General features: G+C 39.2%; 14 protein-coding genes and 1 long non-coding RNA gene across 16 annotated transcripts; 4 read left to right on the plus strand and 11 right to left on the minus strand.

The window, feature by feature from the left end:
- Positions 1-3,441: 3,441 nt before the first annotated feature.
- LOC135936658 (RCC1 and BTB domain-containing protein 1-like) lies at positions 3,442-6,738 on the minus strand. Its single transcript, XM_065479544.1, has 11 exons — positions 6,542-6,738; positions 6,224-6,364; positions 5,944-6,164; positions 5,731-5,889; positions 4,894-5,132; positions 4,726-4,832; positions 4,523-4,668; positions 4,062-4,189; positions 3,906-4,003; positions 3,723-3,853; positions 3,442-3,664 (listed from the first exon to the last, which is right to left on the minus strand). Exons 1-11 carry the CDS (start codon positions 6,627-6,629, stop codon positions 3,446-3,448), a joined length of 1,677 nt encoding a protein of 558 aa, XP_065335616.1. The 5' UTR covers positions 6,630-6,738; the 3' UTR covers positions 3,442-3,445.
- A 2,147-nt stretch (positions 6,739-8,885) lies between these two features.
- Positions 8,886-10,267, minus strand: LOC135936901 (protein mono-ADP-ribosyltransferase PARP12-like). Its single transcript, XM_065479906.1, has 2 exons — positions 9,677-10,267; positions 8,886-9,471 (listed from the first exon to the last, which is right to left on the minus strand). The coding sequence occupies exons 1-2, from the start codon at positions 10,082-10,084 to the stop codon at positions 9,079-9,081; spliced, it is 801 nt and encodes a 266-aa protein (XP_065335978.1). The 5' UTR covers positions 10,085-10,267; the 3' UTR covers positions 8,886-9,078.
- A 7,719-nt stretch (positions 10,268-17,986) lies between these two features.
- LOC135936506 (RCC1 and BTB domain-containing protein 1-like) lies at positions 17,987-20,803 on the plus strand. Its single transcript, XM_065479336.1, has 11 exons — positions 17,987-18,199; positions 18,261-18,410; positions 18,477-18,694; positions 18,750-18,911; positions 18,960-19,216; positions 19,277-19,368; positions 19,425-19,591; positions 19,651-19,775; positions 19,831-19,928; positions 19,984-20,114; positions 20,168-20,803. Exons 1-11 carry the CDS (start codon positions 18,127-18,129, stop codon positions 20,384-20,386), a joined length of 1,692 nt encoding a protein of 563 aa, XP_065335408.1. The 5' UTR covers positions 17,987-18,126; the 3' UTR covers positions 20,387-20,803.
- Positions 20,804-44,423: 23,620 nt separating this feature from the next.
- On the minus strand, positions 44,424-45,963 carry LOC135937382 (uncharacterized). Its single transcript, XM_065480532.1, has 3 exons — positions 45,940-45,963; positions 45,306-45,628; positions 44,424-44,880 (listed from the first exon to the last, which is right to left on the minus strand). The coding sequence occupies exons 1-3, from the start codon at positions 45,961-45,963 to the stop codon at positions 44,424-44,426; spliced, it is 804 nt and encodes a 267-aa protein (XP_065336604.1).
- Positions 45,964-49,050: 3,087 nt separating this feature from the next.
- Positions 49,051-49,932, minus strand: LOC135936749 (uncharacterized). The gene is made up of 5 exons (XM_065479687.1): positions 49,778-49,932; positions 49,699-49,717; positions 49,578-49,642; positions 49,402-49,519; positions 49,051-49,337 (listed from the first exon to the last, which is right to left on the minus strand). Exons 1-5 carry the CDS (start codon positions 49,889-49,891, stop codon positions 49,093-49,095), a joined length of 561 nt encoding a protein of 186 aa, XP_065335759.1. The 5' UTR covers positions 49,892-49,932; the 3' UTR covers positions 49,051-49,092.
- Positions 49,933-50,926: 994 nt separating this feature from the next.
- On the plus strand, positions 50,927-51,325 carry LOC135935265 (uncharacterized). The gene is made up of 3 exons (XR_010574190.1): positions 50,927-51,030; positions 51,104-51,165; positions 51,228-51,325. It is a non-coding gene; the product is annotated as an uncharacterized LOC135935265 (long non-coding RNA).
- A 412-nt stretch (positions 51,326-51,737) lies between these two features.
- Positions 51,738-52,871, minus strand: LOC135937759 (uncharacterized). Its single transcript, XM_065480987.1, has 5 exons — positions 52,501-52,871; positions 52,412-52,442; positions 52,296-52,360; positions 52,118-52,235; positions 51,738-52,065 (listed from the first exon to the last, which is right to left on the minus strand). The coding sequence occupies exons 1-5, from the start codon at positions 52,612-52,614 to the stop codon at positions 51,830-51,832; spliced, it is 564 nt and encodes a 187-aa protein (XP_065337059.1). The 5' UTR covers positions 52,615-52,871; the 3' UTR covers positions 51,738-51,829.
- A 306-nt stretch (positions 52,872-53,177) lies between these two features.
- Positions 53,178-54,127, minus strand: LOC135937177 (uncharacterized). Its single transcript, XM_065480267.1, has 5 exons — positions 54,005-54,127; positions 53,827-53,952; positions 53,702-53,763; positions 53,532-53,646; positions 53,178-53,476 (listed from the first exon to the last, which is right to left on the minus strand). Exons 2-5 carry the CDS (start codon positions 53,948-53,950, stop codon positions 53,226-53,228), a joined length of 552 nt encoding a protein of 183 aa, XP_065336339.1. The 5' UTR covers positions 53,951-53,952; positions 54,005-54,127; the 3' UTR covers positions 53,178-53,225.
- Positions 54,128-54,999: 872 nt separating this feature from the next.
- LOC135937383 (uncharacterized) lies at positions 55,000-63,269 on the minus strand. The gene is made up of 22 exons (XM_065480533.1): positions 62,437-63,269; positions 62,137-62,286; positions 61,853-62,073; positions 61,629-61,787; positions 61,297-61,553; positions 61,143-61,234; positions 60,901-61,082; positions 60,720-60,847; positions 60,566-60,663; positions 60,455-60,510; positions 59,134-59,238; positions 57,846-58,014; positions 57,541-57,690; positions 57,262-57,482; positions 57,042-57,206; positions 56,553-56,809; positions 56,399-56,490; positions 56,174-56,346; positions 55,995-56,119; positions 55,844-55,941; positions 55,656-55,786; positions 55,000-55,599 (listed from the first exon to the last, which is right to left on the minus strand). Exons 1-22 carry the CDS (start codon positions 62,507-62,509, stop codon positions 55,441-55,443), a joined length of 3,261 nt encoding a protein of 1,086 aa, XP_065336605.1. The 5' UTR covers positions 62,510-63,269; the 3' UTR covers positions 55,000-55,440.
- A 298-nt stretch (positions 63,270-63,567) lies between these two features.
- Positions 63,568-64,531, minus strand: LOC135936136 (C-type lectin domain family 4 member K-like). Its single transcript, XM_065478844.1, has 5 exons — positions 64,385-64,531; positions 64,310-64,322; positions 64,190-64,254; positions 64,022-64,136; positions 63,568-63,875 (listed from the first exon to the last, which is right to left on the minus strand). The coding sequence occupies exons 1-5, from the start codon at positions 64,469-64,471 to the stop codon at positions 63,640-63,642; spliced, it is 516 nt and encodes a 171-aa protein (XP_065334916.1). The 5' UTR covers positions 64,472-64,531; the 3' UTR covers positions 63,568-63,639.
- Positions 64,532-64,593: 62 nt separating this feature from the next.
- On the minus strand, positions 64,594-67,211 carry LOC135936135 (RCC1 and BTB domain-containing protein 1-like). The gene is made up of 10 exons (XM_065478843.1): positions 67,146-67,211; positions 66,838-67,070; positions 66,612-66,785; positions 66,092-66,369; positions 65,938-66,029; positions 65,708-65,877; positions 65,528-65,652; positions 65,368-65,465; positions 65,179-65,309; positions 64,594-65,129 (listed from the first exon to the last, which is right to left on the minus strand). Exons 4-10 carry the CDS (start codon positions 66,253-66,255, stop codon positions 65,001-65,003), a joined length of 909 nt encoding a protein of 302 aa, XP_065334915.1. The 5' UTR covers positions 66,256-66,369; positions 66,612-66,785; positions 66,838-67,070; positions 67,146-67,211; the 3' UTR covers positions 64,594-65,000.
- A 2,886-nt stretch (positions 67,212-70,097) lies between these two features.
- Positions 70,098-73,007, minus strand: LOC135936137 (RCC1 and BTB domain-containing protein 1-like). Its single transcript, XM_065478845.1, has 11 exons — positions 72,848-73,007; positions 72,643-72,792; positions 72,362-72,582; positions 72,141-72,308; positions 71,831-72,081; positions 71,684-71,775; positions 70,950-71,122; positions 70,765-70,889; positions 70,614-70,711; positions 70,421-70,551; positions 70,098-70,367 (listed from the first exon to the last, which is right to left on the minus strand). The coding sequence occupies exons 1-11, from the start codon at positions 72,909-72,911 to the stop codon at positions 70,227-70,229; spliced, it is 1,614 nt and encodes a 537-aa protein (XP_065334917.1). The 5' UTR covers positions 72,912-73,007; the 3' UTR covers positions 70,098-70,226.
- A 354-nt stretch (positions 73,008-73,361) lies between these two features.
- On the plus strand, positions 73,362-78,928 carry spartin. 2 transcript variants are annotated; one of them, XM_065478846.1, is made up of 7 exons: positions 73,362-73,599; positions 73,682-73,809; positions 74,321-74,619; positions 75,021-75,155; positions 76,319-76,681; positions 78,140-78,392; positions 78,506-78,928. In XM_065478846.1, the coding sequence occupies exons 1-7, from the start codon at positions 73,489-73,491 to the stop codon at positions 78,738-78,740; spliced, it is 1,524 nt and encodes a 507-aa protein (XP_065334918.1). In that variant the 5' UTR covers positions 73,362-73,488; the 3' UTR covers positions 78,741-78,928. The 2 variants fall into 2 exon arrangements, with proteins under 2 accessions (XP_065334918.1, XP_065334920.1); XM_065478848.1 differs by having other exon boundaries at positions 76,337-76,681.
- Positions 78,929-80,341: 1,413 nt separating this feature from the next.
- On the minus strand, positions 80,342-83,663 carry LOC135936376 (uncharacterized). Its single transcript, XM_065479170.1, has 3 exons — positions 81,466-83,663; positions 81,161-81,311; positions 80,342-80,941 (listed from the first exon to the last, which is right to left on the minus strand). The coding sequence occupies exons 1-3, from the start codon at positions 81,862-81,864 to the stop codon at positions 80,454-80,456; spliced, it is 1,038 nt and encodes a 345-aa protein (XP_065335242.1). The 5' UTR covers positions 81,865-83,663; the 3' UTR covers positions 80,342-80,453.
- An 8,148-nt stretch (positions 83,664-91,811) lies between these two features.
- On the plus strand, positions 91,812-93,028 carry LOC135938107 (uncharacterized). The gene is made up of 2 exons (XM_065481645.1): positions 91,812-91,927; positions 92,292-93,028. Exons 1-2 carry the CDS (start codon positions 91,894-91,896, stop codon positions 92,849-92,851), a joined length of 594 nt encoding a protein of 197 aa, XP_065337717.1. The 5' UTR covers positions 91,812-91,893; the 3' UTR covers positions 92,852-93,028.
- Positions 93,029-138,222: the final 45,194 nt, after the last annotated feature.

A 138,222-nucleotide genomic window follows, 5' to 3' on the forward strand; every position in this document is an offset into this window, starting at 1 on the left:
GCACAAAAAGTTTACCGGATTATCAAAAAAGTGCACTGAGCACGTAGTAAGCAATTCAGCCTTTGGGATTTTCGGTCGCAGAGGTCGGACCGTGGCTGCCGGAGTGGCAACAGTCGCATAAACCTCGTCCAGTGAAGAGAAATCTGTTTTGATTGGCATCGCTTGGGTAGCCAAGTTTGGGTCTAAATCATTAAATTATAAATATTGTACGTTTAAAACTCGAACAGTTCGTGTCTTCTTACCGCAGTATCCCCAAATGAAGACTTGGCCATCTTCGTTGATCGCGGCATTAGGGCGCAAGTAACAGCCGGAGGCAGTAATGTCCGTAATTCTGCAGAAACAAAAAAAGGTGAGCGAGCGGCCATATTGTGATTTCTTTGGTTTAAACACCGTCTTTTACGAAGTTTCTGAGCACACCAATCGATTCTTGAAGGTCAAATTAGGTAAAGTGGATGTTTTTCCGACCAAAAAGCTGAGCGCGACTTTTTCCCGCCAAAACAATATATGCGAGAACTGCGCATGCGTCAGAGCTGGCTGCATCTGACAATGAAGTCATTCGTAAAAGCGGTCTCTGCAAGTGCTCAAACCAGCTCTGACGCATGCGCACTTGTCGCAAATACGTTCATATTGTTTTGGCGGGAAAAAGTTCGCACGTCACGCTGGACGTTTTGGTTGGAAAAATATGTATTTTACCTAATTCGACTTTCAAGAATCGATTGGTGTACTCAGAAACTACGTCAAAGAATGTTTTTAAAAGTTTCCACTTTCGACAGACTCCTGAATTAAAAAAATTCTTTGAAATTTGACGGTTATATTTTATATTCTTTCTAATATACCTGCCCATGTTTTTCGCCACCAACTTTGGGTAGTAGGCGTCTCTGTGACTTCGTCCTGGTCCTAGGTTCCCGTAAGTGTTTTCTCCCCAAGCATAAACTTGTCCATCGCGGGAGAGAGCAAGGATGTGGCTCAGTCCGCATGCAATTTTGGCGATTGGGATGCCTTCCAAGGCGAACATTCTTTCTGGAGCAAGATGATTGTCACCATTTTGCGCGCCCGAGCAGTGAACCTATAAAATAAGCAATAATTTATTGGAATTTTGTAGTCCGTGATGAAGAATTTTTATTTTAACGATATAAAAATCGATTAGTCGCTCCGCAAACACGTAATTTTAAATTTTTCATTCATAAAATTGTTAAAGACCGTCTTTGACGAAGGTTCTGAGCACACCAATCGATTCCTGAGGGTCGAATTAGGTAAAGTGGATGTTTTATTCTGATCAAAAGGTGCAGCGTGACGTGCGAACTTTTTTTCCCGCCAAAACAATACGAATGTAAATGCGAGAAGTGCGCATGCGTTAGAGCTGGTTTGAGAACTCGCAGAGAGACCACCTCTACTTATGACTTCTCTGTCAAATCCAGCCAACTCTGACGCATGCGCACTTCTCGAAAATAGGTTCATATTGTTTTGGCGGGAAAAATGTTCACACGTTTGCTCGGAAAAATATCCATTTTGCCTAATTTGACCCTGAAGAATCGATTGGTGTGCTCAAAAACCTCGTCAAAGACGGTCTTTAAGGAGGAAAAAATAAATTTTCATTTTTACCGCTCCTGTGTCGTCAAGTGCTGCTGAAATTTCGTAACCACAAGAAACTTGAGTGATGAATTTTGAAGCTAATCCTTTCACCCTTTTTGGTAAATATATATCATGTCGATCGAAGCTCCAAATGCCGAGTTGCCCGATTCTATTAGAGCCGAAAGCGAAGACCTAAACAATTTTATTTAGAATTGAAATAATTTAAATGATTAATTATTTTGAAACCTCTCCAAGGGACGTCAGAGCCAAGGTGTGGGTCTCGCTTGTGGCCACTTGCACGACTCTCTTCTGCTCCAAATTTCCCGCAATTTTGGTTGGCGTCTTGATTAAGTCTCGTGCATCTCCAAGTCCAAGCTTTCCCCTAGCATTATTTCCCCAGGTGAAAACCGAGCCAAACGACGTAAGAGCGAAAAAGGACGGGAAGCAAGACTTTCCTTCACATTCGATGCCTTTAATTTAAATTTTAAAAGAGTATGAAGTAAATTAAATATACAATCTATTAAATATACTTGTTATTTTCTGTCCGCACAAGGCTTTGATTTTTTCCGGCTTCCTTATTGGCAAATCATTTCCTGTGCCCAAGCATCCATATTGGTTTACGCCATAACCATAAACTTTGTCGTCTTTCGTCACGTAAATCACATTCACATTCATCACATGTTCTTGGCATCCTGAAATACGATTTAATAATCTAAATTTTCTAATGCAATTAATTCATATGCTTGAGAAATCGTTCAAAATTTAATGCTGGATCATTTCTCAAGGTTTACTGACATTGACACACACTTACTTAAAACGATTGCAAGACTGATAGACGACTTATTGTTGAGTCGCCGTAATTCTGGCCACTTGTCCAAGCAACTTATATCCGACATTGTTTCAATTTTTAGCACTTGGTATAAGCTCTCTCTGTTGGAAAATAAAAACATTTAGCTTTAGGAAAAGGAATGCAGTATAGAATTGGAATATCATTTGCTTTAGAGTCGAAAATAATGTTTCTAAATTTTTTACCAATTAATTCTTTTTTTAAAACAACTTTTTCATAAGTTTCTTGAGATTCTTGAACCCTTTCGAAGTCCAAATAATTTAATTTATTGAACTGAAGGCCAGAAATAGTTCATTTGAAGCGTTTAATTTTTCCAAAGCGAAACAACTTGAGAAGAAACTAATTTATTTTATTTTAATTAATTTTATTTTAATCAGGATATATCAAACTTAAATTTCCAATTCTAGAATAAAGTAAAATAGGGAGAATAAGCAAAAATGCTTGAATTGTAAATGAAAAAAAAATAGAGATAGAAATTTAATTTATGTTAAGTTTAATTTTACTTACCAAATTGCTCAGAAAAAATGTACCGACAGCCAGCACAAGCTCTAGCGAACTAAAAGCACGTCTCGTAATAATAAAATGACCCTCTACTTTTATGATTTAATTATTAATTGCAAAATATCTACTCTTGTATTACACAACACTTTCATCATTAACTTTGTAGAAACAACTAATTGATTGCGAGAAACTTTCAACAGTCATAGGTAACTATGAAGTAGTACAATTTAAAAATTGTGTCATCTTGAAGCAAAAATTATTAAAAATATTGCCATAATTGTCTCATTGACGTTTAGAAAAATTAGCTATGACGGAAAATTAACCAATAAGAAATTAAAATCCACATTTCTTCATTTTACTTTCGAAATTTCTCTATTTCATGGTACATTTTCAGAAAAGCAAAGTCAAATCTAGTTTAATTATTCAAAATTTTAATTTTTACCAAATTTGGTGTTATTTTTATCAATACAATTATACGGTATTTATTTTAAATTAAAAGTGATCTTTTATTTTTCCTATACATATTTAAAAAGTCAGATGATTCTGAATAAATCGACGTAACGGACATCGTTTTCCGCTGCTCGTTGGAGTCTGTGATGCAATCACCTTTTTGAGGATCTCTCTTCTAAAAGAACGATCGCTGAAAACTCTTTCATCATTTTCTTTCAATGTTTTGGAGAAGAAGGCGCTTTTAACCTCAGCCTCGTGGTCCAGGAAAAAGTCGAAAATGGTGTCCTCCAGTTCCTAAAATTATTTAAAGCTCACTTTGAGGTTTAAAATTAAATAAAAAATATATATGTACCTCAAATTTATGAAAACGCGCCACTTCATGAAAAACAGCTACGTTTTCCATATTCAGATTTTGTTTGGTGTACTTGATGCACGCTTCTTGAATATCAGCCACCAGAAAGAAGCAAGAAAGCCCGATCAGACCTAAATTTGATAAAATAATAATTGGAGAATTTTTAAAATTAATCTTTTTTACTGGTAATTATGTCATCATTGAGATTAATCTCATTTGTGTAGAAATATTTCAGAAAAGCGTGGAACGCCTCGTAGCTGCTACCCTCAATGGTTAGCTCCCTATTAAAAATTATATTTATTATCGTTTAAAAATAATTATCTATATTTTATTACATACCGTACGCTACTATCCTTGAAATATTTCCCGTAAAAAATTGCTCTGAAGACGGTGCTTCGCATCACCAGAATGAGTTTGTGAACGTGGATTTTCTTGCCTTCGACGATGAACGTGAAGTTGCATGTTTCCTGCAGATTTAATTTGCAAAAAAACAATCAAACTCCATTTTCAATCGAACAGGTGGGTTAAATAATTTTTCTGACCAAACTTAAGTGAACACGTTGCTTTGGCGCGCGCACGCTTGAACCTTTTGGTTACTGCTGTCCAAGTCCAAAGGCGTCACCTCTCTGACGTCACAGCAATGCTTCGGGCTTGGCATTGACAGCTGTGACGTCAGAGTTAGCGACCAAAAGCGCGCCAAAGTAACGTGCGTTTTGCTTTGCACCTCGGCTCGCAGGTCCCTAAACACTAAAATTATTTACCCAACCTATTTCGACCCTCAGGAATCTAGGGATAATTACCGGATCTTCAAAGAATCGTTCTGCAGTGGAATTGATCGAGTCGAATTTCGGTCTCAAAGGTCGGGCCGTAGCTTCTGGCTCTGTAGCAGCGAAAACCTCGTCCAGCGTCGAAAAAGAGGTGAGTTCTGGGGTTTCGCTTGTCAAGCCTGCGATTTGATTCAATTTAATTTAACAGTTAGTTAAAATATTTAATTATCTCTTACTTGTAAGAGCTCCCCAAACATTGAATCGGAAAACCTGCCCGTTTTCGTTGATTGCAGCGGAAGAGTGATGAATCTCAGGGTTTTGGCTCGCGGCAATGTCCGTAACCCTAAAACAAAATTATTTTTATTTGTTCTACATCGTGATTGGTAATAATTCTGATCATGTACCTGCCCATATCTTTAAAAACATGGATCGCAGGACCTAGCCTCTGCTCGACCAGCTGGTCAGTCGTGTTGTATCCCCAGGTGCGAACCTCTCCTTCGCGAGACAGAAGAAGGGCGTGCGTTGGGCCGCAAACAATTTTGGAAAATAAGACGCCCTCCGAGCCAGGCGCGATTCTTGGATTGGGGAACAGTGCTTGCGTGCTGTCCACTTCACCGATTTGAGCCTTGCCCCAAGTGATTACCTATATAATATGATTTTTTTTATTAATATGATGATAATGAACCGAGAAAAACCATTTAAAGAATGCCTTTGGCGAAGTTTCTGAGCACACCAATCGATTCCTGAGGGTCGAATTAGGTAAAATGGATATTTTTTCCGTCCAAAAGGTGCAGCAAGACTTTTTTCCCGCCAAAACGATATGAGAACGTATTTGTGAGAAGTGCGCATGCGTCAGAGCTGGTTTGAGCACTTGCAGAGAGACTGCCTGTACGAATGACTTCTTTGGCAGATCCAGCCAGCTCTGACGCATGAGCAGTTCTCGCAAATAAGTTCAAATTGTTTTGGCGGGAACAACGTTCGCATTTCGCGCTGCGCTTTTTGGTCGGAAAAAATATCCAATTCACCTAATTCGACCCTCAGGAATCGATTGGTGAGCTCAGAAACTACGTCAAAGGCAGTCTTCAAAGAAAATAATCGAAGAACCGTTGGAATTTTTTAAGTCGGTCACTGCATTAGTCATTTAGCGAGCAATGAGAATAGATAGCGGCCATATTGTGACGTCACCAAGTGTCACGGCCCTTGCCAAATAATTAAACAGGGCTTTGATTTTCAGATTTTACCTCTCCTGTGTCGAGAAGGGCGAAGGACATGACGAAGCCACACGCGACCGCGGTGACAAATCTTCCAGCTAAAAGTCCATTCACTTTTTTCGGATGTGACGTGTCCACTGTGTTTCCGAGGCCTAGTTGTCCGTAGTCATTGGAGCCAAAAGCGAAGACCTTTATTTAAGTAAATAACTCAGAAGTTTTAAATTATTAAAAAATTAATCGAACCTCTCCATCTGAAGTTAAGACCAGGGTATGACTCTTTCCACAGGCGACCTGGACAACTCTTTTCCCCTCCAAATCCCCTTCTACCTTGGTCGGAACCATCGTGTACTCCTTTGTCCCCAGTCCGAGCTCGCCCCTTTCGTTTTTGCCCCACGCGAAAAGAGTGCCAGACGAGCAAATTGCGAAAACTGAGAACTTTGTTTTGAAGCCTCCATGCTCCAGACCTGATAATATTATGAATTCCAATAAAATCACGAATTAATAGATTTTCTTCGATATGTACCTATGACATTTTGTCCGCAGAGAATTTGGATTTTCTCCGGCTTTGTGTGAGGCTGCGTGTCTCCAATGCCGAGGCATCCGTTTGCGTTGATGCCGAATCCGTAAACATCGTCATCTCTCATTACGAAAATTGCATTCCTTCCTGAAAATTTCGACAATGACGAGAAATTAAATTAAGACAGCGAAAGTCGGAAATATATTAAACGCTTAGTTAATAATTTGAAATATTATTTAATGGTTGCGCAAGGAGTTATCACACCACTAGATTCATTTTGAAATATATTTCACACTATTACGAATTCTCATAAAAAGTAATTACCGAAAACGATGGCAAGGCGGATGTTCTGCTTCACCTCCTTACTCAGCAACACAAATAATTTCCATTTATTCAGGCAGTTCGACGACATCACGCCGAAGTATTTTTCCTAACGCAAAAAGAGATATTTTGAGATTATAGCAATGAGAACACCAAGAACTTCAAAGCCATTTTATAATTTAAATAATAATGCAGTTGGTCATGAAGCTGTAATTTATATAGCTGCAGTTTATTCTTGGAAGCAAGAGCATTTTTAATTTTAAATTGGATTTATTGCAGCAATTATAAAGACATCTAAAATACAGAAATTGAGATAGCAAACATAATTACTCACCAAAACGGACCGCAATTAATCTAAAAAAGGTTGATTTGCGTGGTTTGCTGGCTGTGAGCTCGATTTATTTCTGAGGAAGTGCTGCTTCTTCCCTGGTTCACTCACTAAATGAGAATGACGGGCTCGTAACTTTGTAAGCTCAGCTACAAGGTTGATTATTGCATTTTATTACTGACTATTACACTTATTAATTTTTACCCAATCGTATTGAGAAATTAAATAATTTGGGAGTTACTGAGCAACGTTTGAGTTCATTAATTTCATAAAAATAGCTTCCCTTGAATTATCGTAATAATTAATTGAATTAATTTTCTTGCTCAAAAAAAAAAGTAATATGTCAAAAGTCTTTGGTCTTGACTCACTCTCGGTTTTTTAAATGAAGAGTTATTTTGAGTCTCGATCTCGAAACCTACCTCGTTTTTTTGTCTCTTTTCTGTTTCTAAAAAACTATATTTTCATGGGGACCTGTGAGGAAAATAAATATCAAAGCAGAAAGAGCGGAGAATGAATGAGAAATAGTGTGTGTCGCGTGTCGCAATTAATGCGTGCGCGGCGATGCGAGGAAATATTGTGTTTTTATGACGAAGTCTGGGGCAGTGTGAGCGCGCTTCGGCCGAAACAGCGTACTCTTAATGAAAGCGAGAAGGCAGTCAGCACAGAGACCGGCAAGCGTAATGATTTTGCAAACAATTTCGTTGCAAAGAGCTGATTAATTAATTGTTTGCCATCAGGAAAAGTGTTCAGAAGCTCTTAATTTTAACAAAAAATTACTTTTTTAGAAGAGTAAAAAGAAATAAAAATGTTAGATATATAAAGGAAGGGGTGGAAAATTGAAGCGGAGCATGTTACAAAAAAATCCAAAGAAGCAGATGGAAAATAGGAAAGACCGAATAAAAGTGCATATTTATTTAAACAAAAAACTAAATAAATTATCGAATTAATGAAACCCCAGAAGAGTGATTTCGAGTTGTAAAAAGAGATTCATTGAGTAGTGTGAAATGCAAGCTGTGCGAGGCCGGCTGCTTGCCGCGCAACTCGACGCTTTGCTCTCTCTCGTCTTTCACACCGACTCGATCGGCGGGTAAAGCACCAAGCAAAATCTCACGTCATCATTTTCCTCCAAAATAGCCAGTACAAAAAATCAAGCAAAGTTCATTTTTCAGTATTTTTGCCATTCTTCTATTTTTTGGGAATATAGAATTTGAAGAATTTTGTTCTATATATGCATCCAATTTTAATTTTTAAAGTACACTATATCTCTGCTTTTACCTTTCTAAGTAAGCTTCAACTCTAAAAATGATTACAATTATTTGTTATAAAATTTACAAACAAAAATCATATTAACTGTCAAACCAACAGCATGGATGAAGAGTTCAGCCAAACTGTTTTTCCAGTTTCTATCTTGGTTGGCCACACGTCGGTAAACGTCCATGATGGCTTCCCTCTTGACTCGAAACTGTGCACTGCTTCAACCAGATTCCTCTTGCAATAATTGAAGCAGAACTTCTCGAGGTCCTAAAATGTCAAATTTATTAATTATTTCAAAGACGAGGCTTGAAACTTAATGTGCAATTAATTTAAAATAAATAATTTCACTCGCTTTTCAATTCAATAACTATTTTTTTCTCAAAACTGATGAAATGCGCCAGCAGAGAGCGTGTTTCCATTTTCAGCGCTGCAAACTTGAAGCCTCAAATTAATCGTTAAACCATTGAATATTTATCATGTTTTGGAAATAAATTATCTGAATAACCCCCGATAATAATTAAAATTGTTCCTGCATTCGATGCAAAAATCTGGTTAACGACTTATATTGCGTATATTTAAAAAAAGAGATTCAAAAGTAATGTGAACTGCATGTTCTGCGAAGCCGTGCCTGGCGTGCTCTCGTCTTTCGCGCTGACTCGGCGAGTAAAACACCAAGCATAAATCCTCAAATGGACATTTCCTTCCAAAATAGCATTCTGGAGAAGAGCAGATTGCGCATAAAAAATTAAATGAAGTATATTTTTGGTGTTTTTATTCAGTATGTTGCCAATCTTCTCTTTTTGAGGGTACACAAAAATTTCGTTTTATCTAATTTTATTTTGCAGCGGCCAATATAGTATATATATTGGCCGCTGCAATTTTTTACGAACACAAATCCCGTAAATAAGACAAATTCAAGTCCAAGTCTCTTTAAACTGCAGCCTCACGTAAAAATTCATCAGATGTGAATGACATATTGGGGATAGAACTCGTGGTCGTGGTACTTGACGATGGTGTTTCTGCCGTCTCCGGTGGCGTCGGCGCAGGGGCCGGGCAGCCGGGTGTCGCGGCTGCCAGTCGAGACGCCGCCGACCGGCACCCTTGCCACCAGGAAGCACCGACAACGGCCCTGCTTGGCGAACCTGAGGCAGAAGGTTGGACTGCTCGAGAAGTAGACGCCGAGGCCGTGCCGGTGGCCAACGCGGCTTCCCGCCAGCCGCCAGTTGAAGTTTTCCTTCACGATGGACAAAACCTTTTCGTAGCTGGTGGCGTGGAAAAGCAAAAACTCCTTGCTCCCCTCGCTTTCTATCAGTTTCAGCTGGTACTGCAGGTACAGGTAAGGATTCTCCACCTGAGGAAAATAAAATAATTATTTTTTCTGAGACGGTTTTCCAATAAATAACTTAATTTTTGGTATTTCGATTTTTTCCAAAGAAAATTTAAAGGCTAGTTGAAAATTTCAGCCGAATTTTGTGCAAAAATGGTAAAATTTAGAAACAATTTTCAAGTTATATAATTTAAAAAAATCATTCCACTTTAATCGCCCTTTGTCTCACCTTTTCCATCCCTTTGACAACAATTCCGCCAATTTGTAAATTCAGGTTGTTGATGATGCACTGGTCGCTAGGAGAGGGCTGCACCCTGACGAGGCCGACGTGTCGAAAATCGCGGACACAGGTTGGAGACCAGTCAGGTGGCAACAGCCCTTGCAGCTCGCCGTCAGTAAGGGTGCGGGTGGGGTAGGCCTGCAGGAAGGTGGTGGTCACCTTTTTCAGCACGACGGGGATGACCTGCGTGTTGTACTGCATCTGCTTTTTCGCCCTCTTGCGACGCACGCGGGGTGGAGCGAAGAACGAGGGGGATGATGAAGAAGGCGTGACTCCCAGTTGGAGGGAGGAGACGGATCTCACGGGGGAAGGGGGTGGTTCCGATTCGCTTCTCCCCGGGCCGCAGCCACCGCACATAGTAATTATTATACTCACTGTAGCTGCAAAACAGCACGCACGCGGTTTGAGCAGTCACTAGATGAAAAGCGGGCACGCACACACAATTATAGCCTTGAGGCGCTCGCATTTCGCATCTTTTTCTTCTCCCATTCACTCCCTCCAAGCTTCAAAGCCTTCAAACAGTGCGTCTCGCAGCAATGTGCAAAGTGCGTGCCTGCTGTTCGCCAATGAGATGGCGGGATTGAGTCACGTGACTGCTTGTGCTTCTCTGCTTTCGCTGGGTGTGGCCAGATGTCTCTACCGTCGCCTGCTAATGACGCAGTTTTTAGCACAAAAAAAATACTAGATTTTTAATTATGTGCGTGAAACCGAGAAATGTTCGGCGTCGGAACAGCTGAATAGGGGGGCGTAACCGAGGGAATACAACAAAGGCGGTGCGCCACACCCCCCATGAGCGGCGAGCAGTGCACTCTTGCCTGCCGTGTCTCTTGGTCACGCCCCCCTCTTCCGCTGTTTCCCAGGAAATGTGATTAGTGCGCATGCGTAGTAATCATGAAATAACCAGATGTTTGATTTCGAAATAGATTCAAATTGTTTCTTTTACTAATAAAATTTTATTTGGTAATATTTTTTGGAGATATTGTGCGATAATTTTTTCCAAAAAAAAAAACACATTTTAGGGCATTACGTTTGATGTGTCCATTTGTAATCGCTCTTCCACTTAAAGGTATTTTAATTTGACAGTTTGATGACTCTGGTAAGTGAATTGATTAACACAATCGTTTTTTGAATATTTACACCTGTTTCAAATTCGGTAGCATTTGGTCCAGAATCATCTGGAGCGAGTGATTTGCTGAATAATGGAATAAATAAATATTTTTGGCGCAGCTATACAGTTTTATTGACAGTAAAATCTCATTTAATAATAGGTTCGGAAATTCGGGATTAACGTTTCATTAAAAAAATGCATGAAAAAGCAATAAAATTTGGAAAATTTGCAAGTCCGTGCGTTCCTCTCTCCCAACTGTTCGCTCCTTCTCTCGCAGTGTTGCCAGTTGCCACGCTTTCTGGCCTTCTGGCCGGGAATGTCATTCATTCATCCATGCATTAGTGGCGCTGTCGGCTGCCTGCCTTCCCCCTCCGCCAGGCCATTCATAGTCGCTGACGTCACTCGCGTGTCGCGTGCCACTTTTGATGCGGGTTGCATAAGCTGCTCGATTTGCAGGCGGCAGGAAACCGCAGCGCTATTATTTTTTACTATCAAGCCTCAATAAATCGATTTGTTGTCGCATTTCAGTAAGCTCTTTTTGCTCAAAGATTCGTAACCTTTTCATTCCTAATTGTAAGCCACACAAATTTATTTGAAAGGAAATTATAAAAATCTTACAAAAGCAATCTCATTTTTTCCATTTTGCTTATTATGCTCAAGTAAAGAATAAGAATTGCATTGGATATTAGTTTTATCTCTAATTATTTAAGCTGCATCTCAACAACTAGAGTTAACTGCAGGCAAAAATTTGAAAATCATCAAAATTATGCTGAATTTCGACACCGCTGGGTGAGAATTTCAGGTATTTCTCCGCTTCAGACTCTTCAGAGAACGCTTGCGTCTGGATTTTGTTTTTTTTTTCACCGCCTGTTACATAGACTGGGAGAATTTCAAGGTTATTTGCCGTAAAAAAAACATTAAAAAATGTGCAAAATATGAATATTATTGTCTCGGTAGTTCATAATTTGGATTAATAATTTTTATGAGCTTGGATGGTCGAGTGTAATGAATGGGGGCTCAAATCCTTGTATACTACTTCTGATCGCCTTGTCGCAGAGGTCAACGTGAGAATTAAATTAAAAATATTTTTCTTTGGGGTTTTCAGTTGACGCCAGTCGTTCGCAAACAACTCGGCATTCCGTTAACAGATAAGAAGGCCTGCGGGGCTCTGAGCGGGAGATTAACACGTCTGGACGGACGTGGTTTCCTTTGACGTTGGCAAAAACAATTTATATAGATAAAAATATTATTCCGAAAGGAGGGCATTTGCCGTATTAAATTTTGTTAACATTTTTTAATAATAATTTAGATTAGGCATCTATGAACATTGAGCAGAATAATTTTTGTCACTCGAAGCATTTTAACAGCTGTTTTTGGGGAACAATTAAAATTAAAGAAAATCCCAATGAAAATTTTTAGAGGGTTTTTATTGAAATAAAACTGACTGCTGAATTTGGTCATCACCTATGGCAAGACTTTCAGGTATTGCTCCTCTTCAGAATGCTTTTTGTTTGTCTCTACCTTTGAAGGTCTAGCAGGTTGGACGTATTCACAATGTTGCTCTTTTTCCACAGGGCCAACGTCGTCGTACTCGGCTGAAAAAATTTCCGCATTCGGAGGCATGCCAGTAAGAGATGAAAAAACAGGTCTCGTGCAGAGTTCTGGAGGCTGCGGCGGGTTTGTCACGTAATCGTAGTGCAACGTGGTTCCAATTTCCTCGTAGATGTTAATTTCTGCTGGTGGCGCGGGCGCGACGTCATCGTACTCCTCGGATTGCGCAGGGACAATGGCGCGGGAATCGGTGTTGCTCTGCCTGCTGTTCGATTTTTGCGACATTTTCAGCCTCAGGGCGAGCCAGAAAACGATGCCGCCGCACAAGAACAAAATGAGCACCAGCGTACCGATCACAGCGACCACTATGATCAGAGTGACGTCAGCTGTTTGAATTGGTTGGGGGGAATTGACAGTTGTTGTTGTTGTTTCCGTTGTTTCTGCGGCATGGTAATTTGGGGTTGCTCTGGACTCATTACCATAGCTAGGTTTTTGCACAGCATATTGCTGATAGTTAGCTTCATATCCTCCCTTGCCATATTTCGCCATATTGGTGGAGTCTGAAAAATTTTAAATTTAAAGACCGTCTTTGACGAAGTTTCTGAGCCCACCAATCGATTCCTGAGGGTCGAATTAGGTAATATAGACCTTTTTCCGAGCAAAAAGTGCAGCGCGACGTGCGAACTTTTTTTCCCGCCAAAACAATATGAACGTATTTGCGAGAAGTGCGCATGCGTGAGAGCTGGCTGGATTTGACAAACAAGTCATTCGTACAGGCGGTCTCTTTGCAAGTGCTCAAACCAGCTCTGACGCATGCGCACTTCTCGTTTATAGCTTCATATTGTTTTGGCGGGAAAAACGTTCTTCGTTGCACTGGACTTTTTGGTCGGGAAAAATGTCCAATTTACCTAATTCGAACCTCAGGAATCGATTGGTGTGCTCAGAAATTTCGTCAAAGACGGCCTTCAAACAAGACCCTACACGTTTTTCCTTGAAATGAATAAATAAAACGATTTGCCACTTACTTTTCGAGCAGGCCGCAGAATTTGTTATGCATTTCTGGCGGTCTGTTTTTCTTGTTTTATATAAAATCCCTTTCCGTTTCGTGATAAGAGCAGGATGGCCCACGCTTGCGTGGATATAACACGTTATCATGCAGCCACAAAAACAACGACCACTATTTCAAATATCAAATAAGCAAGAGCGGAATTTATTCTTAGCAAGTCAATTATAAAATATACGCTAAAACGTAAACACAATATTCGATACAAATTGTCTTTTTGATTTAAATTGCCATATTCCCGGAAATATTGGCCCTTTTTTTCTGTAAAAGAAAATCAAAATTGTTTATTAAACAGTCGTCGATTGATATAGCAGCGTATGTTTTTCTATTATACTCCCAACAATTTATTTTATTGATTGAAAGCCACGGGCAGCTGGTCTACCGCTACCGGTCGTTGCTGACGAAAGAGGTTTTTAAATATCCGTCTCTGCATGCGAGCGATATAAAATCGGGAATTTTTCTCCAGAGCAGACGGAAACACACTCGGTGATAAGCACTTTATCGCTTCAGCTTGGCGCAAATACGCTGGAGTAAAAAATTGTGTTGGCTTTTGTTAAAAAAATTAATTATTATAACTTCTCCAATACCAAAATATCTTAAAATCGATATAAAAAACGGTTTAAAGAGTTAAAAAATTATTAATTATTAGCGGGGCATTTACTTTAAAAATCATTGATATAAAATGAAGGCGGGGAAGTTTAAATGGCAAATTATTATTTTTTTTCTGAGGTTCCAACCTTCATAAAAACATTAAAAAGCTCAATTAACCGACAAGGATATTTTCCCATTATTAAAATTTGATAAAAAACGCTCCTGCCTAAAAATTAGGAAAATTAGCAACACTCACTTTTTACGCCGCGAGCAGACTCGCAGAATGTGTTTGGAGAAATTGATGTCTTTAATCCTTTTCTCTCGCCGATAAGAGCACGACTGACACACGTTCTTAGTTGCCACAACAGAAAGCCTCAAAAGCGGAATCACTTTCGATTGTAAAACAAAGCGGAAGCTCTCTGTCATAATTTTATTTTCATTTATTTTCTCTTCGGCTCTAACCTATTTATGAGAAAATGTTTATAAAGAGATTTTTAGTTAATTGTTTAATAATTTTAGTAAAAATTTCAATTCATTTCAATTTAAATTAAAAATAGGGCAGATGACCCAACTAGGCCACAACAAAGTTAAAATTTTGGAGTAAAATAAAATTTCAGGTGAAATATGGTCACCTATGGATTAAAACCAGAATGCGCAATCAAAGCCATAAGAGAAGAACTCATGGTAGTATTCATTGCGTGCGGCTTTGTTTCAAGTTATGCAACCGGCCTTGCGCAAAAGCAAAGCAGGTTGCCTAACTTTTCTTATTGTTAGTTTCATTTAAAGTGTATGGAAAAGGCGTGGATGGCAGAGTGCTGGGCTGTATGCGCTGTAGACCTACGCTACATGGCCATACGCTGGCCATGTTATTTACCCTCGCGCGATCGCTCAAAAGCCACAAAGCACTCTCGCTGACAATGAGCAAAAAATAATTTCATCGGTCCTATGTGGTTGCTGGTCTGGTCGCTCCCACGTTTAGGGTAAAGCGTCACTTGACGCGTTGCCAACGTGACCCAAAATTTGCCGGCTTACTTTTACCAATTATTAATTGATAAATCGCGGGTACAAAGCGTAGTCCCGTTTCTGTGTCCCGATGTTATTGTTAAAAGTGATTAAATTGTATTTATTTATTTGAAGTGGACAGCAACTAGAAAACTTATTTTAAATATGCAGGAATTCATTTTTAAATTGAAAGTTACACGATTGTTAATTAAATAAATCCGAGTTTTAATTTGTACGCACGATATTCACCTAGGAAATTAAATTAAAAACTGCCAGCGGTGACGTTACAAAGGGGAACGCTTCCAGAATATGTCCAGCAGCGTCCAAAAGAATCAAGTGGGTCGGTGGGGCGAATGTCTCACGCGTCCAAAATTTAGAACGACAACAAACACTGCAAATGCCCAGACATTGCACTCATTAATTTGGATACTATTAATCGGGACGAGAAACAAAAGAAACACCAGAATATTATCAAATTTCTCTAAATTTATTCAAAAAATTGTTAAATATACGTTACATTGATTAATTAGCGAATACAATATTAATCCTTATTTTGTACAATCGTCCGTTTTTCCAGAGATCAAACAGCTTCAAACTTAATTAATAGGGAAAGAATCTTAAGAGCAAATGGAAAAGTTAACAGCAGGGTATTCCCACTCGCGCCACGGGCGCAAACAGGGTCCCTCTGCTGGGAATTAATTGGGAAAGGAATTTAAGAGGAAATGTCCCTTAAAAAAAGGCATTTCATTTATTACGCTACTCTCTGTTCTTCAGAATTTGAAATCTTACACTTTCATCAGAAGCGTCCAATGCGTCTAGAGACTCGATTTTGCGACATCAGAGGTCAACAGGCAACAGCATGAAGCACACGGAACAGAATTAATAGTTTCCAGAGGCGTCCGTGCGGCGCCCTGCAAACACAATTCGGTTCCCTTCCCATCTCTCTTTGGCTGCTGTATAATTAACAATTGATTGAAAATCCCGCATTAGTGCTTTGTGATCGCAATAGAAGGACAGCCACTGCACTGTCAACTTAAACTAAATTTCCCATTTTAAGGAAAAAAATTAATCACGTTTTTTGCTGTCTCGAATAAATTTAAAAACTAATCATGTATAATTTAAATTATATTGACTTTGTTGCGCAGAGAGCTGATTTCGCAGGCGGAGCCAGAAGAAGGAGGCGGAGCCAGACTGCACAAGCGCGCATGCGCGGAAAGGAGTGGGAGCGAACAAGCGACGTTTTCCCCCACTCCTTCCCCTGTTTTGGTGACTCTGGCTGCTGCTTCACTTCTCCTACTCTCCTTACTACTCTCATTAGTCTTTAACTGGCAGCGACGGGGAGAGGACGTGCGCTGTGCTGGTCTGCAGCCGTGATTGAGGGACCAGCGACCACCAGGCGACTATAGAGGACCACGGCCACATTCAGGGTGAGTCTAATTTCTTTTTTCATTCCTTTCTCAGCAGGGTCGTGCCCGCCTGTGTTTTTGACGCTTGTGGGTGCGACCCTGCTGTTTCATTTTCTCCTTAATTTCCCCTTTTCTACTTAATTTCCAGCAGGGTCGTGCCCGCCTGTGTTTTTGACGCTTGTGGGTGCGACCCTGCTGTTTCATTTTCTCCTAATTTCCCCTTTTCTACTTAATATCCAGCAGGGTCGTGCCCGCCTGTGTTTTTGACGCTTGTGGGTGCGACCCTGCTGTTGCATTTTCTCCTTAATATCCCCTTTTCTACTTAATTTCCAGCAGGGTCGTGCCCGCCTGTGTTTTTGACGCTTGTGGGTGCGACCCTGCTGTTTCATTTTCTCCTTAATTTCCCTTTTTCTACTTAATTTCCAGCAGGGTCGTGCCCGCCTGTGTTTTTGACGCTTGTGGGTGCGACCCTGCTGTTTCATTTTCTCCTAATTTCCCTTTTTCTACTTAATTTCCAGCAGGGTCGTGCCCGCCTGTGTTTTTGACGCTTGTGGGTGCGACCCTGCTGTTTCCTAATTCCCACACTGCAAGTCAGGGGTGTGAAAATGTCAGTGTGCTGCATTGAGAAAATCTCATCTCACCGCACGTCACTATTCATTGTGTGGGAGCTATTTCTTGCACCACTCAGCAGTGACATGCGGCGGGGTGAGATTTTCTCATTGCAGCGCAGTGACATTTTCTAACCCCTGACTTGCAGTGCATTGCATCACAGGACCCTCATGTGGGACGTTGAAGTTGAGCGCGATGATGCCAGTTTGGAGCCGGGACTCTGCGTTTGCGACGTCGCGATGATGCTACCTGGTGCTGCGCTTCGCCTGCCTCCTCACGCCGCGCCGCGACCCTCTTGCTGCAGCTCAACCCCCTCGAGGGTGGACGTGCCGAGTAGCGAGTGGCAGGTTGGCAAGACGAAGCTGTTCCTGCGGAGGAGTGGCGGTCGCAGGTGGTCAGCACCGCAGGCGCTGGTCATTCAGCCGTCAAAGGTGAGTCAACGATCATTTTTAGTGTCTAATTTGTCAAATTTGGGTTCGGCAGAGTTCGCGAGGGTGCGGCGGGCGGCGCTGACCATGCAGCACGGCATCCTCTTCCTCAGACAGTGCCGCGCCGCCGTCGTCATCCAGTCGCACCTCCGCGCGGCGTCTTCTGCAATCCCATTCCGCCTATTATTCCCTATCCCTACGCGCCCAAACCATTTAAATGAGGAGGCAACGAACGCTGATTGGCTATTGGCTGAGCAGTGAGCAGTCAGCTTCGCTTTCCGCAACATTGAAGTAGTGTAGTGTACATTGGATCTAGATAGAGAGCAGGTACTTCAAAAAAGAGATAGCTTAATTGAGTGAAAATAAGTAATTTAAGCTTAAAAAATCATTCTTAGCTATTATTAAACGTACAGTTTTGATTCAAAAAGAAAATTTCTTGTTTTGTTGGGAAAAATGTACAAAATCATTTTTACTCCTTTGACTTCTACCCATTCATTTGTGCTTGATTTTTCTAGAAAGAGTTAGCGTGAACTCGGAACAGTCAGCTCCTCTAAATGTCTTAAGATCCCGAAGATCCTCGTGTGTGCAAGTCAAATTTTGGAGTCTGCTTTTAAATCTTGCATCATCATTGCTGTTGTGACATGGCCACATCGTCGGGAAAACGGACCAATCCTGGTTCCAAAGAACGAAAGATTCGTACAGCATTCGTATTTGGTAAAGTACCATCGAATCGCTTATCCTAATTCACTTTTAACTTGGAACAATTATTGTTCAGGTCCAAACGGAGAAAATACGATTGTTGTGTTCGAAAATGATGAGGTGTTTGGTCTCGGCAAAAATCAAAACGGGTGTCTGGGAACTGGCGGAACAGATGAATTGACGGCGTTCGCGCGCATTGAAAAATTGTGTGGCAAAAAGATTGAACGTACATAAATGAACACAAAATTTATCTGAAGATTGAAAATAATGCGTATCTCTATTTATGTTAAAGGGTTTGAATACGGCTCCTTTGACAACAAATTCAGCATTTTTGCCATTTCGGCGATTGGCAACCTTTTCTCATGGGGAGAAAACAGCTATGGCCAACTTGGACTAGGGACGGAAAGTTACACCAGAGTTCCCACCAAAATTCGGGTGTCTTTGGACTGGAATGTTGTTCGAGTTGCCTGTGGAAGGTATCACACACTGGCCCTGACAGTTGAGAGACAGGTAATTGTTTTTTTATCAGACTTTGTATATTTATTTAATTTAAATCATCATGCAGGTGTTTGCCTTTGGTCAAAATCTGTATGGCCAACTAGGTCTGGGGTTGTCGGGTGGTCTCGTGACGAATCCTCAAAAGATTTGTGGACTACTTCGGGGGAGAGTTGTCACTTCGATTGCATGCCAAGCTCTCTCTTCCTTTGCTCTTTTGGCTTCAGGAGAGGTAAAAATACTAATTAAACAATTCTGCATTTTATGTACATTGTTGCAGATTTTGGCTTGGGGTTCCAACTTGAATGGAAGGCTGGGTTTGCCTTTGTCTCAAACGGAAACTCCAAATACTCCTTGCGAAGTCGAGGGCCTGAATAAGATTTCCATTTCACGTGTCGTCTGTGGAGACCATTTCACACTGGCTTTGTCTAAGGAAGGAGCCATTTACGCCTGGGGAGGAAACATGTATGGCCAGTTAGGAAACGGCTTAGAGTTTGTCAGGACCCCAACCATTATTTCTAGCGAGATGGGTGCAAGGTGAGACAATTTTTTAAAATAATAATTGCACTAAATCTCGAATTTTTAAATTAACTACAGGGTGAAAGACATTGATGTCTCCCGCTTTGAGGATCACACGTGTGCAGCAATAACTGAAAATGATCAGGTTTACATGTGGGGCAGCCAGAGTGGTAAGTTTTAAAATAATTAATAACCAGCCATATTATTAAATCTCTTTCATTTACAGGAATAACCATCAAGAAACCAATCCGTACTACCTGCTCGTCTTTGGACAAAGTTTTCTCTGATGCCTCGTCTTCTGCAGTGTCTTGCCAATTGAAAGGGATGATGAAAGAACAGGATGCCAGGGAGGACTCAATCATTAAGTGCATCCAGAAAGGGTTTGACAATCCTGTAAGTTCTCATTTCACTTATTCCTAGAAAATTTCCACAATTTTTAAATCTCGCTTCAGGAAACAGCTGATGTTACATTCATTGTCGAGGAAAGGAAAATCCACGTGCACAAATTCGTGTTGATGATGAAAAGTGTTGTCTTCAAGAAACTATTCCTAGGAAATTGGAAGGACAGCTGCGCAAAGTAATTGCGAAATTGGGCAATATAATATGTTTGAATCTTGAAATTGTTTCCATAGGGAGCTAAATATTGAGCGGTACAGCTACGACTCCTTCTACGCTTTCCTCAAGTTTTTCTACACCGACGAGATGGATTGCACACCAGAACTGGCTCCTGGTATGATGGCCTTCTTTAAATCTTATATCTTTGTTCAAATTCTATTTCTTTGTAGAAGTCTTCGCTGCAGCCCATTTCTATCGAGTGTCTGGCCTGATGGAGGAGTGTGAAGAGATCATGAAATCCAATTTGTCGGTGAAAAATGCAGCTGCCATTTACGAGGAGGCAACTTTATGTGGAGCCAAAGTAAATGTTTTCTTGGAAAAGTCTTGGAATTAACAATAAATATGACATTTTAGGACCTTGAGAAGTTCTGCTTCAATTATTGCAAGAGGAATCTGGTTGAAGCAGTGCACAGTTTCGAGTCTGATGAGTGCAAAAGGGAAGCCATCATGGACGTTTACCGACGTGCGGCCAATCAAGATACAAACTGGAAGAACAGTTTGGCTGAACTCTTCATCCATGCCGTTGGAACTACATTCAATTTGATTTCTCTCTGCAAATTTTCTTGCAAATAATGTGAGTTATTATTTGAGTTCAAGCTTGCTAGAAAGGCAAAAGCATTGAGTGCTTTTTGTAGTTTATGGAATTTCATTTAATCAGCATTTGAGATTCTTAAATGATCCAGGCTGGAAACTGGAAATCAAAACAAAGTTGATTCTTTTGAACTAAAGGTTTACTACTGTTTATTCAACGAATTTTTCCCACCAATATTGTCTGTGAACTGCTTTTTTTATTTGAGTTGTCTACATTCCGCTCTGGTAATGGTTTGTGAGCCACCTGAAGTTTGTATTATTTTTGGATAGAATTATGTGAACATGTTTCACTGCGATACATGCATGAATTTGATACTGAATTATTTTTTAGAATGCTACTGCTCTGGTGGCACTCGAGCAATGTAACGTTTGGAATATGAAATAAATTGGACTTGAAGTCACAAATCAAAAATAAATTTTACTCCAATAAACCCAGGGAAAGAAAGTGCATAAAACTTTATTTTATATTTATGGAGGATGCGTAGGTCAATTTCAAAGAATTCGCAAATATCAATTTTGTGCAGAACTAAACGCCTTTTAAATTTATTTATATTTATCAGCCCCTCAAAAAAATCCTCTTGTTTACAGTGGGTGTGTGTTTAGAAAATAAAGCAACAAGAAGGTCCGAGAGACTCCAGCCTCCTTCATTTTGGCTGCTGAAAATAATTTTTTTCGTGATTTTAAGTGTCTTTGCCACCCGCGCGCAGCGCAGCGCCAGTCGGAACATTTTAGGTCACGTGAGCAGCTGCCCAGCCGCCGTGAGTCTTGCTTAGCTGCGCCAGCCGCCTGTGAAAAAGGTCAACATTAAAAAAAAGGAAAAAATTCTCTTTTTCACCCTCTGAACAAAAGGCTTGGTGTATTCACCCTTTTAATTAATCCTATACAATCACAGCAGAATTCTAAATAATTCATGCGTTTTGATTTTGAAGCAGGATATTCTTTTGCGTCAGAATTTGATTAGATGATAGGAACAGGCTTGCACCTCACTTAGCGCGCATTTGCACGCACAAGGAAGAAATGTGTCAACAATACACAACTTAATGCTAGGGAAATGAACTTGATACAGCTGTCAAAATTAAAAGATAACATATATGCTCAGGATTTTTGTTTCCAGTATCAATAAATTACATTACGAAATGTTTGGTTATGTTTCTGCTGAATAAAAAATGTAGTCATTTCCAAATAAAGAAACACTGCGTTCAAAATGTTAAACAATTTCTTACTGCATAGAGAGAGGCTGATGAAAACTGCAAAATTCAGTTTCAACCCAGACATTTTTAAATCTTTCCATATGCTAAAAGTGTATTAACTTTTACACAAAACATTGAATAAAAAGTCCCTGAAACTAGATTTATTATAGTTAAATTTTAAACCTAATCCTGGAAGCATATTTTTATCCTTATTAGCAAACAGGTTATTTCTGTGCCTGGCAATAAGAAATATTCTGTTCAAGATAAGAAAACTCGACAAATAAAAATAGCTGGCGCTGTAATCATTTAACGCATTAAAAATCTCTTGAAAACCCAACATCTCTTCTAGATGCGACAAATATAATTTTAAAAAATAAGCGATAAGCGATCGACGCGGAACACGCCGAGCTGCTTTTCACACTGGCTCGCCTCTTCGTGATAAAAAATGAGCTCGTGCACCACGCGGCGGGTCTCCGCAGCATTCCTTCTCGCGCTTCTCTCGCTGCCCAATTAAAAGCAGTCGCCACCCTGCGCTTTTCAATCTCCCTTTTGGCCTATTTCGAATTTTATTGATTCCTCTCACTCTTGTCACTGAAAAATCGGAGCAAAAAACTAAACCAGGCCACTCGTCATTGAGGCCAAAAAAGACGAGTCTTCTGAATAGCTGTCGGCGAGCACATTATTTGACTTATTTTTACCTCCACCTGTCCTCAGGTCGTGCCACCTGAGGACTGTTTTACGCGGATTTGCCCACGTCAACGCTTATTATTGGATCCTTCGAGCTTCTTATACGGATATTACTCTCGGTCTCGCGGAGAGCTGCAAATTGCACACGGGCGCGGCGCCTAAACGACGTATCCGTCTAATATTTCGACGGGTTAATAGATTGAAAGTAACAAAGTCTCAAATGGAAGGTCTCAACGAGCGCTACCACCCGACCTACCCTGACGACCTATTTCAGGAGAACCCACCCTGAAATCGATCAAAGAGCCTCTTTTCACGATTTTTCCAAGGCACCGCCTGGATCATTTTGATACATAAGTGAACATCCGCTGGTGTTTTTGAGGATCTTCTCAACATATATCACGCAAAATAACATTGTAGCCCGAAGAGAGCTGGCCCGTGGAGCAGCTTGTTGGCGCAGCAAGCGCTTCTATAAAATATACGATTGGCTATTTTTGTTCATAAAAATTACTTTGTTATTTATGGGGGAAATGGAGGTAATTTTCAAATAATTCGTGAATATCATTTTCATGCAGAGCTAAAAGCCTTGTAAATTTATTTTTAAATAACAGATAACAGCCCCTTGAGATGATTCCTCTCGTTTCACATAGTGGGTGAGTTTAGAAAAAAAGCGACGAGAAGGTCCAAGAGACTTAAGCCTCCATCCTCCGTTTTTGCTGCTGAAAATAATTTTTGTGCGATACTTTAATTGAATATTAATTAGAGGTCTCAGCCAGCCGGATATTTTTGGGTCACGTGGGCAGCCGCCAGCCGCGAGATTTAAGGTGGCTTCTACGCGTAGAAGATAATTTAAAATAGATGTGGCTTATTGTTAGCTACACCAGCCGCCGGTGAAATTGGGTCAAAAATTAAAAAATGCAGGAGACAAATTCATTCCGGGCCGTTGAGCATTATCAAACTTCCCGTTTAAAATATTTTCAGCTAGCGCCGCAGGGAAAAAAATTCTGCTTATAGCCGATCCCACCAGCTGTCGCCATAAATAATCTCGCAGCTGAGACCTCTACTATTAATTAGTTTAATCTTCCTTTCATGGTTAAAGAGAATGACAGGTTTGAGTATATGATCAAACCGTATTTTCAGGATTAATCCTAATCCCGAAAAAGTAGATAAAATAAGAGGTTTTATGTGTGGCAAAGCGGTGCACTGTTGTAAATGACGCAGTTGGGACTAATTCTCGTCTGTTAAGAATAATTTGCAGGAGCGGATCATAAAAGTGATAGCGATTTAGGTGAGTATCGTCTTCAACATTTATGACATTTGTCATTGTGCTGCAGTTGTGAGTGGGACGTGTGTGCTTGTGGTGACGTCTTCAGGGCCGTTTGCAGACTGCAGACTCAGGTAGGCAAAAGCAGTTTAATATTCGTAGGTGGATCAAAATATCAGAAAATACAGTTAAAATACACAGTATACTGAAATATATCATCTCATTTTGGTTTTTGCTTCATAAAATATTTCTAAAATTCTTTGTTTGTGTCAGCGACGCGGGGCAGGGCCGCCGAATGGGCGCAGTCGGCCCTGCCGGCGCGCCTTCTCCCTATCACGAGGTCAGAGTCTTTTCTTCTGTGGCCAAAGTAGACTTTACAGGGTGCAGGGTGGACAAGAAGGGAAAATGCCCAGTTACTATACCATACCAGTTTATTGTAGTTATAGCGGCGACAGTACACAGCGTGGCTACCCAGAGGGACGAGCGGGGGAGCGTGAGAGTTACCCTCTTGCTCGTGTGCCGTCAGGAGAGAGAATGCGTTGGTGCGAGCGGGTCGTGTGCTCGTGAGGGGGAGGCTCTGGCGTTGCCTTTATTGATACCTGAGTTTCTCCCTCCGCTCTCCCTTGTGGGTGCCCGAAAGTTAACGTAAATGCATATCGGTGCTGAACAATTATTAATGCGATCGTAATATCGTCAGGTAAAACCCTGACAGTTTGCTGAATATATATGGTAAGAAAAAAGTGCGATGTTTAAATCATATTTCGGATTTTTCTTTGAAATACACAACTCTAAATTATGTAATTAATAACCTAAAATTTTTAATTAGCCTCTCAAAAAAGTCCAAGGAGAAAGTCCATCTTTTATGGCGCAGCTCTGTACGCAATTGTCCTTATCAGTAATTTTCGTAATTGTAATCTTTGTTTGGCTTTCGGATAAAAAAACAAACGTCATATCTTATCATCTCCTATAATAGTGCCAGTGGTTTGGTGGCTTCACGTTCAATGCGGCACACCTTGTACGTGTGCTCCGCTAATTTTTAATTGGAAAAAATACCAAGATATGGAAAAGCGATTTTTTAAGTATTTTCTACTGAAATCATAAACTGCTGCAAGGAGGGAAACAAAAACCAATAATTCAATCGTTAGGTGGTGTGAATGAGCCACGACCCTTTACAATTATTGAAAACATTCTCAGACAGTATATTATGTGAACATGTCGCAGGCACAGGAAACTTGTGGGTGTTAAATTAGCCACGTTTGCTGACGAGCCGAGGCTTTTTTTGGATTTTAGGGATTTTAGACTGATCAAGATGCTGTGATTTTTCGCTCATCCTATATGATGATATAAAGTCATCAACATGTTAAAAATTTCACGTTTTTTAGTTTAATTTACGAATCACTAGCTGAATGCTTTCAGATTAATGATCGGGATAAAATGGAGGCAGACATTGAAAAAATTGTATTAGAGGGTAAGACCGATCTTCTTACATCGTGGGTAATTTCGTGAAATTAATTGTTATCATATCTCAGGGGAGAGAAAGGGTCGACCTGACGCTCCAGCAAATCTTGGGTATTTTGAGAGAGAAGTTAATGGAGAAACAGTCAAAGAAAACGCAGACAAGTATTTTATTTGTATAACTTTAATTTATCTCCGATTAATTTACTGTCCCGCAAGTGTGTGTGTCCTGGTTGTCCATTACGACTTTAAAAATGCCAGAGATCCAAAGATAGTTCGACATGGAGACAAGGAAGACGTAATAAATCTTGAGAGAACCTTCAAACAGAACCGGAAATGCAACTTTCGCAGTCTTTTGTCGCCGAAAAAGGAGGTCCTCCTGCAACTGCTCAGAGACCAAGACAGCATTCTGCGTTTTTTCGGCTCAAAAGGTCCTTAATGTGATTTAAAATCTGTAAATTCTAGATGTTTCCCTAAATTTCTAGATGGCATCCCTTCGGTTTTCGTGCTTTACATTTTGTCACATGGAGACAGAGAAGGTGTGATATATACCGACCACTACCAGAGCACAGAACCAAACGATTTCGTTTCCTTTACGACAAAAGAGATTTTTGAATCTCTCAAACAGCTATCTGGCTTTGAGGAATGCTTTAAAATCGTAAATTTTGGTGTAAGTCTCGCAAATATTCCTGCTGCATCTTCAAATTTAAAGATAATTTACAGCCCTGTCGAGGGGAAATCAATGATGTGGTTTTTAACGCGAACCAGAAACCTACTTCTATGAAAAACGAAAACTCGACTCAAATTACAATTAGCCCTCGAATGCGAAACTTGGTGGTCTTTTACTCGACAGTTGAGAGTAAGACCCAGAATCTTAAAAGTACTTTGTTTATATTATTAAATTGCGAAGCTACTCGAGCAAGACGAAATGCATATGGATCGACGTTTGCTTTCCTGTCGTGCCAAGTGCTTGACTCGTTGGAGAAGGACGAACCTGTGATCAATGTCCTGACGTCTGTACAGTTAAGAGTCCACCTCAACTTAGAGAGTGATTACGACTTTAAAGAGAGAAAATACCTTGGCCAAACCCCAGAAGTCAAACTTTTCGCTCACAGCAGAAATTTCAAATTGTGCAAGTAAGTCTTGTTCTATCTTTTCTGTTTTTGAAGGAGCAGTGCCCGCAGGGCCAACGAGCTAGCACCATTCGTTTTTCAATAATTAGAGTGTGAAGGCTATAAAAAATGTAATTAAATGTTGCATGATTCCAGGAGTTTGAATGCACCGATCTCTTCTGGCTCAACTTCTGACGGTAAGGGAGTTAGACCGGAAAAGCCTGCTGTTGAATCAATAGGAGAATTTTACCCTTGGGCGTCACCCTCAGGAGACAAAATGCGACATCGCCGCGCATTTATTTTTTTCGCTGAGTTTGATCACATGATGAAAGGAATGATAGAAGGTCTATTGAACCTAGATTTCGAGGTCAGCGATAGAACTCTCAGTGCAAATAACTGGGAGCTCTATGTCGAAGAAGGTACAGAAAATTTTTAATGTTTTGTTTTATTATTTATTAAGGGTATTTTTACTTTTGCATATAGCTTCTAGTCTTCCACCTAACGTTGGCTGCATTATCACGTGTTTGTTTGCACAAGTGAGTGAAACAAGCGACTCAAACGAAATTTGCGTTCTTGTGGACAACGAAAAAAAGAAAATCTCCGAATTTCTCCACAGATTCATTGGCCCAAATAACGACAAGTGGATCGGAAAGCCTAAAATATTTTTCGTTCTAAATCAAACAGTATCAGCCATGAAAAGTGACTACGTAAGTAGAGTTTTTTGGACACTTTTAAGTTTTATTATGTATTCATTATTTTTAGATCTCTAATACACCAAATTACTACATATCAGCTACGAACCACAGTGGATGGCTTGTCCTTGTTTTGCGCGATAAAGGTTTTAATACAAATAACATCTCTGCTTTCTTCAATATTTACTTGAACTTATTTTAATTCTCAGAGAAACAACAAAAGCTGATTAACATCTTGAAGGGCCAAGAGCTGAAACGAGGAATATGTCTGCAAGAATTGCTCGCATCTCTTCTCGTCTCGAAGGAAAACCAAGATTTGCTCAACACAACGCTTCAGTTTAAACTTGACTTCCCTGATTTTCCGAGATCATTTGTAAAACTTAACTTCAGTTTGATGATGTACGGAGAATATTTTCCATTTGGGACAATAGGCTTTGATGAGTTGTTAAAAAAGGCAAATCCATCAGATGTGAGCAAAATTTGGCTGTTAAGCTCAGACGCAGGGGCAGGAAAATCGACTGTACTAAGGGAAATGGCGTTCCAACTCAAGAAAGCAAACCCTGGATTTAAAATATTCCGTATCGTCCTCTCGGAAATATCGTTTAACATAAATACGCGCGCATTGAAGGAGTTCGCATTCTTAGCAAAATTCACACACCATTCGCTTGACGAGGTTACCGAAATAGTAAAAAATAAAAAAGTTATGGTCTTCCTCGATGGATTTGATGAAATCACTCAAAAATTCCAAGAAAAAGTTCTGAAATTAATCGAGGTTTTAAGACAAGAACAAATTTCAGTTTGGATCGGAACAAGACCTCATGCGGTAGAAGCGATCAAGAGAGTAGTTTCAGATGCTGTTTTAGTGAAAATAGAGCCTCTGAACAAAGAAAAACAAGTCGAATTATATCAGATGGAAACTGGCAGAAATGAAAATGATTGCAAAACATTCGTCAGAAATTTCCCTCTGAAGGACATCTTGGAAAATCCTTTGCACCTCTCGTTAGTTGCTCAGTGCGGGAATGAAGATAACTTGTACAAAATTTATGACAAAGTTATCAGGCATAAAGTTCAAGAGTGTTTAATTAATCGAGAAGGATGCGGGAAGGATAGCCCGAAGTTTCAAGAAAAAGTTGAAGAATCACTCTCGCTTCTTCAAAATATAGCATTCCGATACATCGATACAGGTGGTTATCGTGAGATAGACGCAAATTTTGACCAAATCAATGGTTTGGGGGTTGTCTATTTTGAAAAAGGAAGTTTCATTTTCTTACATCAGACATTTGCTGAATTTCTCACAACTCAAAAATTCATTAGAGACATTACAGAAAATGGTGTACCGTTGTTTGTCTTGAACGGGATGGAAACGATAGGAATTCGATATCACAGTGAGAAGTTTGGTCAGTGCCTATCAAGTTTCTGGATATATTCTATTCCTCTATTCTTAATAATGAAAATTCGATGGAAGTGCACAGAGAAACTGTTCTCGCAGCAGTAAAATCAAATCCAGTAAAATTTATGAAATTAGTTATTTTGGGTAACTTAAAATGCACATTCGGAATCGTGAAACCTTACATATCATTTATTGAAAAAGGAGAAGGCTACATTTTCCTGGCAAATGACATTGAGCTCTTGAACTTATCGATTGAACATGCCGACGAAATTGCCGCTCAGTTTGTTGAAATTGATTTTCTTGAAAGTGAGGCTCAGTTGGTAAAATATCTGCCTCATTTATTATCTTATGCGGAAACATACAACGCCATTTCCTTTCTTGAGGCGCTGAGACAGAAGTTTAGTTCATTGCCACAGTTGGTCAAGTCTATCCAGTCTGAAATACACGTAGGAGTATTGGCAGTTCACTTGGGGCGCGATAAGATTCTGGATTTACTTATGCAAATTGGAGTTGTGATTTCAAATCTTGAAGAGGCTCTTTCCATTTCTTGCTTTTTAGGAAATGTGAATAACGTAAAAATCCTTTTAGAACAGGGCGCTAAAGAAGCGGAAATAAACTCAGTGAATGAATACCGCGATCCTTTAATGGTCGCTGTAAAATTCGGTCACCTAAACTTGGTAAAATTTCTTTTGGAAGAAAAAATCAGTGGATTGAAACGCAACGCCATTTCATTTGAAATTGATGAGTTTAAAGAAGAATGGAATGCTTTCCACTACTCAATATATTATGGCCGAATAGAAATTGCGAGGTACTTGTTGGAAAAAAGCCCAAAAATTAAATTCCAGTCCACAAAAAAAGATGAAAGTCCGTTACATTTAGCAGTAATGGGCCGAAATTTGGACACGTGCATTTGGCTTGTAGACGAAGTGGGCGTTGACTTAAATGCATTGCTTCCAAGTGGGCATCCAAAGGATAGTTCATATTATTACAATCTCTTCATGGACTATTTCTTAATGCTTCAAAGGGACATCCACAGCGCTGATGAAAGAGGAAAAACGTTACTGATGTGTGCAGTCGAATACGGTAATGTGACATTAGTTCACAAATTGATAGAGTCTGGTGTTAATATTCGAGCAAAAGATATAAACGGATGGAACGCTTTTCACTTCGCTTGTAGATTAAAGTACAAAACTGTAATTCAATTGTTGCAAAGCAAAGATTGTCAGTTGGCCAAGGGAACTACGGGACAAGGTCAAACTGGATTGCATATTGTTTTAGAAAGTTGCGACAGAGATTTCAACGAAAATTTCCTGGACTATCTTATCGATAAAATCGGAATCGACGGTTTAAAAATCAAAGACAAAACAGGACGGAAAGCATTGGATATTGCATCGGAAAGAAACTTAAATTGTGTCGACTTTTTAATGACGAAAGATGTTGAACTTGATTTTAGGAATAAACTAGGAGAATCGTGTCTGCATGTGTCCGCGAAAATGGGGAACATGGAAGCTCTGCGAACGTGGATTACCCTGGGTGGGGACTTGAGTCACCAAGACCAACAAAACGGTTGGACTGCTCTTCACTTTGCGGTTTGTTACGATCATTTGGATTTCGTGAATGAGCTTTTGGTCTCGGGCGTTGATGTGAATTCTTCAGATAAATTTGGGCGGATCGCACTTCACGTTGCAGTCTTTTGTAATTTTAACTTAAGAGCTCTAGAATTTTTACTCAAAAATGGAGCTGACGTAAATAAAGTTGATTTTGAAGGGTGCACCCCCTTGCATTTCGCCGCACAAAGAGGACACACTGATGTAGTAGATAAACTTTTAGAATTTGGTGGAGACCTGACTTTGACAGATTTTGAAGGGAAAAACGCTACGCACCACGCGTTAAACCAATTTTCCACGTTTATGCAAATTGCTAGGAAAAACATCGACTTAGTGAAACAGTGTCTGCATAATGGAGATACGTCTCTTCATTTGGCAATTAGATGTAAGAGTCTTAAAGGTCCTTGCACGACTTTTTTGTGGCTCGTGGATCAAGGAGTCGTGGATTTAAACGCAAAAAACAACTCGGGCGAAACAGCGTTGATTCTCGCTTGCAAATTAAAAAGGTGGGACTTTTCTAAACACCTGCTGAGTAAACACGTTGATGTCAACGCGAAAGACCGAGAGGGAAAATGTGCGCTGGACTACGCACAAAATGTGAAAACCCCTGATCTAGAATTAGTCCAAAAGCTAAAAGAGCTTGCGTAGCGCCCCACACCGTTGCTGGCGCGCTTGCGGTCGGCACATGCATTTGAGAAACTTTTGTTTCGCAATTTTTATTAGTGTTCCTTGTCATTGTCGACCCCAATTTATGTCAAATTTTCCAGAGCCCTCAACTCAGGATTCTTTACTTTTACCCGAAGCGTGAATATAAAACAACTCACAGTGAAACCCTTGCTTTTCTCTGTCTTTTGCGGCCATCATCTTGCCTTCGGACATTCTTTAACTCATGAAGTATGAATTTTACATTTATTTCAGGAGTACATGCAGCTATATTTTGACATTTTGTTCCATAAAAGATTGTTGAAACAATAAATAATTGTAGAAATGTAAATATAATTCTTCTGCTCCTATATTAATATTAATGTACAGTATTTGTTAAATGAAAATAAATACTTAATTTTTTGTGCATATATAAGAAATCGAATGATGTATTCTTTGTATATATATATATATATATAGCGGTGGTGTGTATTCTCAAAAATTTAGAGTCTACTAAAATTGTTAATGTCAAAAGTAAAGCGAAGATAAACTTTTAATTTTACTCAATTTATCATTTTTCCGATGAATGTGAAAATAAACACGTTGGATTGTTTAATTGTTGAAGTTTGTTATAATTATTTCATTTTTACTCGATTTTTAAATACATTATTACAATCATGTCAATTATTTTACAGTCAACATTGAGGTTTTTAATTTTTAGAGAGCCTATACTTCTAAATTTTATCTATACGCATGTTTAGATTTAGAATTGAATTTAAATACGTGGCGAATTTGAGAGTACTTTTGTTTACTCTCAACTCTCGAGTCTTATGAGAACAGATAGTATTTGCAGCTTGTCGGATGGCAGACGTCAAAAACCAAGGAGAGCGGCGGTGAAGAAGTTTTGATGGGCCGCGATCTCTTTTCTATTTTTTTTTTAATTTTGCAGTTGGCGAGCAGGCCAAAAATCTCTTTCTCTCCTATTAAATTTTGGTCTAATGAACTTTGATCGTCTAGTTTCGTCTAGAGTCAGTTTAATTTGATCCTGATGGTTTAATCGACCAATACCAAAGTATAGAATGAAGCAAATTCGTTTTCATAACGACATAAGAGATTTTTTAGTCTCACAAAGTGCTATGGTTTGAGGACTGCCTTAAAACCGTACACTTGAAGCGAACTTACTTAGCCTACGCACAGACAAGATTTTCTTGTGAGGTAGGTGCCATCAACTTTAAAAACCGTAAGGCGTTAGCTGCGAGAGGCGACGCGAACGACCGGCACCGCAGCGTCTGCAGCCGCCACCAGCGCGCGCAGTCTTTCCAACCAGCGGAATTAAAATTTAAAGCAGGATATCAACAAACGTCTCAGAGTTTCGATAAGAAACCAAAGTCAGCCACTCCGCAGAATTAAATGAAAAATTCAACAGCTCAATTGGTTTGATCGGAACTCGTTTTATCTCGCACACGTGCAGGAAATTGCTGTCTGAGCGTTTGACGCAGGCTGGCCGCTTGGAAAACGCTTTTCAGCTCGAGGCGCCGACCGCAGAAACTCCGTCAGCCACTTGAGCCACACACCCGAAATCAAAACCAAAATTCAGGAAAGAAAAGCATCGAAATTTCCGGCAAAACCCTAAATTGACTGCTCGAATCAGACGTTTACGCAAGTTTCAGGAAGTCTCTCCTGGCCTATCCTAATCACCCTAAAATCTCTAAACAAAGATGAACTGCGTCTAATATAATTAAATTTAATTTATCATAGATATAGGCCGACGAAAATTGGGCTAATTATAGTTATTTATAAGGTTTACAGTTCAATTTGTTTCAAAATAAAACTTAGTGAGACAAAATTTACAAGAGACTGCAAATAAATACTTATGAATCTTTTTTCAAATATTTTGGAAATGTGATGGCTACGCAGATGTTTTTTTAATGAAAAGAGAAAAGATCGGCCCTGAATCAGCGCTTGTCACCCTGGAGGAAACGATTCGTCGACTCTTGTGGCGTCTGCAGCAGCAGTTATTCGAGTCTTTTTCCTGCGATTTGAGGATCCAGATTTAGAATCGGCGACCACAGCTCAGGCTGACAATGAAGCAACTCCGGGGAAGGTGGAGACGTGATGAATGGCGGGCACGCGACCTTGATCAGCACAGCAGGATAAAAGTTGGCACGGAGGGGAAGTGGTGGAAACGCAGGAAAAGCCAAGGTAAGCGAGGAGGCTATCGTCTTTAGGCCTTTTCTAGCCTTTTAATTAAAATACCATGACGGACTGCTGGAGAGAGAAACAATGAAATTGATTTTTTGAATTTATGATTTTATTTTACATCTATTAAATTTGAAAATTACGGGATGATTGCAAACATAAAATCAAGGAATAATTTTTAATTTTTCCAAAAAATTATTACGATACATGTTAATGGTAAATTCGTCTATGAAGCACAAAATAAATTCAATTATTTATATTATTCTTTACAAAAGAGATGCGATTGTGCTCAAGGCAGGAGTTTGAGGTATTGCACCGACTCGGAAGTAACGTCTTTGCAACGTGGTGTCGTGGAAGTTTCCGGTGCAACGTCGTCGTACAGATGTTCCGGTTCAACAGGGCCGACGTCGTCGTACTGATCAACTGGAGCACGAGGCGCCTCTCCAAATTTCTCGAAACTCCTCGGTCTCTCAGGCATCGCTTTTACTCTTCTCGCCGATCGCTGGCTGAGAATAATCGGCCGCTCGTAGAGACTAGGAGCAGCAGGGGCAGAGGCTTGGTCGTGTTTTACTTCCTCGTACAGCGGCACTTCCGCGGGGCCCACGTCATCGTAGTTGTCAGAGATAACGGACATTTCCTGGGCCTCGTTGGTGTTTTGCAGAATGGACTTGTTCCTCTTCTGTCTTAGGACAATAAAAATAATGAAAAAACTCGACAGGATCACGGTACACATGTTGGAGCAGATCAGAATGAGGATCAATAGCCGATATTGGTGCAATTTTTCCGTCAGGATGCTGCTCTCCTGCACCTCGGCTATGGCAGTACTATTATTCCCGCTGATTTGTTCTGTAAAGTAACAGGCAAATGAGATTGGTTTGGTCTCAAGGGAAATGGGGAATATAACTTGGCGTAATTTGAATAAATTGACATGACCAACCATATTATAATTGAGATTAATTTAATTAAGATTAACAACCATATTGAGAAATTTCACAAAGGAGAAACTGGAAATAAAAATAAAATGCCTGCCCAGGATGCAGATGGCTGCATAGCGAGCCCTTTTTTATCCATCGGTTTTAGCAACACTAATTACAAAGTGCTCTTTTGCAGGTGTAAACTTAACAAAATCATTCTTTTTGGAATAGTTTTCAAGGGAACTGTGTTCAGATTAAACTTACCTGGCGAGACAAAGTCAGGGAATGAAAGGCCGAGGAACGACATGCTTCTAGACTTTCCCAAGCTTTCACAAAAGTGCAACCGTTTTTTGAGAAAATGGAACGAATAGACATACGAGACGCGCAACCAGAGAGTCAAATGGCGTTGGATTGAGCACGCGCACCCGACTCTTATACACCAAACAACCCGGAACCTTTTAAATTTGATAAAAAAAAAAATCGCAGTAGATTGCTATTGTTGAAAAAGAACAGTCACGCAGTGCTTTACATATATACAAAGTGGGGATCTCATTGACTTTTAGGAAATTCAAGAGATCTTTTAATTCAAAATATTACAATTTTTTAGGCCTATCAAACCGAAACAGTCAGTTAATTCACTCTTTAGTCACATTTAATTATTTTTTAAATTAATCGAAATAGTCGATAAGACTAGCGTATATTTTTAAACATGCGACACACACATTTACCAGCTTATCACGGAATAATCATAGCTCGAAATAGTTTTTGTATCGCTACATGGTGCACACTTCCTGATTGTGAGCAACTCACTCGCTAAACAAGTGATAAAAATAAATTTTTGACTGATGTTCTTGACAATAAGAGGTAATATTTATCTTTCAGGTATGTCTCGTCTGTATTTCTACGAGAAAGTGGTAGTAAAATAGTGGCGCAATCGTATCCAATGGGGTTAAAGACTCTCAACGTTTGTTATACTCCGGTGGGCCGTGAGTTTTTTCTCCTCACTTTCGAGGCCTATAAAAGTACATAATTAGACTTCTCGTAACATGGTGAAAGCCATTCCTGTTTCGGCGAACGCACTAAGCTGAAGAGTCATAAATTATTGGAAATATTAAGGAAAATGATGCTATTTTTGTTAAATTGATAAAAGTTCTAAAAATACAATTTTTATTTCCGAACAGAATGTTTGTTGTGCGCCAGAATTTCAATAAGAAGCCAAAGCTGGCCAAACTGCAGAATTAATCGAAACGATCAATCGTTTACTTAATTGGGTCTATTAGAACTGTATTATCTCGCACCGCAATTATGCAGGAAATTGCGGTCTGAGCGTTTGACGCAGACTGACCGATTAAAAACCGCTTTTAGCATTAAAAGGTGCCAACCACGCATAAACTTAGCCGCTCGAGCCACACACAAAGGAAGAACCGAACATCGAACCGAAATTAAAACACGAAAAATGCATTGATATCGTATTTCTTTAATAAATATGTTTTCCTGAAAGTGTGCAAGAAAATTTGTCCTTCCTGACTATCCTTTACGACTCCACGAAATTTAAAATTGTCAAAAAATGATTCCTCTCCTGCTTTAGCCCCATATGATCAGGGGTAAATTAATTTCGAGGAACATTGTTTTCGATAAAATAGATATAGATTCGTATTAATAACAACTGTAATTTATTTGCCTTTGCAACTATGCGTCATAAAATTTTAAATAACCGCACAAGCCTTTAGATAAATCCAAAAAGAGTTGGGTGTCGTTGGTGGGGAAGCTGCCACGCGGTGGAAGATTGGTCAACCTCAAAGGCGTTGCGACAAATCTGAATCGTGGCGCCATCTTCTGCTTGATAGCTCAAATACATAATTCCATATATAGGATCGAAACTCGTTCTGGCTTTAAAAGAACAAAAAAAAACTGATTGACTTTGAACGCGACCGCTTTGGACCGAATTTAGACGCAGCTGTTCTCGCTCACACAAAGGCGCCATTTTTTGCTCTCCTCTGCTCGGCGCCTGAAGGTGGCGCAGATTAGACATGGTCAAATATAAATATCGATATTTGACATCATAATGTGTTTCCTGGGGGGCCGCTTACGGCAACGCAACCTTGAAAGTAAATGGCAACGCTGGGCATAATGTACAGTGTTTCAAGGTCGAGCTAAGAAACAGTGCCGTAAATATTGACTAGCAGAAGGGACGTATAAATATTTTGGTATCAAAACTACTGGCGTTTGAAGATGCATATTTATAATTTAGCACATTATTTATTTATTTACATTTGAGGAAGATAATCTTATTAAAATTACATAGAAGCGTTCTGTATAAAAACAAAATTAAAATTTTGGTCAGAAACTATAAACTATTCCTGAATAAAAATTTGTCGTTCAATAAATAAATTTTCGATCCGTGACAGTAAATAAATTCATAATTCGTAAGCGTTGCAAGCTACAAGAAATTCGTTAAGTTGTTCCTCCCCAAGGACACGGAAAATCTCTGAATTCAAAATTTTTTGAGGAACATCATCAATCGTTCCGTGTTCTTTCTCGATGGACTCATACAAATCCTCGTCATGAAAGTGGATGTAGACATGGACGTCGTTCAAATTGGCACAAAACGCGATCGCATTCTTCATCAATTCACTAAAAGCTGGAAAAAACAGAGCGAATTGAGAGAATTGAGGATCCGATTTGTAGTCTGCATCGATTTCCAAGGCCGACGAGTGATCAAAGTGAAGCTGGTCGAGATTGCCGAGGATCTTCTTCTCAGCAATCAAGGTTGACACCTTTCTCAGGTCGTCTGCGTTGAAATACTCGTTTCGCATGGTAAAAGTTTGCAGTTTTGGCGCCGAAAGAATGTTCGACAGGATTGCGGTTTCGTGGCTAAGAATCAAAATTTTGAAATGAGCCATTAGTCTTTGGAAAATTATACTGTGAATTTTATTCGAGGAATTCAAGTTTTTGGTGAAGCTTTAAAACACAATTTTTGACGTAAAAAATCTTTGTATTTGTCGCAACAGCGATTGGCTTAACCGATTTTAGTATTCAGAAAGTTAAAATATGCTTTCTTTCAACCATAAAAAGAGTTTCGTTCCTTCACCAGAAAACGGATCTATTTTGACCCAGCAGAGGACGACGCAGACGTTCTGATTGGCCAAAAATGACGAGTAACGCCGCAGACCAATCAGAGCGTCCGTATTCTTCCGCCGCGCGAAAATAGATCGCTTTTTGAAAGAGCACAAAACTCGCCACTGCTGGGAATTTGCTTTGGAGGGAATTTAATTTTAGTTGATCATTTATTTGGATAAATCAACATTAAAATAAAATGATAAATTATTATTACCTTTCTTTTTCAGGAGGCTGCCAATCAAAACACTCTAATTCAGCGAAAAATTCGATCTTCTGCGAGTCGTCGTTCATTCCCACGTTCAACAACACGAGATGCCACAGTTTTGGGCACAGCGAGAAAATCGTCTTGAATTTATAGGTTATTGGACCGGGTTTGGCGTTGATCACGAGAAGGGTCAAATTGGGCCCATACGTGGTCAGGAACAAGTCCACGATCTCCTTTGACGGCGGATAGTGCAAAACCAGGCTCTCGATTTTGGAAAACATCAGCATGGAATTTATCCCATGTTTCTCACTGTTTTCCGTGAATTCGATCTGAAATTTTTGGAATTCCAAAAATTAAGTTTATAAAAAGGTATATAATGATGCTTAAAGACCGTCCTTGATAAAGTTTCTGAACACACCAATCGATTCTTGATGGTCGAATTAGGTGAAGTGGGTATTTTTTTCGACCAAAAAGTCCAGCGCGACGTAAGAACTTTTTTCCCGCCAAAACAATATGAATGGATTTGCGAGATGAGCGCATGCGTCAGAGCTGGCTGGATCTGACAAAGAAGTCATTTGTGCAGGTGGTATCTCTGCAAGTGCTCAAACCAGCTCTCACGCATGCGCAGTCCTCGCAAATACGTTCATATTGTTTTGGCGGGAAAAAAGCTTTGAACCTGGCGCTGGACATTTGGTCGGAAAAAAGATCTAATCAACCTAATTCGACCCTCAAAAATAGATTAGTATGCTCAGAAACTTCGTCAATGACGGTCTTTAATGATCCTGGAAAAATCCAGATTTATTGCAAAATTTCCAATTGAAATTCTTTTAAATATCATTTAGGTCAAGATTTAGAGAGAAAAGAAACTATTACGTCGATGTGGGTGACGTTGGGAAACATCAAATGCAGTCCGAAGGGGTTGGGGCGAGTGCTCAGTTGTCTCAAATCAGAAATATCCGAGGGAATATCCATCATGCGCAAATTTCCGTGATTCTCGAAAGTGTAGCGGTCTGCGTACATACGAGCCACTTGAAGATTTGGCAGCTCCCTGACGCAAAGCCACCAGAGCTGCTCTTCGAGTCTCTTTCTGTCTTCGAGTGATTCTTCTCCTAGGCTGACGGTGAAAAGGAAAACCTTCAGATTGGAAAAACTGTGCTTGAAGGCGTCCAAATCGACGCTAGCAATCGATTCACGCTCGTACAAGATTTGCACATTGACTTCTTGCAGACATTTCAAATTGCTGCACAGCTCCATTACACGGGAAAAATGGATCGGATAGCAGAACAGAATCAGAGTATGCAGATTTTTCAGTTGAATTAGCTGCTCCAGCATTGATAATTCTTCCACGGTTGATGAATGCATTTCAATTTTAAGATAAGTCAGATTTGGAGCTTTATTCGAAATTAACCGCAGCACCTTAAAATCTTAAATAGTTAAAGAAAAAATTTGAATTTAATAAATCTCACCTCGATGAATATGTCATCCGTCAAATCTTCTGGACAAAAGGACATGAAACCGGACAGCTCAATGCTTTTTGTCTGCGGTGTGAGCAACAATTCCAAAGCTTCAAGCCGGAATTGGAACGTTTCTTCGTCTTGGTATCCTTTTTGCGTGGTTAGTTGATGAAGTAAATATTCCTGGAGACGAGGATCTGAGAAATTTTTGTAACAATAAAAAATTTTAATATAAAATAAAATCACACCAAGGTAGGCGAGCTGATTTCTTTGCGTTTCGTCGGCGATGTTTTCAAGGATTTTATTGAATACGGATTCCTCACGTTCTTTTGCTTGTGCCAGCAGTCTATTCATCCTCTCTTTGGCCAAAGCCAGTTTCGTATCATCGTCCATCTCTCTGGTATTTATTTTCAGGAATTCGGAAGAATAACTAAAATATTTGGAAGTCCGATATAAGAATCTCGTGTGGAATTCTGGAATTTACGAATTTATCTGACTAATCAGAAAAACTAGATTTCTCCGTTAGAAAAATCACAAATTTACTTAATTTCGATGTAGTTATACTCGCCTCTGGTGCGTTGATCAATATCCCTCAATAAAGGAATTATGAAAACTGTTCGAGCTAAATATAAAAATACTGCTTTAGGCAGGAATGATAATGTTTGTCTTCCTGCGCGGTGACGTTCTGACGAGATACTGCTCTTTGACTGCTGCTGTATTGCTCTGCCTGCTCTCCTTTTGCTACATAATTTCTTCCCGATAAATCTAGATGGCGTTGCTCCAATAAATTTAATAACTGTTCAGCACAATATAAATTTTGCTGTCATTCCTATGAGAATTAAAAATAAAACTAACAATTTATTTCAAATTAAATTTTCATCTCATTTTACCGTCCCAAAGATTTATTTTGCTCTTAAGAGTCTTGCTTAAAAATAATAAAGTTTTTTTAAAAATAAACATAGAAGGTGTTACTCCAATAAATTTAGATAATTTTTCCTCGTAATTAAAATTTGTTTTTCTGCTATTTCTATAAGAAAAAAATATAATTAATTTATTACAAGTGAAAAGTTTCACCTCAGAGAGAGCATACTAATGTTTCTACCCCTGCCGCTTCATATTCATAGGAGATTCAGCGGGGGCTAAATGTGCGATAAAATTGTTTCCCACTGCACAGATCCAAGATGGCGTGTGACAGTGAATGGCAGTAACAAAAAGCTCTCTTTGGATTCCCGTACGAGTGTCAAGAGATTGTTTTTACGATCCAAAAGACACCATAATTAGTACAATTAATGCAAATTCTGTCACAATATTGACCAAAACTTGGTTCTTTTGACGCATTTTCACGTGACCGTTTTTTCCCGCCATACTCCACCAGACGCCTTATCTGCGCGTCGCTGAGGAGATTGATCTGGAGCTGAATGTATAACAACCAAATATACACATATGCTAATGATAATTTTTCGATTAAAATTTTAGACAGTGATAGTTTACCAAATTAAAAATTGATACTAATTGTGTTTCAATATTTCATTCATCCCTTTCAAATCAGCCTAGATTTGTTGAAGTATCATCCGGTGATTCCTTCTCCTTTTTGTTTACCCTATATATTCGACCTGACTACCCTGAATAACTACAGCTGTTTCGATCTCATTAATTCGCGCCATTTCGAGTTGCCATGATGCCGATGGTGAAGCCGCTCTGCCGCGTTTGCGAACGTCCGACGGCGGACGGCGCTGTCCAGGCTGTCCAATTGGACAAGGAAAAGCTGCAGACTTGGCTCCTAAATGTTTGTGGCTATGAATTTGCCGACGGAATCGAGGATGAAGATCTGATTTGCTATTTCTGCATCTGGAACGCAGAGTGAGTTTTAGTTTTCGATTATTTTTCCTCGAACTAACCTTTTCCCCCAGGTTTCTCGCCAGACAGGTACCTGAATTTGATAATCTTGCTTGGTGGTCAACAAATGTACAGTTGGACGGCACCCTGAGGGAGTTACGCAAAAAATATTTTGGTAATTTTGCTTTTTGAATATAAATGCAGCGCGCAATTTTAATTTAATTGTTGTTATTTTAATTTTCGATTTTTCTCAATTTGTCTTATACATAGATATATGGTTTGGGTTGTTGCAGAAGGGAAGGCAGAGCAGTGCTGGGTCCAGCTGGAGAAAATTGAGTTACCGATAAGCGAGAAGGAGGAAAATGCAGAGCATAAGGCAAAGACTGACGGTCGAAAAGGCGGAAACAAATGTTTCTACTGTGAAAGAGTTGTCGCAACAATTAGAAGCCACATGAGATATATGCACGCGAATGCCATCAGGTGTGATAATCGTAAATGTGCCAAATATTTCCACACTGTCGAGGAAAAGGAGAGCCACACCAAGGAAGTTCATCAAAAGTCCAAAGAGAAGAAATTGATCAAGTGCAATTTTTGCAACAAAGAATTTCGGTGGTTCTCAAACATTAGAGTGCATATTCGACGTGTTCATGCCGAGTTTCATGTTCAATGCAATTTCTTTGGTTGCCTCTGTTATTTCAAATCCGAACCGGAAATGATTGCCCACTTTGATGCTGTTCACAAGGAAGAAGACGAGGCAAAAGTTTTCAATTGCAACCACTGTGAGTTCAAATCTAAATCGAAGGTAGAATTGTCACTTCACGTTTCTCGTTTGCATTTTCCAAAGACAATCAAGTGTGCCAAATGCCACAAAATGTTTTCAACCAAGCAGCATCTGGCAATACACGTAAGACAGAATCACAGGTTTCGTGTGTGCTCAATTTGCAATTCAAATGTTACTGTTGGATATATGACTTGCCATTTGAAAAGAATGAACTGCAAGCGCTGCAAGAATGAATTTGAATGCTCAGGTTTGTACCAGTCGCACTGGAAAAAATGCAAAACAACTCTTCTCAAATGTGACAAGTGCCCAAAGGCATTTAAACTTCTTTCTCTGTTGGATTACCACGTGAAAAGGAAACACAGAAACAATTCGTGGCGTGGATTGCAGTACGAAAATCTTGGATTCAAGTGCGAGCCTTGCAAAAGGTACTACAAAAATGCAAAACAACTGAGAAAGCACCTAAATCTCATACACAAGAGACTGAATTTGAAGCACTGCGCGCACTGTTCCAAAAGCTTCCCTGATTTTGCACACTTGAAAAACCACTTGGCTGAGAAACACAATTTGATTGAACGCAAATTCGAATGCGGTGATTGCCAGAAGAAGTTTGTATTTCACGTTTTCTGTCTTTACACAAAAGAAATGTACATTTGCTGAGCAAAAATCTGAAATTGTGTAAGGTGTGTGGAAAATCAATGGGTGCAAACTGGTTGAAAACCCATTTATTAACGATCCATGGCATTAGCAGTCCGTAATTGATAATATTGCACCCTTTTGTTTGTTATATCATCTAGAAAAATTTGTTTGCTTGAAACATTTAAAAGACAAAAAGTTTGTAGAAAGTAATGCGTTGTTTTAAAATTTCGTGCGACGTGTTTTGTAATTTTTCCTATTATCTGAATTCGTACCTTCTGCAAAGTTTGTATTTTGATTATGAATCATTAAAAATGCTATATAAATTAAGTTATTTTTACTTCATCACAACCAATTGAATATTTACTAATAAATACACAAATGGAGCCGAAAGTATTATGCGGATTGTCAAAGAAATTGATATAGAAAATGACATTTATGTTAATAAAAAGGAATTAATATTATTGAAGTCTATTCCTATTGATTAATTGGTTCAAATCCCCAAAACGACACCTTTCCCTGCGTCGCAATTGGTATTTAATTCGTTCCTTCCTCCCCTCGCACGAGCTATGTCATTTAAAATCACGTGGCTGCTTCCCCCTCTCACTGACGCCATTAAATTTGACCTCTCTCTTCTATCACAGGGTGAAATCGAGGGCGATCATTGCAACTGAAAAATCAAATTATTTTTAAATTAACATCTGCTTACGTAATTTTCGAATAACATATTATTAAAATAAAACGAAGAAGAAAAACACTCACTGATGGGCAGACAATATGTAATTCCAAGAACGACGAGGTTGGCGCACCCGTTGCCGATTTTTTTCTGGGTGAGAGCCAAATAATACCACATCATGATGAAACACAAGCCAAAACCAGCAGTCGCGGCCAATTTGGCTTCATACGACGCTTTGTGCTCATGAAAAAGTATTATCGTTCCAATCAAGTTCCACAATACAGAGGCTGCAAGTATTTATTTTAAAACATTTTGTTAGTAAAATCAACGGCTTGGAAGACTTACACAAACAGGCGAAAAAGAAATTCAAGAAGCCCAGATCCGATCCTTCACGTTTGTCCTACAAATATTTCTTTGTATGTAATTAAATAATTTATTTTTAAAACGCACCTGCGGCAATATCAAGGGCACGAACTAAAATGCAATGCGTTAAAAAACTGTAACAATTATTTATAAAATACCTCAGTTTGTTTGGCTAGCTCAGCTGGATCCAAAACCAGTTGAATTTTCGTAGCTGCTTGATTTGTGTCCGCCATTTAACGTTTCAATTCGGTCTACATTTTCAATCTGGACATTCTGACTGTTTGTTCAAGCCACTAAACTGATTATGACGTGTTAAAATGATATAATTATAGACTTTATCAGAGGGTGGGGGAACGTTGTTATTTAAATTTCTAACAATTTGTATTTTCAGTTTGTTAAAAACAATCCTAAAGTTTAAAACATGTTGATTTAAAATTATTAATAATAAATCCTAGGGTATTTATAATAGAGAGTTTAATTTTATTTGCTTTCAAGGGAATCTGATTCTTCTACAGCACTGAGGACAATTAACGCAACTGAAAATTAAACAAAATCAGAAATGTGGCATGTACAAATATACATATATGAAAGTAAAATATTTACCAAGAGGAACGAAAGTTATTGTGATAAAATCGGTGAAAATCGGATGTGGATACGCAAGAAAAGCAAACGTCGACAGCAGAAATCCGTTAAAGGCTCCAGACATTGTTGAAAAAGCTGCAAATTTCTGTTCGTACTGGGACATCATCGCCAAGATCACTCCCCCAAAATTCCAGCACAGTCCTACTAAAAGAAAATATAAAAGAATTATTGCTAAATTAATTTTTTTAATTTTTATTACAGATCAAGGCGCAGAGAAAGCAAATGAGGGACAAGATGAATGAACCATTTTCCTGTAAATTATTAGATTAATTTAAATTAATTAAATTAAAACGTTCAAACTCACGGTTTCAGGCACTGGATTTAATTTAATTTTCGTCTTTCCTTCTAAAGTTATGAAATTTTCGTTTTTCCCTTCCTGAAAAATAGCTCAAAATTGAAATTCTAGGGAGTTAAATTTTTCTTAATTATATAATTACCAATAAAACGTTCGTTGCTTTTGATTGCTGCATCTCAACTCCTTATTCTATTCGATTCTTTCGCGATATAATAGATTTTCAGTCCGCAGCGCCACTCTTACTTTTCTTATAATTAATTCCCCAAGAAAAGTGAAAAACTAGTAATAATTATTATTAAATTGCCACGCCATAAATTGTCACAATAATGTTTTTTGTCTATTATTCCTTAGGTTGCTTTTCTCAACTTTTATTTGCTGTTTTATACGATAAATTAATGTTTTTAATTAAAATAAAAATTAGTTCGTGAATGTATTTTTACAAATATAATCCATGAATAAATAATAAAAAATTGGTTGATTTTGTTTCCAATTTTTCCTTCTGTTCTAAAAAGTGCCGCTTAAATTGTAGCGCTGTTATTCAACGCCTGTCAGGGTAAATAAGAACAGTAATAGGGATGAGGGAAGGTTCGTACTTGCTTAACGTCAAATTAAAATAAAACGTTAAATTTTGTCTTTAATTTCGAATTATTTGCAACCAAATAAAACAAACAAAATGCAGAAAAATGCCCCTAATTTTATTGAAAAGACAAAATCATCGTATTTTTTTATTGATTTTTCCTACATCACCAAAAAACTAATTATAAATGAAGAATTTGATTCTTCTCGAGGGCGAGGAAAGAAAAAATGCAGCATTTATTTAATTTTCATGAAAAAATGACTTACATCTAGCTTAAAGAAAAAAAAATCACAAGTTTACGAATCCCTCCATGCAAATTGTAACGGAATTTTCCCCGTCCGGCTGACCGATTTTAATTTGGGTGTTTTCAAACGCCTCGAAGATTGGGCTGAAGCCTCCAAAGTAATTAAAGAATTTCACAGACGGATCTGCAACTCGAGCGTTTTTTGGATGATTTTCAACGAAGTTGCACCAAAAGGCAGAGCTCATTTCAAGGTCCCACCGGAGGAAGGACAGTTTGGGCAGATACGCAGACGCGTTTTTCAACAAATCGGCCATGGCCTCCAGGCTGTCGTCCACGTGGGAGTAGAAATGCAGTGAGTTTAGTTGTTGTAAAATCCGTCCCTTCGCAATCAGGGAGGAAATCTTCTCCAAGTCGTTCGCGTCCAGCACTCTGCTGCACAGAATGGAAAGTTTCTCAAGGTTTGGAGCTGACAGGATCTTGGACAAAGTCACGGTTTTCGTCCTGAAAGCAGGGAGATGTAGGCTGTAACAATTAAAGACTGTTTTTTACGAAGTTTCTGAGCACACCAATCGATTCCTGAGGGTCAAATTAGGTAAAGTGGATGTTTTTCCGGCCAAAAAGTCCACCGCGACGTGCAAACTATTTTCCCGCCAAAACAATTTGAAGTGCGCATGCGTCAGAGCTGACTGGAACTGACAAATAAGTCATTCGTACAGGTGGTTTCTCTGCAAGTGCTCAAACCAGCTCTCACGCATGCGCACTTGTCGCAAATACGTTCATATTGTTTTGGCGGGAAAAAAGTTCGCACGTCACGCTGCACTTTTTGGTTGGAAAAATGTCCACTTTACCTAATAAGACCCTCAGGAATCGATTGGTGTGCTCAGAAGACGGTCTTTTAAATTAGAAAATTGAATTTTGTCACTTACGAAAGCATGAGCCACCAGTGAAGACTTTTCAACTGAGGGGAAATGTTAACGTCCTCCGAGTCGTCGGTCAAATCCACGTTTCGCAACACGAGTGATTCCAGTTGCGGGCAGAATTTTAGAGTAGATTTCAGATTTAAATCCATCGGAGAAGCGTTCAAACTGTCAATCCGGAGATGAGTCAGGTTCATCCCATACGCTGCCAGGAATTGGCTCAGGATCTTCTTTGGAGGCACGTTGCGTAGATGCAGCTTCTCGAGTTTTGCAAATCTCAGCAGGGAGCGAATCTCACGGTCGGTGTAATCACATCCTGTCTCGAAACCAACCTGAAATTCCAGAAAAAAATTAAATACTAATTGAGATTTATTTGTATATAAAACCGACGAGTTTCAATTAAAAATATTATTTTTCCCTTTTTAAATAAATTCACCGGGGGCCGGGTTGCGATCTGTGTTGGTTCGCACCTGTCAGAATAAGTCAATAATGGAGGCTTTCAAGGTGCTTAAAATAACTTTTTTATAGTTGCTGCGCAGTAAACTTGTGCGCATGTTAAGCATGCGCAGTATGTTCAGATTGCTTTTTTAACTCACAGAGAGGCTGAAACGCACTACTGCGCGGGCGTGAACAGAATTAAAACCTTATGCGCAGTCGTAATTCCCATCGGGGCCCGGATTGCAATTTGTGTTGGTTTCCCGCCGGTCAGAAGTAAAAATGGCGTCGAAATAATGGAGGCCGATCATTAGATGGTCCAGCGGCCAATCAGAAGCGTCAAAAAAGAGGCGTGCCAACCTAATAATTTCATTCCCGCCTATTTTGTTACTTTTTCATTAGCCTGATGCGCCATCAAACGGTCGATTCACCAATTACCGGGCTAATCAGCTGTTCTTAAAGAAATAACAACAAAAATATTCATTTCTAAGCCAATTTCATTTTACGCTTGTAACTTTCCCGCCTTACTATACCAGAATCCAGCCCCCGGTCCCAGCCCCCGGTCCCCCGGTGATTAAATTAAACGATCTAAAGTGAATAAAATTCAAACCATTAGTGAAACAAGATGAGGAAAAACGAGACGCAAATCAACTGGGCCGGGGAACGTGCTCAAATGTCTCAAATTCGACGGCACTATCGGAAGGTCCTCTTCCATCAGGCATTGCAGGGGTGGAAAATTGTCATTTCCCACGTTTCGCAGGTTTGGCAGGTGCTGGATGCAGACGTGCATCAGTCTATAGACCATTTCCATGGAGTGAATGTCGTCAGACGGATGATGTCTGAAGAGGAAACTCTGCAGACGGGAGAAACTGCTCCTGATGCCCTGGACGTCCTCAAAAACAAGGCAGTCGAACGAAATAATCACGTTTAACCGAGACAGATTGTCCAGTTTCCGGCACAACTCCTTCAAATCCGTCAGGCAGACCTGGTGAGAGGAAATTTCGAGGCTCGTCAGTTTTCCCAGCTTGCCGATTTGGTCTAAAAATGTCTGCTCGAAGAGGAAAAGTCTGCTTTTACATTCCGTGCTTTCGACCGTGACCGAACGGACGTTTGGAGCGCGAGATGCCAGGTTTTTCAACACCTTGAAAACCAGGAAAAATTATTAATTGTATTTTGGGTAATTATTTTTATACCTTTCTGTACAAAAGCCGATCAGTGACGGGATGCAAAGACATGAGATTAAGCAGCAAAACGTTTTTTGTCTGCGGACAGAGTGTCGAACAGAGCAATTCAATTCGACTTTTTAACTCTCCGTGGTCTTCATTTCTAACTGTACATAATTTTCTCAGCAAAGTTTCCAACAGATTTATTGCTAGAATTTTAAATAGAGAATATAAAATTTAAATGAAATTAAATAATACTCACGAAGATTAGGAGGCTTCAGTTCACCATTTACGATTTTAAAGTAGTGCTTTAAATTTTTTCCGATCTCATCTGCCGTCAGGTCGAGCAAACTCCTTTTCCTCCTCAAGTTAATTACGCGAGTTTTGCTCTGTTTCAGTCTCGAGTCTTCCATTTTTTAAAATAATCTGAGATAAAGCAGCGGAGAACTGGTTTTCATCGCCTCTTTTCGGGAAAAGTGGGAGATTCTGTCAAACATCTGTTTCACCTTCAGTGCCACCTTCAGGCGGAAGGTGCAAAGAGACTGACAGGGTAGCGGAAATTAAAAAATGAAAGAGATGAACGCCTGCAAAACTAAATAGGCAAATTGCTTTTCTTTCGAGCTTGGCGCGTTGCCTAATTAAACATTCCAATTGTTTCGTGCTGGTGATTCCGTTCTCGTTTGGGAGCCGCGCACAGTGAGCAAAACAACACCACGCGCGCTTATGTTTTTTTATTTTATGGTGGAATACGATCTAAAACAAACCATTTTCTGGCAAATTAAACAAGCTCTCCAGTGTTTTACTAAACAAGTTGGCCTAAAAATAGTGAAAAATTGAGAATTTTTAAATTTTCGTTATTTTTGCAACCCCAAAAATCATCAGAATCGCCAAAACTACCCGAATTTTGACTCGTATCAACCTCCCCTGACTAGCTAGAGGTGTGCTTACCCTCCACACCTATAAGATAATGCAATTTAATTTACTTTTTTCGAGAGGGTTGAAGAATAACAACTTAAGGGTGGAGGGTTTGCACCCCTAAACCTTTCAGCTCGTCATGGAAGGTCAAGACGAGTCCAACGGTGGTTAGTTTTTGCGATTCTGATGGTTAAAACGAAAGATTTGGCGGTAACAATATATTAGCAAAAAATTAACTTTCGAATTTTTGCCGACATTTCCAGGGCTAAATCTCGGGTTCTAATGATCAGAATTGCAAAAACTACACACCGTTCGACTTGTCTTAACGTCCACTAGATAATCAATGGAACTTGGGGTAGATTTTTCAATTCAAAAGCGTTTTGAACAGTGAATAAATTTGATGAAAATGCAAAACGACACGATTTTTCTCGTTACTTTAATACACGGGGTGGAAGGGGGAAGAGGGTTGAGCACCCTCAAAACATTTTGCCTATCTAGGGAAGGTTAAGACGAGTTGAACGGTATGCAGTTTTTGCAATTTGGAAGTTTAGAACCCGAGACTTGGAGTTGCAAAAATTACAAAATTTGATAAATTCATATTTTTTCGTATTTTTGCACCTCCAAATCTCAGGTTCTAAGCATGACAATTTCAAAAACTACCCACGATTGGACTCGTATTCACCTCCTCTGAGGAGCTAAAGGGTGTAGGGGTGTTTGCTCTCAACCCCTAAGTTGCCATGCAGCTTTAAAGATGCAACAGAGAGCGTCACCAGGAACAGGCATCGCTTATCAAAATTTAATCAATGGGGATGAAAGGGGATGGGTGTATATATCCCTTAAACCCTTCAGCTGCTCAGTAGGGGTCGAGACGAGTCCAACCGTGGGTAGTTTTTGCAAGTCTGATGGTTAGAACCCGAGATTTGTAGTTGCAAAAATAGGGAAAATTTAAATAATTCCTATTTTCTCAATTGAGAGATAGTGTCTGTCATCTATGAAGATCTCATTTTGTTAAAGAAAACTTTTGCATTACGATATTATCGATTAATCGCTACACAAACATAAATATCGATGGCAAAATTTAGCGTTTGTGAAAGGCTAAAGCGATAAAATAAAATGTGACGGGCAGATCGGCCAGCTATTAATTTTATAATCTCGTCTTGACCTTTTTGACTTTGTTATTGGCAACGATAAAATAATTCTTTATCTTTCTTATTAATTAAATTCAGCAAAACAATAAAGAATATTACCAAAAAAGTTGTTTATTCAGTTATTATATACAGTATTCATTTGCATTTAGCAGGGAGTTGGCAGATGATGTGACCCTTGACGATGCAACTTTGGACTTTCAACTTTTCGGCCTGCTCAGGGTAAATGTAGACGCACAGTTTCTCTTCCCACGAAAAATTGCGAAAAATGCCGTGCGGAGCGAGCCACAACGAACTGTTCAAAGGCAGAAGTTCTCCGTCGGCCCACCGGAAGTCGCCCCGCTCGCGGCCGGCGTCCGTCGCAGACAGGTGCCAAGTTGCCTCTGCCGAATTTCATTTTTAATTATTTACGGTGTGGATTTAAATAAAAATCAATCAATTACATACCAGCATCGATTTCTTTGCTCTTGCGAACCAACAGGGTTAATTCTTCCTGCGTCTTTGGCGACGCCAGATCCATTTTGTTCGATTTGCAGAACTGCATGGCTTTGTACCAGTTCAAGACCTGCGAGTGCGAGGTGAATTTAGGAAATAATTTAATTGGTTTTGTGTTGCAAACTCACCGAGCCAATATGAGTAGTGGAGAAGAAGTACGTTTCGCCATTCTCCAAAGTGTGCATGGGTAAATCTAAAAAATAAATAACATTAATTCGGGAAAATTGAATTAAATAAAAAAAATCTCACCATTTGGATTGCACAGGAGCTTTTTGTACAAGAGAAATTATTATTAAGAAACTGGTGAACTACAAATTATTATTGTTACCTCTTTAAGAGAGCTTTTGAGACTCCGAACTTCGGCCAAAACCTCGGCGCACGAGTTTTCCGCGGCCGCTGCGGACGAAAAGAGGAGCAAACCCAAAACCCAGACGAGCGACATGTTTTCTCTGCAACGCACCAAATCGAAATTTCTAAAATTAGACGCAGAGCTCGCTTTTTATAACGCACGCAAGAGAGCAGGGAGAACACTGGAGGGGAATTTTTTTATAAAAATACAATTTTTTAAATAAAAGTTCGTGCTGGTTATTTATTTTGAAAGTTCAAAATTTGGTGCACTCTTCTTCTTTTAGGCAGAAAATGATTAAATAAAATTTAAAACTTAGGTAATTTAATTTAAATGTAGCCGCTAAATAAAAATTGGTTCAACTCTTGTTGTTTTCTCGGCATTAATTGCGTCGTGCGGTTATCAAATTTGATCCCGCGCTGCTTTTTTGGCCTCGCTCTAAAATCGGATCAGCGACCTTCAGTCAGACGGAATAAATAGATGGCTGTGAATTTTACACGATTATTTTCGGGAAAAAGTCGATTTTTTTTCAATTTCGATGGTTTAAGACGATTTCGTTTATTTCTATTTTGCACTGCACTCGCGATAGAAAAAATATTTATTGACATTCTGAGTTGGCTCGTCTGATTTTTCCGCCAGAGACTGGCCGGATTTGAGATTCTAGATGCTGCACGGTCAAATTTCCTTGACCGTCTTTGGCCAGAATAAAAAAATAGGACACGCGGCCAAACGTTGTCCCACTTTTTATTTGTTTACCTCGATAGATTTAACTCCACGGCCGAGAGAGAGAGAGAGAGCGCGTGCTGCTCTGATTAGTTTACCAACGCAGCCTGACTCAAGCTGAATATTTATGTTGAGCGTCACAATCACTCATATCTCGTGTTTTGTGCGTGGCGCACAAAAAACAAAACATTTAGATCCTTTTTATTTTTGATTTACTCGAATTAAAAGATGCAAATAAATTTAATAAAAATTGATGAAATTTGTATTTTTTAGGTCACTGCGGACGTGTTTTTTTTATTTTTACTGATCAGCTTTGCAAGAAAAAAAGGCAAGACCGCGCATGCAGACGCAAATGAGCTCAAAAGGTTATCAGACTTGGCGGCGTCTACTTCTTCATGCTGAAATTAATTTAATGCAGTGCAGAGTCTCTCCAAGCATCAACATGCACTTCAAACAAATCTTCTATATTTTTCTCCTGGCCATTTCCTTTATCCTGTCTCCAACTGTCGCGGGTAATTAGTTGCATCAGAACCAAAGAGGAATTAAGCTTATTGTGTCATAATGTTGGTTTCTTTTTGATTGCAGCAAATAATTTAATAGTTACTTGCCCTGGAGGAACCATAAGAGTTCGTAGCAGTTGTGTCAGGGTAATTCTATAGACGAATAAACTTGCATATGGTCAAAATAATTGTTTTTCTTATAATTATAGATGGACTCTGAGAATTCAACTGAAACAGAGACGCCATTCTTCTGATATCTGTAATTGTTATGTGATTAAAACAGGCTTAGTAAAATATAGAACCAAAATAAAATTTCATTACTTTTAATATTAACCAATTCCAAAATTTAGGATCAAAGTCCAGCTCTTCTCGCTGCGATTCAGACACATTTGATAAATAATAAAATTACGTGTGGTGAGGGAGCAGTTTCCAAAAATGGCTGACCAAAGCTTAGAATTGCGGATTTTTTTTCATTTCGATCCCTCTAGACATTGCCAAAGTTGAGATAGCGTCATATAATGTTAATAAATTAAAAAAATATGGAAAAAACATCAATTTAAAATCATTTGGTTAAAGCAGTCACTTGCATTACGATATTATCGATAACAATTTCAAGTTGGTCAAAGGTTAACGTGATCAAATAAAATGTGACGAGCAGATCGGCCAGAGAATTAATTTAATAATCTCGTCTTGACCTTTTTGACTTGTTATTGGCCACGATAAAACTTATCTCTCTCCTTCTTCTTAATTAAATTAAACGAAATCAATTACCAAAAAAATCGTTTATTTAGTTAGTATACAAAATATTCATTTATTTGCACTTAGCAGGGAGTTGGCAGATGATGTTAGCCCTGATGATGCAATTGTGGACTTTCAACTTGTCGGTCTGCTCAGGGTTAACGTAGGCGCACAACTGCTCGCCCCTTTGAAAGCTGCCAGGCCGAGACTGCCACAACGAACTGTTTAAATGCAGAACATCGCCGTCGGCCCACCGGAAGTCGCCATGCTCTCGGCCAACGTCCGTCGCAGACAGGTGCCAAGTTACCTCTGCAAAATTTCATTTTTAATTAATTAGGGTAAAATAAATTCAATCGATTACCTTCATCGATTTCTTTGCCCTTGCGAACCAAAAGATTTATTTCCTCCTGCGTCTTTGGCGATGCCAGGTCCATTTTGTTCGTTTTGCAGAACTGCTTGGCTCTGTACCAGCTCAACTCCTGCGAGTGCCAGGTAAATTCAGGAAATATAATTTACGTGGTTTTGTTTTTCAAACTCACCGCGCCAATATGAGTAGTGGAGAAGAAGTACGTTTCGCCATTGTTCAAAGTGTGCATGGGCAAACCTGAAAAAATAAAAATAAATTCGGTAAATATATTTAAATAAAAAACCTCACCATTTGGATTGCACAGCAGCTTTCGGGACAACTGTAGTAGGGAAAATATTATATAAATTTGGTTAATTATCGGAAATTTTTACATTTACCTCATTTAGAGCGCTTTTGAGACTCCGAACTTCGGATAAAATCTCGGTGAACGAGTTTTCCGCGGCCACTGTAGACGAAAAGAGGAGCAAACCCAAAACCCAGACGAGCGACATGTTTTCTCTGCAACGCGCCAAATCTAAATTGCCAAAATTAGACGTAGAGCCGGCTTTTTATCACACATGAGAGCAGGGAGAACAAATACACTGCTGCGGAGGAGAATTTTTAAATACTTTAAGAAAAATTCGTTCGACTTGCTAAATAAATAAATTGATACTTTTAGTCCAGAAAATAAATCAATAAAAATTTAGAACTGAGGTGAATTAGTTTAAATGCAGTCGGTAAATAAAAGTTCATTTCATATTTTGTTGTTTTCTCGGTTTCAATTGCGTCGTGCGGTTATCAAATTTGATCCCGCGCTTTTTTGGCCTCGCTCCTATAATCTCGGATCGCCGACCTTCAAGGGCACACAACAAGGCCAGACACAAATTTTTAAATTTAAATCAAAAACAATTTAATTAATAAAAAATGTCAAATAATTTAATTTTTCGCTATTTTTCCTGTAACGCCAAGGCTCGCGAGTGTTTATTTTCATCAGCTTTGAGGTTATCAAACTTTTGACCTCTCTGTTCACGGTCGTCCCAGCGACAAATAACCCAAATAAATATTAAAAACTCGATTATTTTATGATCATTGCAACAAATATTTATTGAAAATGGACAAATTTTCAATGACATCCGGGGCGCGGCTCGCAGACGAAGTGCAAAGCGATGCTGCAGAGGTTGTCCTTGAGTCTGGCGGAGACCCTGGTGTAAAAGTAGACGCAGGCAGCTTCGCCGCGGCCGAACATGTCGGGCTGGTCGTACTCCTTGTCCCACAGGGCGCTGTCCCTGGGCAGCGCCTGGCCGTCGCCCCACCGGAAGTCGCCCGCCTTCTGCCCCACGTCCGACGCGAACACCCACCAACCAGAACTAGGATCTGAAAATTAATTAATTAATAAGAGAAATCGCTAATTGAAACAACAAAAAATTACATGGAATCTTTTCTTTGGCCATTTGGTGCAGAAGAGTCAGGTCCTCTTGCGTTTTCGGCAGGGCCAGCGTCAGGTTGCTCTTTTCGCAGAGAGCCTTCGCTGATTCCCAGTTGACCTAAGACGCGGATTTTTAATTTAATAAAATAATATTGAGATTTTAATGCTCTCACTTTTCCCCAGGAGACGAACACGTATTTCTTCCCGTTAGCCAAGGTTGTCAAATCAAGAATTTCTGGAATTTTCGCATGCCTTATTATTTTAAGCTGAGTGAGAAAAATTTTTAGGGTTTTTTTACCGTTGTTTTGGCAATTGGTTCCATTTATTGCAGGCTCTTCGTTTGGTTTGTTGGTGGTGGTCCCCGGCGTCTCCGCGTTTCCGTACGCGAGGAGACAGGCAAAAATCAAGCAAAATTTCTGCATTTCTGAAAATTCAACAGATAAAATTTCGATCTGAAAATGCGTGAATTTCCTCACCAGAGCGACGAGCACGGACGGCGAAAGCTCTGAATGGCAAACGGCAAGCCGAGCTGCTCCCATTTATAGCGGGTTATCAAAAGAGAGGGAGAAAAAGTGTCAAGGGCATCGTACGTTCTTTTTAGAGCTGCGATTTTTTTTTTAGCTCGAAAATAATAGGCTAAAATAAATAATAAAACGTAGCTTTCCGTGTGAAATATACCTGCAGCTGTAGATGAGCGACGAGCAGGCAGAGCAGCGGCAAACACGTCCCACACCTCATATTTCACGCTGTCCATAACACTCGCGTTTCGTGTTTGGTGCGACCGAAATCTCACTTTCTGCGTCGAACGGGAAGTCCTCGGATCCTGTTACTCACACATATACTAAAACCTCTACAACGCCAACCGATTGATTGAGATAGAATAATCGAGATATTTCGAAACTTTTATAATTATTATCCATTTTTTTTTTTAATTTGGAAATATTTTCCTTCATGTTTTTAATTAAATTTCAAATGCGTTTTGATTTAAAATTAAAATTACTTCTCCATCTCATTGCTAATTTCTGAACAGGAAAATTTCATTTGTAAACTTTACAGGAAAATGGAAAATTGATTTCCGCAATGGCGAATTGCGCGTGTGCTTGTCAGTTGTCACGTGCAGAAATGGTAATAAACAATAAATGCGTTTTAATGCATGTCGTTTAGCTTTCAGCACAGAAAAAAATACAAAATTAATTGTTGTTCCCATTTCAATGAATCAGTATATAAATCACTTGGCCGCGCGGATGTTTTGCTTTGGTTATCATTTTGCGAGAGCAGAGCACAGGAAATGGTGCATTGAAAACAAGTATGGCCGCGAGAGTTTTCTGACACATTCGCTTCCATCTGCTGATGTGCACTCCTGGACTGCACTAGATAACTTTTTTATTTTGTTTCATTGTGAAATGGGCGAAATGGAACGGTGATTTGAAAGCTTACTTACCTAGAAAGATAATAAAGCACAATAGTTGGACCTTGGCAATGCTACCAAATAACTATTTTTTTTATTAATTTTTGTTCAAATTACAATCACCAATTTCTACCGCCGGAGCAAAAATTAAATTGTAAAAAGCGATAAATTTTATTATTTCTTTCAATGAGAATACGGTGTTTCCTGAGTTAATAGCTTTGTGATAATTGAGCAAGTCAAAAAGTACAAACGCAATTACAAAGCCTTTAAGTATTGTTAGGTAATAAAAAAAGCATACAAATTTTAAACTTTTTACAAAGCTAATAATTAGCCATAAAAAAGCGGAATATTTGTCTAACTTTTGCTGAATTTAGTTTGAGTTTTATCAGTGACAAATTTTAAATAGGAGAAACATTTTTAGCATTGGATCAAAATTTTATTGAACTTGAAATTAAATATGCGAAAACTCTCAGCAGCATATTTTGAATACAAGCATAGGGCAATCTATGATTGACTCACTTTTGACACAAATTTTTTCTTTTGGTTAGCCACCCGACGGAAAACTTCCAAGACGACTTCTCTCTTGCAGTCTTCAGTCTCAAATTGGTTCACGACATCAACCAAACGATCCTTGCAAAATTTAAAGCAGAAATCACACAGGTTCTACAAAAAAAGAAATATTATTAAAATCATAAATAATTTTCTAACATTTCACCGACCTTGTCTCCAAGCAAAATTGCCTTCTCGTAAACAGCAGCAGCGTTTTGCACTGTCAGATTTGATTTGATAATCTTTTCACACTTCTCCATCAGATCAATCACCCGATAGAAGTGGGCTAAGGCGTAAACATCTGCAATGTGAAATACTGATAATTATTGATCCGAATAATGTGAAATTAATTATATACCAAGAGCAAGTTGCGGCATGAAATCATCTTCGTCAGTGTAGAAGTATTTGAGGAACGAGTAGAAAGCGTCGTAGCTGTGATCCTTGATGATTTGCTCCCTGAAATTTAAAAGCGTATTAAACACACGACAACATTACAGGAACCCTAATACTTTTTGGAACTGTCCTTCCAATCGCCAAGGAACAAATTTTTGAACACGTCGCTGCCGAATGTCAACATCATCTTGTGCACGTGAATTTTTTTCCCCTCGACAATGAATGCAACATCAGCAGTTTCCTGGAACGAGAGAAAATATAATGGGATTTTGTAAGAGGTGGACGAAAATCTCACAGGATTGTTGAACGCTTTGTGAAAACGCTCAATGATAGGGCCTTTCCTCTTGATCTCGGCGTCATTCCTAATTTTCAATTGAAAACGTTGATGGGTCACTGGAGGGAAGGCAACAGCGTAAACTTCGTCAAACGACGAGAAGGAAGTAAGCTTAGGTTTCCTAACAGGTCGACCTGCGCTTAAATTGTAGCAATTCAAGCATTTTATTGAACAAAATATATATACCATTGCAATTGCCCCAGATGTATACCTGGTTCTTTTCAGTGATAGCAGCGCACGGATGGCTCTCGTAATGAGTGGCAGAAATTTCTTTAACCCTGCGTGGTTTGATAATTACTTCAGTTGCGCTAAAACGAAATATCCAAGCATTTTGTCTCACCTTCCCATCTCTGATGTAGAAATAATGGTTGGTGTGTTGACACGCTCGGTGGTCCCGTTTCCCAACTGGCCTTCGTAGTTTTCTCCCCACGAGTAAATTTTGCCGTCGTCAGACAAAGCGAGAGTGAAAACGGCTCCACAAACGATTTGGGAAATGACGACTCCTTCCAAGCCGGCCACCTTGCTGGGACTATGTTTCGTCACTGAAGTTGAAGATGTGCCCAATTTGCCATTTATGTTGGAACCCCAAGCGCAAATCTTGAAATATAAAGAATTATGAAATATTAATTTACCGCATTATTGAAAATTGAAAAAATTTAACGTAAATAACATAACAAATAATTGAAATGCAAAGCCATCCTAATTCAGATTTAGTCCTTATGCATATAGGTATTAGAATACATTTTTTATAATTTGAAAATTTCCAAATAATCAAAATAATTGTATCTAGGACTTTGCAATTGTGTTGGTTTACGGAAGTAAAAAGTACCTCTCCAGATTGTAGAAGCGCAAAAGAAGAGATAGCTTGACATGCAACTGAGGTTACGATTGTCCCGTCCAGCAGTCCACCAACCTTTTGTGGAAACGGTTGCTCGTAGTCTCCTGAGGTTCCCAAACCTAATTGGCCTTCAATTTTTCGACCGAAAGAGTATACCTGTTGCACGTTAAAGAATACAATGAATTATTAATGAGCAAAATTTTAACCTCACCTCTCCCTCTGAAGTCAAAGCTAGTGTATGTAAACCGCCACAGGCCACTTGGACAATCATTTTCTGCTCTAGAGAACCTGAAATTTTGGTGGGCACTTTGGTGTATGCCGTGGTCACCAATCCAAGCTGTCCACGTTTGTTTTCACCCCAAGAGAATACGGAACCACAACCAGAAATAGCAAAGATGCTGAATTTGCCGTCATCAGTAGCACATTCAAACCCTGCATCAGTGTTTTATTAAATTTATACAGATAATATTTGACATGTAAATTTTTTTACCTTGGATCCTTCGGTCACACAAATTCTCAACGCGCTTGAGCTCTTTCACTTCACCTTGGACGCCAGCTCCAAGACACGAATTTTGATTTTTGCCAATGGCAAGCACCTCATCGTCTTCAAAGACAATAATTACATTTTCTCCGTTTTTACCTGAAAATTTATGCGATAGAATAACTAAAAAATCACTTATTTATCTAACTAAGTAATCCCAATTTTTTGATAAGAAAATCCATGCAAAAGACACGCAGCTAGATCAATTTCTGTTTGATTTAAAAGTATCAAATAATGCGATTGAATATATTTACCAAATACAAGTGCAGTACGAATTTCACGCCTCTCGTAGCCAAAATTGGCCCATTTTTCCAATACTTTGGACATGTTGCTCAAAGATGATCCGAGATTTTGATCATAACATGAATTTTGACGAAAAGGTGCTGCTGCTGCGAATTCCCCTGTTTTCAACTTGAGCTTCACCTACCTTCCCCTGTCCAGCTGATGGCAGCACAGTACAGTACAATCAGCAGAATACGGCAGCAGTAGCGCCAGTGGCAGCATTGGCAGCAATCAGCAATAATGGTCAATGGTCCTTATTACATAGTCTTGGTCGCTGTAAAAGTGTAAAATTCCGCATCGTTCAACAATCACCCAAATATTATTCGTCGAATTGATTCTTGCCCTTTCTTGCAACAATTTAACGAGGATGGATAATTTACTTTGCGTGACTGTCCTCCCAATCACCGAGAGGCCGGAAAATTCTTGAACACGTCGCTGCTGTTTTTCCAGCACGCCGATTTTCTTTAGCTCTCGACAACGAACGCAAAATAATTGCAAAATCAGCAGTTTTTCCTCTGTTCCGAGAAAAGACCCAGATTGCGAGTCATAGTTTCCACCTCTCTTGTACTGGCAGTGATCTGATACTTAATTACTTAAACCCGCTGTTATTTTTACGCAATTGCAAACTAGAAAATGTGAAATTTTAATTTAAATTGCTTTTTAAAACACTGCAACGGAATTACAGAAATTCATTTTTTAAAGAAAAACTTAAATGAAAAAAATTTGTTGAAAAAGTCGAAATCAATAATTTAAATCTATACCGGCTATGATGGGAAATCTATCTATTTTTATAGATAAAAAAGATTTATTCAAAAGGAATGTAATATTAATTATTTACACCAAATAAATTTGAACTTAAGCTGCTTTTTGGCTTAGAAATATTTTATTCAGATCTGAATATCGATAGGCAAAGATACGCACGACATTGACCTCAAAAGCCAGGGCTATCAGAAACAGCTTTTTTTGTTTTTATTTCTCGCAGTCGCTCTATACATTCTCTATAAAAAATCAGCTGATAAAATTTACTAAAAGAATTGATTTATATCAGCGTAATTATGCTTCTATGAAATTGTCTAATTGTAAGGGGGAAATTTATAATAAAAGACATTTGTTTATTTCAAAAGGAAAATTTAATTATTGAAACTAATAATTTTTTTGGGGTTCCTAGTTGGGCAGCTGGCAGATGAAGCAGCGGTAGGGAAAGTCGCAGTTGTAGTCGAGCAGCTTTGGTCCGCGGTTGGTGTGGAAGTAGGTGCACACCTCGTGGCCTTTGCCAAAGCTGTTCGGCTCCTTGTTGTCCTCGTTCCACAGCGCGCTGTCGCGGGGCAGAGAAGAGTTGTCGTGCCATTTGAACTCGCCCGCCGCCTGGCCCACGTCAGACGCAGATAACAGCCAGAAATCTTCGCAAATAATTCATTAATCTCTTAGTCACCGTCAATTTTGGAAGAGCTCATATTTTAATAATAAAAATTGTGCATTTATAGGTCTCCTGCTCGAAAAAATCGCTTTTTAATTAAAATGTTTTCAGTTTGAAGTTAAATTAAATAACGCGGGCAGCACGGATAAAATTGAAATATATGGTGCTATTCAAGGCAGAGTCGTTTTTTTTATAAATGTTGTGAACAACGCACACTCAAATTTTTGTTTTATATCTTACACAGCTTAAGCCTTTGGTGCTCGAATTAAATTCTAAATTTCAATAGAAAACTGTCCTTAATTCCCAAGCTCGTAGTTAAAATTTTCCGTTCGCTTGTACGCACGGTCAGGACTGAAATTTTAATAAATTTTGCAAGGCTGTATTCTACAAATCAGAAAAACCCTATTTATTCAATGATGTATAAAACGTGTATATTAGTTCCTAGCTTTTCCGTTCATGTATCTAAAAAGTGACCAAATCCGATATTTCACTCGAAATATTTCTTGGCACTTGAATAAAATCTAACTAACCTTAAGTATAACTGTTTAAGAACTTTGAAGATCATTTTGTATGGAATTTAATTTTAAAATATCATTGTTATAACATGGCTTTACCTGAAAGTACAGAATAGGTCAAGAAAATATAATTTTAGAACAGGAAAACAGGACAGGACGATTTCCTGGATATATCACATAATCAATTGAGAAACTATGGTTTATGGTATTGCAAATTGGCATATCATAGAATCGTAAGCAAACCTATATGGCTATTGAAAAATAAGCATTTACAATGACGTGGAAATATTATATAATTTTCTTTTAACAATATAACGTCAAAAATTTGTAAAAATGTTTTGAAGCAAGCCAGCCCTAATTTTGAATCCGCAGGTAACATAATAACATATGATATTTCTTTCACTCAGAATACGATGCATCCTAGGTTATAGCTTTGTGATAATTAACCAAGTCTTACAATAATTCACAAACGCAATTACAATGCCTTTGTATTGATACGCAATAGAAAAAGCTTTAATTACTTATAAAAGCTATTAATTACAGTCATAAAATGCGGAATATTTGTCCAACTTTAGTTGGCTTTAGTTTGAATTTATTAGTGATAAATTTTAAATAGGAGAAACATATATTAAGCATTGAATCAAATCGCTTCGCACTTCTCCATGAGAAAGGTCACCTGATAGAAGTAGGCCAATGCGTAAACATCTGCAAAATGAACCATATCAAAATTTATTCCAATTGCGAGATTAATTTTCTATACCAAGAGCAAGTTCAGGCAGGAAAAACACTTCATCCGTGTAGAAGTGATTGAGGAACGTGTAGAAAGCGCTGTAACTGTGATCCTCGACAATCATCTCCCTAAAGAATATCAAAAAGAGCAATGAACATGATTCAATTATACATTCAATTTGTACTTTTTGGAACTGTCCTGCCAATCGCCGCCAAGGAACAAATTCTGAAACACGCCGCTGCCGATTGTCAAAAGATTCTTGTGCACGTGGATTGTCTTCCCCTCGACAATGAATGCAAAGTCAGCAGTTGCCTGAAACAAGAAAATATTAAGGAATTTTTTAGGAGTGTTAACAGAAATCTCACGGGATTGTTAAATGCTAATCGCAAATGCTGAAGAATGCTGGTAGAGTCATTCTTTTCATCAATTTCAACATCATTTGAAATTTCCAACTGAATACGTTGGTAGGTCACAGAAGGAGAAGCAAGAGCGAACACTTCGTCGAATGACGAGAAGGATGTGAGCATTGGTTCCACGATAAATTGGCCTGTAATTAATTTTAAATGGTATATGTGGCAGTTTCAAGCATTTTAAATTGATTTCATACCATAGCAACAGCCCCAAATGTAAACCTGGTTCTTCTCAGTGATGGCAGCGCACGGGTGGCTCTCGTACAGAGTGGCAGCAATGTCTTTAACCCTGCGCGAAAAGATTTAAGTTACGTTAAGACAGCAAATATATCCCGGCTTTGAGTCTCGCACCTTCCGATCTCTGTTGAAATTGTGTTTGTAGGTTTCACGACAAAACTGGTAGTCCCATTTCCCAACTGGCCCTTCTTGTTTTCTCCCCATGCGAAAACTTTCCCGTCGTTAGATAAAGCGAGATAGAAATCAGGTCCGCACACAAACTCGGAAATCACGACTCCTTCCAGTCCGAGCACCTTGCAGGGACTACATTCCTTGTCTGAAGTTGAGGATGAGCACAGCCTGCCATTAGAATTGTTGCCCCAAACGCAAATCTGGAACGAGAGAGAATGATATTAATAAAATAATATTAGAAAATTAATAAATAAATGGTTAACGGAAATTAGTACCTCTCCAGAATGAAGGAGCGCCGCAGATGATGATTTTTGGCACGCAACTGAGGACGCAATTGTCCCGTCCAGCAGTCCGCAAACAATCTGTGGAAGCCAGTGGTCGACTGTGGTTCCCAAACCTAACTGACCATCACCGTTTCGACCAAAAGCGAAAACCTAATTTACGAAAATAAAATAAAATGAATCATTTACTCACAGTAAAATATTATCTAGGATGTCACCTTTCCCTCTGACGTCAAAGCTAGGGTATGATCACCGCCACAGGCCACTTGGACAACCCTTGTCTGCTCTAGAGGGCCTGAAATTTTGGTAGGCACTTTGGCGAGTTCTTTTGTTCCCAAGCCAAGCTGCCCAAAGCTATTTTCTCCCCAAGAGTACACGGTACCATATTCAGTAATGGCGAAGATGCAGAATTTTCCATCAACGTCAGCACTTTCAAACCCTAATAGAGGTTTATTGCATAACTAAATAATCGACAGATATTTTTGACGTGTAAATTTCTTACCTTGGATCCTTCGATCACACAAATTCTCGACGCGCTTGAGCGAATTCACTTCGCCTTGGACGCCAGCTCCAAGACACCAATTCTGATTTTTGCCAATGGCACGTACCTCGTCATCTTCAAAGACAATAATTACATTTTCTCCGTGTTTACCTGAAAATTTATGCGTTTGAAAAACTAAAATATGTCTATGTATTCCCAAAGGTTTGATAAGAAAAATCATGCAAAAGATACGCAGCTATGCTATAGATCAATTTCTGCTTGATTGAAAAAGTAACAAAATGCGATGAATTATGTAGTTACCAAATACAAGTGCAGTACGAATTTCACGCCTCTGATAACCAAAATTGGCCCATTTTTCCAATACTTTGGACATGTTGCTCAACGATGATCCGAGATTTTGATCAAGTCAAGAATTTTGACGAAAAAGTGCTGCGAATCCTGCGATTCCTGCGAATTCTCTGTTTTCAACTTGAGCTTCACCTACCTTCCCCTCTCCATCTGATGGCAGCACAGTACGACCAGCAGAATACGGCAGCAGTAGCGCCAGTGGCAGCAATCAGCAATAATGGTCCTTATTAGGCTTATTAGTCTTGGTCGCTGTAAAATTCCGCATCGTTCATCGTTCAACAATCACCCAAATATTATTCGTCGTCGAATTGATTCTTACCCCTTTCTTGCAACAATTTAATAAGAGAAGGAAGGATAATTTACTTTGCGTGACTGTCCTCCCAATCACCGGCCGAGAGGAACATTCTTGAACACGTCTGAACACGTCGCTGCTGTTTTTCCAGCACGCCGATTTTCTTTACCTCGACAACGAACGCAAAATCAGCATTTTTTCCTCTGTTCCGAGAAAAAATTCAACTGATTGCGAGTCATAGTTTCCGCCTCTCTTGTACTGGCAGTGATCTGATACTTAAACCCCTTAAATCGGTTATTTTACGGAATTGCAAACTAGAAAATTTAAAATTTTAATTTAAATTGCTTTTTAGGCTTTTTAAAACACTGCAACGGAATTACAGAAATTCATATTTTAAAGAAAAACTTAAATGAAAAAATCTGTTGAAAAAGTTGAAATCAATAATTTAAATCTATACCGGCTATGATGGGAAATCCATCTATTTTTATAGATAAAAAAGATTTATTCAAAAGGAATGTAATATTAATTATTTAAACCAAATAAAATTGAAATTATATGCTGCTCTTTGGCTGAGAAATATTTTGTTCAGATCTGAATATCGATAGGCAAAGATACGCACGACACTGACCTCAAAAGCCAGGGCTATCATAAACAGATTTTGTTTCTATTTCTCGCGGACGGTTTAAATTCTCTATAAAAAATCAGCTGATAAAATTTACTAAAAGATTTGATTTATATCTGCGTAATTAATTATTCTTCTATGAAATTGCCTAATTCGAAGGGGAAAATTTATAATAAAAGACATTTGTTTATTTCAAATGAAAAATTTATTTATTCAAAGTAACAATTTTTTGCGGTTTATTCTAGTTGGGCAGCTGGCAGATGAAGCAGCGGTAGGGAAAGTCGCAGTTGTAGTCGAGCAGCTTTGGTCCGCGGTTGGTGTGGAAGTAGGCGCACACCTCGTGGCCTTTGCCAAAGTTGTTCGGCTCCTTGTCGTCCTCGTTCCACAGCGCGCTGTCGCGGGGCAGAGACGAGTTGTCGTGCCATTTGAACTCGCCCGCCGCCTGGCCCACGTCAGACGCAGATAACAGCCAGAAATCTTTAAAAATAATTCAAAAATTTCATAACAATCATCGTCAATTTTGGGAAAAATCTATTTTTTAATTGTGTTATTATAGGTTTCAACTCTGCTATTTATTTAATTAAAATTTATTTAGTTTAAAGTTAAATTTAGAAGAAAAACACCATCTCTGACGCTGTCGGCCGCAGGGTAGAGCAGGTCAAGTTCTTCCTGCGTCTTTGGAGAGGCCAAGTGCATGCTGTGCGCCTCGCAGAATTCCTTCGCTTGGTACCAAGTTTTCTAAAAAAAACGACTTGATAAACAACAGCAGCGAAAGAAGAATAAAATCGTACTTTATTCTCCAGGCTTGCGTAAAAGTAGTACTTTTTGCCATTTGCCAGGGTTACCAAGTCGAGGCCTAGTGCGTAAATTAATATAATTTATCTCATCATTCAGAAACATTATTTACTCACTGGATTGCTGTTGCTGGAAAATAAATTTTTTTTAGAAAGAAAAAGCGTGTAGGTAAATAAAGGTGACACACTTACGTTTCGCGTGCCCTCGTCGGGAGACGCAGCAGCGTTCCACGCGATGAAGGCGAAGAGAAATAGGGCAGCATGAAGGGCCAGCCGCATTTTCGCAGAGATGAGCGATACTGCCGGCAGCACGGGTGAAATTGAAATATATTGTGGTGTTATTCAAGCAGTCAGTCGAAATATAGATGTCGTGAAAAAAGACGCACTGACCTCGTAGGTTATCAAATTTTTGTTTTATCTCGCACAGCTTTTGGTGCTTAAAAAATCTCAATTGATTAATTGAAATAAATCATTTTCAAAATTGGCAACCCGAGGTTGAAAATTTCCATTTGTTTGCATGGTACGTCAGGTCAACAATTATAAAATAAGAAGGCATTCACCTATAGAATGTGGCAGAGATTTATAAATAAAATTCCTATTTTGGCTAATCCCGAGCCTCGTCAGCAATCTTGGCTATTGAAAAACAAACAATTATTTTGCAATATTAATTAACTTTCTGGGTTAACTTTGCGGTTAGGATAATTTAACGAGTATTAACGACAGTAATCAAATTTTATTGCGTTTGAATTTGCTGGACAAAAACTTTTCATGCATATTATTAAGACACGTATGAGCGTTGTCAATCACTTCACTTTTGATTAGCCACCCAAGTGAAAACTTCCAAGAAGACCTTTCTCTTCAAGTCAGCAGTTCCAAAATTGTTCAAGACATCAACCAAATTGTCCTTGCAAAATTCAGAGCAGAGCTCACACAGGTCCTATATTAAAATATTATAATTAAGATATTATTATTAACATTAAAATTACCTTAGCTCCAAGCAAAATTGCCTTCTCGTAAACAGCAGCAGCGTTTTGCACGGTCAGAGAGGATTTGAGAATCCTTTCGCACTCGTACATCAGATCAGTCACCAGATAGAAGTGGGCTACGGCGTAAACATCTGCAAAAATGATTTAAAACAATATTCCTTCTGATAAAATGTGATATTTTATTAATACCCAACGCAAGTTCAGGCGAGAAATCAACTTCATCCGTGTAGAAGTATTTGAGGAACGCGAAAAAAGTATTGTAGCTGTGATCCTCGACAACATGCTCACTGAAAGAAAATCAAAAAGGGTATTAAAATATGATAATAAAATGCACTGGCCCAATTAATACTTTTTGCAACTGTCCTTCCAATCGCCAAGGAACAAATTCTTGAACACTTCGCTGCCGATAGTCAAAAGATTCTTGTGCACGTGGATTTTCTTCCCCTCGACAATGAAAGCAATGTCAGCAGTTTCCTGAAATGACAAAGATTTAAAGGAAATATTCTAGGAGAGTGAATGGAATACTCACAGGATTGTTGAACGCAGTATTTAAACGCTCAATTACTGAGCCTTTCCTCTTGCAATCATCTTTCATAGTTTTCAATCGAAAACGTTGGTAGGTCACTGGAGGAGAAGCAACTGCGTAAACTTCGTCAAATGAAGAGTAGGAAGTGAGCATTGGTTCTGAAACGTAATGACCTACAAATAAATTCAAGTGAAAAGTGGTAATTAAAGCTTTTTATCAAATTAAAGTTATACCATTGCATTTGCCCCAAATGTAAACCTGGTTCTTTTCCGTGATTGCAGCGCACGGGTGGCTCTTGTACAGAGTGGCAGCAATTTCTCTAATCCTATGTGAAAAGATTAGGTTCATTATAGTTGCTCTAAAAAATATCCCAGCTTTGTGTCTTACCTTCCCATCTCTTCCGTCAAGGTGAAGGTAGAAGGCTTGAAAACGCAACTCAGCCTATTTCCCGAGTGACCATAGTAGTTTAAGTTTACTTTCACTGAGTAAATTTTGCCCTCGTTTGATAAGGCGAGCGTGAAATCAGCTCCACAAACAATTTGGGAAAACATGACTCCTTTCAGGCTGCTGATTACCTTGTGGGGACTAATACATTCCGGGCGTGAAGTGTCACTTGATGAGCGAAACCCGATGCTGTAATTTGGCTTAGCACCCCAAACGTAAACCTTTTGAACAATGAAGAGATGAAATAAACAACCTTTAAAGCAAATACTAAACGTACATTTAATTTTTGAAATACAAGAAAACTATGAATGTCAACGGCAGCAAATAATGGAAATGCGAGCGATTTTATTCATATTAAGTCCTAATAAATAGCATTTTATTCTTAGAACATATAAAATTTCCAATTAATTAAACAATATTTCAGTTACCTATCCTGCAGTTGTGAGTTTACGAATATAAATACCTCTCCTGAATGTGAGAGCGCTGCAGAAGAGTAATTTCGACATGCAACTGAGGTTACAACTGTCCCGTCCAACAGTCCGCCAACTCTGTGAGAATCTGAATTGTGGTTGCTGAAGAAAACATCAAAGGTGTCGATACCCAATTCACCACCATCATTTCGACCGTATGCGTAGACCTGATTTTTGGACAAAGAATAAAATGGAAAAAAGCGAATAATTTTATTTTACCTTTCCTTCCGAAGTCAAAGCCAGTGTATGATAGCCACTACAGGCCACTTGGACAACCCTCTTCTGCTCTAAACGTGTAATTTTGTTGGGCACTTTGGTGTATTGACTGGTTCTCAATCCAAGCTGTCCAAAGCCATTTTCTCCCCAAGAGAATACGGAACCAGTTTCAGATATGGCAAAAACGCAGAATTTATCATCTCCGTTGTCGCTGATAGACACAGCACATTCAAACCCTAGACCATAGAGTTTTACATATATGGAATTAAAAATCATATATTACGACAAAAACTTATGTAATTTAAAAATACCTTTAATTCTTCGCTCACATAAAGTCTCAACGCGCTCGAGCACTTTCAATTCACCCTCGACGCCAACTCCAACCCGCACAGAAAATTATATTCCAAAAATATCCGGAATAATCTTGGGCTATTCGATTTTTATCCGAAAAGATTAATCCGAAAAATTAATCCAAGATTATTCCACGATTATTCCAGGTTAGCCACAGATTATTTAAAGTTCACCCTAAAAATTAATCATCAGGAATATCCCTAGAATATTCCTGGCGGTGAAAATTGTATTAACCATGCATAAATATTCCAGGAATATTCTTTTGGATCATTCAAGGGTTAACCTAAAAAATTAACCAAATGAATATTCCAGGAATATTTCTTCAAGATGCCCACTAGAATAATTAACTACTTCCCCAGATTTTTCGAGCGGTTCTTAATTATTAAAAATTAAATACACGCATTCCACGTTTTTATAGATTTATCAAACTTGTACGCGCAAAAAATACTCTCGCAAATATATATTTATAATTTTTTGATGTTGTATTTAATTAAAATATTACGACCAAACAATTTTTTGATTATTTAACTAAAATTTATGAAGCCCCAGAGTCAAAAGTTGAAACTTTGCTTTAAATTCATTTAAATAAACTTATTTACTATCACTAAAGCCAAATAAATTTTCCTAATTAAATATAACGACAAACGGGCAAATCTTTAAATACAGATCTGGTCATGACGAAGGACAAAAAAGGGTTAAAAGGACGATTTTATTCTGCGCGCGGTAGCGGCGGCTGCACAAGCATGCACGCGCTTGCATGGAATGCCTTCTGCCTGCCTGTGTTATGGAGCGGGGGAGGGGGCGACGGGCAGCAGGACAGACAGGCAAGAACAAGCAGGCGACTTCCACTTCCATAATTCCTGCTTCACTCTTCACTCTAACGAAAGAGTCAAGCGAGTCGTCAACGGCCGTTCAAAGTTTAAGTTCAAAGTGTTTTAACGGACATCGGACATCGCTAGACGCCAAAAGTGATAGTGAAGGACAATCGGACAGCCGGCGGTTCGGACGGATTGCCTGGATCGGCTGGACAAGGACGCGTCGGACGCTTATTTGCCAACGGCTGCCGCGATCCTCAGTTTTGAGTTAGGCCTCAAGATAAACGATACCGGCGTGTTAGAAAATTTTGTACATGGAAAAATTTCAGTTTTTGCCGGACTTCATTGTCACATCTCGCCAGTTCTTATGAGAATCCAACATAAAAGTATAATGGGAGTCTTGCAGGAACTGGCGAGTTGTGTAGCCCGGCGGAAACTGTAATTTTTCCATATTTTTCGTAATATGTATGTAATTGTTTGGATAAAAATAAATTATGCTATATTTTAAGTAATAAAGAATAAAGTTTTTGCTATTTAAATCAACAATCCTAAATAAAAGCAAAAAAATAAAAATAAAATAAATAATATTCCAGGGTTATTCTCTAGGAACAATCTAGGGTTAACTTTAAAAAATAATCAAGGGATAACTTATGTCACGCTTAAAGTTGTTCAAAGAATAATCGAAAGGTTAACCAAAATATTGTTCCAAGAATAACACAGGGTTAATCCAAGAGGCAAAAAATAATTCTTCTCCAAGGATATTCCTGGGTTATTCCAGGAATATTTTTTCTGATTAACCAAAAAGGTTAACCTTGAACAAGAAAAAGCGTGACATTAGTTAACTTTCGGACATAAAAAAGTCATTCCTGGCGGTTAATCTTTGGTGAAGATGGTATAGCCCAGGGTTAACTTTGGAACATATTTTTCTGTGCGGGAAGACACTCATTTTGATTTTTTCCAATGGCAAACACGTTGTCATTTTGTAGAACAATAATTACATTTTCTCCGTTTTTGCCTGAAAATATAAGCAGCATTAAAAGGCACAAAATCTCTGTGCATACAAGCAATACTGCAATATACCAATAAAAGTTTAAGATAATGAGATACCCATGCACAAGACACACACGAGAAGCCGCGTGTATTGATTACTTTTTTTGATTTGTAAAAAGAAAAAGATTTGATTGATTGAATTACCAAATACAAGTGCAGTACGAATTTCAGCCCTCTGATAACCATAATTGGCCCATTTTTCCAATACTGTAGACATGTTGCACAAGGATGATCCAAGATTTTGATCAAGACTAAAAAATAGACGCTCACAATGGGCGACTTCAGCTTCCAACAATTATCGCCCCTGCTTCATTGCCAGCTGTTTCATTATCTCGTTTATTCTCCGTATGGCAGCACTGTAGCAGAATATACTATGGCAACTGGCAGTAGCATAATAGTCTGGCAACGATGACGTCAACGAATAATGATCAGATACTTAAACCATAAACCGGTATTATTTTACAAACTGAAAGAGCTAAATTAAGGAAAAAATGTGTGTCAGCTAAAGGGGCGTGGCAACAGTGTCTTCATTTTTTGGATTTTTTGTTCTTTGTTTAAATTAGAACCAGAACCTTTTGCAGAATACACCTTGCACCGCTTTTGACGTGTGAATGAAAATTGTCTATCAAAACAGATCTCTATTTTTCCCGCATGCCAGAGAAATCAAAAGTCATAATAAAAGGCACACTTGCACAAAGAAAAAAATGACAACTACCCAGTTGGGTATTAGGTAAGGCCTTTTAGTGTTCGAAGTAAACACCAAAAGGGCTTACCCAACTAGTGAATTGATTTATATATTTATAGGAAAGCATTTAAAGATATTTTGGAAATTTTTAAACTATCAATCCTATAGTATAGGCGGGATTTGCTACTGCAAGAAAATCATTTTATTTTAAAAAGTGGCACTGCAGCGTTCCACAAAATAAAAGCAGGAAAAAGCTAAAGCCACATTTTACGGGAGAAGTACCATATAATAGTGCAGTTACAGGATTTTAAAATTGGAAAATAAAGTGATTAATTTTTAGCTGTATCAAAAATACGAATGACTTATTTAATAATACATTTTTCTATATTTAGTAAAATCTTAAAGTATTACAGTCTAATTTTGATTAGTTCGCTTTGTAAAATAAATTTGCTTATTGTCATCTTTAAGCAATAGGCAATCAATTAACCATTCTATTCTACATTATTCTGTTGGCCAGCCGCACGACGGTAAACACCCAGGATGACTTCCTCCTTGCACCCGTCCAAATCAATACTGTTCACAACCTCAACCAAATGCTCCATGCAGTAGTTGAAACAGAACCCACAGAGATCCTAAACCAGTTTAAAATTTTAATTTACAAACATTTGTACATTATTTCTCCTACCTCAGCTTCAAATAAAATTGCCTTATCGTAAATGGCAGCAGCATTTTGCACAGAGATAGTAGATTTCATGATCTTTTCGCACTCCTCCATCAAACTAGTCACCTGATAGAGGTGGGCTACAGCGTAAACTTCTGCAAATGAAAAAGATTGCACTCTTAAGTAAGTACATGAATGTGTAATTATTATTTCGTACCGAGAGCCAGTTCAGACGTGAAATCTACCTCATCTGTGTACAAATATTTGAGGAATGCGTAGAAACTGTTGTAGCTGATATGATCGATGATTTTCTCCCTGGAAAAATTTTGCTGAGATTAAATAGTGCTGAATCCCAACTTTCAATTTACTTTGCGGTACTGTCCTCAAAATCACCGAGGAACATTCTCTTGAAGACGTCGCTGCTGATTGCCAGCAGCATCTTGTGCACGTGAATTTTCTTTCCCTCGACAATGAAGGAAAAATCAGCAGTTTCCTGTTCCGAAAATAGGATTTATTATTCATGCACGATTCAAATGAGTGAAAAAAATATTACAGTGTTATCAAACGCATTTCGAAAGCGCTCATACATTGAGTTCTTGCTCTTGCTCGAGACTTCCTTCTTATTTTTCAGTTGAAAGCGATGGTAGGACACTTGAGGAGAGGCAACAGCGAAAACTTCCTCCAGGGACGAGAAGGAGGTGAGGATTGGTTTCAAAACTTTTTGTCCTGAAATGAGGCAACAGAATAATTTTAATTCCTGATGGATGAATAAAGGGTTAAGCAGTTTAAACTTCGACACGAAAATCGACGGAACCGTGGATACCGTTGCTTGACCCAAAAAGAACGCTGGCAACCAATCAGGGGGGCGCTTCTCTGATTGGCTCATAGCAAGATTGGTACAGAAGAGTCAGTTTGTGCTGTGCAGTCGACAGTAGAGACATCTGATATCTGCTAATACCAAGCAAGAACAGAGAAGCACGCGCAGTTCAAGGTTCAAGCAGTCACGTGACTCAATCCCGCCACCTCATTGGCCATGAGCAGGCACGCACTTTACTGCGAGACACACGGCTTGGAGAGAGTGGAGGGGAGAAGCAAGAGAGATTCGTGTTTGCTTTTTGCCACTGAGATGGCGGGATATAGAGTCACGTGACTGTTCAAACTGCGTGTTTTACGTCAGTTTCAACGTTTCTGCCGATTTTCGGCACGTTATGTTGAATTTTTAACACTGTTAAAACTAAAATTCAACCCTCAGGAATCGATTGTTATTGTAAAAGTGGATGAAATTACCATTGCAGTTTCCCCAAATGTAAACCTGGTTATTGTCAGTGATTGCTGCACAAGGGTGGTTCGGGTAGCAAGTAGCAGCAATGTCTTTCACTCTGCTTGCATAAAATAACTGTCCATTTTATCATGTAATTGCATAACGTATCTCACCTCTCAGCCATTGAAATCACTTCTGGAAAACTGTTCCAACTAGTAGTTCCATTTCCAGACTGGCCTTTGTCGTTGTCTCCCCACGCATAGACTTTTCCTTTGTCGGTTAAGGCGAGAGTGAAATAGGCTCCAGAAACGATACGGGTAATCACGACGTTATCTAATGTAGTCAGCTTTACGGGACTCGCTTGGTTGTTCATCGATGGGCCCAAGCCCGACCTGCTATTCCAGCACGATCCCCAACCGCAAAGCTTAAAAATGAAAATATCGAAGTAAATTTTAATACGATTTTTGTATAATAATACAATACCCCTCCTGAATGAAGAAGCGCAAAGGAAGATGCAGCGTGGCATGCAATCCAAGTTACGATTTCCCCATCAGGGAATCCGCCAACCAGCCTCGGAACCGATTCATTGGCTCTTCCGGTTCTGGATCCTAAACCTAACTGTTCGTCAACATTTTGACCAAAAGCGTACACCTATTATACATGAATTGATAAAAATGAATGAATTTCAAGCTTAAATTTAATACCTGTCCTTCTGACGTCAAAACCAGGGTATGGTTACCACCGCATGCAACTTGGACAACCATTTTTTGAGCCAATTTCCCCATTATTTTGGTGGGAATTTTGGTGTATTCAGTCGTTCCTAATCCAAGCTGTCCATCTTCATTGTTGCCCCAAGAGAACACGGCGCCAGAACTCGAAATAGCAAAAATGCTGCATTTATCGCCTGAAATACCGCATTCAAAACCTGTAGAGGTAGAGTTATATAGTAATATTGTAACTGACAATGAGCTTCGGAGGATTTTACCTTCTATTTCTTCGTCACACAATTCCTCAATGCGTACGGGCACTTTCAATTCATCGTCATCGCCCGTTCCTAGACACCCGTCTTCATTCTTTCCAAAGGCACACACCTGATATTTTCCATCCACAAAAATTACATTTTCACCTTTACTTCCTGAAAAATGCACTGCAATTGACGAATTAAAATAAAAATTGCACGCAAGGTTTACCAAACACGATAGCAGTGCGAATCTCTCGTCCGAAATTGGCCCATTTTCCCAATATTTTGGACATGTTGCAACGACGCTGAGGTCTCAAAATCGAGCGAGAAAAGGAAAAATGCAAAAGCGACTAAAAGCACAGACTACGCCTAAAGCACAGCAGCTTCCGCACTTCCGCAGCTTCTGTGATTATCAGCTGCTTTTTCCGCGTTTCGCTTCTCCGGTTATCACCGTCTATCTCTTTTTAACCGGCAGCGTTGTCCACGAGCAGGGACCCGATACTTAAACCGGTTATTTTTATGAAATAAAAATCTAGATCCTTTCGATATTTAAATTTAAATTGCTTTGAAAAACTGCACAGGAATTAGATGAAATTATTTTTGAAAAGAATAACTTTAAAAATCTGTTAAAAATTCCAAATCAATAATTTAAAACTACCGGTTATGATAGGAAACCGGTTAACAGGTGGCTCTCAGTGACGTACATAACATAGTCACGTGACCAGCGTGTTTACTATCGAGTGAGTCAGCTGTCTGTGTTTGTCGCAAAGCACAATCGCCGGCGATGACGAGTCGCATTAAATCGGCCGCAAAAACTTCCTCGTTTTCCCTGTTTTACCTTCAGACCGTGTGATTTTCAGGCAGGGCAGCATGGAGGGCGATTTGCGCGAGAGGTACAACCGGTTCAAGCAGCTGCACGACGAGGCCTTCAAGCTGCTCGACGACGGCCTCAAACTCGAGCAACGAAACCAATTCGAAGAGGTTGTTTTTCTTATGCAATATCATTATGGCATTGCGCCCTCGACAATGAGTTACGTAGAAAACTAATTGGATCGGCTTGCAGGCGGTGGTGTTGTACGAGAGGGGCGTGGTCACCGTGGACAGGGCCCTGCGGATCTACATCGAGAGCGACTCGGACCCGGAGCTCTGGGACAAGTACTTCGAGCAGGTCGTCAAGATGAAAAATGCCAGGTATGAATGGCCGAGATATGTATTTTAAGCATTTCTCTGCGGTTACAGTGTTTTTCGATGAGGAAAGGTGTCATAAGTGGGCATGGTTCGTAATGTTTCTATTTTAGCGTGAGATTTCTGTGGCATATGTGTTGCTACAGGCTGGCGGCATTTGTAATTGTACCATTTTGCGTTACTATTTGAATGATATTGTCATGTTTATGACTTTTTAAATGATTATTTTTGTATTAGACTGAAAATTTGATGAGTTTTCAGTTTTTATTAACGTCGTTAACATATTAAATAAGTGGTCAGGATCTCTAACACTACGAAATTTTTGCTTTTCTGTGAAAATATAAATCAACTGCAACTAATTCTAGTGGCTACTATTTGTAATGATGCCTTTTAAACAATATTTTCACTCCCATCAGACAAAAACAAGTGGCCACCTACTGTACTTTATCCGAATTTTCTGTCATCAAGCCAAAATTAACCAGAAATTTAACCATTTTATTAATGTAACTATTTTCAGGAAAGAAGTGGAGAGTCGTCTGGCGAGTCTGCGTGCTGGGCCGCCGCCTGCAGGCGCAGCACCTCCGAATGGCGCGTCGGTGATGATGCCGAGCAACCCTCCGTCGTACGAGGAGGCAACGAGCCCTTACGCCAGCCTCACTGGCGCCCTGGAGCAGCTGCGGGCCGACACGGTGGCGTCTGCGGCCGACTCTGAGGTTGTTTTCAGGCAGGAGGGCGTGCACATGTACTTCATCGCGCCCGACGGACAGGTCAGCTCGCTCTCGCAGCCGCTCACACTCACCATCGCAAGAGCACAAGGTGAAAAATGTATCGATATCTATTTTCTTTAATCCGCTTTGCTGTTTTAGAGGCTAAGAGTGATTTTTTTCCTTTAGAAAAATTAAATCCAATTGCAGCAGTTCAATATTTTTTTATTAAATAAATAAATTTATTATAAAAAACGAACGACAAAAAATTCAATATATGATCTGCTGTGCGGATTTTTTTTCTTTTAAATTGCCTAAATTTCTCCAAACATTTCTCTGACTTTTTTTTTAAGTTGAGGTCAAGCAAAACAATATTTTAGGTGCAAGAAACTGGCAAAAATGCGCATTTTTTGCCTTTTTTGCAATCATGTCCGCCGCCTTGACCTCTAAACAAATGAATTTAGGAAAAAAAATTAATGCAAAGATTTTTTCTAATTTTATTTGCTTTTCCAGGTGAAAATGAGCTTGCTCCGACGTTCTACCTGCAGCTGGGAAGCTGGGTGTACCCGCTGGTGCCAGGAATCTCGCCCGTTCTGCGTGCCGAGTCGGGCACTTTCATCATCCCAGACCTCCAGGCAACGGTTCCTGGTGAGATTCGCTATTTCAGCCACGTCAAGGCCTGTTAAACAAAAGATATGAATTAATTAACAAAAATTAAGTTTTATCTGGCTCTCCGTTTAATTTCACTGCCCTCGGAAGGGTTTGAAAAATTGATTAGAATTTTTTAAATGATAATTTTATGGCACTTGTTAATTGCTGCCAGGTGTTAAGCCTGAGAAAGGACGCGTCCTTATTTTTTTAACTCAAAATACTCAAAAAATTAAATTTTGAAATTCAAAATTGGACTAACTCATGACCGCATTGAGATATCATCTTGAAATTTTCATTTTCATGCCTTGTTTCCAATCCTGAACAACTAAAAACAAATAAAAAATTGTCAGGTCAAAGGTTAAGGTCACATTTCGTGATTTTATGACAAAAACCAGCTCCGAGCCAAACTGCCAACTTGCCGAGCATGATCAATAATCTGAAAATTAAGAATTTCGTCAGGAAATAAATTTTTTTTCGGCTCCAGTTCACTTCAGCTCACTGAGGGGAATTAGATCTGACCTTGAAAGGTTAATTCTGTCCTTCAGGGTCTGATCCTGAGCACCTAATATCCCGATATTTTCCATTTTGGTGTTTAATCACAGGTTTTCAGCCTGTCCAAGTTCAAATTTCGTGTCAAAAATTGTTAAGAACAGACTAAAAGACTGAATTTTATCGCATAAAGGTTAAAAAAGTATAATGATAGTGTTTTTTTCAATATTAAAAATTATAATTGCTTGAAAAGTTAAACCTAACAGAACAATTTGTTGAATTTTACCGGTTACGCCCTCTTTATTCACAAAGGAAATCAATGAATTGCTTCCGGGGTGAGAAAAATTGTGAAAATTTAATAGTAAAAAGATAAAAAATGGCTCGTTTGAGTCTTAATTTTTTTCATATATTCAAAAATTGCATATTTTTTGAAAGGGGTGTGTATTTGGCCTCATTAAAATTCACCAGCTCAATGTAGTGTCAAAAACTGCCTGTATTCAGAAAGCTGATTTTTTTCTATTTAGCAAAGTTTTCTCAAATTCGCAAATAGCACAAAACTCGTCTGAAAATGTAAACTTTTGGCTTTTTAAATAGCCAAAATGAAGTAAATTTATTCGGGCCTTGCCTGGAATATTTTGTATTTATTTATTTATTGAAATAAGTTTTTTCAGAAAAAAATAATTTCTCAGGTTCTGCGGTGGGTCTGGTGGTGGCTGATGGCGAGGACAGCGGCGTGTTGGACGTGCTGTCGGACATCCTGCGCGGCATCCAGCCCGCGGCGCCTGCCGGAGAAGAGCAGGAGCGCCTCAGCCAGCGAATCTCGCACGGCCTGGTGTCCGGCGCGCAGTTCGTCTCCGCCGGAGTGGTGCGCGGTGCCGAGTGGGCGGGCAGTTTGCTCAACCGCGGCACCCCCGCCCTCATAGAGCGAATGCAGCCGGCCGCCGAGCAGACACCGGTGCCGCCGCGCCTCAGCAAGGGCCTCCGCGTCGCCAGGGACGTCACCAGCGTTGCCGTCACCTTCACCACGTTTGTCGGTAATTTTAAAAATAGCGTTGATTTTAATTTATACTGTTGAGTTCAAGGATAAAGGCGTCCTTCTCAGGGAGGTTCGCGGCTACTGACGTATTCTTAGAGCCAAAAAATTCGAAAATCCGGACCATAAGACAATAGAGGCTCTGCAGGTGCCCCTCGACCGAACCCGTCCCCATCCTCCCATGTAAAAAAAATCGCAAAAGTTGTGAATTTTACCACAACAACCAAGCAATCAACGTGTGGCAACGTGGAAAGGCGTGTCAAAGAGTCAGAATCAAAATCCAGCCCATAGGCGAATTTAAAAAAAATATATAATACCAAAATTTTAATTTTAACGCTGATTTTAGGGCTCTGGCGGCATATGAAGACGAGCAACGGCGAAAAGAGGGCTTAAAATATGCAAAATATCACGACGAGTCTGATGAAATCTTTTTTCCGTGATACAACCGATACGAGCAGAGATATTAATTTTTAAAATAAAAAATACGCGATTTGTGACAAGTGCTAACTATGGTTTTTGGGGCCCAAGCGGGGCCCTATGGGCCGAACGGCGTCAATTTTAGTATCAATCGATTCCCCTCGGTAAGGCGCGTCTGCCCGTATATGGTTTTTCAAAATCGAACCATTTTTCGAATTAATACGAATTTTTTTCGTCAACATTTTCGAAAAAATCAAAATTTACAAATTTTTGTCCCCATGAGCTGGACTTTTCCCGGATATATTATGCCACCTACCTATCTCAGCTAAGCATTACTTAAGTGAAAGTTTTTTCAACCTTATAGTCTCAGTTTATTTTTTGCAGAAGCGGAAATTTGCGTTTTTTGATAACTTTCTACTTTTATTTGCCGTATCTCGCGATTGGAAAAACAAACCCAAGGGTTAATCGACTCAAAATTTATCTGGGAACATTTTGAGACTAAATTAGAGCAGATCCGATCAAAATTCTGGGACCAGATGAATTTTAAAGTTCGAAAAACGTGATTTTTGCATTGTCTCTGTTAGGATACCGTGGGAATTTGAAAATTCGAGATTTTTTCCGATTGGCGGCCCATATTAGGTTCCCACCGTCTCCATCCCATGCCAAGGTCCGCTGCCAGTCTGGAAACCGATTTTGAGATTTTTCGCGCCCATAGAAAAATTAAAACTAATTTTTTTCGCTTTTTTCTGTTGGCCCGGCGCAATGTTCAAAGGCGAAAATTGTTTTAATTTTGTTAAAATTCGGCTGTTAGTCCGATCAACGACCACGACCCATCATTGGACAGGTATTGAACGGGGCTTGGACCTGAGGTACCCTAACGACCTTTTTCAGGGTACCCTGACCTGAGATCCACTCCAAGGCTGGTTTTTTATGCTTTTCCTAGTGGTTTTGCCAGCGCCTTTACTTATATTTGAGTCTTTTGGTCAATTTCGCCATGCAATAAAATGATTATAATTAAAAATACATAAATTAATTTTTTCAGCGAATAAGGTGGGCACAGCGACGATGTCCTTGGGTCGATTCTTGGCGCCGCACGTGCAGGCGCAGGGCACGCGGCTGCTGACGAGCGTTTCCGGCCTGTCGGAGAACGAGGCGAGCACCAAGGTGGAAGGCGCCCTGGAGGTGACCGCCGGCGCCGTGACAAGCTTCACCACCGTCTACGCCGCCCTCGAGGACGCTGCCGCCATCCTTGGACGCAATCTCGCCAACAACACTGTCCAAATCGTCCAGCACAAGTACAAAAATACTTTAAATATTGAAAAAAAAATCCCAAATGAACTCAAATTCACACTTTACCCCCTACAATTTCTCTACGCACTCACTAGATACGCGTTGGGATGCATTTCAGGTACGGCCAGCAGGCAGGCGTGGTGACGGAAGACACTTTGGCGGCGGTCGGCAACGCAGTCGTGGTCGGACACACGGCCAGGGGGCTGACCGTCAAGGGCATCGCCAAGCGGACGGCCAAGAACGCTGGCAAGGCCCTCGTCGAGGACTACCAACCGAAACAAGGTCCTGACGGTGAGAAGAGCGACCCTGGTGATAAAGAACTTCCAGGGCCGTCGAAAGAGCCCTCGAACTGACTCGCTGTGATTTTCGTGAATGTTATATACTCGTCTGAGATTGCATAAATATATTATATAATTATTCAACCGCCGGGGCGCTGTGAATGAAGGATTACCTGATTGGAATAATGCTTGCCACAAAATATAATATAGGTTCCTATATCTGTTTGTTATGGCACTAATAAATAAATAATGATAGCCAACACTTCTTACACTTAATTTATTGACCTTTTTAATTATTTTGGGCTACTAGAATGTTTTTTTTAAATACAGCGTTGAAGGAGGACTTTATTTCTGGGTTTTGGACCCCCAGAACGCATGTCTCTTCCAGAACGAGAATTTTGGGCCTTCATATCAAGGTTATTAGACATTTAAACTGGAAAATTAAGGTGATACGCCCCCTCTCAGACCCTTTTTTAAATTTCCTGCTGGTCCGTCACCTGGTACGCCCCCTTTTCCAGGTAGCAGGTACCCATCGCCACTGGAGAAACACCGTTTAAAGCTGCCAATTGATGGTGACACCGCGTGTGTTTCCGATTTTGACAGTCTCAGCAAGTATTCACTTTCCATCAGCTGAATCAATTTTTTTTTAATTAAGGAGTTGCTAGGAATAGAATATTCATCAAATTTGGGAGTTAAATTTAATAAAAAATTAAAAATCAAAACAAGGGTTCACCTATTTTTTTATGAATGTTCATTTTTTACAAAATTATCAGCCTTTTTATGCTATCCAATTTAAGAATTAGAGATTTCAGCCGCGAAATTCAAGGCCGTGTGGCTGGGGATCCTCTTACTTAGCCAATTCATCCAATTTATTTGCCTAGTGCTGGCGGCTGGCCGCATTTTCTCTGGCGGTTGGCAGCTTCTGCCCACGTGACCCAAAATTGGCCGACTGGCGGGGCGCGCTGGGTTGAAACCTCTACTCTTGCGTCACACGGTGAAACTCCGCATGTTGAGTGCCGCATCTCGCTGCCGCACGCGCCGACACACGCCGACACAGAGCAACGAGAAAAAGTGTGCCAAGCAGTGGCCGCCCGTGCTTTTTTTTATCTCCCTTTCTGCCTATTAAGAATTTGATTTGATTCCTCGCACTCCTCACTGTAATAACTCGGAGCCAAATAGCTAAATCAGCCAAAATGGAATCTCCTGAATAGCAATCAGTAAAATTAATTAAAATAGTTTCGGTTTATTTTCTTTATCAAAGTATTTTCTAAAATTGCAAAAGGTTTACTTTAAAAAATCAGCTAAAAAATTGAAAGCTGATGCGAGTCAAATGTCTTATCGCATGACTAACAGTAGCAAGTTGCCTTTTCTCTCTTTCGCCTTTCATAAAAATTAAAGCAAAAGAAAATTAAAATTTTTAAAGTTAGTGTTCTACTTGATTTCGCGTTTTCAACGTTTTATTTTAAATTTTTGCTTCTATTTTTTCTTAAGTAAATGTTTAATCTGTTTATTTATTTACGAGAAACTCAAGGGAAAGGTTTAACAAAAAAATTATTTAAAAATTAACAATAAAGATTTCAACTATTTTATTTGTTCCTAAAAATATAAAGTTACATATATTATTACGTTTCAGTAGGATATGCGTCTGTATAACGAACCACAAAATAGGTTTAATTATTTAAATTTAATTTTGAAATTAAGATTTGGTTGTGCAAATGGCAGGACTTTCAGGCAGTGCGCACTGACTCGGAAGAATAAGTGTCTTCACAATGTTGGTGACCTGGAAGTTTACGGTGCAACGTCATCGTACAGGTGTTCTGGTTGAGCAGGGCCGACGTCGTCGTACTCGACTGGGGCATGAGGCGCCGCTCCAAATTTCTCGAAACTCGTCGGCCTCGGAGGCAAGGGAGGCAACACTCTCACTCTCCTCGCCGATCGCGAGCTGAGACAGATCTGTTGCTCAAAGAGACCAGGAGAAGGAGGCGTGGCAGCGACCTGATCGTAAATGAATTCCTTGCACTGCTCTTCATCAGGGCCGACGTCCGGAACTGATAAGGGTGCAGCGGCACTTCTCGAATCCTCATCTTGGACTTCAGCTTGCTCGTCACGGTAAACGGACAATTGTTGAGCCTCGTTGGTGTTTTGCGTAAGGGGATGATTGTTCCTCTTCTGTCTCAGGATGAGCCATAAAATGATGAGACTCAACAAGACGACGCAGAACACGATGGAGCAGATCAGAATAATCAGCCTGTATTGGTGAAACAAGCTCGGTAGCTCTGTAAATAAAATATAAGAGGCATATTTTATTGGTTTCATTTTTTGGGAAATGGTAGTGATGATTGGAATGGCTAGCCTACGATACGATATGCGTCATTTACTCTAGCATGAAAGATATCGCCCTTAAAATTCGTAGAAAAATATGCTTTTTCTTTCTGTTTGGCATTAAAAATTAAGGTGTCAATGTCAAGTGAGCTGTGTGTTCAGAGGAAACTTACCTGGGGAGGCCTTGAAGGATTTTGCATCGACTGCAGCCTTCACAAGCCTGTATCTTGACTTATTAGTATCGTCATCAAACATCGTCATCCAAAGATTTTCACTTTCGTCCAAGGCAAAAGTAAAAGGCCAAACAGGTTTCTGCCCAGCAACCTACAACCAAAATATTCACCGACTCCATGATTAAGAATTATTACCTCAATTAAATGAAAACGGGGAAATTCTTTTTATTGATATAGCGGTGAGTTAAATTCTTGAAACCACAAGGCGGCCATAGTTAAAAATACAATAATAAACCTCTCTATACCTCATAAAAACGTTGCTCCTCAAATGGCTGGGAAGTGTTCCACGAGGAAGTGTAATTCTGATACAAAAAGGCTGCATACATGGTCCCGTGGTTGTCCATCAGCATTTTGTATGGTCTGGCATTCCATTTTCCGATTAATATCGGATTTGCAGTTCGAGTTCCTTTGCGGAGTGCGGCAACGGAAACTGAATAAAGTTCATTGGAGTCGACATTGCTGAGGTAGAGCTTTCTCGCTTCCTCCTTAGGGGTCAGGGCAATGGAATAGGTCACTATTCCTGGCGTTTCTACCACCCAAGATTGATTTTTTTCCAAACTAAACACTGCAATGTGCTGTCCACCCAACATAGTGATGTAGGAAAAGGTTCCATTGGGTGTTTCGTCAATCACCAAATCGTTCATAAATTTTTGGAAAGGAAAACGGTGAATTAGTTTGGTGTGGTTGTTTTTGTTCAAGTCAATGGTCCAGAGCTTGTAACTGCAATTTTTGCTACCGCTGTCCAGCACCCATAGCTTTCCAACGGAGTCCACTTCTAACGCTTTTGCTTTTTCAATTTTGTTACAGTCTCCTTTTCCCTGCAAATAGAGGAATTGATTGGCTCTTTTAAAACAGAGTCAAACTCAAAATTTTGCCAAAATATTTAAAACTCGCGGCCACCACAATAAAATTAGGTGCAATGACTCAAAAGAAGTATACTCATAATTGTATTTTTGACGCGCGTTTCCTAATCTCAAAGATTTAAAGGAGCTCGCAGCAGACCAGCGTTCAGTTTTCGAACTTTCAGTGCGGCAGTTTATGCAAAATTTATAAAAAAATTCGGCTAATCGACACTTTGATAGCAAGTCTCGCAGTTTTTTACAATTAAACTTCTTGCAACTCTTAAAAGAATTCAAGCGTTTTTCTGGTGTCACGCACAACAAAAAGGGGAAAAATAGAGGTCCTGACTAGAAAGTGGGTCAAAAATACCTGCATATGCAGCGAAAGAGCAAAAAAAAAACGCCTCGCTGCGTCTCCTTCATACGTGCTGCAATTAATCCCTAATTTCTTTTTTTCGATTTTATTGAAATCAAATTTCCAGCACAGCTCGAGCTTCTCTATATGCAGATTAAAAAAAACTAATAATGCACACAAACGAAGTGCTACTTACGTGAATGTCCCACGAAGGGAATGGAGTGAGCTTCGGGGACGCACAGGTCGCTCTGCGTGTCGGCAGAGACACCAGACTGACAGGAATGCCATCAGAGTATTTATCAAGGCTGACGAAGATCCTTGTCCCGTAGACAGCCATGTAACGAGGCTCGATATCCTCTGGTTTGAAAGTTCCAGCTTCCAAGGCCTGTTTCCTGCTCGCCTCCGACGGCCACTTGAAATCGAATTGATTCCACTCGTAGAATTGAGTGAAGTTGGCGGCAATGGCCAGAGATGAAAGGCAGAGCAAGAAAATGACACACAAGAACGGATTCATGCTTCCAGCCTTTTTATGCAATAACACGGTCCACAACGAAAACCAAAATGGTAACCATGCATTTTGAGAAAATTCGGAGCAGAGTGACGAACGAGAAGACGAAAAATAGAGGAATGGCGGTGGATCGAACGCACACCCGGCTTTTGTACGCAAGACAACCCGGAACTTTTTTAATGAGATAAAAATCAGTAGATTGCTATTAAAAAAAGAACAGTCGGTGACACACGCTCACCGGCTTGTCGTGCAAAACCGCAGCTAAATATAGTTTTTTTAAAGCGCGGAAACGTGTGCACATTTCTTAACCAAATCGCGATCACTCGCTAAATGAAAGAAAAAATATTTAGGCTGATTATTTCAAAAATAATAATAATAAGTCATATTTATCATATCCATTTATCGTCGTCTTTATTTCAAGGAGAAACTTGTAGTGAAATAATGACGCGATCTTATCCAATTGAATACTTTGGGTCAAGACCTCAGTTTGGACTTCAAAAAGCGACCCTTGAGTTTTTTCCTCTTCTGCTTTTCAAAATCAACTGCAGTCTGATCCTTGACCCGGCGTGGTTCGACGCGTTGGCTCGAGGTCACCTGGAGACATGACTGCTGGCTTCTCGCGGTAAATGCGCAAATCACTTATCAGTCATCCACTGGAAACTGCCAGTAGCGCCAGTCCATTTCGTCCCATTGCAGCTCGGAAATTGGAGCACAAAAACTCGCGCTGAGCTTGAAGGTGGCGTGAAATGAAGAGAAGATAAATTTAAATTAATGAAATCAAACGAATTGACTCTTAGTAAATTTGTCAAAATTTTATGAAAAGATCATCTAGTAAAAAAATTAATTAGTAATTATTTTAATAATTAATTCTTGCAATCATATAATGTAAAATTTTATTTTTGAACAGATAAAAGTTTTAAAATACATTTTCCGTTTTTGTTGTTTGTTGTGCGTCAGAAATTCGATAAGAAAACCAAAGCCGGCTAAACCGCAGAAATAATTGACGATAAATTTAACTGCGCTCACTCGGCTCGATTGGATCGGAACTCGTTGTTATCTCGCAAATACTTGGAAATTTGCGGTTTTAGCGAGTGACTCAAGCTGACCGATTTGAAAACGCTATTCAACACGAGTCGCCGAGCCACACCCTAAGTAACCATCGAATCGAAATTAAAAAAGGACTCAATGAAATTGTCAGATAATTCTCAACGTCTTTGGTCTTTTTTTATTAAATGTATTTTTTTGGTGGTCTCCAAGAGAACTTGTCGTCCCTGACTTCCTTTTATGGCTCCAAAAGATCATGAAAATTTTATCAAAAAAATTATCTATGCTAAATTTTCTCCATGATTATAGAGTTTAAAATCCACCTGTGGAGGACAATTAACTGGAGGTGAAAACTTCTCATTGTTTTTTCATGTGGCGAAAGAGGGTATTTATTATATGCGCGAGATGCACGAGACGGCTAATTGTGAGCGGCTCTTGCTCTCGTCGGTTCGGCGATTGCCGCTCCGCACAGTTTATTGTGCGGTTCCATGTTTCATATCCACCGCAATCACGTAATCATGCCAAGTGAGGGGTGTTTTAAGAGACCAAAAAGAGTGATTTCCAAAAATTCTACCTGCGGGAGTCCATGCAAGTTTTACTCATCGTAAAAGAACAAATCGATTTTCAGTATTTGTGAAGAAACACGTGGCCGCACGTGGTGGAAATTGGACGTGTTATTATTTCTATTAGCTTTCTTCTGATTGGGAGCTATTAAAATTGAATTGAAATTTACACCTGAAATGAATTTAGCTTCTTTATTTCTTATAGAAATGGCAGGAGAATTTAAATTGTGCGGCAAAGTTATTGAAATTTATTAAAGCAACGCCATCTATAGATTTATCAGGAAGAAATTGTGTAGCAAAAGGAGAGCAGGCAGAGCAATACAGCAGCAGTCGTCAGTCGTCAGTCAAAGAGCAGTATCTCGTCAGAACGTCACCGCGCAGGAAGGCAAACATTCTCATTCCTGCCTAAAGCAGTATTTATTTTTAGCTCGAAGAGTTTTCATATTTCCTTTATTGAGGGATATTGATCAACGCAACAGGCAAGTATAACTGCATCGAAATTAAGTAAATTTGTGATTTTTCTAACGGAGAACTCTAGTTTTTCCGATTAGTCAGATTAATTCGTAAATTCCAGAATTCCACACGAGATTCTTATATCGGAATTCCAAATATTTTAGTTATTCTTCCGAATTCCTAAAAATAAATACCAGAGAGATGGACGATGATACGAAACTGGCTTTGGCCAAAGAGAGGATGAATAGCCTACTGGCACATGCAAAAGATCGTGAGGAATCCGTATACAATAAAATCCTTGAAAACATCGCCGACGAAACGCAAAGAAATCAGCTCGCCTACCTTGGTATGCGAGACTTTATTTTTTGTTAAAATTTTTTAATGCTATGAAAATTTCTCAGATCCTCGTCTCCAGGAATATTTACTTTATCAACTAACCACGCAAGAAGGATACCAAGACGAAGAAACGTTCCAATTCCGGTTTGAAGCTTTGGAATTGTTGCTCACACCGCAGACAAAAAGCATTGAGCTGTCCGGTTTCATGTCCTTTTGTCCAGAAGATTTGAGGGATGACATATTCATCGAGGTGAGATTTATTAAATTCCAATTTTTTCTTTAACTATTTGACATTTTCATAGGTGCTGCGGTTAATTTCGAATAAAGCTCCAAATCTGAATTATCTTAAAATTCGAATGCACTCATCAACCGTGGAAGAATCATCAATGCTGGAGCAGCTAATTCAACTGAAAAATCTGCATACTCTGATTCTGTTCTGCTGTCCGATCCATTTTTCCCGTGTAATGGAGCTGTGCAGCAATTTGAAATGTCTGCAAGAAGTCAATGTGCAAATCTTGTACGAGCGTGAATCGATTGCTAGCGTCGATTTGGATGCCTTCAAGGATAGTTTTTCCAATCTGAAGGTTTTCCTTTTCACCGTCAGCCTAGGAAAAGAATCACCCGAAGACATAAAGAGACTCGAAGAGCACCTCTGGCGGCTTTGCGTCAGGGAACTGCCAAATCTTCAAGTGGCTCATAGGTACGCAGAACGCTACTCTTTCCAGAATGAGGAAAATTTGCGCATGATAGATTTTCCCTCGGATATTTCTGATTTGAGACAACTGTGCACTCGCCCCAACACCCTCGGAATGCATTTGATGTTTCCCAACGTCACCCACATCGACGTACGTAATAGTTTCTTTTCTCTCTAAATCTTGACCTAAATGGTTTATATTTAAATTAACGAATTTCACCCGGAACTTTTGCATTACTTCTTTTTTCAAGATCATTAAAGACCGTCTTTGCTAACGAAGTTTCTGAGCACACCAATCGATTCTTGAGGATCGAATTAGGTAGAGTGGATATTTTATCCGACCAAAAAGTGCAGAGCGACGTAAGAACTTTTTCCCGCCAAAACAATACGAACGTATATGCGAGAATTACGCGTGCGTGAGAGCTTGCTGTATGTGACAAAGAAGTTATTCGTAGAGCCGGTCTCTCTGCAAAAGCTCAAACCAGCTCTCACCCATGCGCACTTCTCGCAAATACGTTCATATTTTTTGGCGGGAAAAAAGTTCGCACGTCGCACTGCACTTTTTGGTTGGAAAAAATATATTTTACCTAATTCGATCCTAAAGGGTCGATTGGTATGTGCTTCAGACACTTCTTCAGGCATCGTATTATATATTATTTTGATTATTTTAAACTTGAACTTTGGAATTCCAAAATTTCCAGATCGAATTCACGGAAAACAGTGAGATTAGAGAGATAAATTCCATGCTGAAGTTTTCCAATATTGAAAGCTTGGTTTTACACCATCCGCCTTCAAAGGAGATCGTGGAATTGTTCCTGACCACTTATGGGCCCAATTTGTACCTTCTCGTGGTCGACGCCAAACCCAGTCCAATGACCTATAAATTCAAGACGATTTTCTCTCTCTGCCCAAAACTGAGGCAACTCGGGTTGTTTAACGTGGGAATGAAAGACGACTGGCTGAAGATCCAATTTTTCGCTGAATTAGAGTATTTCGATTGGCAGCCTCCAGAAAATGAAAGGTAATAACAATTTATCATTTTATTTCTTTATTTCATTTTTTATTGTTTTATCCAGATATTAAATGATCAAATAAGTTTAAATTCCCTCCAATGCGAATTCCCAGCAGTGGTGAGTTTTATGCGCTTTCAAAAAGCGATCTATTTTCGCGCGGCGGAGGAATACGGACGTTCTGATTGATCTGCGGCGTTACTCGTCATTTTGGGCCAATCAGAACGTCTGCGTCGTCCTCTGCTGGGTCAAAATAGATCCGTTTTCTAGTGAAGGAACGAAACTCTTTTAATGGTTGAAAGAAAGCATATTTTTACGTTCCGAACACTAAAATCGGTTAAGCCAATCGCTGTTGCGACAAATGCAAAGATTTTTTACGTCAAAAATTGTGTTTTAAAGCTTCACCAAAAACTTGAATTTCTTGGATAAAATTCACAGTATAATTTTCCAAAGACTAATGGCTCATTTCAAAATTTTGATTTTTAGCCACGAAACCGCATTCCTTTCGAACATCCTTTCGGCGCCAAAACTGCAAACTTTTACCATGCGAAACGAGTATTTCAACGTAGACGACCTGAGAAAGGTGTCAACCTTGATTGCTGAGAAGAAGATCCTCGGCAATCTCGACCAGCTTCACTTTGTTCACTCGTCGGCCTTGGAAATCGATGCAGACTACAAATCGGATCCTCAATTCTCTCAATTCGCTCTGTTTTTTCCAGCTTTTTGTGCAATGATGAAGAATGCGATCGCGTTTTGTGCCAATTTGAACGACGTCCATGTCTACATCCACTTTCATGACGAGGATTTATTGGAGTACATCGAGGAAAAATACGGAACGAGGGATGTAACTCATGAAATTATAAATTTGGAGGTCTTCCGTACGCTTGAGGAGAAAAACCTTAACAAATTTCTCAAAGTTTGCAACGCTTACAAATAAATTTATGAATTGATTCATTGTCACGTATCGAAAAAATAACTTATCGAAAGTAAAATTTGTTTTTCAGGAATAGTTCAGTTTCTGACCAAAATTATAATATTTTTTCGTATACACAACACGCTTCTATGCAATTGTTATCAGATCTTCCTCAAGCGCAATAAAAAATAAAGTGACAATTTTTAAATGCAGCTTCAAACACCGGTAGTTTTTGTTTCAAAAATATTTATTTGTCCCTTTTCTGCTAGTCAATAATTGTGGAAAGAGATTCTTCATGGGGCGGATTACGGCAACGCAACCTTGAGAGAAAATGGCAACGCTGGGCAAAAGGATAGCATTGTACAATGTTTCAAGGTAAAGTTGCCGTGATCCCCCCATTTTTGAATATCGATATTATCGCCTTAAATAAATATCGTTCAGAAATTTTGTCCTAGGGGGTCAAATTAAAGGCCAATAACCAGTGTGGACTAATCTTCACTTTAAATACAATGCTGCTTCGCGCAAAAATAAAGTCCGAAACGATTAATTTTATGACGTTGAAGTGTTGCAAATAATTTTAAAATGATTCTACTGCCAATTAGATAGCAAATAAATTTGTGTTGCACTATTCATAATATTAAAAGGGAATGAATCTCTCAATCAGAGCCACAATTAATTTATTTATTACACAATTCCAAACTGGAGAGCAAAAGTATTTAAAAATAAAGACAAAAATTAATTTCAAATTCAGACATTTATTTTTCTGGAATTTTCATGCGCTATTTTAAAGTATCCATATAATCGGTGAGGGTTTCATCTTGTGTAACAAAGAAGAGCAACGCTTCATTAGGCCGACGGTTCCTTCTATTAGCTAATAATTCCTTGGAAAGTAAGGAGGCACTGTTTTTAATGGTAAAGCGAATATCGCTATTTTTAAGTTTGGGAAGGAATGCAATCGCGTTTTTTAGCAGCTCACAAAGGATTGGGATGAATGAGACCAATTGAGCAAAAACTGGTTTCTTCCTGAAATCCATGGGGATCTTTGAGTTGGAATCACCAATAAAGGAGAACGAAACAAGGCTCTGTAAAACCTGTTTCTCCACGATCAGGGAAGACAGGGTGCGCAGGTCTTCAAGATCGCACCATTCGCTAATCAACGTAAAGTGCTGGAGATTTGGAGCTGCAGTAAGGATATTGCACAGTTTGGCGAAACTTTTCCTAAAATATTTTAAAACCAAATTCAGTTATAAAAAAATAAATCAAAGTCTTTAACGACGTCGTTACCTGGGAGGAAAAAGGGAGAACTTCGTCAGTGCGTCACAGTTTTTTTGGTTTTTGAATTCTGGTCCATCATCGGTCATTTCCAGCAAGTACAGGGTGAGACGTTCCAGTCTCGGGCATTTGGAAAAAATTCTTTCGTAAGAGTAGGTCATTTTCTCCCTGGCTTCAATCATGAGAGAGGTACAGTTCGGCCCATACTTTTCCAAGAAACTGTCCACCACTTTGGGTGACGAAACCCACCTCAATTTTAAGCTTTGAACCGACTTAGGAAATAGCAACATATTTTTAATGGCATCCTCGATGTCGAAGACGCTAAAATAAATCTGGATCAAAGTATAAATACCAGGAAAATTAATTTATAAAACTTAACAGCACTGAAATTTCATTTTTAACTTTTTAAATCGTTTCCTTGAGATTAAATTAGCCGATTTACGTGTCTAAAATACGCACAAAAGCGTATAAACTGTTCTTTGGTCTTTTTAGGTGCATGCGACCAATCAGAGATGCGCTAACCAATTGCTGGTCTAAGATCGAGACTGCAGCGCCACAGCGGCAGCCTGGGTCGATGTGGCGTTGCCTTCTTCCATCTTATAATAAAACTCATCTGATTGGTCGCTTGCGTTCTCGTGGAGCTTTCTTATTGGCTCAGACCTACAAAAATTAACGGTTTGAACGTTTCGCTAAAATTTTGCTAATCAAGGAATGTTTTCAACCACATATATACCGTCAAAAATGAAATTTCAGTTTATATTTAAAGTAATTACCTCCAAATCGTTAACTTTGGTAAAGAACAAATGTAATTCGAGCGTGTTTGGCATGCACTTGAAGGTTTCTAAATTACTTTCACCAGGCATGATGGCATCAAAGCTCTGAGTAAAAGTCATCAATTTATTGGCGTACTTTGGCGAACGAATATCGAGTCCTTTGAGATTTAGAAGGTTCTCCATGCAACGACGCCAAAAAAGGTGCGCAATTTGTTCGTATTTGTCCAGCACGCCAAAATCAAAAGAGAGGCTGCAAGTGAGGTATTCCAAGTTCGTAAAGCTCTTCTGGAAGACCTTGACATCATCGATGAATTCAGTCTCGAAAAATATCTGAATTTTGACGCTTTTGAGGCTTGGAAGGCTGGTGCAGAGCTTCAGAAGGTCCCGATACTTCATCGAGCACTGCTGGAAATCCAGATTGGTCAGACTTTTCAAGTTGACGATTGCGTCCACGATTTCCTGGTCGATGACGAATTCGTCGGAAACTTTCAAAGTCAAAACGCACGGTGCTTTCGCCTTAATCAAATGCATCGCCTGCTTCAAATCCTATTATAATTAAATTAAAATTGTTATAAGTCTAACGCGTGCCTTGGTGTAGTATTGTTCTTTGAGATAGTCGGGACAGAAGGACATTACGTCAGTCAGATCGATTTCCTCAACCGTCGGACTTAGCAAAACTTCAAGGGCATTAAAGATTTTGATCAATGTCCCCCAGCATCCGTTTCTTCCCGGACACTTTTGTTTCATCAGTTTTTGTAATGCATTATATCTCTGAGATTCATCTAAAAAAGTTAATTGTTTAGTGAATAGAAAACAATTTGAGGAATTTTTAATGAATTCCTAAAGAATCTTACACGCGTACCTTGCATTCCAACGTCAAGCACTATCTGCTCCGAGTTTATCATGCTTTCGGAGAGAATGGACGAGATTACTTCATCCAAGGGATCACCTTGGTTGTTCTGTATTGGTAATGATCTCGACTTGGCGATAGAAAGTCTCTCCTCGTCATTCATGACTGGTTTCTCAGCTAGGCTTTTTTTTCTTTTGTGATATATGTAAAAAAGTGAATTAAATTACTCATGCGGAGATTTACCTGACAATGAGTGAGGCTAACGATGGTGGGGAGACGTCTCAAGGAGTTGATCACAGCTGTGTGTCTCCTCTAACAATGAAAGCTTGATTTTAAAGTGTAGGTAGGAAGGTAGGACTTTTACGCCACCTGCAGTGACATTAGCGAGCGAGAACCCCAGCTGGGAATACCCTGGCGGGAAACACACGCGGTCGCTGTTTCTCGTCCTTGAAATGAAGATGACACATACATCGATCATAAATTTGACCTCTCTAATTGTTGAAAACATGAGCCAAACAATTATTTTTTCATTTGTTTAGCGAGTGAGTTGCTCACAATCAGGAAATGTGTGCACCACGCAGCGATAAAAACTATTTCGAGCTATGATTAATACGCGATAAGGCGGTAAATGTGCGTGTCGCATGTTTAAAAATATACTCTAGCTTTATCGACTATTTCGATTAATTTTATATAAAAATAAATAAATATAAATGTGACTAAAGAGTGAATTAATTGACTGTTTTGGCTTGATAGGCTTCAAAAATTGTAATATGTTGAATATGCAAATACATACCGCGTGAATTTCCAAAAAGTCAATATATGAGATCCCCACTTTGTATATATGTACAGCACTGCCTGACTGTTATTTTTCTCCAATCGCAATCTACTTTGATTTTTTATCAAATTAAAAAGGTTCCGGGTTGTTTGACGTATATAAGAGTCGGGTGTGTGCTCAGTCCAACGCCATTATTTGACTCTCTGGTTGCGCGTCTCTCCTTCCGAACTTACACAAAACAACGGTTGCATTTTTTTGTTTTCGTGCCTTTTGGGAAAGGCTGGAAGCATGTCTTCGGTCCTCGACCTCCTGGACTCGCCAGGTAAGTTTAATCTGGACACTGTTCCCTTGGAAAAATGCCAAAAGAAATGGGGGAAATTCATGTTTCTTCGTAATTAAAACCTACCAAAGAGCACATTTTAATTATTATGTTGCTAAAAATGACGAATACTAAAGGGTTCGCTATGCAGCCAACCGCAGCCTGGGCCGGCATTTTATTTTGTATTATTTCTAGACGCCAATTTCCAGTTTCACCTTTGTGAAATTTCTCAATATGGTTGTTAATCTTAATTAAATTATTATCAGTATAATATGGCTGGTCATGTCAATTTATTCAAATTACGCCAAGTTATATTCCATTTCCCTTGAGACCAAACCAATCTCATGCGCCTGTTACACCTTTCCAGAACAAATCAGCGGGAATAGTACTGCAATAGCCGAGGTGCAGGAGAGCAGCATCCTGACGGAAAAATTGCACCAATATCGGCTATTGATCCTCATTCTGATCTGCTCCAACATGTGCACCGTGATCCTGTCGAGTTTGATCATTCTTTTGCTCGTCCTGAGAAAGAAGAGGAACAAGTCCATTCTGCAAAACACCAACGAGGCCCAGGAAATGTCCGTTATCGCCGACAACCACGGTGACGTCGGCCCCGCGGAAGTGCCGCTGTACGAGGAAGTAAAATACGACCAGGCCGCTGCCAGGCCCCTTTCTGCTGGTCTCTACGAGAAGCCAATACGTCTCAGCCCGCGATCGGCGAAGAAAGTAAAAGCGATGCCTGAGAGGCAGAGGACTTTCGAGAAATTCGGAGAGGCACCTCGTGCTCCAGTTCAGTTCGAGTACGACTACGTCCGCACTGTTGAACCGGAACATCTGTACGATGACGTTGCACCGGAAACTTCCACGACACCACGTTGCAAAGACGCTGCTTCCGAGTCTGCGCAATACCTGAAACTCTTGCCTTGAGCACAATTATATTGGATCTCTTTTGTAAAGCATAATATAAATAATTGAATTTATTTTGTGCTTCATAGACGCATGTACCATTAACATGTATCGTAATAATTTTTTGGAAAAATTAAAAATTATTCCTTGATTTTATGTTTGCAATCAATCCGTATTTTTCAAATTTAATAGATGTAAAATAAAATCATAAATTCAAAAAATCAATTTCTTCGTTTCTCTCTCCAGCAGTCCGTCATATTTAAATCAAAAGCTATAGAAAAGGCCTAAAGACGGTAGCCTCCTTGGCTTTTCCTGCGTTTCCACCACTTCCCCTCCGTGACTACTTTTCTCCTGCTGCGCTGATCAAGGTCGCGTGCCCGCCATCCGCCATCGCGTCTCCACCTCCCTCGATGTTGCTTCAATTAAAAGAATCTACTATAAGGAAGAAAGGGCGAACAATACTGACGAAAAATGTTTAAACGAGATCCATCATAAAGTAATTTCACGCCGCACTGAGCCGCAAAAGATATTATACTAATTAATCACTGAACTTACTTGCCGCAAGTGCTTTTTGCAGAGAGAAGGGAAAATCAGCTAGGGTGCAGTCCTTGAGCTCTGGTGGCAGGACTGCCTTAAAACCGTAATCTTGAAGCGAACTTAGCCTATACGCAGACCAGATTTTCTTCAAAAGGTTCGAAAACCATGAGGCGGCAGCTGCGAGGCGACGCGAACCAGCGTCTGCAGTGCTTTTTCCTTTGGAGTGATACAATTGTGGAACGATCTCAAATCATAGCATTATTAGAGACTCTTTTCTCGTTAAGGAAACAAATTAGTTTGATTCTGTGATTGGTAGTGGTCGGATTAAATATTACACAATCAAGATCGAATTAAACTGGCACTTTAAAGACGAAACTATAGAGTTAATAGTTAAAGTTCATTTTAGATCAAAATTTAACATGAAAGCAGGAGAGACAGGGATTTTTGGCCTGCTTGCATAGTGCAAAATTAAAAAAAAAGTATAGAAAAGATTTCGCGTCCAAAAATTCCTCACCGCGGAAGTGCTTTCTGGTTTGTTTTGCTGTCTACCAATCAACAAAAGCTGCCAATGAACTCGACTTGAAAGTTGAGAGTTAATCAGCGTCTCAAACTCGCAGCGTATATAAATTCAGTTCTAAACATGCGAATAATTCGAATTTAGGAACATGCTCTTTAAAAATTGAAAACCTTGCCAATGGCTGTAAAATAATCTTAAATATTAAAATTGGTTAAAAATAAAACAATTAATAGTTGCAATTAACAATTTTAATAATGAAACAATCCAACGTGCTTATTTTCATATGCATCGGAAAAATGATTTATAAAGTAAAATAAAGATTATCTAATCCGCTTTACTCTTTTTTATGCATTACAAATTTTGGTTTAATTTGGTGTCATTCCACAGACTCTAAATTATGATAATATAATATATACGACATCGCTATATACATAAAATATAGAATGCATCACTCGATTTCATTTGTGCGGCCGTGAACAAATTCTAGTATTTATTTCCATATATCTAATATATAAATTGTAGGGACAGAAAAATTACATTTACATTTCTACAGTTATTTATTTGTTAAACAATATTTTGTGTAAAAAAATGTCAAAATTCAACTTTATGTATACTTATGAAATAAATACAAATAATAATTTTTATGAGCTTAATGATGTCGAAGGCAAGATGATGGGCACAAGTAAGAAAAAAGCATATGTTTCGATTTATGAGTTGATGTATATTCTCGTTTCGTGTGAAATTATTGAACCCTGAGTTGAGAAATCTGGAAAATTGGTCATAAGGCAGAGTCGACAATGACAAACGCGAGAAAGGGAACACAAATAAATTTGCGAAACAATAGAAACGTATCTCGTCAAACGCATGCGAAAACCAAGCACGCCAGCAACGGTGTTGGGGCGCTACGCAAGCTCCTTTAGCTTTTGGACCAAATCTAAATCAGGGGTTTCCACATTTTCAGCGTAGTCTAGCGCACATTTTCCCTCTCGGTCTTTCGCGTGGACATCAACGTGTTTTCTCAGCAGTTGTTTAGAAACGTCCCACCTTTTTAATTTGCAAGCGAGAATCACCGCTGTTTCACCCGAGTTGTTTTTTGCGTTTAAATCCACAAATCCTTGATCCACGAACCACTGATATTTAATGTGAGCATTTTTGGATCTAATTGCAAAATGCAGAGACGTATCTCCGTTTGGCAGACGCTGTTTCACTAAATCAATATTTTTCTCAGCAATGAACTGAAACATGGAAAATTGGTTTATCGCGTGGTGCGCAGCATTTTTCCCTTCAAAATCTGTCAAAGTCAAATCCCCACCAAATTCTAGGAGTTTATCTACTACATCTGTGCTTCCTCTTTGTGCGGCGTAATGCAAGGGGACGCACCCTTCAAAATCAGCTTTATTTACGTCTGCTCCATTTTTGAGCAAAAATTCGAGGGGTCTTAAGTTAGAATCATGAAAAACTGCAAAATGAAGTGGGGACCGTCTAAAATTATCTAATGAGTTCACATCGACGCCTGACAACAAAAGCTCATTCACGAAATCCAAATGATCGTAACAAACCGCAAAATGAAGAGCTGTCCAACCGTCATGGGCTTGTTGGCTCAAATCTCCACCAAGGGTAATCCACGTTCGCAAAGCTTCCAAATCCCCCATTTTCGCGGCCACATGCAAACACGATTGTCCTTTTTTATTCCTAAAATCAAGGTCGACATCTTTCGTCATTAAATAGTCGACACAATCTAAGTTTCTTTCCAAAGCAATATCCAATGCTCTTTGGCCTGTGTTATCCTTGATTTTTAAAGTGTCGATTCCGATCATATCCAGAAAATCCATAGTCCGATAGTCCAGAAAACTTTTGTTCAAATCTTCGTCAAAACTCTCTATAAAAATATGCAATCCAGTTTGGCCATATTCCGTTGTTTCCTTAGCCAACAGACAATCTTTGCTGTGCAACAATTGAATCAATTCTGATCCAGGTTCGGAGATTAATCTATAGCAAGCGAAATGAAAAGCGTTCCATCCGTTTTTGTCTTTTGCTCGAATATTAACACCGGACTCAATCAATTTGTGAACTAATGTCACATAACCGTGTTCGACTGCACACATCAATGCAGTTCTTCCTCTTTCATCAACTTTGTGAATATTCCTTTGAAGCATTAAGAAATAGTCCAAGAAAAGATTGTAAGTATCTGAACGACAATTCCCCGGATGTCCGCTTGGAAGCAAACCATTTAAGTCAACGCCCACTTCGTCTACAAGCCAAAGGCACGCGTCCAAATTATTGCGCATTACTGCTAAATGTAACGGACTTTCACCTTCAGCTGTGGCCAGGAATTTAATGTTTGGGCTTTTTTCCAACAAGTACTTCGCAATTTCTATGTGGCGATGAAATATTGAGTAGTGGAAAGCATTCCATCCTTCTTTAAACTCATCAATTTCAAAAGAAATGGCGTCACGTTGCAATCCACTGATTTTTTCTTCCAAAAGAAATTTTACCAGGTTTAGGTGAGCGTTTTGAACAGCGACTATTAATGGATCGCGGTATATATTCGCTTTTGTTTTCGTTCCTTTAGCGCCCTGTTCTAAAAGGATTTTTACGTTGTACACATTTCCTTTGCAGCAAGAAGTGTAAAGAGCCTCTTCAAGATTTGAAATCACAACTCCCATTTGCACAAGTAAATCGAGAAGTTTATCGTGCTTCTTGCAAAGCAACTTATTGACTGCGTATATTTCATACCCTTTCGACTTGACCAACTCTGGCAATGAACTAAACTTCTGTCTCAGCATCTCAAGAAAGGAAATGGCGTTGTATGTTTCCGCATAAGATAATAAATGAGGCAGATATTTTACCAACTGAGCCTCACTTTCAAGAAAATCCATTTCAACAAACTGAGCGGCAATTTCGTCGGCATGTTCAATCGATAAGGTCAAGAGCTCAATGTCATTTGCCAGGTAAATGTAATCTTCTCCTCTTTCACTAAATGATAGATAAGGTTTCAAAATCCCGAATGTGTATTTTAAGTTACTCAAAATAACTAATTTCATAAAGTTTGCTGGACTTGATTTCGCTGCTGCGAGAACAGTTTCTCTGTGTAAATTCATCAATTTTTCATTATTGAGAATTGTGGAATAGAATAGATCCAGAAACCTGAAACACTGACGAAACTTCTCAATGTGATGACGAATTCCTACCGTATTCTTCCCGTTCAAGTCAAACAATGGTACGTTGGAAGTAGTATCTACCGTAATATCTCTTATGAATTTTTCGGTTGTGAGAAATTCAGCAAATGTCTGATGTAAGAAAATGATTCTTTCGTTTTCAAAAGAGGCAACCCCCAAGCCATTGATTTGCTCAAAATTTGCGTGTCTCTCACAAAAACCATCGTTATCAATGTAACGAAATGCTACATTTTGAAGAAGATTGAGTGATTCTTCAACTCTTTCTTGAAACTTCGCATTATCCTGCCCGTATCCTTCTCGATGTATTAAACACTCTTCAACTTTATGCCTGATAACTTTGTCATAAATTTTGTACAAGTTACCTTCATTCCCGCACTGAGCAACTAAAGAGAGGTGCAAAGGATTTTTCAAGATGTCTATCAGAGGAAAATTTTTGATAAATATTTTGCAATCATTTTCACTCTCGCCAGTTTCCATCTGATATAATTCGACTTGTTTTTCTTTGTTCAGAGGTTCGATTTCCACTAAAACAGCTTCTGAAACTACTCTCTTGATCGCTTCTACCCCATGAGGTCTTGTTCCAATCCAAACTGAAATTTTTTCCTGTTTTAAAACCTCGATTAATTTCAGCATTTTTTCTCGGAATTCTAGACAGATTTCATCAAATCCATCAAGAATGACGATACATATATTTTTTTTGACAATCTCAGTAACCTCGTCAGACGAATGATGTGTGAATTTTGCTAAGAATTCGAATTCCTTCAATGTGCGCGTGTTTATATCAAACGATATTTGTGAGAGAGCAATACGGAATATTTTAAATCCTGGGTTGGTTTTCTTGAGTTGGAACGCCATTTCCCTAAGAACAGTCGATTTTCCTGCCCCCGCGTCTGAGCTTAACAGCCAAATTTTGCTTACCTCTGATGGATTTGCCTTTTTTAACAACTCATCATAGAGTATTGTCTCACGTGGAAATTGTACTCCGTCCTTTATAAAACTGAAGTCAAGTTTTACAAATGAGCTCGGAATATCAGGAAAGTCAAGTTTAAACTGAAGCGTTGTGTTGAGCAAATCTTGGTTTTCCTTCGAGACGAGAAGAGATGCGAGCAATTCTTGCAGACATCTTCCTCGTTTCAGCTCTTGGCCCTTCAAGATGTCAATCAGCTTTTGTTGTTTCTCTGAGGATTAAAATAAAACGATGTTACTATTGAAGAAAGCAGTGATGTTAGTTGTTACCTTTATCGTGCAAAACAAGGACAAGCCATCCACTGTGGTTCGTAGCAGATATGTTGTAATTGGGTGTTCTAAGGATCTGAAATAAAAAATTTAATACATTCTAAAATTTTTCAAGAGGTGCTACTTACGCATTCACCTTGCATAGGTGCTACTGTTTGATTTAGAACGAAAAATATTTTAGGCTTTCCGATCCACTTGTCGTTTTTTGGGCCAATGAATCCGTGAAGGAATTCGGAGATTTTCTTTTTCTCATTGTCCACAAGAACGCAAATTTCGTTTGAGTTGCTTGTTTCACTCACTTGTGCAAACAAACACGTGATAATGCAGCCAACGTTTGGTGGAAGACTAGAAGCTGTGCAAAAGTAAAAATACCCTTAATAAATAAGAAAAAACTCTAAAAGATTATTTGTACCTTCTCCGACAAAGAGCTCCAAGTTATTTGCATTGAGAGTTCTTTCGCTGACCTCGAAATCTAGGTTCATAAGTCCATCTCTCATTGTATTCACCATGCGATCAGGTTCAGTGAACAAAATAAATGCTTGGCGATGTCGCATTTTTTCTCCCGAGGGTGACGCCCAAGGGTAAAATTCTCCTACTGAATCCACAGCAGGCTCCTCCGGTCTAACTCCCTTACCGTCAGAGGTTGAGCCAGAAGAGATCGGTGCATTCAAACTCCTGGAATAAACATTTAATTTCAATATAACATATATATAACCATTACATATCACTCATTATTGAAAAAACACAAGGCGCCTTGGCCCTGCGGGCAACCGATGGGCGTTCCGCGCCTGCCCTTTGGGCACTGGTACTTGTACGTTGAGGTAACCAAAAGAATCGTTATAAGCGACAGCACCGGCAAAACCGAAACCTGAGGAAGGTCGGTGAAGGGCAATGGTCACAAATTCTTGACCGGGTATACTGCCATAAATGTGTTCAAAATCGCTGCAAACCCTTGAAAAACTGACCTCATAGAGAATCTCAGGTCGTGAAACCCTGAAAAAGGTCACACCAGATTGAAGCAAAGACCGTGACCTGTCCGACGAGGAGTCGAGGTCGACAATCGGACGACCCGGCCGAATTTTAAACAAAAATAAAACCACTCTTGCATATGTGACCAATACACAATTCGCCTTGCCGAAAAAACTTCTTTTCTTTTTCCCATGGGAACGAAAATGCCCTGTATCAGGTATTTCAGGCCGAAAACAAAACGGCTGGCCGTAAGAATGCGTGTCACTGGCTGGCTGCGGGGACCAAAAATGATGTGCTTGCGAGCCAGCCGTAAGAACGCCCGTGTGCACGTTTCAGCTCTCCGCGAGTGCAAAACTCCGTTTTAATTAGCAACGAGAAACTCGGAGGAACAAAAAGAAAAAGAAGCAACGACATCGGAAAAACTGCAATAAATAACCCTCAGGTTACGCAACCTGAGGGTACAGGGACATGCGAGGGTTAGAAAAACATCATAAGAGTACCACACCTAATGTGCACGAAATCTCTGAAATAGTATTAAAAACGGAACGCATAGAAAACCTCAGGTTAGTTGGGGGTACCCTGAAAAAGGCCATTAGGGAATCCCAGTTGAAAGTCCAATCAAAAACCTGTCCCATTAGGGGTCGTGGTCAACAATTGCTAAAACGGCCGAATTTTCATAAAAAATAAGACCATTTTCTTATGCGCACTTCTCATATGACGCGTTGCGCCAAGATTAAAATAGGAAAAACATAAGTTACAATTTTTCTACTCGCGCGAAAATTCTCAAAATCAGTTTCCAAGTCGGCAATTAACCTACGCATGCGATGGAACAGGTGGGAACCCGGTATGAGTCCTTTTGTTTTGTAAAAAAAGTGAATTTAAATTCACTTTTCAATTTGCCATGACTTTCTTAAAGAAAATGCAAAAAATAGGGTTTTCAAATTTCAAAACCTCTCTTCTCCTTGAATTTTGATCGTATATCGGCTTTATATTGTTCTTAAAATGATCCCAGATACAATAACCGGGTCATATGGTGCTAAAATGTTTGTAAATTTTTATTTTTTCTAAAATTCAGCCGAAAAAATCGAAATTATTCGAAAAATGGTCCGATTATGAAAAATCGCAAATGGATAAATGTTCCTTACCAAGGGGAATCAACTCTGTTGCCGGAATGGGTGCCGTCTGGCCCACAGGGCCTGGCTTGGGTGCCAAAAATAAAAGTTTGAAATGTCACAAATCACGTTTTTTTCTTTAAATGTTAATAACTCGGTTGCTATGAGTTAAAGAGTAAAAAAATCAAACTTTTTCAATTACCGTACATTTCTGCATCTTTTAGGTTCAATTGCAACACCCACCGCGACCTATAGTGACCCCCAAAATCTGCGCAGTTTTTTTTTAGGTGAAATCATATGGAGGCGCACAACCTTCACTGGGTGGCCACCCTTAGTGAAAAAAATCGGCACAGTCGCTGTATCGCATGTCATGTGTAGGAAAGTAAAAAATAGAAAAATAGAACTTACCTGCACAGTGTGAAATTTCTTCTGTGAGTGAAAAGTTTGACTTCTGGGGTTTGACCAAGGTATTTGCTCTCTTTAAAGTCGTAATCGATCTTTAAGTTTTGATGGACTCTTAACTGTACAGAGGTCAGGACATTGATCACAGGTTCGTCCTTCTCCAACGAGTCAAGCACTTGGCACGACAGGTAAGCAAACGTCGATCCAGATTCATTTCGTCTTGCTCGAGTGGCTGCGCAATTTAATAATATAAACAAAGTATACTTTTAAGATTCAGGACCTTACTCTCAACTGTCGAGTAAAAGACCACCAAGTTTCGCATCCCAGGGCTGAATGTAATTTGAGTCGAGTTTTCGTTTTTCATCGAGGTAGGTTTTTGGTTCGCATTAAAAACCACATCATCGATTTCCCCTCGACAGGGCTGTAAATTTTGTAACATATAAAATTGAATACGCTGCAGAAAAATTTTCGAGACTTACACCAAAGTTCACGATTTTAAAGCATTCCTCAAAGCCTGATAGCTGTTTGAGAGATTCAAAAATCTCTTTTGTCGTAAAGGAAACGAAATCGTCTGATTCTGTGCTCTTGTAGTGGTCGGTAAATATCACACCTTCTCTGTTACCGTGAGACAAAATGTAAAGCACGAAAACCGAAGGGATGACATCTAAAAATAAACTTCAATTCAAACTTTCCAGGTTTACATCACACTAAAAGGACCTTTGGAGCCGAAAAAACGCAAGAGGCGCTCTTGGTCTCTGAAAAGTTGCAGGAGGACCTCCTTTTTCGGTGACAAAAGACTGCGGAAGTTACATTTCCTGTTCTGCTTGAAGGTTCTCTCTAGATTTATTACGTCTTCCTTGTCTCCATGTCGAACTATCTTTGGGTCTCTGGCATTTTTGAATTCGTAATGGACAACCAGGACGCACACACTTGCGAGAAAGTAAATTAATCGAAGATGATATAAAATTATGCAAATAAAATACTTGTCTGCGTTTTCTTTGATTGTTTCTCCATTAAATTCTCTCTCAAAATACCCAAGATTTGCTGGAGCGTCAGGTCGACCCTTTTTTTCACCTGAGATATTATAACAATTAATTTCACGAAATTTTCAAAAGGTCAGTCTTACCCTCCTCTACAATTTTTTCAGTGTCTGCCTCCATTGTATCCAAATCAGAAATCTGCGAAAAGGGCATGCAGCTGGTAATTCGTAAATTATTTCGAAAATAATATGGTTTTTAATGTGTTGATAACTTTAAAAATTATCCATGACGAGCCAGAGACGGCGAGGCAATTTTGTCTCGCTTCCACAACTGCCACCTATGTGACCTCACCGACGGAGACTCTCAGCCAATGAGCCAAAGAAGTGAAATCCTTATTTGTATTGGCCAGCTGGGTGTCGGAACTGGCATTCATTTGGCAGCAATCTAAAGCTACACGCTTGCTCGACGATATTATGAAACAATAACAACGAATACTAGAGTACGGCATTCCTGTTCTCGTTCGAGAACTGCACACAGCGAGCAAAACGACGTGTCACGCGCGCTCTTGTTGATTTTTTTGTGATTTACGGCGGAATTTGATCTGTATGCCCACGTGTCATGCTTATTATTTTCTTGCAAAACTAAGTGCCTTCCAGAAGTGTGCTTAAAATTTTTTTAAAGTAATACTCTCTAAATTATTAGCTGCCGCTAAAAGCGAGAAAACAGGAAATTTTCAGATATCGCCATTTTTGCAACTCCAAATCTCGGGTTCGAACAATCAAAATTGCAAAAAACTACTCACCATTAGACTCGCCTTAACCTGCTCTGACGAGCTGAAAAGGCGCTTACCCTCCATCCCTAAGTTGCTATAAGTCAACTCCAAAAAAAGTAAAAAAAAGTGTGGCATCTTAGGGGTTCGGAGGTTAAACACTCTTTTAGCTCGTCAGGGGGAACGTTGAGACGAGCAGTTTTTGCAATGCTGATGATTAGGACCCAAGATTTAGAGTTGCAAAAATAGCGATATTAGAAAAATTCCAATTTTACTGCGCGCAGCTACTAATTATTTAGAAAGTTTGGCAAAAAAAAACTATAAGCACATTTAGCACACCACTGGAAAGTTTGTTTATTTTGAAAGAAAATCATATGCATAACATTGTGGGCTCAAGTCCAGACTCGCGCAAAATGTTCCACCGGGGCATTATTGATTTAAGCTGCACACCCGAAAACCACGGACGGATCACCCCCCCCCCCCCCCTAAAAAAATCAGACCATTATTTTTTTTACAAAATTTACTTTCAACTGATGATCGAATAGGAAAAATTGCTCACATATAGAACTGAATTAATTATACATGTGTATATACGATTTTGCTTTGATTTAGAGAGCGGTAATTTTGTTGAGCAAATTATTCGATTGCATTAATGCCCGTTCATATCAGCAAAGCGTTTGGTTTAGGCAACTTATGGTAGTTCTGCAACAATTTTTGTCTCAGTATAGCTGCTTTTATAGTTTTAAATGAAACAAATTACTTTTATTATAATTATTTATTTACTGCGGAAGCGTTCTTTATTTCTATTCAAAAATAAAATAAAAACTTATACTCTACATTCATAACGAATTTTCATTCTCAATTAAATAATTTCCTGATTAAGATTCAAGACATAAAAAGCATGGTGTTATTTTCCCACGCACAAAAGTTTAAGACTGATTTCATTTGAACTTATATTTTATTTTTTATTTTTCTTGAAGTTTAAAGTACCAGAAAAGCATTAAGAGTATCACATATTATCTATCTTTGCTGGGATTTTTAACCCATAAAATTTCCGTAATGACCAAGTAGAAATTTGTCGAGCTGAGTATGGATCGAAGTCTAAAAACTTTAAATAGTATAGCCCTAAATTAGTTTGCATATGAATAACCAGTATCCTTAACAATCTAATCAGACGTAGAAATTAGAAATGAAGACATTTATTGAAAAATTATATAGTTTGACCAGCGCTTTGCGCTTGCGTGCCAAGTCGGGGACAGGTTCGACTTTGAACAAGCCGCGCGTGGCCCGGCGGAGTCCTGAAAAATCGCCAAACTCTCCCCTAGGACCGATCTCAGGGTTGCGCCACCCTGAAAAAGGTCACCAAGGTCGGGCGGGTGGTAGGGCTTGGCGAGACCTTTCGAAGGAGGGGTCGTGACCCATGATTCCCCGTCCTGTTGAATTATTAGACAATAAAAACCAAGTTGCCCCGTTAGACGATAGGTAAATTGCTTAAATATAAAAAATTAAAATTGTGCCGCCGTGCCTCACAGTGCCACAAAGCACTTTGCCGCTCCGCGTGTCACTAAACTGTGCTTCGCTGCATAGCGCAGCGCCAGCGGGGGCCAGATTCGTGCGACGCGCAGATAATGGCGTCCGGTGGAGTATGGCGCGAAAAAAGGTCACGTGAAAATGCGCGAAACGAACCAAGTTTTCGTCAATATTGTGACACGATTTGCATTACTCTTAACTAATTGTGTCTTTTGGATGGTAAAAACAAACTCTTGACACTCGTACGGCAATCCAAAGAAAGCTTTTTGTTTCCCACATTTAGACGCGCCATCTTGGGTCTGCGCAGTCCGAACTAATTTTACTGCACATCTGGAGCCCGCTAATGCAGTGTGGCAAAGCTATCCACGAAAAGTGCTCCGCCAAAAAATACTTCTCCGCCCCGTGCGCCGCTACATAATGCTCCGCCGCACAGCGAAAATTAGAAAAAGTGTTGGTGTCCGCTCTCAGCACGTGTGCGCGGTGCAGCACGGTGAAGCAAAGCCACGTAAAAAAACGTCAGGTGGCGCGACCTGAGGAAGGCCGGGGACAAGCGAGGCTGAAAATTCATCGCTGTGTATCGTCATCCTTGCCAGAAATCGCGAAAAAGCATACTAATTCGGCCTGGGAAAGGGTTTCAGGTCGGATTACCCTGAAAAAGGTCTTTAGAGTATGCCACATGAAAGCCTTTCCCAAGACGCGTCGGATGAGGGGTCGTGTGAAGAACGCACGAATTTAAACAAAAAATTAACCAAAAGTGGATGCGAGCCGGCCGAAAGCAATAGCATGTCCCTGTGCACGCTGCACAACTCCGCGTAAGATGAGCACTAATAAGCAAGAAGGAATCTAACAAAAGCGCCGGCGCTGGCAAAACCGCATAAGAACAATTAATAGGTGGTGCGACCTGAGGAAGGGTAAATAACGCAACCGTCTACCGTCAAATAATGCTTAAAAACATGAAAACGCTGAAAAAGCGTTAAAAACCGGTCTGGGCAAGGATCTCAGGTCGGGAAACCCTGAGAAAGGTCATTTGGGCATTCCACGTCCAAGCCCTCCCCGAAACCTGTCGAATGAGGGGTCGTGGTTGACTCTCTGATGAACATTCGAATTTAAAAAAAAAAATCAAAGCACTTTCATCGATGCCGGCGAGCAGTGTTCCGTTTTCTGTGAACCAGACACGCGCACGCGTGTGTAAACCACCAAAACCCGCTTAAAAATCTAAACCAAATATGAAAATGTAGCTCTTTCATGTAAGAGTAAGCGGCGCGTCGGCGGACCCGTTGGGCTCGCGAGCGGCCCCCGCGAAAAAAAAATTATTACCCAAATTGCGTTTTTCGACATTAAAACTTTGAGATCTCGGCTCCTATGGGACGCACAGCCAAAAGCACGCAAAAAGGCCCACTTTTGCATTATTTTTTTTAACTCTCCAACAGGCTTAATCGGGTTTTCCGCCGCCTGGCAGACCTTGCCGCGCGTCGACCACCCGGGTTTGGATAATTTCTACACGATTTGGGTGATTTTTTAACCCAGAATGATAGAGAAGCGTTTTACTCGCGAGCCCCAAAGAAAAATCCACCGGGGGCCGGACTTACTTTGGCCCCCGTGTACCGATCCTGTAATATATTATATGTGTACGTATATTTGGAGCAAAATATATTGAAAAAAAAAACACTCTGAACGTGAAAAATTAGCTTATCGGGCCGACATCAGGGTATTGCCCGATTCGTCAGATGGCCAGTCCGGGCCTGTGTGGGTTACATATCAAATTCCATCGAAAAAAAGAACCAAGAGCGCGCGCAACACGTGGTTTTACTCTCTGTGCGCGGCTCCCAAACGAAAATAGAATAGCATACAGTATTCGTTTTTGTTTCATTTGGTCGAGGTAGAGTGAAGCTTTTGATTGCTGCCAAATTCATGCAAGTTCCGACTTCCGACACCCAGCCGATCAATAATAAAAAGGATTCAACATATTTGGCTTATTTGCTTGAGTCACCCTCGGTGACATCACTGGCGGCACGAAAAGTGCCTAGCCCATTTCACCGTATCTGGCCCGCCTTGATTTTATCAAAATCAAATAAAGGAGTGAATGTCACAGCATTGATCAGTCTAAAATCCCAAGCCTCGTCAGCAAACATGGCTTATTACAACAACACCCAGCAGTTTCCTGTGCCCAGGAAATGCTCAACACAGACTGAATGAGAATATTTTCATATTTTCAACAGGCGCGAGCGTGGCTCATTCACACCTCCTACCGATTGAATTTGTTTTTGTACCCCTTGCAGCAGTTTAAAATATTTTTCTTTTCAAAAGACAGTTAAAAAATAAGCTCGCCTAAAAAGTAGAAATGTTAGCATTCATCTGGTGATCTTTTCCAATTTATAATTAATGCAGCACGTGCTAAAAAGTTAGCTGCATTGAATGCGAAGCAGGTAAACCGCTGGGAGTATGCTATATAATGTAGCCCTTTGATCCGGATGCCAAACAAAGATAAAAAAAATACTGATATGAATGCACGCACAGCTGCGCTAATAAATGATAAGACCGATAAGACTTTCACCTTGGACTTTTTTGCGAGACAAAATTAAAAAAATAAGTAATTAATTAACTAGAGTAGTTTTCAAAGAAAATGTTTATTAATATTAGTTTAACATCGGATATATATATTTAGCAAACAAGAAAAATATTATGAAACGATTTAATGGATATTTATATCAAAAGATATCTCATAACATTTAATTTACATATTGTCCCCAATGGAAGGATGGAATTTTGCTCTAAACATATGATTTTTCACTGCTCAAGGCTCAAGCAACGAAAGGAGAATTTAAGTTATTATTTTACTAGTTCAATCCATTTTCAAAATAGTAAAAACAAAAGAGCTACATTTTTGAGCTGCTTGTAATACATATTTGAACTTTATTTTTCTGAAATTTACGAATATAAAACTGCTCCTGCCTACCTGGGTCCGCAAACGGCCCTGAAGACATCGCCACAAACACACACAGGTCCACACACAACTGCAACACAACGGTAAATGCCTAAGATGCTCAACTGCTCGCGCTCGACTCAACCGCTATCACTTTTATGGCACGCAGGTGCAAACTAATCTTATCAGACGAGACCGTCCCAACTGACTAGACAACAAGCGCACCCCTTTGTCACATAAAACCGTGTATATATCTATTTCCGTTCATTGGATTAATCCCGAAAATATGGTCGGATAATTTAGACAAATCTGTCATTCTTTAATCATGAAAAGAATAATAAACTAATCAATAGTAGAAGGTGCCAGCTGCGAGATTAAAGGCGGCGGCTGGCGGGACACCGGCTTATTGTTAGCAAAATTGTTTGCTCGGCGGCGGCTGACAATATTTTAAACGTGAATATAGTGCACAATAGCACAAATAGCCGGAATATTTTTTTAATCATGCTTCGCTTCGTTTGTGTGAAAAAAGAGGAATTTTCTCGAGTGGATGATAATTAAAAATTAATTTACAATTCTTTTAGTTCTGCATGGAAATGATATTCACGAATTCTTTAAAAATTACCTCCATGTCCTCCATAAATATTAAAGAAAGTTCAGTACAAAAATAGCCAATCGTGTATATTATTAGATATATTATATATTAAAAGCGCTTGCTGTGCTGACGGGCCGCTCCGCCGGCGGCTCTCCGCGCCAGATTGTGAGCTGCTTCGGGCGCCTGTTCGTCGAGATAATCGCGCCGCACGCGTTTCCGCTTGGCTACAATGCTATTTTGCGTGAAATAAGTTTAGAAAATCCGAAAAAACGACAGTGCATGTTCACACAATGTATCAAAATGGTCGGCGACGCGTTGGAAAAATCGCAAAAGTGGCTCTTTGACCGATCTCTGGGTGGGTTAACCTGAAAAAGGTCGTCAGGATAGGTCAGGTGGTAGCACTCGTCGAGACTTTTCATTTGAGACCTTTTGTTACTTTCAATCTATTAACCCGAATAATTAGACGAATAATTCGTTAAGGTGCCGCCCCGGTGTGCAATTTGCAGCTCTGCGCGAGTGCAATATCCGAATGAGAAACTCGAAGGAGTCAATAATAAGCGTCGACGCGTGCAAATCCGCGTAAAACATTCCTCAGGTGACACGACCTGAGGAAGGTGAGTGACAGGCGAAGGTGAAAAATCTTCAAATGTGCTCGAAACTACAGAAAAAGCATCAAAAACGCACCGCGGACAGAATATCAGGTCGTGGTTTCCTGAAAAAGGTCGCTTTGGTATTGCTATGCCAGGTAAGAGTCGAAAAAAGATCTATTTAATGGGGTGTCGTTGTGGACAATGTATTAACGGTCGAATTTTAACAAAACTCAAGCAAGAGTGACGTGCTTGCAAGCCTCGGCCGCGTGCTCGCCGCACATCTCGGCGTGTGCAAAATTAAAAAACCGAATAAAATTAATTGTAGCAAAGTTCTAATGATATAACTCGAGATCAGAGATTCTGTCAACTCCCCCAGTGTGATTCAATCGCAAAAATGGACAGAAATTAGCCAAGAGGTTGGTGGCGCCCATGTGCCCATTGTCGCTGCTCGCTTGTGCCGAGAATGTAAAAACAAATTTTTGAAAAAAATCGCCCTAATTCGCTTATGGGCCGGATGAATCTCAAACTCGGTTTCCCATTATTGTTCGTCAATTAGAAGAGGATAGGGTTATAATCGTGGCCGAATTAAAATCAGAACTAAAAAAATACCATACTCATAATTTTCCATCTTATCTTATGTCAAAACTGTTAAATATACTTTGATTTGGATTTGAATAAACCCTGACACTATTTTCCAATTATTTCAACTGAAGCATAACGCCGACTTTTATACCGAAGACTCCATTTTGGCCTCAACGACGTACATGGCCTGATTTAGTTTTTTGATCCAATTTTTTAGAGACGAGAGTGTGAGAAATCAATCGAATTCGAACTCGGCACAAAGGGAGATTTAAAATCGCGAGGCAACCACTGCTTAAATTAGCACAATTTTTCTCGTGCCTCTGGGTCGGCGAGTGCGGCAGCGAGAGAAGCGATAAGGAATACTGCGGAGAGCCGCCGCGTGGTGCGCGAGCTCATTTTTATCACGAAGAAGCGAACCAGAGGGAAAACCAGCTCGGCTTTTTCCGCGTCGATCGATTTATTTATCGATTTATTAAAATTATATTTGTCGCATCTAGACGAGATATAGAGCTTTCAATAGGTTTGTAATGAATTAAGTTATTACAGCGCCAGTTATTTTTATTTGTCGAAGTTTTTTTATTGTCTAGCACAGAAACAGCCTGGACGATAATAGGGATGCAAAGCTTACAGGATTGGGTTTAAAATTGAACTTTAAAAAATCTAAGTTTCAGGTTTTTTATGCAATGTTTTGCCTCAAGTTAATAAGCTTTTAACATAATATGATTTAAAATTGTCTTGGTTGAAATTAAATTTAGCAGTATTGATCGGCTTCTCTCTATGCAGAAAGTAACTGTTAACATTTTTGACACAATTCTTCTTTATTTTGAGATAACTGCATATAATTTGCTGCAGAAACAAAACCAATTAAATTTTTTTCAAACATTTCGTATTATATTTTATTGATATACTGGGAACAAAAAATCCTGAGATATCTTAACGCATTATGCAGTCCTTCGAGCTCTGGTGGCAGGTCGTCGTTCCACGCTTTTACCACTCCAATAAGGATCCAAGGAAAAAGCACGCGGGCCGAAAACACTTCGCACTGGTGGCGGCTGCAGTCGCTGCGGTGCCGGTCGTTCGCGTCGCGTCACAGCTGCCGACTCACGGTTTGTTGAAGTCGATGTTGATGGCACCTCCCTCGCACCTTTTGAAGGAAATCAAGTCTGTGCGTAGGCTAAGTTCGCTTCAAGTTTACGGTTTTATGGCAGTCCTCAAAACCAGAGGTAGATTTTTAGAGACTCTAAAATCTCTTTTGTCGTTAAGAAAACGAATTTGTTTGATTCTGTGCTCTAGTAGTGTTTGATTAAATATCGCACCATCAAGATCGAATTAAACTAACTCTTTAAAGACGAAACTAGACGATCAAAATTCATTAGACCAAAATTTAACAATAGGAGAGAAAGAGATCCTCGCAAACTGCAAAATTAAAAAATAATATAGAACAGATTACGCGGCCAGTTAAAAATTACTCACTGCGGACGTGCTTCATGGTTTTATGCGGTCTGCCAGTCAACCAGCTGCAAATACCATATGTTCTCTCAAGACTTGAGGGCAAATACAAGTATCTTAAACTCGCCGCGTATATAATTTCAATCCTAAACATGCGTTTATTTCGAATTTAGTAGTATAGGCTCTTTCTAAAAATTAATAACCTCACCGATGACTGTAAAATAAAAGTTATCTTTAAAAATCGGTTAAAAATAAATCAAGTAACAACTTAAATATTAACACAAATCAATAACTTGTTTATTTTCACATCTATCGGAAAATTACATATAAAATGAAATTAAGATTATCTATCGCTTTAATCTTTACATCAACAATTTTACTAGACTCTAAATTATGATAATACACCATCGCTATCTATAAAAAGAATGCATAACTCGATTTTTTTTGTGCGTGAACAAAACGAGTGTTTATTTTCATGTATCTATATGCATTAATAGTGGAACAGAAAAAATGTATTTACATTTCTACAATTATTTATTGGTAAAACAATTTTTTATGTAACAAAATGTCAAAATTCAACTTTATGTACTCCTGAAGTAAAAACCATTTATACTTCATGAGCTAAAGGATGCCGAAGGCAAGGTGATGACCACAGGACAGAGAAAAGCAATGATTTCGTTATGAATTGTTGCATATTGACGCTTCATTCGTGTAGTGAAATTAGAACCCTGAGTTGAGGGTTCTGGAAAATTGGTCATGAAGTGGGGTCGACAGTGTCAAACGCGAAACAGGGAACATAAAAAACAATTACGAACCAAATGATGAGTATAGTTTCTCAAACGCGTGCGATAGCCGAGCGCGCCACCGGGTGCGGGACGCTACAAGCTCTTTTAGTTTTTGGACCAAATCTAAATCAGGGGTTTCCTCCTTTTCAGCGTAGTCTAGCGCACATTTTCCTTCTTGGTCTTTTGCGTGGACATCAACGTGTTTACTCAGCAGGTGTTTAGAAAAGTCCCACCTTTTTAATTTGCAAGCGAGAAGCAACGCTGTTTCGCCCGAGTTGTTTTTTGCGTTTAAATCCACGACTCCTTGATCCACGAGCCAACAAAAATTCGTGTAAGAACCTTGAAATAATTGAGATCGTATCGCCAAATGGATAGACGTATCTCCGTTATGCAGACGCTGTTTCACTAAATCAATGTTTTTCCTAGCAATATGCTTCAACATGGAAAATTGGTATACCGCGTGGTGCGCAGCGTTTTTCCCTTCAAAATCTGTCAAAGTCAAATCCCCACCAAATTCTAGGAGTTTATCTACTGCATCTGTGTGTCCCCCTTGTGCGGCGAAATGCAAGGGGACTATCCCTTTAAAATCCGCTTTATTTGCGTCAGCTCCGTTTTTTAGCAAAAAATCTAGGGCTCTTTCAAAATTATGCGAAGCTGCAACGTGAAGTGCGGTCCGTCCAAATTTATTTGACGAATTCACATCGACGCCCGAGACCAAAAGTTCATTCACGAAATCCAAATGATCGTGCAAAACCGCAAAATGAAGAGCCGTCCAACCGTAACGGTGGTCTTGGTGGCTCAAATCTCCACCCAGGGTAATCCACGTTCGCAGTACTTCCAAATCCCCCCATTTCGCGGACACATGCAGACACGATTCTCCTAGTTTATTCCTAAAATCAAGTTCGACATCTTTCATCATTAGATAGTCAACACCATAATAGTTTTTTTCCGATGCCAAATCCAATGGTTTCCGGCCTGTGTTATCCTTGATTTTTAAACCGTCGATTCCGATTATATCGATAAGATAGTTTACGGATACGGACTCGTTTACATATCCGTCACAAGTGTCGAAACTTTCTATAAAAATATGCAGTCCAGTTTGCCCTTTTTCCGTAGTTTCCTTAGCCAACTGACAATCTTTGCTTTGCAACAATTGAATTATAGTTTTGTACTTTAATCTACAAGCGAAGTGAAAAGCGTTCCATCCGTTTATATCTTTTGCTCGAATATTGACACCAGACTCTATCAATTTGTGAACTAATGTCACATAACCGTGTTCGACTGCGCACATCAGTACAGTTTTTCCTCTTTCATCGACCTTGTAAATGTTCCTTTGAAGCATTAAGAAATAGTCCATGAAAAGATTTTTATGATTTTCTGAACAATCCTTTGGATGTCCACTAGGAAGCAAAGCATTTAAATCAGCGCCCACTTTGTCTACAAGCCAAATGCACGTGTCCAAATTTTGTTGCAATACTGCTAAATGTAACGGACTTTCATCTTTAGCAGTGGCCTGGAATTTAATATTTGGGCTTTTTTCCAACAAGTACTTCGCAATTTCTATGCGGCCATGAATTATTGAGCAGTGGAAAGCATTAAAAATCTCTTTAAACTCATCAATTTCAAAAGAAACCGCATCACGTTTCCAACCACTGATTTTTTCTTCCAAAAGAAATTTTACCAAGTTTAGGTGATCGAATTGTACAGCGACCATTAGTGGATCATGGCGGAATTCATTCATTGAGTTTGCTTTCGCTCCTTTAGCCCCCTGTTCTAATAACAAAATTAATTTTACGTTATTCACATTTCCAATACAGCAAGAAATTGAAAGAGCTTCTTTGAGATCTGAAATCACAACTCCCATTTGCACAAGTAAATCAATAATTTTATCGTTCCCAATTTGAAACGCCCTTGATCCTGCACATATTTCAGATTCTTTAGACTTGATCAACTCTGGCAATGAACCAAACTTCTGTCCCAGCACCTTAAGAAAGGAAATCGCGTTGTAAATTTCAGCACGAGATAACAAACGAGGCAGATATTCTACCAACTGAGCCTCACTTTCAAGAAAATCCATTTCAACAAACTGAGCGGCAATTTCGTCGGCATTTTCAATCGATAAGGTCAAGAGCTTGATGTCATTTTCCAGGAAAATGTAGTCTTCTCCTCTTTCACGAAATGATATATAAGGTTTCACAATTCCGAATATGCATTTTAAGTAACACATAATAACTAATTTCATAAAGTTTGCTGGATTTGATTTCGCTGCTGCGAGAAGAGCTTCTCTGTGCATCTTCATCGATTTTTCATTATTGAGAACAGTGGAATAGAATTGATCCAGAAACCTGAGGCACTGACCAAACTTCTCACAGTGATATCGAATTTCTATCGTTTCCATCCCCTTCAAGACAAACAACGGTACGTCGGATGAACCATTTTCCGTAATGTCTCTAATAAATTTTTGGGCTGTGAGAAATTCGTTAATTGTCGTATGTAAGAATATGATTCCTCCAAGTGCAAAAGAGACAACCCCAAAGCCATTAATTTGTTCAAAATCCGCGTCTCTCTCAACATGACCACCTTGATCGATGTTAAGTAATGCCATATTTTGAAGAAGAGAGAGTGATTCTTCAACTTTTTCTTCAAACTTTGGACTATTCTTCCCGAAACCTTCTCGATGTATTAAACACTCTTCAACTTTATGCCTAATAACTTTGTCATAAATTCTGTACAAGTTATCTTCATCCCCGCACTGAGCAACTAACGAGAGCTGCAAAGGATTTTCAAAGATGTCCTTCAGAGGGAAATTTTCTATGAATGTTTTGCAATCATTTTCGCTCTTGCCAGTTTCCATCTGATATAATTCGACCTGATTTTTTTTGTTAAGATGCTCAATTTTTACTAAAACAGCATCTGAAACCACTGTCTTGATCGCTCCTACCGCATGAGGTCTTGTTCCAATCCAAACTGAAATTTGTTCTTGTTTTAAAACCTCGATTAATTTCAGAATTTTTACTTGGAATGAGTGAGAGATTTCATCAAATCCATCGAGGAAGACGATGCATTTTTTACTTTTGACAAATTCAGTGACCTCGTCAAGCGAATGATGTGTGACTTTTGCCAAGAACTCAAACTCCTTCAATGTGCGCGTTTTAGTGTTAAACGATATTTCCGAGAGGACAATACGGAATATTTTAAATCCTGGGTTTGTTTTCTTGAGTTGGTACGCCATTTCCCTAAGTACTGTCGTTTTTCCTGCACCTGCGTCTGACAATGAGCTTAACAGCCAAATTTTGCTCACCTTTGATGGATTCGACTTTTTCAACAACTCATCATAGCATATTGTATCATAAAAAACATATTCGTCCTTCATAACACGGAAGTCAAGTTTTACAAACGATCTCGGAAAATCAGGAAATTCAAGTTTAAACTGAAGCGTTGTGTTGAGCAAATCTTGGTTTTCCTTCGAGACGAGAAGAGATGCGAGCAATTCTTGCAGACATCTTCCTCGTTTCAGCTCCTGGCCCTTCAAGATGTTAATCAGCTTTTGTTGTTTCTCTGGCAATAAAAGTAAAAGTTCAAGTAAATAAGCAAGAAAACAGGGTCGTTAGATGTTACCTTTATCGTGCAAAACTAGGACAAGCCATCCACTGTGGTTCGTAGCTGATATGCTGTAACTTGGTGTTTTTAATATCTAAAATAAATAAATATAATACAACCTATAACTGTTCAAAATGAGCTAACTTACGCATTCACTGTGCATGGCTGTTGCTGTCTGATTTAGAATGAAAAATATTTTAGGCTTTCCTATCCACTTGTCGTTTTTTGGGCCAATGAATCCGTGGAGAAATTCGGAAATTTTCTTTTCCTCGCTATCCACAAGAACACAGACTTCATTTGTATCGCTTGTTTCACTCACTTGTGCAAACAAACACGTGATAATGCAGCCGACGTTTGGTGGAAGAATAGAAGCTATGCAAAAGTAAAAATACCCTTTATAAATAATAAAACAAAACATTAAAAGATTTTCTGCACCTTCTTCGACAAAGAGCTCCAAGTTATTTGCATTGAGAGTTCTTTCGCTGACCTCGAAATCTAGGTTCATAAGTCCTTCTCTCATTGCATCCACCATGTGATCAGGTTCAGTGAATAAAATAAATGCTCGGCGATGTCGCATGTTTTCTCCTGAGGGTGACGCCCAAGGGAAAAATTCTCCTATTGAATCCACAGTAGGCTTTTCCGGTCTAACTCCCTTGCCGTCAGAGGTTGAGCCGGAAGAGAACGGTGTATTGAAACTCCTGGAATAAACATTTAATTTCATTCTTACATAGCCTAACACTCTCATTATTGAAAAAACGAATGACACCTACCTCCTTGGCCCTGCGGGCACGGGTCCATCGAGAATATATAAAATAGACTATAAAACTTACTTGCACACTATAAAATTTCTGCTGTGAGTGAAAAGTTTGACTTCTGGGGTCTGACCAAGGTATTTGTTCTCTTTAAAGTCGTAATCGCTCTTTAAATTGCGGTGGACTCTAAACTGTACAGACGTCAGGACATTGATGACAGGTTCGTCCTTCTCCAACGAGTCAAGCACTTGGCACGACAGGTAAGCAAACGTCGATCCATATGCATTTCGTCTTGCTCGAGTGGCTGCGCAATTTAATATTATAAACAAAGAACTTTTAAGATTACTCCGGATCTTACTCTCGACTGTCGAGTAAAAGACCACCAAGTTTCGCATTCGAGGGCTGAATGTAATTTGAGTCGAGTTTTCGTTGTTCATCGAAGTAGGTTTTTGGTTCGCGTTAAAAACCACATCATCGATTTCCCCTCGACAGGGCTGTAAATTTTGTAACACATAAAATTAAATACGCTGCTAGAAAAATTTTCGAAACTTACACCAAAGTTCACGATTTTAAAGCATTCCTCAAAGCCTGATAGCTGTTTGAGAGATTCAAAAATCTCTTTAGTCGTAAAGGAAACGAAATCATTTGGTTCTGTGCTCTGGTAGTGGTCGGTGTATATCACACCTTCTCTGTCTCCGTGTGACAAAATGTAAAGCACGAAAACCGAAGGGATGACATCTAGAAATAAACTTCAATGCATACTTTACAGGTTTTAAATAAAATTAAGGACCTTTGGAGCCGAAAAAACGCAAGAGGCTGTCTTGGTCTCTGAGCAGTTGCATGAGGACCTCCTTTTTCGGCGACAAAAGACTGCGGAAGTTGCACTTCCGGTTCTGTTTGAAGGTTCTCTCAAGATTTATTACGTCTTCCTTGTCTCCATGTCGAACTATCTTTGGGTCTCTGGCATCTTTAAAGTCGTAATGGACAACCAGGACGCAGACACTTGCGAGACAGTAAATTAATCGGAGATAAATTAAAGTTATACAAAAGAAATACTTGTCTGCGTTTTTTTTTACTCTTTCTCCATTAACTTCTCTCTCAAAATACCCAAGGTTTGCTGGAGCGTCAGGTCGACCCTTTCTCTCCCCTGAGATATGATAACAATTAATTTCACGAAATTACCCACGATGTAAAAAGATCGGTCTTACCCTCTAATACAATTTTTACAATGTCTGCCTCCATTGCATCCAAATCATTAATCTGAAAGGAGCATTCAGCAGTGATTCGTAAATTAAATTTTAAAAATTGTAATTTTAAACGTGTGTTCTCGCAATCGCGCCTATCGCGAGCTATGGTGTGCAGGTGATCTGGCCGCACCTGACACTGAGTGATTTTGCCAAGCTAGAATCAGTAAAGTCGAGATTTCTAAAGAGAGCACTTGGCTTATCAAAGTATATGAAATCGAGATTGTCTTACAAGCTGGCTGACACTAGTTTCTTTGTAGATGACTTAGCTGATAGATTTGCTCTTCCTCACACCACAAATTATAATAAATTTATTCAAAACCAGTGGTTTAAGATTTTCCGGATTGAGCCGGGGTTTTTCGACACGCCCGCGATGGTTGACCAGAGTTGGAAGGCCGTGTGCTACACAAGCAGGCACACGCTAACACGGCATGCTTGTCACGGCTTTCACTATCTGCTGTGTAAAATTAAAGAATTTCATAGTGAAGCTCTTCCAGGCTGTGTTTGTAAACTTTGTGATAAGAGCATGGATTTCTATCACTTTTTAAGCTGTGACAAGAACCAGATGAGTCTGACCCAGGCAGCAAAATTACCTGCCAAATGACTGACCTGACAATTATCTGTTATATAATATAATCTGTTGTACACAAATAGGTGTTTAATAAAACGAAATTAAAACGAAATTAAACGTGTGTTGAAAATTTTACATCATAACATAGGATGAGCGAAAGTCATAGCATCGATCAGCAGTCTAAAATCCCAAGCCTCTTCAGCAAACATGACACCATAAATAGTTGCCTGGTACATGTTCACACAGACTGACCGCGAGAATATTATTTCTAATTGTAAAGGGGCGCGAACGTGGCTGCCGTGGCTCATACACCCCGCCTCCGATTGACTTGGTTTTTGCGTATCCCTTGAAGTAGTTTATAATAATTATGTTTTCAATAGTTAAAGTTGGCATACGCTCATCGCCTCAAAGAACATATCCTGTGAATTTTTCCAATTTAAAATGAACGTAGCACAAGCTTAAAAATGTGTCACATTGAACGTGAAGCCGGTACACCACTGGGATGATAAGATAATAGTTCAGCTCTTTGGACCGAATGCCAAACCAGTGTCAATCACAGATAAAAATTACTGATTGACAACAGCACAGAGCTGCGCAATTAAAGATAATACTTTCTCCTTGGACTTTTTTGAGAGGCACAAAAATTACAAGTTATTAAATATAGCATTGTACAGTGTTACAAGGTCAAGCTGCCGCGATCAGCTTCCATGGGGCGGGTTACGGAACTGTTTTTTAGCTTGACCTTGAAACACTGTTCAATGCTCTCCTTATGCCCAGCGATGCCATTTTCTTTCAAGATTAAGTTAAAAAACAGTGCCGTAATCGAGATTTTGAAAATTGTCGGTCGATATTGGCGATATATCGATATTGTGCCATGTTTAAGGATAGGAGGCGGATTACGGCACCGTTTTTTAGCTCGACTTTGAAAGAAAATGGCAACGCTGGGTATACGGATAGCATTGTACAGTATTTCAAGGTCAAGCTAAAAAAAACAGTGTCGTAATCCGCCCCTTAACATATGTATCCATTCTCCCCATTGAACGATGACGCTAACATAAGATTTTTTACTGCTCAAGCAACGGGAAAAGAATTGCAGCCATATTTTACTAAATTAATCGCATTTCACAGTAACAAATAACAAAAAAAGAGAAAATTTTGAGCTGCTACTTAATGTATAATTTAACTGTATTTTCTGAAAATTTGATTTACCTACGAGTATAAAACTGCTCTTGCCTACCTGGGTCTGCAAACGGCCCTGAAGACATCACCAGAAGCAAAAACGTCCCACTCACAACTCCAACACAACGATTAATGTTTAAGATGATGCTCACCTAAATCGCTATCACTTTTATGACGCGCTCTTGCAAATTGATAATCTTATCAGACGAGAATTCGTCCCAAATGACATTGACAAAAGCACCGTTTTGCCAACCTTAAAAAACGATTTTTATCTTTATATATTTTTACGTGACATACATTATATACCTGTCAATATTTAATCACGAAAAGATGCTTACGCAAGCGGTTAATCCTTTTATTTCATACACAGTACATATATGCACACCCTTGATGGCGCGCCCCTTAAATATGTGGAATCGCAGCGGCCGCTAAGCGTGCACCTCCGTTGGCGTGTGCACACGGACATTTAGCGGGCGAAAACTGCGCAGCGGCTCAGTTTTGCGGCGCGTAATTTTCGAGGGTGCACGCCACACGTGAAAATAATCGTGCATATCTGACCATTGCTAAACCTTTGGCCTTCCCGCGAGGCACTCGACGACGCTGGGAAACATCAACAAATTAAGCAGGGTGTAAAACAGAGCCATACATTTTGTTTATGGGAAAATCCTCCGGAGCCGAGGTTGCAAAATCTTCCAAAGCAGCCAAAGCGACCAGACAGACTTCGAGGCAAGAGCAAGAATCGATAATCAATCAGGGGCGACAGGGGCGTGGCCTGCGAGGTGCGAGTGGAAAATCCCCGTCTCCAGCGCCCCCCCCCCCCCCCCCCCGCGAAAACTGCTTTCGACCGAATCGCCTTTTCATACAGGGTCTGCAAACCCTGGAACGACCTGCCACCGATTTTGAAGGGCAGCGACGCATAAAAACTCCCCTTCTTTGTGCGAGCAGTTTTTGTGGTACAATTTTTAAAGTGCTGTGAGCGTTTAATTTATTAATGAACTGCGTGAAGACGACGAATCAATTTTAATTTTTGGAATTTGTGCTGGTACTGCTTGTCATTTTTTGCTATTTTTCATAAATTTCAAATAAAATACGCAAATAGTTAACACGAGTAATAAACAGGAATATCGCGAGTTTTATTAAAATGATAAGATATATATCCTGCTGCAAGAAACTAACAAATAGAAAAGTTAGGCAACCTGCTCTGCTTTTGCGCAAAGCCGGTTGCATAACTTCAAACAAAGCCGCACGCATGGAATACGACCTAGAGGTCTCACAGCCGCGAGAATTAAGGCGGCTTGCGGGACCGGCATTTAGCCGAATTTTTTCCCGACGGCAGCTGATAATATTTTAAATACGAAGTCGGATAGTGCTAATCGGAATAGGACATTTTTTCTCCTCCACTAGCGCAGCTCAGCCAGATTCACTGCGGCTGGCGGCTGCCCACGTGACCCAAAATTTTCGCGGCTATGCCTGACAATGAGACCTCTAGATTCAAATTGTTTGGACTTACTTTACGCACGTGACGCTGATTTTCCGATCGGAAAAGTCGGCCACCCAACCTAATTGAAACTTAGGAATCGATTAGTGTACACGACTATTTTGTCAAATACAGATTTCAACAAAAAGTCAAAAAACTGCTCGATCAGAATTCAGCCAGAAACCTTAAAATAAAGAGTCGTCAATAAAATAGAAAACAAAAAAACCGCAGCAGCTCACTCAGCGTGCCAGATGCAGAAATAGCAAATCAGATCCTCATCCTCGATTTCCTCTGCAAATTCGCAGCCACAGACGTTCAAAAACCAAGACTGCAGCTTCTCCTTTTCCAATTGGACAGCCTGGACAGCGCCGTCCGCCGTCGGACGCTCGCAAACGCGGCAGAGCGGCTTCACCAGCGGCATCACGGCAACTCGAAATGGCGCGAATGAGATATCGAAACAGCTGCAGTTCGTCAGGGTCGTCAGGTGGAATAGGGTAAACCAGAAGGAGAAGGTGTTTCTGGTCTAGAACTTCAGCAAGGAAGTCGATTTGAAAGGGTGAAATAAAATATTGAAGCAATTTTTAATATTTTTTTATAACAAAAAGTTCACATTTGTATCCCTAAAGTTTTAATTTTGAGTTTTATTTATTTCAGCTCAAGGTCAATCTTTTATATAAAAATAGAGCGGCAAGTTTAAAAAGCAATGGTACTCTCCCTTCTCTCCATTTGAAAATTTGAAACTCGGTGACGCGTCGGAGGACTGAATTATCACGACGGTTGCCATTGGTTATATTTCTCCCAAGTCACAGATCTCAATCAAATGACCTTGATTGGAATTTCTGATCGATGCAAACTATATCCGTGGCTGTTGACATTCACAAGTATTAAAACCATGGAACAAGCAAATGAGGTTAAATTTTGATTTTTTAAAATAAATGCATCAGTCATTATAAGAAAAGATAGATTTCTACTGCTATACATATTTAGCAAAATATTAAATAACCAACTGTGCATTTAAAATTACGATCGCCGCTTCCTCGTTTAACGGTTCACGATTTTTTTTCGTTCAAAACCTTTTACAGCCAAATTTTCGATAACTGCAGTCTCTCATCTAGTTCCAGAGTGAAAATTTCTTTAATCCTTTACTGCGCTCTTGATAAAAATTTACTAAATGATCCTTGAAATCGGAAGAGAGTGAAAAGAAAAAGGCAACCCATTCATTGCATAATTACGTAACTCTATTTGCGTGCCACTTTTGTTGCAGGTTGCATAAGCTGCTCAATCTGAAGGCGGCAAAAGACGAAAGACAAAATTCAGGACATAGTTGGACTAAAAATTATATTATTATAGGTGCCGCTACTTATGATTAAATATTCAATTGTTTGTGAAGAAGTAAAAATAACTTAATTCATAGCATTTTACAAAATTTATTTGATAATCAAATTACAAACATTGCAGAAAGTGCACTTATAGTCATCGAAATTAGACAGTACGGAAAATTACAAATCGTTGCACAAAAATTTGATTCAACATATTACTTTTAGTTAAAGTTTCAAGCAAAAGAATTTTCTTGATACAACATATAAAATAACACAATATTATCAATTATGGACTGCTAATGCCATGGACAGTTAATAAATGGGGTTTCAACGAAATATCCCACGTTGAATTTCCACACACCATTCATGATTTCAAATTTTGTTCTGCAAATGTGCATTTCTTTTGTGCAAAGACAGAAATTGTGAAGAAACAAACTTCTTCTGGCACTCACCGCATTCAAATTTGCGTTCAATCAAATTGTGTTTCTCAGCCAAATGGTTTTTCAATTTTGCAAAATCAGTGAAGCTTTTTTGACAGTGCGCGCAGTGCTTCGAATTAAGTCTCTTGTGAACGTGATTCAAGTGGATTTTCCACACACCTTACAAGATTTCAGTTTTTTGCTCAGCAAATGTGTTTTTTTTCTGTGTGAAGCCAAAAAACGTGAACAAACGAACTTCTTCTGGCACTCACCGCATTCGAATTTGCGTTCGATCAAATTGTGTTCAACAGCCAAATGGTTTTTCAAGTCTGCAATACGAGTGAAGCTTTTGGAACAGTGAGCGCAGTGCTTCAAATTCAGTTTCTTGTGAATGTGATTCAGATGGATTTTCAAGAGTTTTTCACTTTTGTAGAACCTTTTGCACGGCTCGCACTTATATCCAAGATTTTTGTACTGCAAACCGCGCCAGGAATCATTTCTGTGTTTCATTTTCAAGTGGTATTTCAGTTGAAAGGGAAATTTAAATGCCTTCAGGCACTTGTCACATTTCAAAAGAGTTTGTTTGCACGTTTTCAAATGCAATTTGTACAAACCTGAGCATTCAAATTCATTCTTGCAGCGCCTGCAGTTCATTCCTTTCGAATGGCGACTCATCTCTCTTAGAATAACATCCGAATTGCAAATTGAGCACACCCAAGACTTGTGATTCTGTGTTACATGTTTTGCTAGATGCTGCTTCGTAGAAAACAATTTGTGGCATTTGTCGCACTTGATCATTTTTGGCCAATGCAGACGAGAAACGTGAAACGACAAATCCCCTTTCAATTTTGATTTGTACTGGCAATGGTGGCAATTGAAGACTTTTGCTTTGTCTTCTTCCTTGTGAACAGCATCAAAGTGGACAATCATTTCTGGTTCAGATTTGAAATAACAGAGGCAACCAAAGAAATTGCATTTCACAGGAAACTCGGCATGGACTCGAAGAATATGCCTTCTGATGACACTTACCATCTGAAAATCTTTCTCGCAAAAACTGCACTTGAAAAATTTCTTTGCTTTGGACTTTTCATGCACTTCCTTGGTGCGGCTCTCCTTTTCCTCGATAGTGTCGCAATATGTGGCACATTTACGATTATCACACCTGATGGCATTCTCGTGCATTTTTCTCATGTGACTCCCAATGTAAGCGACAACTAGTCCACAGTAGAAACATTTCCTCCTGCTCTTTCCACTTTCAGTCTTTGCCTCGCTCTCTCCATTTTCTTCTGTCTCTCTTTTCGGCAATTCAATCATCTCCAGCTGCACCCAGCACTGCTCTGCTTTCCCTTCTGTAATAATTAATGCAGTCCAATTTACAGGACAATATAGGTGGTTATTTAATTAATAACATATAGGAATACATTAAAAATATTTTCACCTAATTTTAAATTTCAAAGGAGGAATTTACTGTCAACAAAGCGACTTTTTTTTACCACACTTTTCATGAAATTAAAAATAATGGGTGCTCAGATATTTTTTAAATTAATATGAAAGATATAGATTAAGATAGGTTCTTATAATTCCTAAGTTGTATTAATCACCTTCTTGATCATAACACTCATGACACTTTTACTAGCTCTCTCCATTAAATAGTTTCAAAAATTAATTTGCAAGCATGTTAAATTTTGATAAAGTATGAAAACATGTTCAATTCGAGAGAATAATTAATCGATATTATTGTTTCCTTTTGTTTGTTTACCTAGATATTTCCTCCTCAGCTCCTTCACCTTGTCGTCCAAATAATCCAGATCCGATGGCCACCAAGCCAAAGACTCGAGCACGGATACATATTTGGCCAGAAACCTTAAAATAAAAAATACGTAATTAAATTCGAAAAATAAAATCCCGCCGCTGCTCACTCAGCGTGCCAGATGCAGAAATAGCAAATCAAGTCTCCATCCTCGATTTCCTCTGCAAATTCATGGCCGCAAACATTTAGGAGCCAAGTCTGCAGCTTCTCCTTGTCCAATTGGACAGCCTGGACAGCGCCGTCCGCCGTCGGACGCTCGCAAACGCGGCAGAGCGGCTTCACCAGCGGCATCACGGAAACTCGAAGTGGCGCGAATGAGATCGACACAGCTGAAGTTAGTCAGGTTCGTCAGGTGGATTACAGGGTAAACGAAAAGGAGAGGGAATCACCAGAAGAAACTTTAGCAGATCTATCGATTTGAAAGGGAAAAATTTAACATTGAAGCAATTATTTATTAATATTTTATATTTATTTTCAATCAACAAAAAGTCCACATTTTGATTCTTAAAATTTTACAATTGAGTTAATTTTTTAACTCCTGATCAATCTCCTAAGTAGAAATAGAGCGGCAAGTTTAAAAAGCAATAATAATTGTACTCTCTCTTCACTCCCTTTGGAACGTCGGCGAACTGAACTATCACCACGGTTAATTTTCTCCCAAGTGGCAGAATCTCAATTAAATGACCTTGATGGGTTCCATCAGAACTGTAAATCAATGGCTGGAAACATTCGCAATTATTAAAACCACTGAACAAGCAACTGAGGTAAATTATCAAAAGAGATGCATCAGTCTTTATAAGAAAAGACTATTCTTCTCGTTCTTCTGGATAGATTCCTACTGCTACATATTTAACAAAATGTTTAACAGACAACGGTGCATTTAAAATCACGATTTCTGCTTCCCCGTCTAATGATCGATGCATTATTAATTTTGCAATGTGAAATTAGCAGATAAACGTAAAATAAAATATTGAATAAATAATTTAATATTTTTAACACAGGAGTTAATGTTTTCTTGCTCGACCCCGAATCGCAATTTCCAGTTCGACACTGGAATTTTATATTTCCCAAACGTCGGTAACTGGCAACCAATCGAAGTCGAGCCTTAGTTTAGCTTTTATTTGGTTTTCTGGTTTGGAATGTCATTCATTCATTGCTGGCGGCGCTGTCGGCCTTCTCCAATCTCCAACCTCCCCCTCCATTCGTAACCACTGACGTCATAATAATGCGTATCACTTTCGTTGCGGGTTGCATAAGTGCACGACCTGTAGGCGCGGCAAAAGACAACGATTGCTATTTTTGTCGCAGTCGCAATACAATTTTTTTAGTCAGCCTGAATATTGTTTACATGATTATACTCACGCGAACGAAACTGAGTTGTATCCCGTGTTCTCCGTAACAAGATGTAGATAAAATTATAGTCTCTTAATTACAGTTTGCTAAATGAGCTTACGTTTATTATTGTTGGAACTTTGGTTAAATTTTAAAGATGGCGAGAATATCACAGTCAGTCGATTCGTTTTAAATTAAAATCATAAATACAAGTTTACTAGTCAGAAAATAGGTAAAGCTAATTTTGACATCAAATGGAAAAGATTGAATTTTAAATATTATATTTTTATTGAAATGTTTTCATTGAGAAGTGCACTGATTCTCTGGGGAATGCATTGCATTATTTGTGTGCTCTTGGTTAACACAAATGTTATTTTTATTACATACATCCCAAAAATTGAAGTAAAATATTTTATTACATTGTTTTTATTGGCATTGAGGTTTTTCATCCGGATTTTACCAGGGTGAAAAATGTTTCCTTGAGTTTGTCAAGATTCATATATTTGCCCAGCACAACTCAAATACACCTTGCATGTTTAAGATTTTAGGGAAAAATATTCAACATTCCCCGAAATTAGAATGCGCATTTTTCGATCAGTTTAACATCCCTTCTTTTCTTCTCCTTAAAACTCATTGATTCAAAGGTTTTCGCTCGGAAATGTCGTTCGCAAGGCCACTCTGCGTTTTGTGCGAGCGTCCGATTGCGGACGGCGCTGTCCAGGCTGTCCACGTGGACAACGAGAATTTGCAGATTTGGTTGTTGAACGTCTCCGGCTATGAATTCGCCGAGGAAATCGAGGACGAAGACCTAATTTGCTACTTTTGCATCTGGCACGCAGAGTGAGTCTCTTGAAATGTCCTGTTAAATGTTCACTACATGATCTTTTTATAAAAAGGTTTCTGGCCAAACACGGCTTGCATTTCGAGGCTGATTATTGTTTACCTCAGGATTTGGATTATTTGGACGACGCGGCAAAAGAGCTGCGGAAATGTTATTTTGGTAGATATATTATTAAAAAGGGATTCGATAAAGAAAATTTACATCATTTTTATTGCTTTTGTAGAAGGAAAGGTTGAGCAGAGCTGGGTACAGTTGGAGGAAATTGATGGGTCGGAGAGCGAAGAAGATAAATCTGAAACTGAGCAAAAGAAGAGCAAATGTTTCTACTGCATGAAGTCATTGAAATCTGGTAATGCCTTGGCTTACCACGTAAGGAATGCGCACAAAAACGCCATCAGGTGCGTAAATCGAAATTGTGCCACCTTTTTTCACACAATTGAGGAAAAAACAGAGCACGTCAAGAAATTTCATGAACGAAGATATATTCAGTGCTGCTTTTGTGAGAAAAAATTCTTTTACAATAGTCACTTCCGCACGCATGTTGGTCGTGTTCATTCTGAAATTCCAGTGAAATGCACTTTCCGAGCTTGCCTAATTTATTTCAAAACTATTGATGAAATGAAGTCTCACTTCGACTTAAGTCACAAGGAGAAAGACGAGGCCAAAGTCCACGAATGCCATCATTGCGGGTATAGAGCAAAGAAGAAAAGTGATTTGGAAAAACACATTGCTTCGAGGCATTTGCCTAAGACAATCAAGTGTGAAAAGTGCGACAAATGGTTCTCTTCAATTAAATTGCTGAAGAGTCACGACCATCAAGATCATTCGTTCAAAATTTGCTCAATTTGCGATGAAAAAGTTACTATGCAAAACTTTCGCCACCACCTAAAAAAGCAGAAATGCCGGCGCTGCAAATACACATTTGACTGTTCAGGGCTGTATCAAACGCACTGGGAAACTTGCAAAGAATCTCAGTTTAAGTGTGAAAAATGCGCAAAAACGTTCCAAAAACTGTATCAGCTGAAATACCATGTGAGAGGATCTCACAGAAACAACTCCTGGCGTGGATTGCAACACAAGAATCTCGGCTTCAAATGCTGTCCATGCAAAACATTCTACAAAAGTGCTAAAGCCTTGAAAAAACACCTGAACTACAAACACAGCGCAGCTAATTTGAAGCAATGCGCGCACTGTCCCAAAAGCTTTTATCTTATCTCAACTTGTTGAATTACCATTTGGCGAAGAAGCACAATTTGATCGAGCGTCAGTTTGAATGTGATTTCTGCAAGAAGAAATTTGTCTGGAAAGGTCATCTTTCAAGGCATAATAAATTTTCCCATTTGAATCGCGCCCGTGGAAAATGCACACTGTGAGGAAAGGAAATGCTCATCAGTTATATGGAAAAACACCTTCTTATAATGTCCATGATGCACAATAATCCACTTTCAGTTGCACAGCTTTCAAAAATGTACATGTTGTAATTAAATTCGAAACATATTTTGTAATTGCTTTGAAATAAAAAGATATGCAAATATATTTACTGTGTTTGGCATGCGTTTTTCATATTCGCAAAAATTGTTGACAAAACATATGCAACCGGCTCGACACAAGCGCCTTGCAAGTTGCATAACCAGAGAAAAGTTTAAGTGTCTTTCATTTCGGCTAGAACTTCATAATAAAACAAATAAATGGACAAATCAAAATCCAAAATCGTAAAATCAAATAGTCAAACGTACAACAATGTCAATCTGTTCTTGTATTTTTAAATTGAAAAATTAAACCATAAATGTAATTATATTAAATTTAGGGAATAAAAATTTCCTAAATTTTATTTACATGGCAGCCTCTTGAACTCTAAAAGCATCACCTTACCGAGAAAATAGCCAGCGAGAGTCAAAATTGTTTTTCAAGGTTTCGTTACGCAGTGAGGCATAACGCTTATTAGAAAGTTTAATTGATGAGAGGGGTCCTTTCCGCTGGTCTCGCTGCTTCCGCAGGGTTTCCTGCTCCGCCTGTGCCCAATCTGCTCTTTCGGTGGACCATTTTGCCCTCGTGACTCGTGACCCCAACGCTTTGTGGTCTAATGAGTATCCTATAGCCTGACACGCCCAAGAACCAAATCTATCCTATCCTCAAATCGGCGCCGAGATACTAAACAATTCTCAGAGAAAAGGGTTATTTGAACCAATTAAAATCAATGCTTTAAATTAACTGACCTCATTTCAAGCTCTCCACTTTTATCGCTTGAAGGAATTTATGCAGAATGGGATTGAAACGAAAAAATTAAAACATTTTTGGTTCTTTGAAAGAGATGATTTTTTATTTATATATAAATCGCAGATATTTCTAGCTTCGAGCCAACATTATTGTTACACCATAGCAATCAGCATAGCATTTTTAGTCCAAAATACAAAATTTAAATATTTTTAAGTTGGTTATTGGTGTCTCAAAGGTTAGTGCACAGATATGATTATCCCTATTTCCAATGGTGTGAATATAATATAAAAAAATGCCTTCTCAAACAAGAGCCAGCAATTTATTTTCTGCACATCTCGCGCGTCTTGCGATTTCGGTTTTTCATTGTCAGGTGCGTTCCACATATTCATAGCATGCGAGGAGGACAAGGAAAAACTAGTCCTCATTATTCACTCATCACATCCGAATTTGCGCAGTCTTTCTAGAACGATTCCCTTTTTCTGACTGGAAATGTCACTCATTCGTTCATTGGTGGCGCTGTCGGCTTTCTTCCTCCTCCCCCTCCGCCAAGCCATTCGTTGCAGCAGACGTAACTCGAGTCTCCTGCAACTTTTGTTGCGGGTTGCACAAGCTGCTCGATATATTATGCTGCAAACTGCACCGATTGCTTTTCTCACGAATCTCACGAAGTATATTTTTAGTCAATCTCCATAAGATTTCTTGAATTTATTATTCAAGCAAGTAATTTAACTCGTAAATTCGATCTCCTATCTCTTCCTGCAAGAAACATTTGTCTCTTTGCCGATATTTTGGGCAACGTTTTGATAATATCGGGCTTAGTTTAGGGTTATCCACACAATTCTGTACTTACTCCATTTCTTGATGAAATTAAAAATGGATGCTTGACTGGATTTTATTAAAACGAGGCTGGTCAACCCAAAGAGAAGTAAAAAGAGCTTTTGGCGGTGCTTTCATTGTGAAAGGTCACAAATTTGAGATCTTATTTTGTCCCTGAATCTTTTTTAAAAGTGCGAAAACCATCCAATTATGATTTTAGAGCATTTCGCGTCACTGAATCGAACACTTTTTTGGCATCTCTGGCACTGGGCAGCCTGTAATAAATCTCTCAGAAAAGCTAATATATATATCTCTCAAAACCTTGACCCTACAAAAATTAACTCCCTGACTTGGGAGCCAATGTTCGCGATAGTTCGACTTACATCTAGGGCTATACATGAGTAACCAAAACCTACTCAACATTGAAAATAATTCGACTTATTTTTTAACTGAACGTGGGAAATGTCTGATTTTCTCTTCTACTCGTAGAAATGCCTGAATCTCGTTCCAGCTCTCTACTTCCATTTTGTTTGGAGAAATTTAAGGACAATGGGATTGAAATGAAATCAATAATTTTATTTTTGGACATTTAATTTATACTAAAATACAAATCGCAGATATCTCTAACTTTAAGCCACTTCCATGTATAAAATGTATTTACACGAGACTTGCAATATCATCAAAGGTTTTTACTCTTAATTCCAATTTTATGCAACCAAACTAGCATATTATTGAGTTGTATTTTTTGGTATCTTGAAAAAACAGTGCTTAGCTACATGTTTTGTCAATGCCGTGAATATCTAGACAAACAAGAGCCAGTAATTGATTTTCAGCACCCCTCACGCGATTTGCGAATTCGGGCTCTAATTTTCAGGTGCTTTCCACGTTTGGTGCATTTGAATCTTTCCAGTTCGCTTCCCTATTTCTCACTGGGAATCTAAATTAGATCAGATTTCCTAATCCGGTCAGTCTTCCCCCTCCTCCATTCATTGCCTCTGACGTCACTCAAGTCGCGTGCCACTTTTGTTGCGAATTGCTTAAGCTGCTCGATCTGAAGGCGGCAAAAGACGAGCGACAAAATCAATGAGACAACTGGAGCTACTTTAATTGGATTAAAAATTTAATTATTAAATATATTAAGATTTATTTGTGAGTATCATTCATTCAATTAAGGTTCCGCTGTTTCTACAGGTGTCTCTATTTATTGTTAAATATTCAATTCATTGTGAAGAAATAAAAATAAATTAACTCATAGTATTTTACATTATTTATTAGAATATTCAAATTACATAAGTTGCAGAAATTATGCTTAAAGTCGTTGAATTTAAAAGACATGGGAAAAATTACAAAACGTTGCACAAAAATTTGATTCAACACATTGCTCCTATTTAATTTTTCAGATAAACAGATTTTCTAGATGATATGACAAATAAAAGACCACAAAATAGTATCAATTACGGACTGCTAATGCCATGGAATGTAAATAAATGGGTTTTAAAATAGTTTGCACCCATTGATTTTCCACAAACCTTACATGATTTCAGATTTTTCTTCTGCAAATGGGCATATTTTTTGTGTGAAGCCAGAAAATATGATGAAACAAACTTCTTCTGGCACTCACCGCATTCGAATTTGCCTTCAATCAAATTGTGTTTCTCAGCCAAGTGGTTTTTCAAATGTGCAAAATCATGGAAGCTTTTGGGACAATGCGCGCAGTGCTTCAAATTCAGTCTCTTGTGAATGCGATTCAAGTGGATTTTCAACAGTTTTTCACTTTTGTAAAACCTTTTGCACGGTTCGCACTTGAATCCAAGTTTTTTGTGTTGTAAACCAAGCCAGCACTTGTTTCTGTGTTTCATTTTTAAATGGTATTTCAATTCAGAAGGGTATTGGAAAGTCTTTGGGCATTTTTGACATTTGAAAAGAGTTTGTTTGCAATCTTTCAAATGCGATTGATACAAACCTAAGCATTCAAATTCATTCTTGCAGCGATTGCACTTCATTCTTTTCAAATGGCGACTCATGTATCTAACAGTAACATCTGAATTGCAAAGTGAGCACACCCGAAACTTATGATTTTTTCTTACATGATCTGCCAGATGCTGCTTGGTAGAAAACATTTTGTGGCATTTGCCGCATTTGATCGTGTTTGGAAAATGCAAACCAGAAACATGAAGCAACAATTCCCTTTTAGTTTTAGATTTGAACTCACAATGGTGGCAACAAAAGACTTTTGCTTTGTCTTCTTCCTTGTGAACGGAATCAAAGTGGGCAATCATTTCACGTTCAGATATGAAATAACAGAGGCAACCAAAGAATTTGCATTTAACGTGATACTCAGCGTGAAGGTGACGAATATGCTTTCTGAAGTTAAAGGATTTCTGAAATTCTCTTTCGCAAAAACTGCACTTGATCATTTTCTTTGCCTTGGACTTTTCATGCACTTGCATGGTGTGGCTCTCCTTTTCCTCGACAGTGTGGAAATATGTGACACAATTGCGATAGTCACACCTGATGGCATTCGCGTGCACATGTCTGATGTGGCTTCTAATTTTTGCGACAACTTGTCCACAGTAGAAACATTTCCTCCCACTTTTTCGACCGTCAGACTTTTCCACGTGCTCTCCATTTTCTTTCGTCTCGCTTTCCGGCAACTCAATCTGCTCCAGCTGCACCCAGCACTGTTCTGCCTTTCCTTCTGTAATTAATCCAAATCAAATTATGATATTAGCATATAGTTGAATATCTTATTAAATTCATTCTTCAATTTTGAAGCTAGGTAAAAATATTCTGAGTGGAATATACATACCATCAACTGCGGCATAACCGTAAATTATGTTTCCACCAGTCATAAAGTTATAAAAAATATTTGTTAATACGCAGATTTTTTTATTTTAATCACATTAATTTACAATTATGTTTTGAATCATGTAATTGTCTATTTTGTTCATCCCAATCCATACCTTTACCAATCTCTGCCTATTTAACAGCCATACAAAATTGTCAACATCATTTACCTAAATATTTCCTTCTCAGCTCTTTCGCCACATCGTTCAAATAAACCAAATCCGGGCGCCACCAAGCCAAAGCTTCAAACTCGCGAACATCTCTGGATAGGAACCTTGGAATAAAAAATACGTAATTAAAATCGTAAAATATAATCCCGCTTTAGCCTACTCTGCGTGCCAGATGCAGAAATTGCAAATCAGATCTTCATCCTCGATTTCCTCTGCAAATTCATAGCCGCAGATGTTCAGTAACCAAGTCTGCAGCTTCTCCTTGTCCAATTGGACAGCCTGGACAGCGCCGTCCGCCGTCGGACGCTCGCAAACGCGGCAGAGCGGCTTCACCAGCGGCATCACGGCAACTCGAAATGGCGCGAATGAGATCGAAACAGCTGCAGTTCGTCAGGTCGTCAGGTGGAATATAGGGTAAACGAAAAGGAGAAGGATTTTCTGGACTAATACTTCAGCAAGACAATCGATCGTAGTAAAAAGATTCAAATATAATCTTGAAGCAAATAAATATTGTTTTTCTTTCCAAAATTTTTATTCTCACAAATTATGATAATCTGGTTAAAAACAGTGTTTGTGTTTAGGTAAACATTTAATCTCCTAGTCTTTCTTTCTATTCCAAATAAACGTTAAAGATGAAGGCAATAGATCTCTGTTTTCTCTCTTTGAAACTGAATGGCGCTCCGAGGAACTGATTATAGGCCTCGAAGGTTAAACGGTTCCCTGAAATCAGGACCGGATTAGCCATCGCAGGTGCACCGGTTGGCTACTGCCAAAATAGGCCATAGAAGCTAGCTCCAAAATGAAAAGGATCAATAAAGGGCTGGCAGAAACAGCAACGCACTGGTTGAATTTTTTAAGCCTGTCTTGTCCTTCACGGTTGCCATTATTTAATATATTTTTGCTTCGTTCCATTAGTCCTTAATCTCACTACTCTGCACCAAACATGGTTTTTATTGAACATGAAATTTAAACATTTTTGTGATTAAACCAACCACCTGTTAAAATCGTTGATTTGTCTTTTTAAACTTGTTTTAATTTTGGGCCTGTTGAAAAAGTTTTGAAAGAAATATAAAAACCAGTTTCCAATCAACAATATTTCCTAATTTTTACAGATTTCCCCTTGACCAGACATACATTGACTAAAGGGTAATTTTTTTCTCAAAATTGAACTGTATGAAATTTGCTCGAAAGCCGCATTGGAAAAAATTGTCTCTTAATTACAGTTTGCTAAATAATGATCTTAAGTTTATTATTGTTAAAACGTTTGTGACATTTTTAAGATAGCGAAAATATCACAGTGAATCAATTAAAGTCATAAATAATACAAGTTTACCAGTCAGAAAAAAGGTTCCTTGATTTCGTCAAGATTCATATATTAACCCAGCACAACTCAAATTCCTTGAATGTTTCAGAATTTAGGGAAAAATATCACAAATTGCTCTAAATTAGAATGCGCATTCTTTGAGCAGTTCAACGACCCTTCTTCTTCTTTTTACAATTCATATTGCTCCGATAGTTCTCGCTCGGAAATGTCGTCCGCGAGGCCACTCTGCGTTTTGTGCGAGCGTCCGACGGCGGACAGCGCTGTCAAGGCTGTCCACGTGGACAAGGAGAAGCTGCAGACTTGGTTCTTGAACGTCTGCGGCCACAAATTTGCAGAGGAAATCGAGGATCACGACCTCATTTGCTACTTTTGCATCTGGCACGCAGAGTGAGTCAATTGAAATATCCTTTTTAATTTTCTTTACTACTCTTTTTATAAAAAGGTTTCTGGCCAAACACGGCTTGTATTTTGGGGCTGATTCTTGGTGGCCTCAGGATTTGGATTATATGGACGATGCGGCAAAAGAGCTACGGAAAAGTTATTTTGGTACATTTTAAAAAAAAAATGATTAACATAAGAACATTAACATCACTTTTATTGCTTTTCTAGATGGAAAAGTTGAGCAGAGCTGGGTTCAGTTGGAGGAAATTGATGAGTCAGAGAACGAAGAAGAAGAAAAAACTGAATCAGAATCTGGAACTGACCAAGAGAAGAGCAAATGTTTCTACTGCAAGAAGTCAATCAAATTTAGTAGAAACTTGGCTAAGCATGTAAAGAATGCGCACAAAAATGCCATCAGGTGTGAAAAACGAAGCTGTGCTACCTATTTTCACACAATTGAGGAAAAAGCAGAGCACGTCAAGAATTTCCACGAGATGCCAAAGGAACGAAAAATTGTTCAGTGCTGTTTTTGTGAGAAGAAATTCCTGCGCAATGGTCACTTCCATAAGCATGTTGGTCGTGTTCACTCTGAATTTCCAGTGAAATGCGCTTTCCGAGGTTGCCTAATTTACTTCAAAACTGATGATGCAATGAAATCTCACTTCAAATCAACTCACAAAGAGAAAGTCGAGGCCAAAGTCCTCGAATGCAATTATTGTGGGCATAGGGCGAAGCAAAAATGGCATTTGGAAAATCATATTGCAGCGAAGCATTTGCCGAAGAGAATACAGTGTAAAAAGTGCAACAGATCTTTCTCTTCGATGAAATTGCTGAAGATTCATGACCATCAGTATCATTCGTTCCAAATTTGCTCAAAATGTGATGAAGAAGTTACTTTACTCTTTATTAGTGTCCACCTTAAAAAACAAAAATGCCGACGCTGCAAAAGCAACTTTGACTGCACAGGGTTATATCGAATGCATTCTGAATCTTGCAAAGAAACTCTGTTTAAGTGTAAAAAATGCGAAAAAACATTTCAAAATCTTTCTCTGCTGAATTACCACGTGAGAAGATCCCACAGAAACAACTCCTGGCGTGGTTTGCAATTCAAAAATCTCGGCTTCAAATGCTGTCCATGTAAAACATTCTACAAAAATGCTCAAGCCTTGAAAAATCACCTGAAATACAAACACAGCGCAGCAAATTTGAAGCAATGCGCGCACTGTCCCAAAAGCTATTCTCATCTCAACTCTTTGAGTTACCATTTGGCGATGAAGCACAATTTGATCGAGAGTCAGTTTGAATGTGATTTCTGTAAGAAGAAATTTAACTGGAAAGGTCATCTTTCAGTGCATATTAAATTGTCCCATTTGAATCGCACCCGTGGAAAATGCACATTGTGTCGCAAGGAAATGCTCATCAGTAACATGGAAACACACCTTCTCAATGTTCACGATACACAATAAGCCACTTTCGGTTGCACTGCTTTCAAAAATTTACATGTTGAAATTAAATTCTAAATATATTTTGTAATTATTTGCATTAAAAACTTTCTCAAATTTATTTACTGTGTTTGGCATGCATCTTTTAAATCACTACTATTTTTGACAAAATGTATGCAACCGGCTTGACATAAGCACCGTGCAGTTTGCATAACAAGAGAACAGTTGTTGCAGCGTCTTCCATTTCAGCTAAAACTTCAAAATAAAATAACTATAATACATAAATTTCAATCCAAAATTCAGAAAATAACAGTCTATATCGCATAGTAATTTTAAGCTGGTTGTGTCATTTTAAAATGGCTCAAATTTGTCTTAATCAGTTTAGCCGGCCACTGCTTCAAAAGAAAGTGTATAAAGAATGTGACGCGGATAGGAAGTGTGCTGGGCTGTAGCACTACACTGCTTTTTTCCTTATGCTGACCATGTTAAATGCTCCCAAAGCGCTCTCGTATGGCAAAAAAATATTTATCCTGTACCAATGGGAAGCCAATGATTTAAACTTTAACATTACGTCAAAACCACTAACGAAAAATGAATAGATTTCGAGAAATTATCGAATACATTTCATGCTCTTTCCGGCGAGAAGATCTGGTCACGTGACGCGGGCGAGCGCGCTGATTTGTTGCTGCTCGCTCCCACTGTTAGCGTAAAGTGGCACTTGATGCCACTTGATGTGTTCCACATTCATGGCAAGCAAGGAACGACAAGGAAACAAAAGCTCTTTCCGCACTCATCATCTTATTTCCAGTTCACCGATCTATTTCACAGTGGGAATCTCATTCGTCCGTTCATTGGCAGCGCTGTCGGCCTTCATCCTCTTCCCCCACTTCAAAGTCATTCATTTCCGCTGACGTCACTCGAGTAAAGTGAAACGTTTTTTGTAGCGGGTTGCATAAGCTGCTTGATCTGCCGGCCGAAAACTGCACTGATATACCGGTGAGTGAATTAAATAAAATGAAAGTGGTTATCATACAAACATTCATCTATATTGATTTCAAATATTTTATTAGGAAATGAAGTTACAAACGTCGTAGAAAGCAGAAGTTACGCTTATTAATCGACTTAGAACATTGAAAAATTACAATATGGTTGGAGGTTTAATGTGTCTGGATGTCTGGAAAAATTTAAAATAAACGGAATTACAGAATAATTAATATCAGTCATACAAGACAATCATATTGAGAATATTACTCATTTTTTAACGTTTCTGCTCTTCAAAAAAAGTAGATTTTTCTCTAGTATTTTGGAAAGAGCACAGTTAAGAAATTTCTATGCCGTGAAATTACCACTAAATGTCTTTTCATATTTTTGCCAGTAATTGATTTTCCACACTCAACGCACGTTTCTAGAGTTTTCTTTTTCAAGTGTGTTTGTCTCATATGTTTAGCCAGGAAAGAAGAGGAAACGAATTTCCGTTCACACTGGTCACATTCAAATTTGCGTTCAATCAAGAGATGAGTCATGGCCAAGTGGTTTATCAAGTTTGCAAAATCGGGGAAGCTTTTGGAACAGTGTGCGCAATGCTTCAAATTCAGCCTCTTGTGAATGTTATTCAAGTGAACATTGAGTTGTTTTTCATTTTTGTAGTAGGTTTTGCACGGATAGCACTTGAATCCAAGATTTTTATACCGCAAACTGAACCACAAATTGTTTCTGCATTTCATTTCCAAATGGTATTTCAGTACAGAAGGGTACTGGAAAGTCTTTGGGCATTTTTTATATTTCAAAAGAGTTTGTTGGCATGTTTTCAAATGGGATTGGTACAAACCTGAGCATTCACATTCTTTCTTGCAACGCTTGCAGTTCTTTCTTTTCAAATGGACAATCATATATCTAACAGTAAGATCTGAATTGCATATTAAACACACCCGAAACTCATGATTTTGTCGTACATGTTTTGTTAGATGCTGCTTGGTGGAAAACAATTTGTGGCATTTGTCACACTTCTTGGTCTTTGGAAAATGCAAACGAGTAATATGAATCGACAAACACTTTTTCGATTTAGATTTGAACTCGCAATGGTGGCAATTGTAGATTTTTTATTTGTCTTCTTCCTTGTGAATCGAATCAAAGTGGACCCTCATTTCAGGCTCAGATTTGAAATATAAGAAGCAGCCAAAGAATTTGCATATAACTCGAAACTCAGAATGAACACGACGAATGTGCTTTCTGAGTATATCGGACCTCCGAAACTTCTTCTCGCAAATATTGCACTTGATTGTATTGGACTTCTCATGCTTGCGTGGCTCTCCTTTTCTTCGACAGTGTGGAAAAATGTGACACAATTACGATGGTCACACCTGATGGCATTCTCGTATATTTTTCTCATGTGAATACTAACATTTGCGACCACTTGTCCGCAGTAGAAACATTTCCTCCCGCTCTTTCCACCATCAGTCTTTGCCTCGTTCTCTCCATTTTCTTCCTTCTCAATTTTTGGCAGCTCAATCTTCTCCAGTTGCACCCAGCATTGCTCTGCTTTTCCTTCTGCAACGAAACCATAATTTTTTTAAATTATGCATATTGATTCATGAAAAAAAAACCTTAAAACATTTTTGTTCTATGCATTTAAATACAAGAAACAAATTTACCAAAATAGATTTTGCGTAATTCCTTTAGGGTGCCGTCCAGCTGCAAATTTGTTGGCCACCAAGCAAGATTATCAAATTCAGGTAGTTGTCTGGCCAGAAACCTGGTGAAAATGTTAATTTAGGGAAACATAATCGCGTTTCAAAACTCACTCAGCGTGCAAGATGCAGAAATTGCAAATCAGATCTTCATCCCCGATTTCTTCTGCCATTTCATGGCCACAGACGTTCAAGAACCAAGTCTGCAGCTTCTCCTTGTCCAATTGGACAGCCTGGAAAGCGCCGTTCGCCGTCGGACGCTCGCAAACGCGGCAGAGCGGCTTCACCAGCGGCATCACGGCAACTCGAATTGGCGCGAATGAGATATCAAAACAGCAGCAGTTCGTCAGGTCGTCAGGTGAATTACAGGGTAAACGAAAAGGAGAAGAAATCGCTGCTAGAAACTTCGGCAAAGGCAATCGTTTATTAAGAATAAAAATTTTTCTTTTTTATATGCTACCTTACATTTATATTTTGTTAAAAAGGTTGGTTTTTGTCTTGCCCATTAGGTAGTCACAATCATTTTTATTGAAAATGAGTGCGCAGTTTTTCCACTCTCAATCGGTCTCTAATTTCTAACTGAGAATGTAATTCATTGATCCATTCATCGGTGGCGTTGTCGCCCTTCTTACTCCCACTCCTCCAGTCCATTCATGCCGCTGACGGCATTCTAGTCGCGTGCCACTCTTGTTGCTGGTTGCGTTAGCTGCTCGATTTCAAGCGGCAATTTGCACCGTTTGCTTTTCTCGCGATGTAAATTTCTAGTCAGTCACAATTCGTTGTGAAGAAATAAAAGTATTTTGATCCATAGT

Source organism: Cloeon dipterum, chromosome 2 (assembly GCF_949628265.1).
Source record: "Cloeon dipterum chromosome 2, ieCloDipt1.1, whole genome shotgun sequence".
NCBI lineage: Eukaryota > Metazoa > Arthropoda > Insecta > Ephemeroptera > Baetidae > Cloeon > Cloeon dipterum.

What these genes read in the sequence shown, in the direction of transcription:
- LOC135936658 (XM_065479544.1), bottom strand. Translation starts at nt 6,629, where the DNA reads ATGTCGTCGAACTGCCTGAATAAATGGAAATTATTTGTGTTGCTGAGT. An exon ending in CCCTTCTCGACACAGGAGAG is followed by an intron (nt 5,133 to 5,730) that starts GTAAAATCTGAA and finishes CATATTATATAG; the next exon opens with GTAATCACTTGGGGCAAGGC. An exon ending in AACGATTCTTTGAAGATCCG is followed by an intron (nt 4,190 to 4,522) that starts GTAATTATCCCT and finishes TTAAATCTGCAG; the next exon opens with GAAACATGCAACTTCACGTT.
- LOC135936901 (XM_065479906.1), bottom strand. Translation starts at nt 10,084, where the DNA reads ATGTGCGGTGGCTGCGGCCCGGGGAGAAGCGAATCGGAACCACCCCCT. An exon ending in TTGTCAAAGGGATGGAAAAG is followed by an intron (nt 9,472 to 9,676) that starts GTGAGACAAAGG and finishes TATTTTCCTCAG; the next exon opens with GTGGAGAATCCTTACCTGTA.
- LOC135936506 (XM_065479336.1), top strand. Translation starts at nt 18,127, where the DNA reads ATGGCCACATCGTCGGGAAAACGGACCAATCCTGGTTCCAAAGAACGA. An exon ending in TCGTACAGCATTCGTATTTG is followed by an intron (nt 18,200 to 18,260) that starts GTAAAGTACCAT and finishes ATTATTGTTCAG; the next exon opens with GTCCAAACGGAGAAAATACG. An exon ending in TGGAAGGACAGCTGCGCAAA is followed by an intron (nt 19,776 to 19,830) that starts GTAATTGCGAAA and finishes TTGTTTCCATAG; the next exon opens with GGAGCTAAATATTGAGCGGT.
- LOC135937382 (XM_065480532.1), bottom strand. Translation starts at nt 45,963, where the DNA reads ATGGGAATTACGACTGCGCATAAG. An exon ending in GAATTACGACTGCGCATAAG is followed by an intron (nt 45,629 to 45,939) that starts GTTTTAATTCTG and finishes CTGGAATTTCAG; the next exon opens with GTTGGTTTCGAGACAGGATG. An exon ending in CACTGGTGGCTCATGCTTTC is followed by an intron (nt 44,881 to 45,305) that starts GTAAGTGACAAA and finishes CCCTGCTTTCAG; the next exon opens with GACGAAAACCGTGACTTTGT.
- LOC135936749 (XM_065479687.1), bottom strand. Translation starts at nt 49,891, where the DNA reads ATGTCGCTCGTCTGGGTTTTGGGTTTGCTCCTCTTTTCGTCCGCAGCG. An exon ending in CCACTACTCATATTGGCTCG is followed by an intron (nt 49,520 to 49,577) that starts GTGAGTTTGCAA and finishes TCGCACTCGCAG; the next exon opens with GTCTTGAACTGGTACAAAGC. An exon ending in GAGCAAAGAAATCGATGCTG is followed by an intron (nt 49,338 to 49,401) that starts GTATGTAATTGA and finishes GAAATTCGGCAG; the next exon opens with AGGCAACTTGGCACCTGTCT.
- LOC135937759 (XM_065480987.1), bottom strand. Translation starts at nt 52,614, where the DNA reads ATGTCGCTCGTCTGGGTTTTGGGTTTGCTCCTCTTTTCGTCTACAGTG. An exon ending in GCTGCTGTGCAATCCAAATG is followed by an intron (nt 52,361 to 52,411) that starts GTGAGGTTTTTT and finishes TTATTTTTTCAG; the next exon opens with GTTTGCCCATGCACACTTTG. An exon ending in GGGCAAAGAAATCGATGAAG is followed by an intron (nt 52,066 to 52,117) that starts GTAATCGATTGA and finishes GAAATTTTGCAG; the next exon opens with AGGTAACTTGGCACCTGTCT.
- LOC135937177 (XM_065480267.1), bottom strand. Translation starts at nt 53,950, where the DNA reads ATGCAGAAATTTTGCTTGATTTTTGCCTGTCTCCTCGCGTACGGAAAC. An exon ending in AACCAATTGCCAAAACAACG is followed by an intron (nt 53,764 to 53,826) that starts GTAAAAAAACCC and finishes CGAAAATTCCAG; the next exon opens with AAATTCTTGATTTGACAACC. An exon ending in TGTTCGTCTCCTGGGGAAAA is followed by an intron (nt 53,647 to 53,701) that starts GTGAGAGCATTA and finishes TCCGCGTCTTAG; the next exon opens with GTCAACTGGGAATCAGCGAA.
- LOC135937383 (XM_065480533.1), bottom strand. Translation starts at nt 62,509, where the DNA reads ATGTCCAAAGTATTGGAAAAATGGGCCAATTTTGGTTATCAGAGGCGT. An exon ending in GTGTGATCGAAGGATCCAAG is followed by an intron (nt 62,074 to 62,136) that starts GTAAGAAATTTA and finishes AACCTCTATTAG; the next exon opens with GGTTTGAAAGTGCTGACGTT. An exon ending in CAATTTTGCTTGGAGACAAG is followed by an intron (nt 55,600 to 55,655) that starts GTCGGTGAAATG and finishes CTTTTTTTGTAG; the next exon opens with AACCTGTGTGATTTCTGCTT.
- LOC135936136 (XM_065478844.1), bottom strand. Translation starts at nt 64,471, where the DNA reads ATGCGGCTGGCCCTTCATGCTGCCCTATTTCTCTTCGCCTTCATCGCG. An exon ending in ACGCAAGCCTGGAGAATAAA is followed by an intron (nt 64,137 to 64,189) that starts GTACGATTTTAT and finishes CGTTTTTTTTAG; the next exon opens with AAAACTTGGTACCAAGCGAA. An exon ending in GGCCGACAGCGTCAGAGATG is followed by an intron (nt 63,876 to 64,021) that starts GTGTTTTTCTTC and finishes TTATTTTTAAAG; the next exon opens with ATTTCTGGCTGTTATCTGCG.
- LOC135936135 (XM_065478843.1), bottom strand. Translation starts at nt 66,255, where the DNA reads ATGTTTTCCCAAATTGTTTGTGGAGCTGATTTCACGCTCGCCTTATCA. An exon ending in ATACTGCGTTCAACAATCCT is followed by an intron (nt 65,653 to 65,707) that starts GTGAGTATTCCA and finishes TTGTCATTTCAG; the next exon opens with GAAACTGCTGACATTGCTTT. An exon ending in CTCGCCTGAACTTGCGTTGG is followed by an intron (nt 65,310 to 65,367) that starts GTATTAATAAAA and finishes TCATTTTTGCAG; the next exon opens with ATGTTTACGCCGTAGCCCAC.
- LOC135936137 (XM_065478845.1), bottom strand. Translation starts at nt 72,911, where the DNA reads ATGTCCAAAATATTGGGAAAATGGGCCAATTTCGGACGAGAGATTCGC. An exon ending in GAAATGCGTTTGATAACACT is followed by an intron (nt 70,890 to 70,949) that starts GTAATATTTTTT and finishes TTTTCGGAACAG; the next exon opens with GAAACTGCTGATTTTTCCTT. An exon ending in TTTGAGGACAGTACCGCAAA is followed by an intron (nt 70,712 to 70,764) that starts GTAAATTGAAAG and finishes AAATTTTTCCAG; the next exon opens with GGAGAAAATCATCGATCATA.
- spartin (XM_065478846.1), top strand. Translation starts at nt 73,489, where the DNA reads ATGGAGGGCGATTTGCGCGAGAGGTACAACCGGTTCAAGCAGCTGCAC. An exon ending in GTCAAGATGAAAAATGCCAG is followed by an intron (nt 73,810 to 74,320) that starts GTATGAATGGCC and finishes AACTATTTTCAG; the next exon opens with GAAAGAAGTGGAGAGTCGTC. An exon ending in CACCTTCACCACGTTTGTCG is followed by an intron (nt 76,682 to 78,139) that starts GTAATTTTAAAA and finishes TAATTTTTTCAG; the next exon opens with CGAATAAGGTGGGCACAGCG.
- LOC135936376 (XM_065479170.1), bottom strand. Translation starts at nt 81,864, where the DNA reads ATGAACGATTTGGTGATTGACGAAACACCCAATGGAACCTTTTCCTAC. An exon ending in AGGAGCAACGTTTTTATGAG is followed by an intron (nt 81,312 to 81,465) that starts GTATAGAGAGGT and finishes TTTTGGTTGTAG; the next exon opens with GTTGCTGGGCAGAAACCTGT. An exon ending in ATCCTTCAAGGCCTCCCCAG is followed by an intron (nt 80,942 to 81,160) that starts GTAAGTTTCCTC and finishes TTTTATTTACAG; the next exon opens with AGCTACCGAGCTTGTTTCAC.
- LOC135938107 (XM_065481645.1), top strand. Translation starts at nt 91,894, where the DNA reads ATGTCTTCGGTCCTCGACCTCCTGGACTCGCCAG. An exon ending in CGACCTCCTGGACTCGCCAG is followed by an intron (nt 91,928 to 92,291) that starts GTAAGTTTAATC and finishes ACACCTTTCCAG; the next exon opens with AACAAATCAGCGGGAATAGT.